At 46.5% G+C, this 125,563-nt stretch overlaps 1 protein-coding gene across 1 annotated transcript; it reads right to left on the bottom strand.

The window, feature by feature from the left end:
- Nucleotides 1–10,781: 10,781 nt before the first annotated feature.
- AIRE (autoimmune regulator) lies at nucleotides 10,782–112,632 on the bottom strand. Its single transcript, XM_088479270.1, has 15 exons — nucleotides 112,571–112,632; nucleotides 86,079–86,229; nucleotides 71,849–72,023; nucleotides 68,583–68,720; nucleotides 64,398–64,472; nucleotides 63,271–63,369; nucleotides 61,661–61,770; nucleotides 55,749–55,802; nucleotides 53,290–53,405; nucleotides 52,524–52,614; nucleotides 33,736–33,809; nucleotides 22,280–22,496; nucleotides 21,986–22,180; nucleotides 16,701–16,775; nucleotides 10,782–10,841 (listed from the first exon to the last, which is right to left on the bottom strand). The coding sequence occupies exons 2-15, from the start codon at nucleotides 86,226–86,228 to the stop codon at nucleotides 10,782–10,784; spliced, it is 1,629 nt and encodes a 542-aa protein (XP_088335396.1). The 5' UTR covers nucleotide 86,229; nucleotides 112,571–112,632.
- Between the last annotated feature and the right edge of the window lie 12,931 nt (nucleotides 112,633–125,563).

Raw genomic sequence — 125,563 nt, 5'->3', positions numbered from 1 at the left:
TTCTTGCCGCGTAAACGACTAGACATTAATATGACTCAGTGTTTTCGATGTGGTGGCTTCGGCCATATTGCCGCTAATTGTGCACTTACAGCTGAACCTATGCAATGTGATACTGCTCATGTCTACCGCAGGGGGTCTTTCTTTGCACAGATAGCCTGTACGGCTGACAGGCAGGCTGAGACTGATAAGCACATGTGTGTACTCACTGTAGATGGCAACCGAGTAGAGGCACTGTTAGACTCTGGTAGCTTGGTGACACTTATAAAAGCTGAGCTGGTGAACCCCTTGAGGCATACAGGGAAAACTGTTGGTGTGACCTGCATACATGGGGATACTCGATATTATGTTACGGCCGAGGTGAACATCGAGAAACCATGTGGCTCTGCTATAGTTTCTGTGGGTTTGGTGCATGGTCTGGTGTACGATGCAATATTGGGGAGAGACTTTGCTCACTTCTGGAAGTTGTGGGAAAGCCGTTTTGTTCCAGAGGTGAACAACCCCGATCCATTTGAGAAGGTTGTCGATGTAGTGGAGGAGGGAGTTTCTTCTGAGTCAGAGATATTCCCTTTTTCTACTATGGTTGGCGAACTAGAGAATGCGGAACGTGACCGTGGCCCGCCAACTGATGTGCCTCCCATTGAGGTGGGAAGTGTTGTTGGCCAGGTGATCGTCTGCCTGATTTAGAGGTCAGAAGAGAGGTCTTTGCCGTGGAGCAGTTGAATGACCCTACTTTGGTAAAAGCCAGGGAGAATGTAAAAGTAGTTGATGGTAAACCCGTAGACCCTGATAGTCCTTTGTCCTATCCCCACATGGCAATGTGTCAGGATTTGTTATATCAGGTGACTAAGAAGGGGGAAGATGTTGTGGAACAACTAATAGTTCCCAAAGCCTACAGAAGAACAGTGTTGGATCTGGCCCATGGTCATATAACGGCAGGCCATCTAGGGGTAGAGAAAACCACTGAGCGAATAATGCAGAGGTTTTTCTGGCCCGGGCTTCATAAAGAGGTATCTAACTTTTGCGCATCCTGCCCTGAGTGTCAGTATCATGCTCCCAGGCCACATTTTAAGGGTCCACTAGTTCCATTGCCTATCATAGAGGTGCCGTTTGAAAGAATAGCGATGGATTTGGTTGGACCCTTAATGAAGTCTGCCAGGGGACACCAGTATATTCTGGTCATAATGGATTACGCTACCAGGTACCCGGAAGCGATCCCGTTGCGCAATACGTCAACCAAGACCATTGCCAGAGAGCTAGTTCATGTCTTTAGCAGGCTGGGCATACCTAAGGAGATACTAACTGACCAGGGTACACCTTTTATGTCCAAAGTCATGAAAGAGTTATGCCGCCTGTTCAAAATCGAACAGTTAAGAACTTCGGTTTATCACCCCCCAAACCGATGGGCTGGTCGAGAGGTTTAACAAGACGTTAAAACATATGCTTAGGAAAGTGGTCGTCAAGGATGGGACTACTTATTGCCGTATTTATTGTTGGCCATAAGAGAAGTTCCCCAGTCCTCCACCGGGTTTTCACCCTTCGACTTGTTGTATGGGAGACACCCAAGGGGGTTACTAGACATTGCCAAAGAGACATGGGAGGGGCAGTCTAGTCTTTACAAAATGGTGATTGAGTATGTTTCTCAAATACAGGAGAGAATTGCTGCGGTTGTGCCGATAGTGAGAGAGCACCTGGAACAGGCACAGCAGAGGGTATACAACCGCAATGCTCGGTTACGCAGCTTTGCTCCTGGGGACAGAGTGTTAGTATTGGTTCCCACTGTGGAAAATAAACTTTTGGCTAAATGGCAAGGGCCCTTTGAAATCTTAGAAAGAGTGGGGCAGGTCAATTACAAAGTTTACCAGCCGGGGAAAAGAAAGCCGGAACAGATATACCATATAAATCTGTTAAAGCCCTGGAAAGATAGAATGGTACTGTCGGCCGTCCGAGACCCTCCAGTAAGTCCAGGGCTCTTAGTTCCCAAAGTGACAGTGGCAAAAACCCTGTCGGCAATTCAACAAGAAGAGGTCAAGGAGTTTCTGATTAGAAATAGGGTGCTGTTCTCTGACGTACCTGGGAAAACCTCGGTCATTAAATATGACATCATCACTGACCCCGGGGTTAAAGTTAATCTAAAGCCCTATAGGTTACCAGAAGCACAAAGAGAATCGGTGTCGAAAGAAATTAAAAATATGCTAAAGTTAGGGGTTATTGAAGAATCACATAGTGAATGGTCAAGTCCCATTGTGTTGATTCCAAAGCCCGATGGGAGTGTGCGTTTCTGCAATGACTTCCGAAAGTTGAACAGTGTTTCAAAATTCGATGCCTACCCGATGCCAAGAGTGGATGAACTGATTGAGAGACTAGGGACGGCAAGGTATTTAACCACTCTTGACCTAACCAAAGGGTATTGGCAAGTACCGTTAACCGAGAGCGCCAAACAAAAGACAGCTTTTTCAGCGCCAGAGGGCTTGTTTCAGTACAAGATGTTGCCCTTTGGGCTACATGGGGCACCTGCTACCTTCCAAAGAATGATGGACAGGATTTTAAGGCCCCATAGACGGTATGCGGCTGCTTATCTGGATGACGTGGTCGTTCATAGTCCTGATTGGCAGTCTCACTTACCCAGGGTACAAGCAGTGTTGGACTCCATCTATAAGGCAGGTTTGACAGCCAACCCAAAAAAGTGTTGTCTAGGCATGGAGGAAGTAAAATATCTGGGATACACCATTGGCAGAGGCCTGATAAAGCCTCAGCTCAATAAAGTTGATGCCATACAAAACTGGCCACGGCCTCTGAATAAGAAGCAGGTGAGAGCCTTCTTGGGAATTACGGGGTACTACAGGAGGTTTATACCCAACTTTGCCACCATGGCAGTCCCACTGACTGACCTGACCAAAGGCAAACAAAAAGTCATGGTAGAATGGAGTCCTGAGGCAGAGAAAGCTTTTCAGGAGTTGAAAGTAGCGTTGTGTTCCCAACCAGTCCTGATGACTCCTAATTTTGAAAGGGAATTCATAGTACAAACGGATGCATCAGAAGTAGGTATAGGAGCGGTCCTGTCCCAGAACAAGGAGGGTGAGGAACACCCTATTTTCTATCTTAGCAGAAAGTTGAATGTACATGAGAGAAACTATGCCACAGTGGAGAAGGAGACGTTGGCCATAAAGTGGGCGTTAGAGGCTCTCAGGTACTACTTGGTCGGAAGAAAGTTCAAATTGATCACTGACCATGCCCCTCTGAAGTGGATGTCTGAAATAAGGACAGTAATGCGAGAATTACAAGATGGTTCTTGGCGTTACAAACTTTTACATTTTCAGTGGAACACAGGCCAGGAAGCCAGCTGGCCAATGCTGACGCGTTGTCACGCGTTCATTGTTTGGGGGCTTCAGTTGTTCCGCCCCACAGGTCGAAACAAAGGGGGGGATATGTGATAGGATCACTGGTAAAGTGGTCTGTGGCAGGTACATTTGTCCCAGATTCCTGTCTTTTGTGTTTTAAACCCCCAGGAGAAAGTCTGCAGTGTAGCAGGCTTGAGTTTCGGCTTTTTGAAAAGCCGGTTTGGGACCTGGGGGTTGTGGGTGAGAGGAGAGGGAGGGCTCCACCCATGGCCACTCCAGGTTTTGGTTCTCGCAGCCTGGTAACAGGCTTGTTAGTTTTCCACCTGAGAGTGGCCAATATAAGCCTAGTGTGTTTAGGGCCGATTGTCTCACCTGGGAGAGCAGGCAGGGAGTTTGCTCAGAGACACTTGAAAAACCTATTTGTGAGTACTGTGCTGTGCTTTGTTGCTGGCGAGGGCATTAGGCCCTGCCAGGTTCTGGTAGTGAGGGAACTACCTGTGAAGTTAGTGCCCCGACAGGGCTAGGATTTATATTTATGTTTTCTTTATATTTCTGGCATTGTACAATAAAGACTGGCGCCGACCAGCTTGTACTTGCATCCAGACTGGTGTGCTGCTTCCCTGCTGCTGTGTGTGTGTGTAAGGAAGGAGTCCTCTACCCAGGAGAGGGACCCCCTAACCTAACTGTGTCACAATATATATATATATATATATCAGTATTGTGCAAAAGTTTTAGGCAGGTGTGGAAAAAATGCTGCAAAGTAATAATACTTTCAAAAATAGAAGTGATAATAGTTTATTTTGATCAATTAACAAAATGCAAAGTGAATGAACAGAAGAGAAATCTAAATCAAATCAACATTTGGTGTGACCACCCTCTGCCTTCAAAACTGCATCAATTCTAGGTACACTTGCACACAGTTTTTGAAGGAACTCGGCAGGGACGTTGTTCCAAACATCTTGGAGAACTAACCACAGATCTTTTATGGATGTAGGCTTGCTCAAATCCTTCTGTCTCTTCATGTAATCCCAGACAAACAGGGGCAATATCATCACTTCCAGGATTCCTTGTTCTTCTTTACGCTGAAGATAGTTCTTAATTACGTTGGTTGTCTTTGGGGTGGTTGTCCTGCTGCAGAATAAATTTGGAGCCAATCAGACGCCTCCCTGATGGTATTGCATGATGGATAAGTACCTGCCTATATTTCTCAGCATTGAGGATACCATTAATCCTGACCAAATCCCCAAATCCATTTGCTGAAATACAGCGCCAAAATTACAAGGAGCCTCCACCATACTTTACTGTTGCCTGCATTATTGTACCACTCTCTAGCCCTTCGGCTTAGAACTACCTTCTGTTACAGTAAAATATTTACATTTTTGACTCATCAGTCCAGAGCACCTGCTGCCATTTTTCTGCACCCCAGTTCCTATGTCTTCGTGCATAGTAGAGTCGCTTGGCCTTGTTTTATTGTTGAAGGTATGGCTTTTGGCCGCAATTCTTCCATGAAGACCATTTCTGGTCAGACTTCTCCGAACAATAGATGGGTGAACCTGGGTCCCACTGGTTTCTGCCAGCTCTGAGCTGATGGCACTGCTGGACATCTTCCGATTTCGAAGGGAAGTAAGCATGATGTGTTTTTCATCTGATGTACTTTGGCCGACCACTGCGTCTATGAACTTCAACATTGCCAGTTTCTTTGTGCTACTTCAAAGAGCTTAAACAGCACATCTTGATACTCCGGTCTGCTTTGAAATCTTTGCCTAGGAGAGACCTTGCTGATGCAGTATAACTACCTTGTGTCTTGTTTAAATTGACAAAACAAAGCTAAAATCACATAATTTGGGCTTTTTTTCCCTCTAGAGTATTATTAACCTCAATAACATTAATTTCCAGTCAATTTTGACCACCTCACAGCTGCGTGGAGTCAAACTGCTTTTACACATATGCTGTGGGGTAATACAGCATACTGGGGTGTCGTGCACAGTACAAATAAAACCATTTTTATTTTGGCAGCTTGGCTCATACTGCATAGTATACAGCTCTTATGCACACGCAGTACTACAGCGTACTGGGGAGCAGAAAAGGAGAAATACAATTATTTTATAGTTTTTTTGCTGACAAATATGGAGTCACACTGTGAACGCAGTGGGTGGGGCCTGTGTGGAGTCAGTGCAGCACCACTGTGATGAAATTCGACTAAGGAGACTGGACACAGCTTGCCACTTAGATGGAATAGTGACAGCACAGCCCCTTAGAGATGGACACATACCCAGCAGCACAGGGCCTGATTCTGACCCGCTCGAGAGCGCTATACGCTCGCAAGCGGGTCGATGGTGCCTAATTGTACATGCGCACGACGGAGGGAGCTCCGTCGTGCGCATGCGCGAGACCCGGCGAGCGACGGGGAATCGCACCAAAGGGGGCGTGCTGTCGATGGTGAGTGACAGCACGCCCCCTTTGGTGGGCATGCCGGGGGCATGGCTGCCAGATGGAGGCGTTCCCATGGGAACGCCTACCGTCTGAGTCCGGCCCCACTGACATCAGTAGTGATGTCAGTGGGAGTGATTTTGGCTCTGATAGAGCCAAAATCACTCCAGTACTTGCGGCAGCGAGACCCTACCGCAGGGTCTCGTCGCAAGCCCGATGGTCGCGATGGTCTTAACCATCGCAACCATAATCATGGACGCTCGCTATAGCTGTGGGTGGTAACCCACAGCTATGCGAGCGTCCATGAGGCCGCTCCAAGTTGAGGAAGGAGGGCCCTGATTCAGAGCGAGCGCTCTGGTCAGAGCGTCCGGCTCTGAATCAGGCCCACAGCCCCTTAGAGATGGACACATACCCAGCAGCACAGCCCCTTAGAGATGGACACAGCCCAGCAGCACAGCCCCATAGAGATGGACACACAGCAGCGTAGCCCCTTAGAGATGGACACACAGCACCGTAGCCCCTTAGAGATGGATACACAGCAGCGTAGCCCCTTAGAGATGGACACACAGCACCGTAGCCCCTTAGAGATGGACACACAGCACCGTAGCCCCTTGGAGATGGACACAGGGCCTGATTCAGACCCGGTCGTAAGCGCCGAACGCTCGCAACCGGGTCGATGGTGGCCCAGAGCACATGCGCACGACGGAGCCAGCTCCATCGTGCGCATGCGCGAGACCCGGATAGCGATGGGAAATCCGTCGCTCCGGGTCTCGCACCAAAGAGGGCGTGCTGTCGATGTTGAGTGACAGCACGCCCCCTTTGGTGGGCGGGACAGGGGGGGCGTTCCCATGAGAACGCCTACCATCTGGGGGCGGCCCCACTGACATCACAAGTGATGTCAATGGGAGAGCTTTCGGCTCTGTTTGAGCCGAAAGCTCTCTGGGGCTTGCGACCACAAGACCCTACCACAAGGGTCTCGTCGCAAGCCCGATGGTGCAAGAGAACAGCCGGGACTCGGAGCGGACAGCGGCGGTCGCGTCAGGAGCGGGGATCAGGTAAGTTGTATTTTTTTTTCTTCTGTGTGTGTGCAAGCCTGGCACAGCAGGTGGTGGAACTGTATAGGGGATGGATGCTACTGGGGACACTTTATGGGTAGGTGCCCAATACTGGTGGCACTGTATGGGGAGGTGCCCGATACTGGGGGCACTGTATAGGGGGCCACTACTGGGGGCACTTTGGGGGGGTGGCCACTACTGGGGGCACTGTATAGGGGGGACTACTACTGGGGGCACTGTAAAGGGGGGACTACTACTGGGGGCACTGTATAAGGGGTACTACTGGGGCAATGCAGCATAGGGGGGACTACTACTGGGGGCAATGCAGCATAGCGGGGACTACTACTGGGGGCACTGTATAGGGGGGATACTACTGGGGGCACTGTATAGGGGGAAATACTACTGGGGCATTGTATAGGGGGGACGACTACTGGGGGCACTGTATAGGGGGGACGACTACTGGGGGCACTGTATAGGGGGGAATACTACTGGGGGCACTGTATAGGGGGGGCTACTATTGGGGGCAATGCAGCATAGGGGGGATTACTACTGGGGGCACGGCATGGGGGGACTACTACTGGGGGCACTGTATAGGGGGACCAGTGGTGGATTCAGGGGGGGAACCCAGGCACATCCCCCCCCCCCCGTCATTTAGGAGAAGATTTATATTTTTTTTTACTGTAGCTGGTCTGGCAGCCATCAGGGTGAGGCTTTTGCTGTCAGCCCTCCCCCGGCGCCACAGCCAATAAAGTTTTTGTTAAAGACACGGCACGCATGACGTCACGCGTGACGCTGAAAGAGAGGAGCGCTGGAGCCGCTTCCCGAGGGCCCGGAATGTTCTGCACCTCTGCTTCTCTTGTGTTGTCACCAATCTAATTGATCCTTCTTGTGCACGAGTGCGGTGACGTCATGCTGTGCACACTCGCGCGCTATGCCAGTGAGGACCCGAGGTGCTGTCACTGTCACCTGCTGCCTATACATGGGGAGGAGGACACCGCGGCCTTACCCACACTGCAGCTTGCAGGGGAGGGGACTTACCGGGTACAGCAGCAGCAGTCGACTTCCTGTCACCTCCACACACGTGACCCAGTGCTGGGAGCCTGGAGGCACAGGTGAGGTAACCCAATGGTCTGTGCTGTGAGGGGGAAGGTCTGTGCTGTGAGGGGGGCTCTGTGCTGTGAAGGGGGCCTGGAGATAAAGAGACAGAGAGCCTGGAGAACCACAGGGGGCCTAGGGATGGAGACATTGGGGGGTCTGGAGTAACACAGGGGAGCCTGGAGAGACACAGAAGTTTGATCAGGGATATTCACATTTTTCCTGCACAAAAACTTCTGTTACTACAGTATATATTATCTGGTTATGACAATGACATGGGTTATATTTCTATGTAAACAGGCATCTTCCAGACAATGTGATCTCCTACATGAATAGTGAATAACGGCTGAAGATGCTGGCCAGTGAGGCTCAAATTCCCCAGAGGTTTCCCGTTGCAGAGAAACCACCATATACTTAAGAAAAGACTTTCAAACTGAATGGGGGCCCCAAAAACCCGCTGAGGGGTGACACCAAGGTGACAGGAGCTGGGTGCTGCACTGTAGCATTAAGTGCAGCACTCGGTTCCTGACAGTGTGAGGGAGCCGGCCCCACCACACCAGACCACTGGGGTTCAGGCGGCAAGGCCATACCCCTTCCCAAGTGACCACGCCCCCTGTCCATGAGGACACGCCCCCTTTTCGGTGATGAAGCCGCGCACACAACGGTCCTCCCCACACAGGGTAACACCATGGAGACAGTAACAATATCTGAAATGTTAAAACTGGGACCACCCATTTCCAGATCTCTAGTTTCACCTATGGCTATGAAAGAGGGAGTTATATAGATATGGGCTGGGAGAGGGCAATGATAGAGATCTATGCATTCTAATTCTTTATGTTGGCTGGCAGTTGCAGATTCATGGGGAGGGATTTAAATTATTTGACACTTTTAAATGTAGGTATTTATTACGTCTCTCTTTTCCAAAAAGGTCTGAAACTTCCCAAGATTTAGACAACTACCAATGGAGCTTAGAAGACCAGCTGGCAGGTAAGACATAAATTGTCTTGGCCTTGGTAATTGCAGGTACTCCATGCAGCAGCATAATGAAAACTAGGACGTGGCTCGTGAGTATGGCATTCCCGATGAGACCATGCCCTTTGCTATGAGGCCACACCCCATTCTATGTGGCCACACCCACTTAGCTTTCCCCTATTGTGGTGCCCCCCATGTCATTTTGTTCTGGATCCGCCCCTGGTGGGGGGACTACTACTGGGGGCAATGCAGCATACGTGGGACTACTACTAGGGGCACTGTATAGGGGAGACTACTACTGGGGGCACTGTATAGGGGGGGACTACTACTGGGGGCACTGTATAGGGGGGACTACTACTGGGGGCACTGTATAGGGGGACTACTATTGGGGGCACTGTATAGGGAGGACTACTACTGGGGGCACTGCAGCATAGGGGGGACTACTACTAGGGGCACTACTACTAGGGGCACTGTAAAGAGGGGGTGCGCCACTCCATTACATTGCCAGGAGCGCTTGGATCCCTAGATATACCCCTGCCTGAATCCCATATTTTTAGTTCCTCCAACTGCCTATAGATGTGAGAATTGCAACATAATGCCGCATGGGTCTGGGCCTAATGATACAAGGTGCCCGGCCCTGTCCCCATCAACAACCTCCTGTGTGCTATACAATATATATGTGGATCCTGTGTCTGTGCTTCAGCTTATTTCAAAGCAGTCGATGTCACCAACACGCCTGCATCTGCCTAAGCACCTCCTTGTTACCTCCCACTGAAATCCATTGCTCCTGCGTCAAAGTTCATTCTGCGTCTCCTGGCGGTAACCATCAGGATGCATCGCTGTGTGACTAGGCTGCGTTCGCACTACTTCCAATATCGGCCAACTGTGTGAGTATCGGCATTGCATGCAGTTAGTGTGCACCTCTGAGTCAGGTCACTGCTTCTGGAAGCGGCTTAGCCCTTACATTTAAACTGTTGTCAAGGCAGATGCTACAGCCAGGCAATGGCATCACTAGGGGGGTGTGGATCTCAGGGGTGTCACCCTCCAACATCACAGTGCAGCGCCCAGCTCCAGCAGCACAGGCAGAGACTGAGTCACTTTCTGGGAGCAGCACGACATCTCCGGGAGTGATGAAACGGGGGTGTGCCCTGAGGCCACGCCTCTTACCCATGTGGCCATGCCCCCTTTTCTGACAGGCAGGAGCTTACTAGGAATTTATTGGCCAAACTGGGTATTGCCGACACCAGTGCCTCCACTGCAGCCAGGTTATATATCTGAATCTCTTCCTTTAAGAACAGTGATTCCAGGCTACTGTGACATCTCTGTGCAGTGAAACCAGGCTGTAATGGAAAAACTCATACAACAAACTTATTTACTAGAATTTATTTGTCAGTTAAACAAATTACTTGCAAATGTCTGCATTATTTAAACATATTCATTGTTAGTTCATTATTTTCATTTATAAAAACAGTTTAACATGGACATATTTAAAGAAAAAATAAAAGAATCTGTGTGGGCTGGAATGATCAGGTCTGTATTATGCAGCCAGAAGTAGCAATGTGGGTGTGTGGCTCAGGATATTGGCCTGTTTGGTGAAGTAATACCACAGATGTTCCATAATGTTATTACCGCTAATAATTCATTGATGCCAGCTCTTGGTAGAAATGTTCACAAGAAACTAATGAGAAGATTGTCCGAGTCAGCCAGTTGTGAGGGCCCTGCCAGTGAGCTAACCTGCTCGGGGCAGGGGTCTACCTACTAGTTATGCTGCAGGAATTTATTTCTTTATTTGTGATTGTTTGGAAGAGTTTCATCAGATTTCTTTCAGTGAAATAGTATAATCTATAAGAAGGAATCATTGCAATTGAAGCACAAGTGGAGGGGATGAAAATCATGTCACAGGCCTGGCCATATTCTGGAACGCCCACTGTAAGAAGCAATCAAATGAGCTCTGTCAGAAGAGAAAAGTTATCACATGAGGATGTCATCAGAACAGGAAAGCATGGCCTATACCTAATAACAACACCAAAGACTACATTGCTTTATATGGCAATTGTACAGTATGTGTGTCTGCCTGTCTAGTTTCAGGTGCTTTGCACAGCTGTCACCTGGTCTTCTAATCATATTTACTAACTTCCCTAATAATGATAGAATTCATTTGGATAGGTGGTTGGGATACTATATGCTAAGTCACTAGCATTCCAGGACTTATTGGATTCCCTTTCCAGCCGGTCTTTCTGTCTGGTTTTCCAAACGGAATTAACTTTAGTGCAATTGAATTTTCTGCAGTACTTCAGATTAGTAATTATTGCCTGATATGGGTGCGTACTAATTTTGTGAGCTTTTATATTTTGACATGCATGTCTACTATTCAATTTATTAGTGCCTTTTATATCTGCTTACTTGCAAGTACTTTATTTACAGAATTAATGTAATTAAGTGTTACAAACTGTTATTGTCCTATTTTTATATTTAATTATTTTATTTATTAAATGGTTTATTGATGTAGCACTGCTTTTGTCTAATTTTCTGGTTCCAAAATGTTTACAGTTAAAAGATTGACATGGATTTAGGTCAACATGATCAACATGGTCAAAAGGTCGACACTTGGATTTTTATGATTTTTCATTATTTTTAGGGTTAGGATGAGAGTTAGGGTTACACACTTTGTGGAATGTTACGGGTTAGGCTACGGAAGGAGGCGGGTTAGCGGTAGACACTATGGGGGCGATCCAAATCAGCGTGAATTGAATATCGCCGGGAAGGCGCTCCCAGAGCTATTCAATTCAGCGCGCTATTTAGTCAGACTAATGAGGGTGCGAGGAGAAATCTGACTAAAGTGCTGGCTGCAATGCTGATTTCCGGCTTAGCGTGGCGCTAACAGCCTCGCTGCCCACACTTTAGTATTAAAATGCCAGTTCTCGCGACAAAATACCCAAGTTAAGTTACGAGAACTGGCATTCACCAATTTAACTACTTCCCGTCCAAGTAAACCTCAAGCTGAAATGAATAGCTCCAGGAGCTCCCTCCCGGCGCTATTCAGTTCACGCTGAATTGAATCGCCCCCTATGTTAGGGTTAGGCACTAGGGGAAGGGTTCGGGATAGGCACTAGGGGAGGGTTAGGCACTAGGAGGAGGGTTAGATTGAAGATTAGGGTTAAAATAAAATAAAAATGTCTTCATTTTCTGTGTCGACCATTTGACCCTGTCAACCAAAATCCATGTTGACCATTTAACAGTAAAACATTTGACCTGTCGACCATCTGGTGTTAACCTATCTATACACTGTCGATCTTTCAATCCACACCCGTTTCCAGGCATCACCTGTGATACTGCAGAGAAAGTGACCAGCAGAAGGCGCTAATGAAGAAGATGCAAGAGATTTAGGGGTCTATTTATTAAGCAATGTTAGGAGACAGAGTGAAAAGTGATAAGAAAGTGATAAGGTGCCAGCCAATCAGCTCCCAACTGCCATCTCACAGGCTGTGTTTGAAAAATGACAGTTGGGAGCTGATTGGCTGGCACCTTATCACTTTCTTGTCACTTTTCACTCTGTCACCTAACACTGCTTAGTAAATAGACCCCATACATGGGGGTCGCTTTCTAACTCAACTCTAAATTGCATTTACAATACAGTTGCCCAATACAATTGCACCATAAATTGTAACTTTATTGCAAAGTCATACTGAGCTAGTTATACTGGCCACTTGACCATCGCGACCATCATCATGGACGCTCGCATAAGCTGTGGGTGGTAACCCACAGCTATGCGAGCGTCCAGGAGGACGCACCAAATAAAAATAAAAAACGCCCTGTTTCAGAGCGGGCGCTCGTTCAGAGCGTCCGGCTCTGAATCAGGCCCTGTGTGTGCAGTAAGTAAACCAAAGGCAGAGCTATTGGATTCCAGCATGGGTGACCAGCTTAAGAGGGTTCAGGGCTAGTAAGGATACATCAATAAAGTGCTTTCCAAATAACTTTTCTTACTTCGAGATATCCCATACAGTTCTTATGTTATGATGAGGCATAGGGGCCTATTCATCATTACTAAACATACGATGAAGATAATTAGGTTTAGAACTCGCATGGAGTTCTACCTATTTACCAGGGGAATTAATCATTCCTCCTCTCCATAAGTATCTATTCCGAAAAGCTGTCATTATTGCGATGACAGCTTTTTGGGAAATAGATACTTTTCCATGCTTCTCCTACCTTACCGCAGCTGTAGTCAGTTCTGCACATGTGCCGCTTCTAATCACAGAATCGGCGCATGCGCAGCATTGATTTCAGCTACCGTAAGAATATGAAATATATTTATATTTCTAACTTTTACCCATGTTCCCCGCGGCGCTCGATCCTGCTGCAGACTGAAGCATCTCCCCTCTGCACTTGTAAGTGCTCCAACAGTAAGTAAACAGTTCATTATTAAGCTTACTTACAAATGCCACCGGGGGAGATGCTTCAGTCGGCAGCAGGATGGAGCGCCGGGGGGGCACAAGTTATGCCGGAGCGTCGCGTCAGGTCCCGCAGTAGGCAGCGGCCGGGGTAAGATCTGTGTCCTGCTGAGGAGCGGGCGGCCGCTGCCGGAAGAGTAGGGGGGATATGTGCTATACAAGCTGCCATGCCGTCTAAATGGCAGCTTGTTAGCACTTTCGGGGGGCTGTACGCCATCTGCAGACGGCGTAAATTAACAGCATCAATTACCGTTTGATGAATACAGTAATTTCCGCATCCCCATATTAATATATGGGGAGTGTGGAAATTAACGGAGACTGACTTAACAAGGAGATATTTGTCATATCTCCTGCGTTAAGTCTTTTAATGAATACAACACATACATAAGTATGTGTAAAAATACATGAAAAATGATATTTTAGGTTTATTGAATAGGCCTCTCAGAGAGTAGAAGTTCTCACTTTAGTCCTGTATTGTGAACACAGGGCCTGATTCAAAGATTTCTGCAAAGCTGATATTTACGCAGATCGAGTGATTGTTTTCATTGTGCATGTGCAAAAGCCGCACTGCGTACAGTGGAACCACTCGCAAAGTGAGAGGCAGTCAGTATTTGTGGGAGGTAATGCGGGGTAGAAAAAATGCAGACGTGACGGGCCATTTAAACGCCGTGAATAAAATAGCCATTGCAATCTCCTCCACAGCATGAGAGCTCTCTGCGTGTCAGGAGAGATGCAGTGTTTGCAGCTAGTCAGATTTGCCTTATGTTGCATGACTGCCTGCTGTGCATCGATGTTACAGATATACAGTAAGAAGGCTCGGCTATGCTTTGGAAGGCATTAGCATATTTTATCAACTGCGATCTGTGAGAGAATGCATTCGCTATTGCATTAACGTAAATCTGGAAATCAGGCCCACAGACCATACAACCTAAGGCTGATGTTTATGTGTCCTTTAAAGAGAATACACCAATGGTGTATCTATAATGGGTGCAGGGTGAACGGTGCACACGGGCGCCTGAGTCCAGGGGGGTCACACCACACACCCTACACTCATATATAGTTATACTTATCTCTCCACAGTCTCCAGATTTTTGCAAAGCAGCAAAAATAACAGGGAGAATAGCGGTAATGCAGTAGAGATGTCCCCGGGAATACGGTGTGGGCGCCATTTTCCCGGAGTCTCGTGCATGCGCAGTAGATTCTGGCACCAAGCCAGATTCTACTGTGCTGCCAGATAGGAGAGGGCCCAGTAGGGCCCACACTGAGTCTGCACACGGATCCTCTCTTAAAAACGGCCCCTGGAATACACCATAGATAAATAGCTGAAGTATACCAGTATGTTAGTGCACACATCTCTTATTCAAAGTAATAAAATGTTCACACAGGAAAAGACACATTTTGTGGTCAGCAATTCACCTAACCTCAAGTAGCTGCAAGTCTGTACCTATTTAAAAATGTGTTGACCAATATATAAACATTTAAACTGTGCACACAGAACAATTTGCTCACAATATACCCCAATGTGTCATTAGGAATAGAGCAGAAGGAGCAGTCCCTATTTTGGACTCAGTTTCCTCTGTTGCTCTTTAAAATCTGATGAATACATCTGTAGTATCCAGTTATTCCCAACCAAAACCTCAGAATACATTTGTGCTTCGCAGTGATAGGCTGGGTGTTTGGTAATGAAAACAATCGGGCTGTTCGGAGCTGCAGGCAAAGTGGCAGTAGCTGCGGGCAGCCGCGGAAGCCTGATTTACTACTATATGCTAACACCTGTATCTGTTCAACTAATGCAGGGGATAGTGCATGGGCGCCAATTGGGATGGTGCATGGGCGACTAATGCAGGGGATGGTGCATGGGCGACTAATGCAGGGGATGGTGCATGGGCGACTAATGCAGGGGATGGTGCATGGGCAACTAATGCAGGGGATGGTGCGTGTGCAAGCGGAAACCATTTCCGTCCAAGCAACCATCATTAGCGTCAGCACTTGCATCAGCCCCATGCTAGGTGCAGGAGGTACGTTTGAAACAAGCTTCCATCCTCTATACACATGGAGCTTTTGATACATGCCCAGGACACTTGCACAAGTCAGGGTGGTTACCTGAGATCACATTGTCACCACACAGGTCACTCCCGGAAATATCCTATTTCACAGAAAGACAGATCCGGCCAAGTTGTGTGTGACTCAGAATAGGACAAACATATACGCAAATGTGCGTAATTTGCTTCTGCGCAAGCACTGTATGCAAAAATTCAGTGGGTAGAATGAGACTGATACTGGAATACATGTTATTTATATATTACAGCACATGCCTACAAATTGCCTGTTTTTCTTAAACCTTATTATCCCCATTTCATCTGTAATATTTTTTTAACAGAAGAGCACAACAAAATCTAGGGTTATATAATTACGAAGCAGCCGCTTTTGTATGTTGCTACTTCCTGGCGGGTTGCAGATGTAAATATAAAACAGCGCTCGCAGTCAGTGTAACGTACATCGGGGTTTACACTGACTGCATGCGCCGTTTTACATTTTCACCTGCAACCCGCTGGGAAGGAGCCGTTGCTTCGTAAGTAAAGCCCCTAGTGTGAGAGACAACTTAAAAATGATTGTTAATGACTGGTATATTTAAATACTTTTGTTAGCTCCTAAATTCAGCATTGTATATTATATTATATTATTTATTAGTTTATTTGAGTTGTTTATTGGAGGATATTTTAGGAACCGGTATGAAATACCGCCGGCCGCATGGCCGGCAGTTCGATTCCCGGCAGCGCCTGGCCAACCACAGCAGAGTTCCCGGCAGCGGAAGCCTGACAGCGCTGGAAATCCCAATCGTCGATAGGTAAATATTGACCTAACCTAACCCCCTAATCCTCCTTAGGGGTGCCTAACCCTAACCTCCCCCCCAAGTGCCTAACCCTAATCCACCCTCTAAGTGCCTAACTCTAACCCCCCCCCCTTCCCCGCTGACTAAACCTAAGTCTCCCGGGGGGGTGCCTAACCCTAAGTCCCCCCCCGGGGGTGCCTAACCCTCCCTCCCCCTAGCCTAGCCCTAACCCCCCTAGGGGGGTGCCTAACCCTAAGTCCCCCCCGGGTGCCCTAAACCTAAAAGCGGCTGTCCGCGCCGGGGAAATGTCAGACGTCTACATCTAGACGCCCGGCATTTGACCCTCGCCGGGATATGACAGTCGGGAAGCCAGCTGCCGGTATTAAGGCAGCCAGCTTCCCGATTGTATACCATATTTTATGATAGTTTGTATTTGAAGATCAGCATGTGTGTCTATGAATGAAATAAATTGCTAATATAATTATAGCAAATCTTAGCATCCTTCTTGAAATATTCTGATATTCACCTCAGTAATGAGACTTTCCAGTTCTTGCCGGCTCAATGTCAAGTTGCTTCCAATAGTTTCAGTCAGTGCCTGACTCTGAGAATAAGTAAATAACAAAATATCAGCACTGTAATGTAACCAAAGACAATACATTTATTACTAGTTGTGGCGATATTCTACATAAGAAACATTTTCCAGGTTTTGTGTGAATTAACAGCTCCAGAATGTTTGCAGGTACAGACATTCCTCACTTAACAACCGAGTTCCGTTCCTACGACTCGGTCGTTAAACGAATCGGTCGTTAAGCGAGGACATATAGTAACCGGGAAGCAGCAGGACCCAGGCTGAGGGTGACACATACCTGTGTGCGCCCCACCTCCTCCGAGAGCGCGCCGCATCCCTGTCTGTCGTTTCCCTTATGGGAGGCAATGTCTCCTGTGTGTCCCGCGCCACAGCCACGGCCCCCTCTCAGACACAGTTGTGGGGGGGTTTTTGTGTGTTTTTTTAATCAGTGCAAGCCACAGTTAGCTGGTTGGAGCGCCGGATGTAAGTCCGAACGGTCGCTAAATAGGTAGGTCGTTAAGTGAGGAATGTCTGTATTTGATTTGTTTTGTATATGCATTACAGTACCTTCACTTCCAGATGTCAGTTCAGGTTTTATCTGTCAGCGGGTTGAATGTAATAACCTGCGAATTGCAGGCAATCTCAAGATTGCAGCTAAATTTAAAGTGGCAAAAATTTAAAAGGCAAACCCAGGTTGACTTTGCCTTTTACATTATTGCTGCTTTAAATCTACCAGCTAAAGCACAGAAATCTTGCAGGCTGTTACATTTATGCCAGCAATGCTAAAGACAATCCCCATAGCATGACATGTTGGTGTCCCAGATGTAATTGCAATCCCATATTTCTCAGCACTGGAAACAGGAACCGCCAGTTTAAAAGAGGTGTCTTCTGATATGAAATGGGTGTTTGTAGTACAGGTTGGGGTATTCATTATTCAGATCAGGCCTATTACGCTATGCCTTAGGTTTATATTTGGGGATGTTGTCAGGTATGGGGCTGGGCCTGAGTTGCTGGTAAATCCATTTTGCGGTCGGATCTTGCAATTTTTCATGCTGCATAGTTGGGCATTCACAACTCATAGCAGCTGCTGGCTATTCAGAGTAGCCCCCCAAGTGGCAACAGGGCACCCGTGTATAGGATAAGTGCTCTGAGGGTGTGTAGGCCGAGCTGCAGTAATCAGAGGTGGGTGTATGCAGTGATGTGTCTGATCTCAGACGGACCTCTTACACCAAGGACAGTGCTGGTGCAAATGCGTGCTGATAGCTATGATGGACGGATAGGGGCTGTGCAATAGAGGCATAGTTGTGGCCAAGTCTGCGTACAGAGGAAGATCCACATTTATTTCTGGCCATGCCTTGCAGCCGATCTCCCGGATGACTTGCATGCAACTGTGCATCAGGCCCTACAGTATATATTAACTGTGCCCATTTGTGCAGACCGACAGACTCAGGAGCTGGAACCTTGAGCAGAGAGCTACGGAAAGCTCTGTATGACTCATCAGCTGCTGTGGAACTAACACTCCCAGCATGCCTTGGCAACTCTACCTCTATAGGAACATTTGCTCATTTTGGAAACACATGGGTTGGCTGATAAAATAATTTTTTGTTCGGAAATGACAGTAGGGATTATACAGGAGGCTAATCATTTTGTAATCCCAATTTAGTTATATGTATGTTTTTCCCTATGCACTCTTGCATGCCATTAAAATAGAATGTAACCCATTGCAAAATGAATGTGGTATTTTGAATCTACATCAGATAGCAGCTTCTGGGATTGTAAAGGTGCCTATCCACTAGACGATTAAAATGAGCGATTGAACAATATCGTTATGTTCAATCGTTCCATAATCGTTTGCAGATTGTTTGAAAAATGTCTAAAACGACCATTTTGCGCTCCCGCTGGTCGTTTAGACATCTATAATCGGGAAAACATGCTGGTTAACCTGACGATAACTTCAGGTTCAGCTTGTTTGCAGATGATTGATGTGCCTACACTGAACGACTGCTCGTTCAGTGTAGGCACATCACAGACTGACAAACGACTGCAAGATTACAATATCGTAATCGTGCAGTCTTTTACCTGTCTTCTAGTGGATAGGCACCTTAAAGGTGCCCACAGACATAGCGATGTGCTCACAATCAGCCGATACGATTTCCCTTGAAACTCTCCCCGGCAGCTCTGCACACGATCTGCACACGATTTGGTGTCCAATCTTCATACGATCTCTCCTGCATCCAGACTTTTTACAGTTTTTATCGCGTCCTAGATTGTCAGATCGGCACGGCAGATCTGACGATGCAATGTGCGACAGCGGGGGACGCGCATCGCATCGTGATCGTGAGTGGGGACTCACGATTTCCTCACGATTTGGCCATATTTTACACGATCTGTCGTTCCAATGTGTCGGAATCGACCAGATCGGGTAAAATATCACTGTGTGTGGGCAGCTTAAGGGTGAAAATATAGTTTCAAAGACTGTACAAAACCAAATAACCTCTACATAATGTGCAGAAAAGTAGATATAGAATAATTGTATTGTCTCATTTATTACTTTGTGGCATTTCACACATTCATCAGAATAAAGGGTATGTGTCAGTGTACAAGTCACACATGTTGCACTTCAGGATGTGCTTTTGCTGTATGGAGAAACATTCTCTATCAGAAGTCATTGCATTAGTTACCAGCATTATTTTATAGCAAAAATGTGCCAATGCTAATAAAATTGTCCTAAATCAGGCACCGATCATCTGGGCTATTATTATAATTACAAACTTGTACAGTGCATTAAATAGTAACCAATCAGCAATTTGCTTTCATTGGTCTTGTGGAAAATAAATTTATGGGGTACATTATATGACGTAGCGGCTTTTGCAAGTTACTGCTTCTCAGCCGATTTGACCTCAAAATTTAAAGCAGCCGTACAAAACATGCTGGACTTTGCACTTATGTTAGATGTACTTTAAATATTTAGGTCAAACCCACACAGAAAAGGAGGCATGCAAAATCCGCTGTTTTATAAATATTCCCCATGGTTGCTATTATACTATGAAAGTTTGCATCTATGGGCCTGATTCAGACCCACTCGCGAGCGGCTGTCCGCTCGCAAGTGGGTCGATGTTATGGACTGAGCATGCGCACGACGGAGGGAGCTCCGTCGTGCGCATGCGCCAGACGCGACGAGCGAAGGAAAGTCCTTCGCTCGTTGTGTCCGATCAAAGGGGGCGTGCTGTCAATGTTGATTGACAGCACGCCCCCTTTGGTGGGCGTGCCGGGGGCGTGCCTCCCTGACGGGGGCGTTCCCACGGGAACGCCTCCCGTCAGAAGCCGGCCCACTGACATCACTAGTGATGTCAGTGGGAGTGACTTTGGCTCTGATAGAGCCAAAATCACTCCGGAGCTTGCGGTTGAAAACCTCAACCGCAGGCTCCGGCTCGCAAATTCGATGGTCGCGATGGTCTCGACCATCGCGACCATCACAATGCACGCTCGTATAGCCTGTGGGTGGTGACCCACAGCTATACGAGCGTCCAGGAGGACGCTCCATGAAAATGGAGCCCGGCCCTCATTCAGAGCGTGCGCTCTGCTCAGAGCGTACGGCTCTGAATGAGGGCCAATGTTAGTAAATACTTCCCAGTAGGTATAAGACCTGTTATATGAAGAGTGTTTGGGACTTTCTACATAAATAATCTTTTCATAATTTGCCTGCTCCTACACGCTAGAGTGACCTGCGCTAACCTTGTCCCTGTACTCTTCCCCCATGCTAACCTTGTCCCAGTACTCTTTCCCCCATGCTAACCTTGTCCCTGTACTCTTCCCCCCATGCTAACCTTGTCCCTGTACTCATCCCCCCATGCTAACCTTGTCCCTGTACTCTTCCCCCCATGCTAACCTTGTCCCTGTACTCTTTCCCCCATGCTAACCTTGTCCCTGTACTCTTCCCCCCATGCTAACCTTGTCCCTGTACTCTTCCCCCCATGCTAACCTTGTCCCTGTACTCTTCCCCCCATGCTAACCTTGTCCCTGTACTCTTCCCGCCATGCTAACCTTGTCCCTGTACTCTTCCCCCCATGTCTGCGATTTTACTATAAGGTTTTCTATTGTGTTTTGCACTTATGCTGTGTTACTTGTTTTTATGTTTACAATGTACGGCAATGCGGTGCCTAATAAATAAATTACTATAATAATTTGGAGCACTAGGCCTTACATCTACTTAACCACAATAATAGTAATAAAGTTTACAGGTTATTGTATTATACCCAGTGCCAGCGCCTACACTCCCCACATCTGAAGTCCCACATCATGTATCTAGACCTCTTCTAAGATTTACCCATGTTTCCCAGATCACTGAGCTCATGATATTAAGTCCCAGATCATTTGTAGAACCTCCTCTACTCGCTGATCCAACACACACAACACATATAGTGAAATCGAGTTGGGTATGATATGCAGACGGCCGGGAAGCTGTCTGACTAAATACTGATGCCGCAAGCACGCACGCTGAAGATCCCAACTGGGGCTGTTAAGTACCCTAACCGTCCCCTCTCCCCCCCCCCCAACCCTCCCTTAGTGGTGCCTAACCCTAACCTCCCCCCGGGGCTGCCTAAACCTAACCCCCCTTCCTGTACCCTAAACCTAACCCTCCCGTGTTGGTGCCTATCCCACCTCCCCGCACCCTAAACCTAACCCTCCTGGGGTGGTGCCTAATCCTAAGAACCCCCAGGGGTGCCTAAACCTAACCCTCCGCCGCGGCTTAGCGCTAATAGTGCCCGGCTTACCTTCGTTCAGAAAGCCGTCTGTCTAGATTCCGGCGGCGGGATCTAGACAGGCGTCGGGATTTCAATGCCTGTCTTTAGTCCAGCGTCTGGATTTAGACGCCGGGATTTAGTCAGACGGGTTCCCGCTCGTCTGCATTTTGACCGCATCCCATGAAATCTTATGGTTTCCCAATATTCACTTAAGATGCTTTTACCTTGTGTTTATTTCTGCTTGCAAATACTTCTAGATTGTAATGCCCACTACCTCCATCAGTCTCACTCTCTATTCCCCATTCAGAGCTAAACTTAGCAAGGGGAACACCTAGGAGCAGCAGATCAGCCAATATCATGTCCACGTGTACTTTAATTTTTATCACTGAACTGAAAATGATGTTCCTCATATGCTTTGTAAAATATAATAAATATGTGGAGCCAATTGTTTCCTAAGTCAAGTAGACCAGTCATACATGTTATCCTGATACCACTCACCATAACCTCTGTCTGCAATACTCCAGAGCTAGGCACAGTCTCTCCTCGAGCTGATGATCCTGTCGTACAGGGATCTGTTCTAGGTACCGACAGAGGAGGCCTTTCACACTGAGGTACAGCACTGACCTCATGCGGGTGCCCTGTGGTGGTGAATGATTTTTGAGTAAGACTGACCCCAGCCTGGGACAAATGTGACTGTGAAGCATTTGGAAGTAGAATGGGAGGAGCATGTGCACTGTATTGCGGAGGTTGGACAAGATGGGCTGCAGGCTGGATTTTTTGGGAGCTCCTAACCTGTGGCCCAAGTGAGGGTTGTGGGCAAATCTGCAGCACGGGTATTTCAGAGGAACGTGTGTGTGACAGCAGGTGAGGCCCATTCTGGGGCTTAGGCAGAAGCTGGTGGGAGTTCTCTGCATGTGATTGTGAATAAGTCTGGGGTGCAGGACAGGTCTTAGTCTGGGGTGTTGGCAGATGGTGGTGATCAGAGCAGAATTGTGCATTCTGTATGGCACTGTAAGAGAAAAAGAACAAGCATTAAATCTGCATTACATATAGGAAACATACTTTTATTATGTGTCTTAGATTAATGCTGCAAAAGTTGTCTGTTTAGTCTAAATCAGGTCCATTTAGACTGTTTATATTACATGTGCCACTTTTTATTATGTTTCCTAACATATGCCGAAAGTGCAACATGGAGGAGCAGAATGGGTTCTATTAACCACTTAACTGGCGTGGTCACATGAGATACGACCGCTGCCAAATGGCTTCTCACTGATACAGTGGCATCCCGTGCCCTCCTGCTCAGTTTTCCCTGCATTTTAAATAAAAAAAAATCAGTTCTGCTGCACATGTGCAGGACTGATTACCCCTCCTGTGGGCCGCCTCCCTCCAGCTGTGATGTAATGACCTCTGACCGCCGACATCACATGGCAATTTTTCTACTCAGAATGCTGTGCCACCGCTACTCAGAATGCTGTGCCACCGCCACTCAGAATGCTGTGCCACCGCCATGCCGAAGCACATACTGTGAAACCAAGAGTGAATTGTGTTCAGAGGGGAATTGAAATTGAGCAGTATTTCACTCAGATTGCAGAGATCAGCTGGTGGCCTTATGATCAGTAAGTGCTACTGGCCACAGGGGATTTATTGCTGCTGGGAGGGTGTAATGCGTCAGTAGGGATCACTGGACACAAGTGGTGGGGGAGGGGGGGTAATGCCACTGAGGGATCAAGAATACAACGAGGGGAAAATGCTACAGGAGGGGGGGGTCAATTGCTGCAGGAAGATATATGGCTGCCAGGGTGATGGGTAAATGCTACAGTGGTGGGGGATGATGCTACCAGTCTTCTAGACACGCTGCCAGGATGGTGCTCGATATCCCCTAGACATATTATTCAGTTGACTAAAATAAATAGAAACAAAAGGAAGAGGCGGGGAGCGCACACAAGCTAGAAAACAAATCCCAATAGTTGTGCCTCCACTTACATACACAATAAGGTTAATGAAAATTACAATCCAAATAGACCAATGAAAAATACATAAACTTATTTATTTAGCTGTATAACATACATTATAATTCATAAATAAATAATGAATAAAAAAAGGAATAAAAAATAATTACTAAAATAAGTCCAGAATCTGGCAACTCAAAGGAAGTAAAAAGTTCAAGTACTTTTGAGGAGTGGAAATGGGCACCCCATCCCCCCCAAACAGTAGAACCCCCAATATGTTTTCTTCAGCCCTTTACCTCATTTCCATAATCACGCTCTGCAAAGGGAAATGGAGTATAAGGTGGAGCTCTGCATGGAGTACAAGGTTGTCTATTCCATGTTTTCCAACATCTGCACTTCACAGAAATCTAGACGCACTTGTGTAAATCAAAGTGCACAGCAGGACTAAAGCTGATTTTGCACTGTGTACGTATCAGATGTGTTGAGTTCGTAAATGACCTCCAAGAAATCTACCATGCACACGGACACTTTTTGTGAATTTAAACTACCACTAAACCTATAGAAAAGCTGCATTAAGTATAGCATTTAGAAAAACTTAATCAGTTTATCAAATGTAATGTATCTGAGATAATGTTTGATATTTTAAAGTTTAAAGAATTGCAAAACTTAAAAGTAAAATTATATCCTTAGGCCTGAAGCACTGAGATAAGAACAATCTGACTTTGCATTGCAGTCATGTTCGACATTACAGCAGATCTGCCAAATAGTTTCTTTTTTGCTCGGATAGTCCTGATTTCCAGAGTTTTTCACCAATCCACCTAAAAAGTGGTTTGTCCAGACTATGGAATTGGTAAAGTTGGACCATTGTAGTAAAATATGGTGTAGTGGTAATCCCTAAATCAAGCCTTTAATCCCAAACCCCATTCAGGTTTTAAGAATATCCATACTAGCAAATGTGGTCTAATAATAGAGTAAGTAATAAAGGGCCTGATTCAGAGTTGGGACGCAGCTGCTGTGTGGCAATATGGTAATGTTGCAGGAGGCGTCTGAGGACAAAAGACGCCTCCTGCCAGCATCGCAGTTCTGAGTGCAGCATCGGCCATCTGAGAAAGCCAAAGGCTACTCAGGCCAGTAAATATGCATCAGGTTTATGCTAGGGGTGTGCACCAGCCACTTTTCGTGTTTTGGATCTGGATCTTTCTTCGTGTTTTGGATCTGGATTGGTTTTGCCAAAACCACCCTTCCGCGTTTTGAGTTCTCGGTTTTGTGTATTGGATCTGTATTTTTTTGGAAAAAAGCATAAAAACAGCTAAAATCACAGAATTTGTGGGTTTATCTGTTCCTATGCTATTATTAACCTCAATAACATTAATTTCCACTCATTTCCAGTCTATTCTGAACACCTCACACCTCACAATATTGTTTTTAGGCCAAAAGGTTGCACCGAGGTAGCTGGATGACTATGCTAGGCGACACAAGTGGGCGGCACAAACACGTGGCCCATCTAGGAGTGACACTGCAGTGGCAGACAGGATGGCAGTTTGAAAAACTAGGCCACAAACAGTACATAATGCAAAGAATAAAAAGAGGTGCAAGATGGAATTGTCCTTTGGCCCTCCCACCCACCCTTATGTTGTATAAACAGGACATGCACACTTTAACAAACCAATCATTTCAGCGCCAGGGTCTGCCACGCAACTGTGGCTAAAATGATTGGTTCGTTTGGGCCCCCACAAAACAAGCTGGCAATTAATTTATCCCTGCACAAACTGGCTCTACGGAGGCAAGATGTCGTCCTCATCCTCCTCATCCACCGATTCCTCACCCTCTTCAGTGTTGTGTACATGCTCATCTTCACAGAGTATTAATTCGTCCCCACTGGAATCCACCACCACAGGTCCATCTGTACTTTCTGGAGGCTGGTCTCCCTGGAAGAATTGATAATTCATTTTGATGAACATCATCTTCTCCACATTTTGTGGAAGCAACCTCCTACACCTTTCGCTGACAAGGTTCCCGGCTGCACTAAACACTCTTTCGGAGTACACACTTGAGGGGGGGGGGGGCAACTTAGGTAATATAGAGCAAGATTGTACAGGGGCCTCCAAATTGCCTCTTTTTCCTGCCAGTACAGGTACGGACTGTCTGACATGCCTACTTGGATGCTGTCACCGATGTAATCCTCCACCATTCTGTCAATGGTGATAGTATCATATGCAGTGACAGTAGACATGTCAGAAATTGTTGGCAGGTCCTTCAGTCCGGACCAGATGTCCAAACTTGGTCCTGTCTGCCCTGCATCACCGCCAGCGGGTTGCTTAGGATACCTAAGTTGTTTCTTGGCAGCAGCAGTTGCCGGAGAAAATGAAGAAGGAGCTGCTGACGTGTCACGTTCCACTTCAGCTGACAGTGTTTTCACCAGCAGGTCTTTGCACCTCTGCAGGCATGTGTCCGCCGGAAAGAGAGACACCACATAGGCTTTAAACCTAAGATCGAGCATGGTGGCCAAAATGTAGTGGTCTGATTTCAACAGATTGACCACCCTCGAATCCTGGCAAAGTGAATGAAGGGCTTCATTCACAAGTCCCACATACAGAGCGGAATCGCTCCATCTTAGCTCCTCCTTCACTTTCTCCAGCTGCTTCTGCAAAAGCCTGATGAGGGGAATGACCTGACTCAGGCTGGCAGTGTCTGAACTGACTTCACGTGTGGCAAGTTCGAAGGGCTGGAGAACCTTGCACTATACGGAAATCATTCTCCACTGCGCTTGAGTCAGGTGCATACCCCCTCCTTTGCCTATGTCATAGGTGGATGTATAGGCTTGAATGGCCTTTTGCTGCTCCTCCATCCTCTGAAGTATATAGAGGGTTGAGTTCCACTGCGTCACAACCTCTTGCTTCCGGTGATGGCAGGGCAGGTTCAAGAGTGTTTGCTGGTGCTCCAGTCTTTGGCACGCAGCCACTGAATGGCGAAAGTGGGCCAAAATTTTTCAGGCCACCCAAAGCGTCTCCTGCACGCCCCTGTCGTTTTTCAGAAAATTCTGTACCACCAAATCTATTGTGTGAGCAAAACATGGGACGTGCTGGAATTTGCGCAGATGTAATGCCCGCACAATATTGGTGGCGTTGTAAGATATCACATTTCCCTCAGTTTCTCTAAGAGGTTGTCGGCGGTGTGCCTCTTACTGAAACCGGTGATGCACAGCATAGCCTGCCTTGGAATGAGCTGGCGTTTCTGAGATGCTGCTAATGGTGACACTGCTGTTGTTGCTGCATAAGGTGATACATCTACCCAGTGGGCTGTCACAGTCATATAGTCCTTAATCTGCCCTGTTCCACTTGTCCACGTGTCCGTGGTTAAGTGGACATTGGGTACAACTGCATTTTTTAGGACACTGAGGACACTTTTTCTGATGTCTCTGCACATTCTCGCTATCGTCTGCCTAGTATCTAGATGGGATTTGGTACCAGGGACACACTACCCCCATCAATTGTCTATATCTCACTGCACTAATGACGGATACCGACGCACGTCTAACACCAACATAGCTGTCAAGGCCTTAGTTATCCACTTTGCTTCAGGATGACTGCTGTCGTACTTCATCCTCCTCACTAAGGACTGTTGGAGGGTCAATTGCTGTAAAAGAAGTAGTGGTGTTCCTACTTCTTCTCTGGGATGATGAACGCCTTCCAGCAGCAACAGTAGCAGCGGTAGCAGTAGGCGTAGCAATGCAGGATCCTCCCGAGGAATAGCGGGTAAGGAAAGTCAGTCATGCCTGCAGGACTACTTCCGATCCTGACTGAGGAGGAAATTGACGAGGAGGGAGTTGACCGTGTGGTTTGCAGGTGCTTGAATACAACAGGACAAAGGGATTTAGGTGTCCCTGGACTGCTTACGGTCTTAGCCACAGTAACTTTTTATGAAAGCGCTGCAGGTGACGTATAAGGGAGGATGTTCCTAGGTGGTTAACGTCTCTACCCCTACTTATTCTGCCTTTACATATGGTACATATGGCAAGACAGTTGTTGTCCGGATTTGGATAGAAATATATCCAGACCAAATAGGTGGAATGTTTGGTCTTCTGCCCAGGCATGACCGTGATGGGATTTTTCATCCCACGGACAACAACTTACTCCACTGGTGCCTGATTTAAACAAACCACCTCACCATCAGAATCCTCCTCGTCAACTATCTCCTCAGCGCCAGTTACACCAATATCCTCATCCTGTTGTACTTCATCAGTGACATCTTCAATTTAAATATCAGCAAGTGGGCAACTATGGGTGCGTGCAAATGGTGGAAGGAGCCACCTCTTCCCGTCCAGTGTTGGGAAGGTCAGGCATCGCAACCGTCACCACACTTGGACTCTCCATGGGGATTTGTGATATCTTCTTAGAATTAGAACACACAGTTCTTTGCTGTGCTTTTGCCAGCTTAACTCGTTTCATTTTTCTAGTGGGAGGATGGCTTCCATCGTCATGTGAAACTGAACCACTAGTCATGAACATAGGGGAGGACCTAAGCCGTTCCTTGCCACTCCGTGTCATAAATGGCATATTGGCAAGTTTACTTTTCTCCTCAGATGATTTAAATTTATTTTTTAAGGTCATTTTCCTGAACTTTGCCATTTGGGATTTTATATGCCCTCTACTATGACATTGGGCATCGGCCTTGGCAGACGACGTTGATGCCATTTCATTGTCTATGTCATGACTAGTGGCAGCAGCTTCAGCACTAGGAGGAAGTGGTTCTTGATCTTTCCCTATTTTATTTTTATTTGACAAATTTTTGTCCTCCATTTATGTGATATTGATATGCGTGTGGCTAAGGCGCACACAAACGCAGAAAAATATATATTTTTTTTGGAGCACACTTTGGGCGTTACACCACCCTTCAACAGACGAGCCAGCCGGCCCTTTACTTATGACACAGGCGCACGCTTGGCGCTACTTTGTTGATGCACGTGCGGCTACAGCGCACACAAGTCACAAACACAGCAAACTTTTTTTATTTTTTTTGGGAGTGCACTTTGGGGGTTACACCACCCTTCAACAGACGAGCCAGTCGGCCCTTTACATATGACACAGGCGCACGCTTGGCGCTACTTTGTTGATGCTTGTGCGGCTACAGCGCACACAAACAGAAAAATATTTTTTTATTGCACTTGGAGGGAACACCCCTGATGGACAGAGCACCCCCTGGACATCACTACAGCACCCCTTTAGGACTACAGCCTTTATGGGACACTGCACAACACAGCCCAGCCAGCCCCTATGGACGACAATAGCAGCACAACTCCCACCCTCCCTATTCACTGTCCACAGCCGGAGTGAAAAATGGCGTCGACGCAGGGACCTTTTATAGAATCCAAAACCCGCGAGAATCCGACAGCGGAATGATGACGTTTTGCCTCGATTTCAGATCCGAGTCAGGCGGGAAAAATCGAACCTGACTCTGATCCGGCTCGGATCGGGGGGCCTCGGGGGGGTTCGGATTTCAGAAATCTGAACCCGCTCATCCCTAGTTTACGTACACGTCTTAAGGCTGTAATGGTAGCGATCTGTCAGCGATACGATATAGCTGACAGATCGTTATGCACCCTCCTGGTGTGCTGGATAATCAATATTGATTATCCAGCACACCACCAACTTACCGCCGACTATAGCGATCCACGATCGTAGATCGCGAGTCACTATAGTAACTTGCTCAAAATCAAGCAAGTTGAGCGGCATGCATGGCCAATGGACGATATCGCTATCGTCTATACGTGGCCGCGCATCGCTGGTCAAAGGTAAGTTGGTAGGGACCATTTAAAATTACAATTTGAAAGATAACGATAACGTTATCGTTCAAATCGTCCTTTTAAATCGCTACGTGTGTACGCACATTAAGTCACCTGTAAAAAAGATATCCTTAAAAACAGGACTGTTATGGTAGCCTTGAGGGCTGCAGTTGTAATGTGTTAATCCCATTACAAAGCACAGTAAAACAGCTGTTAGGTTAGGTCAATAAATTGAAAAAGCAAAATACAAGCAAATTACTAAGATGTGATAAATTCAATGCAAAGGCTTTATCTTTGTTATTTCATACTGTGATAAAATCGGTAATAGTTCCTACCTTTCTAAGCGTGGGGGGCTGCCCGTTTGCATAGCTACAGTCAGACCCCTGTTCTCTACTGGGCATCCTGCCAGGTGTATTGCGCATGTGCCTGTGACCAACGCATGTACATACGCCAGTGTCAGGTTCTGTATAGTCTGTTGGCACAGGACTGGGACCACTGGGCTATTCTGGAAAGAACTGGAATGTGTGAAACAAAGTATAAGTATAATGCTTTTATTCATGGGTGTATGTACTGTTCTGGATGGTGATAGGACAGAGCAAATCTAGGTAAGCCATGATGTCTGTCAGGCAGTGGCAGAACACTTGCTAAACCTAGTACATAAGTATAATGGTGCTTGGAAGATGAATGGATAAGGTACACACTATTACATGCGCCCTCTGCAGGTAAGTCTTGGTAATGAAGCTGGAGTCTGTTATACAGAGTATAGCCAGGTGATAATTAGTTGAAGTACCAGAAGTGAATGCTGTAGGAACTTGCACTCTTTGGCAGGTAGATGATCTTGATTGCAGAAGCACTGCGCCCAGAGAACCAAATAGTCCACAGATAGGGGCGTATTAAGAGAGAAGGGGGCTTGTGTGCATTCCCCATCCATAGCCCCCTCCTCCCTCCCCGGCGGCTGCCAGCATCTGTAGACTCTGGGCACTACTCTGGTCGCCGGGGAAATGTCGCAGCTGCCATTTCCTTGGTGATTTCCTCACTGCGCATGCACAAAACGCTGGGAAAATGGCAGCTGCAGCCATTTTCTGTCATTTTGTGCAGGGATGAGACACCCGATGTGGGACCTCAGAGAGGTGAGTATTAGAAAATATGGGAGCAGGGTGTGCGGTGTGGGCCCCTCTGGAGCAAGGAGCCTTTGTGCACTGCACAGCCTGCATTAGGTGCAGGGAGCTCCACTGATGACATGCGCACAAAAGTAACCAGGTTTCCAGCAAGTGATGTTATACGTAGTGGTGTCACAAGGAGGTGCGGGGGTTGCGGGCCGCCGAGGGGTGACTTTAAGGGGTGACACTCCCCCACAGTGACAGGAGCCGGGTGCTGCACTGTAGTATTAAGTGTCGCACTGACACAGTAAGGGAGCCGGCACTGCAACACAAGCAGTCAGCACCCCCTGCACCCGCCCCCCCAGTAATATTAAAAACGGAACCACGGGGGATCGAGATTGGGCCGTGAGGCTACGCCCCTGTCCCACGAGAGGCCAAGCGCCTACTCACGAGGCCACACCCCCTTTTCATGCTCAAACCCTTCCTCCCCGCACCGGGTGACACCGCAGGGAGGGACGCCACTGGTTATACGCAGATGAGGCACAATGGTGTAAATAGATAATGATGAGTGAGCATCAAGCCTGTGCTGAGTGGCAACAGGGACAAACTGGAACAAACAGGGACGTAGACTGAGTGTCTGCAGCGGCGCTACAGACCAGGAACTGTGGCGAGACAAGTTGTACTGGCCATGAATGAGTGGGCCAGGGGAATTTAAATAGGTTGCCCTGAGCCTGGATAGGCTGATGGAATCTTGTTGTCAGTGCAAGATCAGGATTGGATTGGATTAGATCAGGCCCGGGGGCCGTATAAGGCCCCCGGAATCATTTGGTCCGGCCCTTTGAGCTTTTATCTGCTAGCAGGGTACCTAGAAAGGTACCCTGTAGCCAGAACCTATGTAGCAGTGCCACCTGGAGCATCCTTAGGATGCTTCAGACAGTCACACCGCTGCCCTTACAGCTCCCCGTAGCATCCTCAGGATGCTCCGGGCACTGCTGTAATCACCGGTGATTGAGGCCCCGTCCACTGTGACGTCACACGGAGGCGGCGTGGTCTGCATCAGGCCCGCAAATAATGTTATATATATCAAAATGGCCCTCGGCAGAAAAAAGGTTCCCCACCCCTGGATTAGATCATGTGAGGTGAAACAATATGGCGGCGCCCATGCCACGCTGCAACATGAGAACACTGTCAGACGGATTCCATGATAGGATGACCACCCAGGGATAGGGATGCAGTAGTATACCATGAAGAGTAGTGAACGCGATGGGCAAGATCAGATAAACTTTTGCTGAACTGCAATCTGACAGTTGGCTTCTAGGGACTGCATTGGTTGCAGTCCCTTGAGGCCGTTGCAGTCCCTAGAAGCTGGGTAGGGCTCACTGAAAGGCAGAGGAGTGGTTTCACATTGGAAACGCTCTCTCTGCTAATCGTGGTCCGGACTGGCAGTCCCAGGGAAAGAAAGCACCTCCCCTTGGGGCTGCATGTTTGGCTGTGAATAAAAGATAGCGCTTCTAATAGGAAACCACTGCCAGAAGACACTGTTTAACTCAGGGTGGCAGATTTTATTGGGGGAGCTGGTAAAATCCGTCACTGGATAACATTTAGAGCAGGGGTGGCCAACCAGTCAGAGGCAAAGAGCCAATGTCACGACCAGGGTTTCTCGGCAGTTAATACCTGTGAGGAAGCTAAGGCGAGGAGCGTCTGGTGGGGTGCATTGGCTGCGCGTAGTCCTGTGCGGGCATACTGTCACTCTGGTCTGGTTAGGCCTGGTGGTGTTTCCGTTCCGTTCTGGCATGGGCGCCGCCATCTTGCCTCTGGACATGTGACCTAGTTGCCCTATCCTGGTGTCACATGCTCTCTCTAGCCTGTCACAGTGCGGCACTGGGTATTTAAGGGAGTGCAGAGCTTCCTTTCATTGCCAGTGCAACGTGTTTCTCAGTGAGAGCTGAGAGAGAGTTCCTGTGCTTGTTCACCTGTCTGTTGGGATCATTGCCTAGCCTGCTTCACCCTGCCTGTTCCAGCTCGCTGGATTCTCCTGCATCCTCCATTACCTCTCCCTTGCCTGAGTACCTGTGTCAGCTGTTAACCTGCACCTTGGCTCCACTTGCATTCCTCTGGACATTATTTTCTTCAGCCTGCACTTTCATGTCAACCTCACAAAACCTGGAATACTTGACTGCCTTCTGTTATCACTACTTGGACTTTTTCCCATTGCCTCACTACCGTTCCAAAGCGCACTTTAGTGCTATACCCGGACTTTTTGTTTTGCCACATTCATGTCTGTTAAGTCACTCATTAAAAACCCCACGTTTATTTTTAAATCTGCTTCAGTATCTGCTCCTATTACCACCCCGGGCCCACAACAAAACCAGAATCTCACAGCCTAAAAGTATCTGTAGGTATGTCAAAGAGCCGAGATCATGTGCACACCAAAGGCGTATGTGCAAACAGGGCGTGGTCATCTAGGTCACGCGCCTGTTATAATGTTTGTTGAAGCATGTAAAAGCCATGCACATAATCATCGTGGAGGTAACTATTAAAGGGAAAGAAAAAGCCAGAACAATATAGAAAACATTGAAAAAGCCAGACCCACATAAAATACATTGAAAAAGCCACTTCCACATAAAATATACTGAAAAGACACATCCACAAAATATAAATTGAAAAAAAAACAACAGATCCACATAATACAATCCAACTCCCCCTGGTGTTACTCCAGCCCGTCCATGTGTCACTTCAACAGCCTCTCATGTGTCAGCCCCCCATTTGTCACTCCAGCAGCCCCTCATGTGTCACAACAGCAGCGCCTCCATGTGTCACTCCAGCAAGCCCCCACGTGTCACTCCAGCCCCTGATATGTCACTCCAGCAGACCCTCATGTGCCACTCCAGCCCCTCCTCTCTCACCGGGGCACTCCAGTCCAGCCACCTTCCCCCACAGTCCCTCCCACTCCACGGGCCACTCCAGCCCCCCACGTGTCACAAATAAAATGACCCCCCTCCCCACAGCTCTTACCCTGTTGCGACTGTCTGTGCCACGTAGGTAGGCTCCGGCGTCTGCGACCACGTCCTCATGGCTGCAGGGTCAGTTACAAGTTGAGCACTGACTCCTGTTTGAGGCGTGACATCACCACACCGCCCCTACATGCCTCCGGAGTGGAGCAAACTGCTGCATCAAAGGACGTGCCTTCTCTGAACAGCTGTGTGCCTATCAGAGGAGGCAGTCAGGGGAGCCGCATCAGAACAACGGAAGAGCCACAGGTTGGCCACCACTGATTTAGAGGCTCCACTCCCCTTCACACACGGCCCTGTCATCTCCTTTATGTACAATGATGGACGTTATGTCTGTGCAGCACATAGATCCAGGCTTGTTTTCAATACATAAGTCTTTTTCAGTGGAAAATATATCAGTTATTACCTCACAGACCCACAATTCTCTGGCTGGCCCTCCCGAACTTTGCTGCTATTTTCAGGAGCATTCTCTGGAGGTTCCTGGGGAAACAGATAAAGAAATAACTATTTTATTTGTGTCACAGAATTATATTTATTTTGGGATATTAAATATTCCAGATGAAATAGCACAACTGTAATTATAGGGTAAAAATAATCCAAGCTGACCTAATGAAATGAATGCTCTGTGAGCACAAGTAAGTGAATGTGACTTCTGTGTTGTCCATATACTGGATGTTTAATAAGTATGAGTGCAGATTTGTTGCATGCTATTTGCAGCATATTTATAACTCAATATAAACATTGCAACTCTAGTGATATTATTTAGGATCCCAGGTGGTAAAATGGGTAGAGGGTTATTACCAGGACTGAGTAATACAGATTTAAAATGTGATTTCTTTATTTTTTAATGTAGAAGATAGGGGTTCCTATTGGGCCTGATTCAGAGATGGACGCAGTGTTGATGTCGGACGCAGTGGAGCGATTGTTTGACACTGTCCATGCATCATAGCTTCACTACGCACGCACGGCGATGGACTAGTGATGGAGGTTGTACCAAGGATTTATTTGCAAAGTGAGTGACAGGTAATCAGCGTTTGGGGGAGGTAACGGGGGTTGGTTAGAAAAACGCAGGTTTTCTGGGCGTGCCGTAGTAAGGCTTTGCAGAGGCCCCGGCGTCTCAGGTGAAATGCTCATTCTGAGACAGCATAGGCTAGCTCAGACGTTCGACCAGTGTTTTCACTTTTGTACGTAAGCACCAGATGTGAAACACCAGAGATCTCTGTATACAAGACAGCGGCTGAGTCATTAGCAAATTTTCGCAAGCCAGCTGTGGACAGGATTGCAGCACCAATGGACATTGCCTCCATATCTTAATCAGGCCCATAGCCAAAGTCAGGACCAGATGTGAAAGGCACAAAGGAACTTCAGTACTGGACAAAGAGACCAATCAATGCCAATGATTTCTTATAGGAACCCTGGGCCTGATTCAGAGCCGGACGCTATTTGCGCTCGCTCGTTCAGAAAAAGGGGTCGGCTATTTAAATTGAGCGCTCTCGCTCTTTGCGGTCTGTTGACGCCTCTATGTCTGAACGAGCGAACAAAACATGTGCTCGCTATTTTGTAAAGACGCCCCTGGCCACTCGCATCCTACGTCATCTCCGCTATTTATTTGATTAATCGAGTACATCGAAAGGCGTCTGAACTGCTCGCAGTGCTTGTGGTTGGATTTTCCCACCGCAATCATGCGAACAGGCTAAGAAACAACCAAGTGACGTGGTCGATGACGCTGCTTTGTTAATTATGCACACCCTTAAAACGCCCGTTTTGACCTTTTGGCACGCCTGCGGTCGGATCTCCACTCCCCGTTTTCAAGCATCTTCCCCTATTACCACCCACAAACGCCTCATCCTGTCACTCAAATTAGCAGGCATTCGCTATTTTGCGAGCACACAATTTCCGACCTTCAATGAATGGTTCGCGCATGCGTATTACAACCCCTCAGAGCGAACGAGCGGCCGCTTACGAGCGGCTCTGAATCAGGCCCCCTGCTCCTTCTTTTTTCCTTGCACATAGGGCTCTATTTACTACAATCTGCATTTGTAATGCAGATTGTAGTGTGATATTACTGACTGAATTCGCATTGCGAATTCAGGCAATATCACAGGGATTTACTACAAATCCCTTGCAGGGACAGAGCTTGCGAGAAAGCTCTGTCCCTGCGAATCCCCACCGCACTCTAGTCACGATATTATCGGGAAAAAATACCGTGACTAGTGCCCCGCATGTGCGCCAACTGGCTACCGCTACTACCTCCCCCCCGGCGCTAAGCCCAGCCCCCAACACTAGGCCCCACCCACCACGATCGCGGACCCCCACGCGACCCCCCCTCCCTTAATAGCACTTACCTGCAGTCATCGGTGCTCCAGTGATGTCTTCCATGCCTCCGGTCAGCTGATATCCCATACTGCACTGGGACCCGATCACCTGATGACCGGAGGGGAGTCATCACCGGAGCACCGGAGCCACCAGTCCATGGAGTCAGGTAAGTGAATTTTTTTTTGTACTATTTTTTTATTCTTTTTGCAGTAATCAGCTTGCGGTCTGTTTAGACCACACAGCTGATCACTGGGACCGGCTCCGGGCTCTGCTCTGCCTTTTAGAGCAGAGCAGGAGTCCAGTAACCGGGGGAGACCCTGGATAACGCCACCTCCAGGTGGCGTTATTATCACAGGGCTTTCCCCTGTATTTTTTTACAAGTTATCTTAGTAACTCTGGGCCTGATTCAGAGCCGGACGCTCTGACCAGAGCGCTCGCTCTGAATCAGGGCCCTCCTACCTAAAAATGGAGTGGCCTCTTGGACGCTCGCATAGCTGTGGGTTACCACCCACAGCCTATGCGAGCGTCCATGATGATGGTCGCGATGGTCAAGACCATCGCGACCATCGGGCTTGCGACGAGACCCTGCGGTAGGGTCTCGCTGCTGCAAGCCCTGGAGTGATTTTGGCTCTATCAGAGCCAAAATCACTCCCACTGACATCACTAGTGATGTCAGTGGGGCCGGACCCAGACTGTAGGCGTTCCCATGGGAACGCCTCCGTCTGGCAGCCACGCCCCCGGCACGCCCACCAAAGGGGGCATGCTGTCAGTCACTATCGACAGCACGCCACCTTTGTAGTGAGACCCGGAGCGACAGCTTGGCTGTCGCTATGCGGGTGTCGCGCATGTGCACGACGGAGCTCCCTTCGTCGTGCACATGCGCATTAGGGCACCATCGACCCGCTTGCGAGTGTCCTGCGCTCGTGAGCGGGTCTGAATTAGGCCCTCTGGTCGGATCACAGTTCCCATTACAATAATGGGAAATGCGATCTGATTACTAAAAATTAGGGGTGAGCGGGTTTGGCTCGACTTTTCCCGCCTGACTCGGATCTGAAATCGAGGCAAAACGTCATCATCCCGCCTTCCGGATCTCGCGGGTTTTGGATCCTATATAAGGTACCCGCGTCGGCGCCATTTTCTCACTCGGCTGTGGACAGTGAACAGGGAGGGTGGGAGTTAGGGCTGGCTGGGGTGTGTAGTGTAGTGTAGTGTAGTGCAGAGTAGTGTCGTGCTGCGCTGTGCTGCTGTTGTCCATAGGGGCTGTGTCCACTACTTCAAAGTCCATAGGGGCTGGCTGGACTGTGTTGTGCAGTCAGTTGTCCATAGGGGCTGTGTCCACTCCAAAGTCCTGTGCAGTGTCCCAGTCCTAAAGGGGTGCTGTAGTGTTGTCCAGGGGGTGCTCCCCCCAAGTGCTAAAAAAAATATTTTTTTTCTGTGTTTGTGAATTGTGTGCGCAGTAGCCGCACGTGCATCAACAAAGTAGTGCCAAGCGTGCGCCTGTGTCATAAGTAAAGGTCCGGCTGGCTTGACCATTAAAGGGTGCTGTAACCCCCAAAGTACACTCCAAACCAAATAAAAAAATATTTTCTGTGTTTGTGAGTTGTGTGCGCAGTAGCCGCACGTGCATCAACAAAGTAGTGCCAAGCGTGCGCCTGTGTCATAAGTAAAGGGCCGGCTGGCTTGACCGTTAAAGGGTGCTGTAACCCCCAAAGTACACTCCAAACCAAATAAAAAAATATTTTCTGTGTTTGTGAATTGTGTGCGCAGTAGCCACACGTGCATCAACAAAGTAGTGCCAAGCGTGCGCCTGTGTCATAAGTAAAGGGCCGGCTGGCTTGACCGTTAAAGGGTGCTGTAACCCCCAAAGTACACTCCAAACCAAATAAAAAAATATTTTCTGTGTTTGTGAATTGTGTGCGCAGTAGCCGCACGTGCATCAACAAAGTAGTGCCAAGCGTGCGCCTGTGTCATAAGTAAAGGGCCAGCTGGCTTGACCGTTAAAGGGTGCTGTAACCCCCAAAGTACACTCCAAACCAAATAAAAAAATATTTTCTGTGTTTGTGAATTGTGTGCACTGTGGCTGCATGTGCATCAACAAAGGAGCAGCGCCAAGCGTGCGCCTGTGTCCCATAAGTAAAGAGCCGACTGGCTCATTTCTTAAAGGGTGGTGTAACCCACAAAGTGCACTACTCTCCAGCAAAAATAAAAAAATATTTTCTGTGTTTGTGTGCGCCTTAGCCGCACGTATATATCAATATAACATAAATGGAGGACCAAACTTTCTCCGATAAAAATAAAATAGGGAAAGATCAAGAACCACTTCCTCCTAGTGCTGTTGCTGCTGCTAGGAGTTGTTCATCATCCCAGAGAGGAAGTAGGAACACCACTACTTTTACTAAACAATTGACCCTCCAACAGTCCCTAGCGATGAGGATGAAGTACGACAACAGTCATCCTGAAGCAAAACGTATAACTGAGGCCTTGACTGCTATGTTGGTGTTAGATGTGCGTCCGGTATCCGCCATTAGTGCAGTGGGATTTAGACAATTGATGGAGGTAGTGTGTCCCCGGTTCCAAATCCCGTCTAGATTCCACCTGCATCCTCAAAGCAGCAGCAACAAGCGTGCGTCTGTCTGTTAAAGGGTGGTGTAACCCTCAAAGTGCGCTCCACAAACAATAAAAAAATTATTATTTTTTCTCTTTGTGAAATGTGTGGGCTGTAGCCGCACCTGCATCCTTAAAGCAGCAGCGACAAGCGTGCGTCTGTCTGTTAAAGGGTGGTGTAACCCTCAAAGTGCGCTCCACAAACAATAAAAAAATTCTTCTTTTTTTTTCTGTCTTTGTGAATTGTGCGGGCTGTAGCCGCACTTGCATCCTCAAAGCAGCAGCGACAAGCATGCGTCTGTCTGTTAAAGGGTGGTGTAACCCTCAAAGTGCTCCAAAAAATAAAAAAATATTTTTTTTATGTGTTTGTGACTTGTGTGCGATGTAGCCGCACGTGCATCAACACAGTAGCAGCGCCAAGCGTGCGCCTGTGTCATAAGTCAAGGGCCGGTTTGGACATCTGGTCCGGACTGAAGGACGTGCCAACAATTTCTGACAAGTCTACTGTCACTGCATATGATACTGTCCTCAAAGCAGCAGCAACAAGCGTGCATCTGTTAAAGGGTGGTGTAACCCTCAAAGTGCGCTCCACAAACAATAAAAATATTCTTCTTTTTTTTTCTCTTTGTGAAATGTGTGGGCTGTAGCCGCACCTGCATCCTTAAAGCAGCAGCGACAAGCGTGCGTCTGTCTGTTAAAGGGTGGTGACACCCTCAAAGTGTGCTCCACAAACAATAAATATATTCTTCTTTTTTTTTCTCTCTTTGTGAAATGTGTGGGCTGTAGCCGCACCTGCATCCTCAAAGCAGCAGCGACAAGCATGCGTCTGTCTGTTAAAGGGTGGTGTAACCCTCAAAGTACGCTCCACAAACAATAAAAATATTCTTCTTTTTTTTTCTGTCTTTGTGAAATGTGTGGGCTGTAGCCGCATCAGCATCCTTAAAGCAGCAGCGACAAGCGTGCGTTTGTCTGTTAAAGGGTGGTGTAACCCTCAAAGTGCGCTCCACAAACAATAAAAAAAATTATTCTTGTTTTTTCTGTCTTTGTGAATTGTGTGGGCTGTAGCCGCACTTGCATCCTCAAAGCAGCAGCGACAAGCGTGCGTCTGTCTGTTAAAGGGTGGTGTAACCCTCAAAGTACGCTCCACAAACCATAAAAATATTCTTCTTTTTTTTTCTGTCTTTGTGAAATGTGTGGGCTGTAGCCGCATCTGCATCCTTAAAGCAGCAGCGACAAGCGTGCGTCTGTCTGTTAAAGGGTGGTGTAACCCTCAAAGTGCGCTCCACAAACAATAAAAAAATTCTTATTTTTTTCTGTCTTTGTGAATTGTGTAGGCTGTAGCCGCACTTGCATCCTCAAAGCAGCAGCGACAAGCGTGCGTCTGTCTGTTAAAGGGTGGTGTAACCCTCAAAGTACGCTCCACAAACAATAAAAATATTCTTCTTTTTTTTTCTGTCTTTGTGAAATGTGTGGGCTGTAGCCGCATCTGCATCCTTAAAGCAGCAGCGACAAGCGTGCGTTTGTCTGTTAAAGGGTGGTGTAACCCTCAAAGTGCGCTCCACAAACAATAAAAAAATTATTCTTGTTTTTTCTGTCTTTGTGAATTGTGTAGGCTGTAGCCGCACTTGCATCCTCAAAGCAGCAGCGACAAGCGTGCGTCTGTCTGTTAAAGGGTGGTGTAACCCTCAAAGTACGCTCCACAAACAATAAAAATATTCTTCTTTTTTTTTCTGTCTTTGTGAAATGTGTGGGCTGTAGCCGCATCTGCATCCTTAAAGCAGCAGCGACAAGCGTGCGTTTGTCTGTTAAAGGGTGGTGTAACCCTCAAAGTGCGCTCCACAAACAATAAAAAAATTATTCTTGTTTTTTCTGTCTTTGTGAATTGTGTGGGCTGTAGCCGCACTTGCATCCTCAAAGCAGCAGCGACAAGCGTGCGTCTGTCTGTTAAAGGGTGGTGTAACCCTCAAAGTACGCTCCACAAACAATAAAAATATTCTTCTTTTTTTTTCTGTCTTTGTGAAATGTGTGGGCTGTAGCCGCATCTGCATCCTTAAAGCAGCAGCGACAAGCGTGCGTCTGTCTGTTAAAGGGTGGTGTAACCCTCAAAGTGCGCTCCACAAACAATAAAAAAATTCTTTTTTTTTCTGTCTTTGTGAAATGTGTGGGCTGTAGCCGCACCTGCATCCTTAAAGCAACAGCGACAAGCATGCATCTGTCTGTTAAAGGAATACATTGGTGACAGCATCCAAGTAGGCATGTCAGACAGTCCGTACCTGTACTTGCAGGAAAAAGAAGCAATTTGGAGGTCCCTGTACAAACTGGCTCTATTTTACCTGAGTTGCCCCCCCTCCAGTGTGTACTCCGAAAGAGTGTTTAGTGCAGCCGGGAACCTTGTCAGCGAAAGGCGTAGGAGGTTGCTTCCACAAAATGTGGAGATGATGTTCAACTCTTCCAGGGAGACCAGCCTCCAGAACGTTCAGAGGGACCTGTGGTTGTGGATTCCAGCGGGGACGAATTAATACTCTGTGAGGATGAGGATGTACACAACACTGAAGAGGGTGAGGAATCGGTGGATGAGGAGGATGAGGACGACATCTTGCCTCTGTAGAGACAGTTTGTGCAGGGACAGATTAATTGCCAGCTTGTTTTGTGGGGGCCCAAACGAACCAATAATTTCAGCCACAGTCGTGTGGCAGACCCTGGCGCTGAAATGTTTGGTTTGTTAAAGTGTGCATGTCCTGTTTATACAACATAAGGGTGGGTGGGAGGGTCCAAGGACAATTCCATCTTGCACCTCTTTTTTTCTTTGAATTATGTACAGTTTGGGGCCTAGTTTTTCAAACTGCCATCCTGTCTGCCACTGCAGTGTCACTCCTAGATGGGCCACGTGTTTGTGCCGCCCACTCGTATCTCTTAGCATAGTCATCCAGCTACCTCGGTGCAACCTTTTGGATATAAAAACACTATTGTGAGGTGTTCAGAATAGACTGGAAATGAGTGGAAATTAAGGTTATTGAGGTTAATAATAGCATAGGAGCAGAAAAACCCACAAATTCTGTGATTTTAGCTGTTTTTATGCTTTTTAAAAAAAAAATACAGATCCAAAACCCAGAACCCAAAACACGGAAGGGTGGTTTTGGCAAAACCAATCCAGATCCAAAACACGAAGAAAGATCCAGATCCAAAACCAAAACACGAAAAGTGGCCAGTGCACACCCCTACTAAAAATAAGTGATAATTAGGGCTTGGAGTAGAATTTTACGAATTCTACTCCAATTGCCCTGTAGTAACTTTAGGTGAAACTAAAATAATGTGAAAAGAGTGTGAAAACACCCTTTTTCACTTTATTTTAGTAAAAATAATGTTAATAAATAAAGCCCATAGTCACCAAAGAGCTGCCATCCAGTTATAATGCACACAATGAGTCTGATTCGCCAGTCAGAGAATGACGGTAATCAGGGCCGGATTAAGGGCAGGGCGACAGGGGCCCCCACACACTGTCCCCGACCCCTGGCCACATGCCCGGCGAAAAGGTTGATCGCGATCAACTTAGGTATGTGGGAACGTTGACCTCTGAATACTGATCGCTTCAGAGGCCATCGTTCCCAGTGATGCATTGCGCGGATGACGTCATGACGTCATGACGTCACCCGCGCACTGCAGAGGAGAGGAGCCTACGCGCCTCAGCAGACAGCGGCAGCAGCAGTGATGGCAGGACTCGGGAGCCGTGACAGCGTGGTGTGAAGACAAGTACGTTTTTTAACAGGGGTGTGGGCGGGGAGGTTGAGGTACTCGGGCACTACTTTACGGGGCTCATCTACAGGGGGCATTTAAGAAGAGGCACAACTACAGGGGGCATTGCAAGGGGCACAACTACTGGGGGCATTTAAGAAGAGGCACAACTACTAGGGGCACAACTACTAGGGGCATTGCAATGGGCACAACTACTGGAGGCATTGGAGAAGGGGCTCAACTACAGGGGGCATAAAAGAAGGTGCACAAATACTGGGGGCATTGGAGGAAAGGCACAAATACTTGGGGAATTGCAGAATGGGCACAACTACTGGGGGCATTGCAGAAGGAGCACAACTACAGGGGGCATTCCAGAAGGGGCACAACTACAGGGGGCATTCCAGAAGGGGCACAACTGCAGGGGGCATTGGACATCAGGCAGATAGACCGGTGTGTATATGTATATATATATATATATATGTTTATTGATAGGGGCCCCCACACGTTTGTTGCCCAGGGGCCCCCACAGACCTTAATCCGGCCCTGATGGTAATGCACACACAAAATCAGCCTTGTACGCAGATCCTCAAAACATTGACGCCTCAAGTAAGTCTATGGTCACTCAGAATGGACGTTGTTATTGAGACGCAGGAGTCTGTGCCTGATTCAGAGCCACTCGTAAGCGGCCGCTCGTTCGGTCATGAGCGATGTTTGCACAACTGCGCATGCGTACGGATCGTTATACGCATGCGCGAACCAGTCAGTGCGGCCGAAATTCATGTGCTCTCAAAATAGCGAATGCCTGATAATTTGAGTGACAGACTGAGGCGTATGTGGGTGGTAACAGGGGAAGGTGCTTGAAAACGGGGAGTGGAGATCCGACCGCAGGCGTGCTTAAAGGTGTGCATAATTAATACAGCAGCGTCATTGACCACGACACTGGGTTATTTAATAGCCAGAACTGCTCGCAAAATTGTGGTAGCAAAAACCGACCACAAGAATAGCGAGCAGCTCAGACCCTGGTCGATGTACTCGATTAATCTAATAAATAGCGGACATGACGTAGGATGCGAGCGGCCAGGGGGCGTAGTTTCCCAAAAAACGTCCGCAAGTTTTGTTCGCTCGTTCAGTCCTAGAGGCGTAAACAGACCACAAAGAGCGAATGGTTCATTTGAATAGCCACCCCTTTTTTCTGAACGAGCGAGCGCAAATAGCGTCCGGCTCTGAATCAGGCCCTTTGTTCTTTGCATGCGCGATAGCAGGCGCTGGCTAGTACATGCCCAGGAAATGGATTCGACGGGCCCGCGTTTTGGCCGGAACTCCTGTAGCCACCCACAAAACGGTTTCTTCCGGTCAATCAATTGTGAGTAAATCCTTGCAGCGACTGCGATCGCAATTCATTCACAGCACTAGAACAGCCTTTATCACTGACCCAATGCTAGGTGCAGGAGGTGACACTGAATTTGGCGTCCAGTTTGCATATGCATGACTCAGAATAGTGAGTAACTGGCTACACGCCCGTTATACACTCACGTAATGTACGTCCAGTTGCCGCCCAGTAATGCCCATTATGTGAATGCAGAGAAATTAATGAGCTGTGTATGACTCTGAATCGCTGGTAAATATACAATGATGTAGCCTGCGATATAAGTGTACAGTAGTTTGCTAAATACCACTGGATGTGGCTGCATTCGGCCTGTATGATACTCAGAATCAGGACCAATGACCCTGCCAGGAGGATAATAGTGGAACTGTACATTGCACATTAATTAAATCTCCAATTTATACAACAATATATACTGCTTATCTGTGACTGCCAACAGTGATCCATTTGGTAATAAACGTAAACCTTATTGCACTAATGCAAATATACATTATGTTAATGCTGTATATGTCAGACACTGAGGACACAAAGAGAGGAGGAGTGTGAGGCACATAGGCAGTCCAATGATGGGGCATAAGGCACAGAGGCAGACCAATGATGGGACATAAGGCACATACAGTCCAATGATGGGACATAAGGCACAGAGGCAGACCAATGATGGGACATAAGGCACATAAGCTGTAAGGCACAGATGGGGCACAAGACACATAGACAGTCCAATGATGGGACATAAGGCACATAGACAGTCCAATGATGGGGCATAAGGCACAGGCAGTCCAATGATGGGACATAAGGCACAGGCAGTCCAATGATGGGGCATAAGGCACAGGCAGTCCAATGATGGGACATAAGGCACATGCAGTCCAATGATGGGACATAAGGCACAGACAGTCCAATGATGGGACATAAGGCACAGGCAGTCCAATGATGTGACATAAGGCACAGGCAGTCCAATGATGGGGCATAAGGCACAGGCAGTCCAATGATGGGACATAAGGCACAGGCAGTCCAATGATGGGGCATAAGGCACAGGAAGTCCAATGATGGGACATAAGACACAGATAGTCCAAAGATGGGGCATAAGGCACAGACAGACCAATGATGGGGCATAAGGCACATAGACAGTCCAATGATGGGACATAAGGCACAGACAGTCCAATGATGGGACATAAGGCACAGGCAGTCCAATGATGTGACATAAGGCACAGAGGCAGACCAATGATGGGACATAAGGCACAGACAGTCCAATGATGGGACATAAGGCACAGGCAGTCCAATGATGTGACATAAGGCACAGGCAGTCCAATGATGGGGCATAAGGCACAGGCAGTCCAATGATGGGACATAAGGCACAGGCAGTCCAATGATGGGGCATAAGGCACAGACAGTCCAAAGATGGGGTATAAGGCACATAGGAAGCCCAGTGATGGGGTATAATGCACATAGGCAGACCAATGATAGGACATAAGGCACAGACAGTCCAATGATGGGACATAAGGCACAGGCAGTCCAATGATGTGACATAAGGCACAGAGGCAGACCAATGATGGGGCATAAGGCACATAGGCAGACCAGTGATGGGACATAAGGCACAGAGGCAGACCAATGATGGGACATAAGGCACAGAGGCAGACCAATGATGGGACATAAGGCACAGGCAGTCCAATGATGGGACATAAGGCACAGAGGCAGACCAATGATGGGACATAAGGCACATACAGTCCAATGATGGGACATAAGGCACAGGCAGTCCAATGATGGGGCATAAGGCACAGGAAGTCCAATGATGGGACATAAGGCACAGATAGTCCAAAGATGGGGCATAAGGCACAGACAGACCAATGATGGGGCATAAGGCACATAGACAGTCCAATGATGGGACATAAGGCACAGACAGTCCAATGATGGGGCATAAGGCACAGATAGACCAATGATGGGGCATAAGGCACATAGAAAGTCCAATGATGGGACATAAGGCACAGACAGTCCAATGATATGGCATAAGGCACAGATAGTCCAATGATGGGGCATAAGGCACAGACAGTCCAATGATGGGACCTAAGGCACAGAGGCAGACCAATGATAGGGCATAATGCACATAGGCAGACCAATGATGGGGCATAAGGCACATAGACAGTCCAATGATGGGGCATAAGGCACATAGAAAGCCCAGTAATGGGGCATAAGGCACATAAGAAGTTCAATGATAGAACATAAGGCACATTGGCAGCTCAATGATGGGGTATAAGGCACATAGGCAGCCCAATGATGGGGCATAAGGCACATAGGCATTCCAATGATGGGGTATAAGGCACATAGGCAGCCCAATGATGGGGCATAAGGCACATAGGCAGCCCAATGATGGGGCATAAGGCACATTGGCAGCTCAATAATGTGGTTTAAGGCACATAGGCAGCCCAATGATGGGGTATAAGGCACAGAGGCAGTCCAATGATGGGGTATAAGGCACATAGGCAGTCCTATGATGGGGATATAATTAGGTTATAGACAAATCAAATAAAAATTATAGCAATGAAAAGATTTTGATATCTAGGTAATAGACACTTCAGTAAATATTACTGTCAATTATTGTGAATATGCAGTATCAGTTAGGGTAATTTGGTTTTGTTTGTCTTGTGTCCTATGTTTATTACTGCTATGCTTTTGTATCTACTTACTGTTTGATACCTTTCAAGTCTATAGATATTATTTCTACTTCAGGGTCCATAGGGGGTCCACAGGGTTGACCTTGGGGTATAGGTTGGGAACCAAATCCGGGCACCACGCAGTTAAAGCTTTTAGCTCCCAGGATGCACTTGGGTCCACTCTCCCTATAACCCCGACCCCAGCCAGAGGCACCTCAGTTTAAGTTGTGCCCGGCCGGAGTCGGGTCACCGTTTAGTGCAGTGGGGAGCTGATTAGCAGCCCCTAAGCTTTATTTTTTCTAAGTACAGAGTTTTTTTATTTTTACTTTGGAGTTTCAGAGCGGCAGTGTTGGACTGTCCATAGGACGTCTAAGCTGCCGCTCCGTCACCCCGCCGGCGCTGAGACGCCAGTACAGATCTGGGGATCTCAGCGGGACCCCAGAGTCTGTACTAGCCGGACTCTGCGGGCGCCCAGGACTGCTGCCGGATCTACGGGGAGCAGGTAAGGTCGCGGATCACCGCTTGCGGTGATCCGCGCATTTAATATGCAGTCCTGTGCCTCCGGTCTCCGGGGACAGACCGGAAGCGTCGGCAGTGGAGGCGGGCCCCCCATACCCCGTGTGTCCACTAGAGCACCAGGGACTTACTGATCGGCGCTGGGAGCCGGCGTCCCGGGAGGTTAATAGCCGGCCAGGGGAGGAAGCTTTCCCTGTTACAGCGGCTCCTCCCCTCAGCTCAGCGCGCCTTTCAGTATGTATAGTCTGGCGTCGCTGAGCTGCTTCCTCCGCGGGCCACGCTTCTTCTGAGGTCTCCAGCGGCCATTTTCTTGTGGTGCAGCAGCAGAGCTCCGGAGATGGCAGTGAGTCCAGTCCCCCTGCGTACCTCACCATCAGGTCAGTGTACACAGCGCTGTAGCCTTCCCAGACACTGAATCTGGGTAAGTTGAATGCAGTGTAATAGTGCAGTATATTATATGACATGTTTATGTATATATGTATATATCTGCATGGTATGTGACTTATGCTAGTGCTGACTGTCTGTATTTAATTATCTCACCTGTCAGTGTATATCTATCCCTTTTCCTTATCTGCCCTAATACAGCTGTACTTAGGGTGGTTCTGAGACCTCACATTTATATACTCGTTGATATTTGTGAAGTTTGTCACATACTGTTGCGTGCTGCACGTTGCCACATTTTCGTTGGAACTGTGTGTTGCATACGCTGAAAATGGGTCCCTGCGGCTAATTTTAACATCAGTCAGGACCAGTATAGCACTGCTTGATATTTCCGCCAAGATTGGTCAGATATGTTTGACCAGGAGATAGAGCGTTATACTGCACCCATTTTTGCTATCCTGCAAGTCATGTGCTGCAGGTGTTAGTGCGGAGGATTTGTTTCATAAAGGGTTCTGTGTGTGGCGTCATCTGGTGCCGGCCCCTTTCACGACCCCCTTGGGAGGTTTGTTTTCTCGGGATCCTCTCAATTGCGGATCGCCGGGTGGGCCCCATTGTTGTACCTCACTTGGGGTTACTTCACCATAATGCCCTTTTCATCTCAGGGTATCTCGCAGTTTCTTGCACTCTTCCCCCTGTGACACAGACTACTGCTCCCTGCAGGGGGTTTTCGCAGTATATGATATCCCCCTGGTGCCACCATAGTCTGTCATTCCCCTTGCAGAGATTCCCACGGCCACCCTGGGTGGATGTCGTTTTCTACGAAACGCAAATTGGCGTGGTTGACGCCCTGTGGTTACTTCCCAGTTGGCTCTGCGTGAACTGGATACTGTTTTGGGCTCTTTCCCTCTTACACGGGGGGAAGCCTATTTCAAGTATTATTATCCCTGCTTTGGGCTGGTGGCAGGTCCATTCTGGTTAGAGTGAATGTTGACCTGCACCTGTATCATACACCCTCAGTATTGCGTGCCTTCTGGTTCCCTGTTGCTGACTAGCGGGGGGATCGCATGGCGGGACTCTGGCTGTTGTCAGTTATGAGGTATTACAACAGTGTTTGGCCTCCTGTCCCAAATTCCCTGAGGGTCATCACGAGCCCCTCATGGGGTGGATGGGCGTGTTACTCGTCAGATTACAGACGTTACTATGCATCCCATTCCTGCGTGGTCGGATTCTTCTGATCCGTAGGTGGTAACTCTGCCTGAAATCAGTATACTCGCTTTCAGGGGTTGTTACCCATCCTACCATGGCTATAGCATGGTTGGTTAATACTATTGCATACTGAGCTGATGCATTTGTAATGTTTTTTCCCCACCAACACGTCTGGGGTTCAAATGTATTTGGTCGCTCATGTAATATATGCAGTTGTCATAGGTGGACATGCCTATATTGGATACCAGTCTCCTAACTGCGACGGTATCCTCCGTAATACCCTATGGCTGCGCTCTGGGAATGCAGAGGTGCAGATACCATCTATAGGGTAGATCTTGTTGGGTCCTGACCTTGACAGTGGCAGTACAAATTTCCCGCCTTCAGCTATGCCCACTACAGGGCCTCAGACTAAGTCTATTAAGTCTTTTTGTCCTCTGGGTCAGCCTAAAGGTCTGTTTCTTCAACCGAGCAGGCCTGGACTACCAGCCGATCCTGCTTCTGAACCTACGGATATATCGTCAGCATGACGAGACAGGCCTACCACTGGGAGATGGCGATTTTCTCAGTTCGCCCGGTACTAGTGTCTATTTGCCGCGGCTACGTGGGTAGGAGGGTACGCCCTCTCTTTGCTCAGGCGGCCTATTTCCATGTGATGGTACGCAGGCCCTTATTCGGACCCGAACAGGGCCTTACGAATCCAGAAAGCTATACAGTCGTTGGGGTAAGCGGAGCTAATTGGGCCATCCCCACTTTCTCAGCAAGGGACTGGTTGTTCTGCTTTCTTTCTGGTGCGGTGGCTGAATGGTCCTCTTTGGCCTATTCTCTGTCTCAATTCCCTGAACCAGTTCCTAAAGCTACCTGGGCTCAGGAGGCAATCCCTATGCTCCATCATACTATGTTTGGAACCTGGGGACTTTATGGTATCACTGGATATACAGGACGCGTGCCTACGGGCACTTACAGAGACCTTGCCTCAGCATGGACTGAGGTTTGTTGTATCACAGCACTTACGGTTTTTGGGCTCTGCCTGTTGGGACTGTTCTCAGCCCCACAGGGGTTTACCAGCGTTTTGGATTTTCTGACAGTTCTTCTGTTCAGTATATCCCAATGCTCCTGTACCTGGATGGCCTCCTGCTCTTAGCAGGATCACCGGGGTACTTTACAGCCGGGTCAGGTTGACTGTGGCTTCTTCAGGGTGCAGAAGTTTAATCAATGGGGAAAAAGTCCTCCCTGCATCCCTCTCTGGGTATTCTTCACCTAGGAGCCCTGCTGGATTCTCAGAATCTGAGAATTCTTCTGGCGTAAGACGGCATCTCCACTCTTCCATTAGGAGTATATGGATGTCTGCGCAGTCGACATATGTCTTTGCACTCTGGGATGCATGGTCCACTATTCAGTGTCTGCCTTTGGAAGGGTGGAATGGGCTTAGTTCCATTCCAGGCCTTTCCATAATTGGCTTATCTCCAGATGGAACAAGTTTTTTTCTGTCTGATCACTGTTCAAATGATGCTGCTCTCCCTGGAGGCAAGTCTGTCCCTTTTCGGGTGACTATGACCATCTCGTCCAGGGTATTCTTTGCTAAGGACAGTGTCTGGTTCGCATCCATTTCAGTGCAATTGGATGTCTGTCGATTCCACCCTGTCAATTAACTTGTTGGAACTTTAGCCTGTCTTGGGCCTTCACTCTGGCATAACCCTTGTTTCCCGGTGAACCTGAAAAAGTTCAGTCCGACAGGGTCAGAACAGTAGCTTCCTTTTTAGCAATACTGTTCATTGGGTGGCAATGTCAGGTATGTCATACATTCGGACATTGTCTGAGGGTCTCCTCCCGACCATCTCGACAGTGTTCATTTCAGGTGCTCTCCATTGGGAAGCGGGAGTCCTCAGCCGTTACGACGTGCATCCCGGGGACTAGTCTCTTCCCCAAGAGAGGTTTCATCTCCTGGTGAGCAGGGGGGGGGCCCTCCTGAGGTGACACTCATGGCCTTCTGACTCTATCACACTATGGTGTTACAGTCCAACTCTGGGGATTCTGAAGCAACCTTCAGTGACTCTTTGTCGGTGAAGGGGTTCTTCCAATTTGCGTACCTGTGTTCTCCAGTCTCCATTCTTCCTCGAGGGAAGTGTTTCAATCGAGACAGAGATGCTTTCCTGCTGGTGGCTCCTGATTGCCCCAGATGTCAGGGGTACTTGGTTTTTCGGAGTCTCTCCATCGATACTCCATTCCTGATGCTTCACTACCCAGACCTGTTGTCTCAGGGTCCTGGGGTTTGCCTTGGACCTGGGTCGTTTGTCTTTGACTACGTCCCTACAGTGGTCTTATGGCTTCCATGGCCTTGTCATCGTTGGAATGATTGGAGCACATGGATCAGCTTTTGCTGGGACCTACCACAAACTGTGGCAGCCATAATTCTTATGGTATTATACCTATCGATACGATCCTCTGGTGTCCAGGATTTCCAGATATTCTGGCATTCCTTCCGGCTGGCTTGGGTTTCACCCTCGGCCTGGCCTTCCTGACAGTGCAGATCTCTACACTGTCAGTATGATTAGGTTATGGAATTGCTCCGCTCTGATATCCAGTTCATCCTTTGGAGTGTTTTCTGGATTATGCCTCCATTTGTCCTCCCTAGGGACTCCTTGGGAGTTAGGAGTGGTTCTTCGTTAACTCCGGGGAAAGTTAATGGAACCGCTGGTTGTGATAGCCATTACATGGTCTATTGCTTTGGCTTTCTCTCTTTCTATCAGGGAGTTTATATCAACCAGGTGAGTGTCGGAATTGGGAGCGTTCTCATGTGGCTCCCTCTTCTGGAGGGCATCTTGTCCGGGTGTGAGTTGCTCTCACCCTGTGTTTCTTCTTAGTGATTTTCAGTTTCCATATTATTCTGGAACTTATGGTGCGGCCATTCAGTCCCCAGTCCTCTCGGCTGGTGTGGCCTCATTGACTGTGGTCCGGCCTCTGTGGATTTATGTGATCCATTCAAGTTCCTGACGGAAATCGGACTCCTTATTGGTGGTCTGAGATTTCTGGTTTTAACAGGAAAGGATGGCCGGCCTATGGCCATATGTTGGCTGGACGGCCTCGTATGTCTTCTTCAGGGTGGCTTGCTGTGGCGCCTTGGCTGTTTTGCCTTGCTAGGTGGCCACGTGGTCTTCTGTCCACACCTTTTTAAGGTTCTAGGCATTGTTTTCCTTTGCCTCTCAGGATGCTTCCTTTTTGGCGGCGGATTCTCCTCTCAGCACAGGAGCGTCCCCTCCCTTAGTTGAACTGCTTTGGGACATCCCCAAGGTCAACCCTGTGGAGCCCCTATGGACCCTGAAGTAGAAAACAAGAGATATGGTAAGAACTTACCTTTGTTATCTCTGTTTCTACGAAGTCCATAAGGTCCAAGGGGCGCCCGCCCTGACGCACCTGGCTTCAAATGGGCTGTGTGACTGGTCACCGGTTTTCCGTCTCCCATTTCTGTGAGTATGGTTATCGAGTGTTCCAGTTTTCTCTTTTTTTCTCCTCCTCCGGCCTTTGGCTACTTACAAACTGAGGTGCCTCTGGCTGGGGGTGGGGTTATAGGGAGAGTGGACCCAAGTGCATCCTGGGAGCTAAAAGCTTTAACTGCGTGGTGCCCGGATTTGGTTCCCAACCTATACCCCAAGGTCAACCCTGTGGACCCTATGGACTTCGTAGAAACAGAGATAACAAAGGTAAGTTCTTACCATATCTCTTGTTTTTTTTGTGTGATTACTAACTCTGGGGCTGTTGACATGTTCTCTTATTGTAATGCTGCACTTGGCTTGTTTTAGTTAGTATTGCTTCTGTTTCAGTTCAAAGTCAAACTATTATATTTGTTTAAAACTAACTGCAATGCATGGGTACAGTGCATAACTACAGTGCATGGCTACAGTGCATGGCTACAGTACATGGCTACAGTACATGACTACAGTGCATAACTACAGTGCATGGCTATGGACCGGTACATGGCTACAGTGCATGGCTACAGTACATGATTACGGTGCATGACTACGGTACATGGCTACAGTACATGGCTACAGTGCATGGCTACAGTACACGGCTACAGTGCATGGCTACAGTACACGGCTACAGTGCATGGCTACAGTACACGGCTACAGTGCATGGCTACAGTGCACGACTACAGTGCAAGATTGTTTTTCTTTTTCATCAATTTAAATGATCTAGACAGTGTGCTTTAGATTTGCCTGTGTTCTCTCTAACACATATTTCTCAGAACTGGCCACAGATTTGAAGTGAGGGAATAGAAACCATAACTATGGAGGTTTTAGGTTTACCATCTTTATTTTCGCTAATATTTAATTGAAAATGTAGCGGGAATTCACATATTTAGATAGATCAGCTCATGAGCAGGTCTAAGCAAAGCAAAAATAATGTGACACTTACAGACAAAACTGTAGCTTCTCCTTTAGTATTGTCCCTACGTTCTGCCAGGCTTGGTCCTCCTGTATTGCAAGAGTCACATCTCCATGTACCACTACAGAGGAAGAGAAAGAGTTCTATTTGTGCCTTACATGGGTGTCCCCTAAATACAGTTGTAATCTTTGTCCTAACCAATCCTAAAAAGGTTCAGTTATACTTAAATGTGCTAAAATAGAAGAATAGTAGGACATACAGGAGTAGTTGGGCGGACCTTGCTTTTGTTTTGATTGGAAAACACGATATATAGTCAAGGGAAAACGTTCTTCCCCTGGAACCAAGAGGAAGGGTGGGGGGACGGGTACTAATTACCTGGGCCCTGTCAGTATCCCCAGCCCAGCACAAGTTGCTGTGTGCTGGGCTGCAGTTGGGCCAGGGAGCAGTCTCCTCTGCCTGTGCAGGGGTGGGAGGGAGCGATCACCCTGATCACACCCCTGGCTCACAATTATTTTTCTACCTTCTTTTTTTCTAAGAGGGGCGTGGACACATCTCCAGTGATTAGGCCAGGTACCCCCTTCACCCCGAAAATAATCAGGGCCCTGACCGGCTCTCTACGGGCCTGTTTGTCAGCATTAATAGCATTTACCTTACCCATTATGCGTTTTTTATTTGTTAGAAATTTAACAAAATGGTACAAAGAACAGAACTTTGTAAACTGTAGTATTTTTTGTGCAATAATAGAAATAAAAATAAAAAGTAGGTGACATTTTATATCTGACTGTAATGAATGTACCTTGGTATATGGGTAAGTGGGGGCACCAAACATGACAGGTGGAATGAACGTGGACATCCATCACAGCATAGTAACTCCCCACCATCCCTGCAGACTGAGCACTCATCATCGTTACTCTGCAAGAGACAGGAGATGAAACGCAGAGCTATGAAGGTCAGGAGCAGTTACGTGGAAAAGAGGGAGCTGTGGGGATTAAAAGTGATTATTACACATTATTACACAGTAACTGAAGATGTACTACAAAGTGCGATGAAATAGGCTGACGCCAATAAGTAATTATTAATAATAATATAATAATATTATTCATACATATAACTCAAGTAGATTAGGATCACTAAATTAAATTCCGCATTATTTGTAGAATTATAGCAGGAGAAAGAGGGTTACATTAGAAACTATGTGGATTTATGTCATAAAGCACCTGATGGTGTGATCATTCAGGAGTTACCTGATGGTGTGATAATTCAGGAGTTACCTGATGGTGTGATAATTCTGGAGTTACCTGATGGTGTGGTAATTCAGGAGTCACCTGATGGTTGGTGTGATAATTCAGCAGTCATCTGATGGTATGATAATTCAGGAGTCATATGATGGTGTGATAATTCAGCATCACTTCTAATGAAAGTGGGTGACCTTGCCCAGGAAAACGTGTTAAGACCCATTCAACCAACTTATCACTTGGACTTTTGCCACTACAACTGGATCCTACCATCTTATACTATTCTCCATCACCATTGGGCTTTAAAGTCTCCATCTGCTATTGAAAAACAGGCTGCACATCTTATGGATACCTAGTGGACTAAGGGCCTCATGTTTATTGTGTGCGCATGCGCCGTGTCCGGTGTGCGTATGCGCGAGCCCTGGAGAGCGACTGAAGTTCAGTCACTCCGAGGTTCGCTACAAGACGGGACAGCTGTTGATGGTGAGTGACAGCTTGCCCCGTTTTGTAGGCGGGTAGGGGGGGTGGTTGGGCAAACGCAGGCATTCCCTTAGGAACACTGGCATTTGAGGGCGGACCTACTGACATCACTAGTGATGTCAGTAGTGGACTTCCTGCTCTATTAGAGCAGGAAGTCCACTCGGGCTTGCAGGAGCCGAGACCCTACCACAGGGTCTCGTCGCAAGTCTGATGGTCGCGATAATCGCGACGGTCTCCAGCTCGCTCGCACAAGCTGTGGGTGGTCACCCACAGCTTTGCGAGCGGCCTGAAGAAAAAAAAAACACGCCCTGATTCAGAGCGAGCGGCCCTGAATCAGGCCCTAAATACACAAGCCATCCAAGCTGCTCATTGCTGCTATAAGGTCTGAGCCTCAACATTGATCCACATTATTTGGGTAACACAATGCTGTATATTTGAACTAATGCTTGCTGTTTGGAGATTAAGGGCCTGATTCAGACCCACTCGCAAGCGGTTGTCCGCTCGCAAGTGGGTCGATGTTGTGCACTGCGCATGTGCACGACGCCGGGAGCTCCGTCATGCGCATGCGCCAGACGCGACGAGCGAAGGACTTTCCTTCGCTCGTTGTGTCTGATCAAAGGGGGCGTGCTGTCTATGTTGATTGACAGCACGCCCCCTTTGGTGGGCGTGCCGGGGGCATGCCTCCCTGACGGGGGCGTTCCCATCACTAGTGATGTCAGTGGGAGTGATTTTGGCTCTGATAGAGCCAAAATCACTCCGGGCCTTGCGGTTGAAAAACTCAACCGCAGGCTCCGGCTCGCAGTGGCGATGGTCGCGATGGTCAAGACCATCGCGGCCATCAACCTGCACGCTCGTACAGGCTGTGGGTGGTGACCCACAGCTATACAAGCGTCCAGGAGGACGCTCCATAATTATGGAGGACGGCCCTCATTCAGAGCGTGCGCTCTGCTCAGAGCGTACGGCTCTGAATGAGGGCCTAAATTCTAAATAGAAAATTTTTAAGGATTAAGATCCTATATGTGGCTAGTATAGTATGTCAAAGTTATATACTGTTACTTTCTTTTATTGCTCATTATTCCTATAAGTGTTTTAATAAATGTGACAAATTTCTATAAGCTTACCCACCCAATAATTTTTAGTGATATTTTATAAAGTGCCCGTCACTCATTAACACTTGATAATTCAAAGTCACCTAATGGTGTAATAATTCAGGAGTCACCTGATGGTGTGATAATTCAGGAGTCACCTAATGGTGTAATAATTCAGGAGTCACCTAATGGTGTGATAATTCACGAGTTGCCTGATGGTGTGATATATCAGGAGTCACCTGATGGTGTGATAATTCAGCAGTCACCTGATGGTGTGATAATTCAGGAGTCACCTGATGGTGTGATAATTCAGGAGTCACCTAATGGTGTGATAATTCAGCAGTCATCTGATGGTGTGATAATTCAGGAGTTACCTGATGGTGTGATAATTCAGCAGTCACCTGATGGTGTGATAATTCAGCAGTCACCTGATGGTGTGATAATTCAGCAGCCATCTGATGGTGTGATAAATCAGGAGCAGTAAGAGCAGTAGCAATGATGCCACCCTGGAAAGTGAGAAAATAATAGTATATTACCACATATTATTCAGAAAACCGACGTCAGAAGACTGACCCCAATCTATTGCACAGTAATACAAGAAAAAGGTTTTAGGGCCTATTCATCAACACTAAAATAACGTTTTTAAGGACATTTTCCTTAATTAACGTTATTTTAGTATTCATGAAGATACTTAACACAGGAGATATCACTGATATCTCCTGGTTAAGTCCCCTGCGTTCATTTCCACACTCCCCATACATTAATATGGGGATATGGAAATTAGGCTATTCATCAAATTCCGAAAATTATGTATTTTTGGAATTTGATGGTGTTACCATAAGCCACTGTGAGGTAGCGTATAGTAGGTAACATTTACCTGCTTTCAGCTGGGCTTGTCTCCCGGCGTTTTCCTCCATCGCTCTGCACTCTCCTCTGGCTCCGTTTGCTATGCTGTCATGTGTTCTCCCCAGCAGAACACAATAAAGTTTAGAAAAAAAAATGTTTTTTTTTTTTTTTCTAAACTACTGAGTTCTGCTGGGAGAACACATGACAGCATAGCAGACGGAGCCTGAGGCTGCTGCGCAAGCAGGTAAGTCGGGGGGGGGAAGGTGAGCGGAGGGGAGGGCACACAAAATTACCGCAGCTGTAGGTAGTGCTGCGCATGCGCTGAGTTAACGAATGTAACAGCGCATGCGCAGCAAATTGACAGCTTTTCGGAATAGATAGTTATGGGGAGGAGGAATGATGAATTCCTCCGGTACTTAGGTAGAACTCCATGTGAGTTCTAAACCTAATTACCTCCAGAGAAAGTTTAGGTATGATGAATATGCTGAGTACCTACTAGTGAGCAATAAAACATGATTACCATACTTACCCCTTATTACCCTGCTGAGCAAATATATGTTAGGATCAGGGCATCTTTTGTGGTCAAACAGGATTTTTGGAGGTTTGGCCACTTACCGCATATGCACCAAGCTCCGGAATGAGATACTTTACCGAAGATTGGATGCAGTGGGTAACTCCAACTTTAGATGGCGTTACCCAATAGAAGCCTATAGGCTTTTTTCACAATTCCTCCTGCGAGGGATCCAATCAGATCCATCCCAGCACCTCCCGCGGTGTGCAGATTACTCCTGGGTCTTAAACCCAGAAATCCTTCTATCGCAAAGGATGGCTCTTACCGGGAAAGCTGTACTCTGTCACTTTCTTCAAGCATATGGCGTTAGTAAATGCCATTATGCTTGTGATGAGTGTCAGAATGCATCACATTCAAAATGCAATCTGTCATGCATCCCGTCCCAGGACTGTGATCTGTCTGTGGAGAGTTTAAATATTATTGTTCTAAAGGAGGAAGATGAATATGGCAGCATTTCCCCCAGAACAATTATATATATATAGTTAGCCCTGAGGCTCCTGGGGTAGTGCAGTATGGGAGGTTGAACTGATTTCAGTTTACAAAAGGACATTGATATATAGTTATTATTACGTATGAGATCTGGTACCTTTCATATATTTTCCAAGTTGGAATAGACGAGAACAACTGTGCAAAGGTAATTGTGAATCCTCGAGGATGTAAACGATCCCTAATAGCCAGTATATAATGTCACTGCTCACTAAAGGGATGAGGAGACCCTGAAGGATTTATAGATTTATCTGCTGACAACCAGGGGCGCTGAGAGGGGGGAGGGAGTGGGTACTAATTACCCGGGCTTACTGGAGGGTCCGGCGCCACCCCCCTCCCTCTATTACCTCATGTGCTGGGCTGTAGTGGGCGACTATTCGCGACTGCTGAGCAGCAGCCGCAGCAGTCTCCTATGCCTGTACGCCGGGCAGAGGGCACACGGCCCCCCTCCCCATAATTTATTTTTTAATGGTAAGGGGGCGTGGCCATGCCTTCTGCGATCAGGCCACGTCCCCTTCCTCGGGCCCAGCGCTGCTCTCAGCGCCCCTACTAACAACACGCATGTCTCGGCTCTCTGAGGTTGTACCAAGCATCACATTTTGAATGCTATACTTCCCGCCACTTACTGAAAGCACAGCTAGGCATGTAGTTTTTACATTACAACCGCAAAGGCCAGTTCTTCTGATAAGACTTCCAGCTTTATGACCCAGAAGTCCCTCTGTGCATGCTTGGCTGATGGCCAATGCATGCGCGAGCCGCGTGGGACCCTGGGAGGGATCTTATTGGATTTCTCTTGGGGAACGATGTGAAAAGAAGCCCATAGGCTTTTATTAGGCAATGCCATCTAAAGATGGTGTTGCCTATCAGGTACAAGAATCAGAAAGTTTTGCTTTCCAGAACTTGTTAAATATGGGGAAGGCGCATTTCAGTACATCCCGATCTGAGTGAGTACCAGATGTAACTGTCTGGAATGAGTTGATGGTAAAGAGGCACAAGGGTACAAAAGGTAGGAGTGGATGATGGTAATGAGGCATGAGGCACAGGGGTGCTAAAGACAGGAAAGGCTCAAAAAGCCGCTGCTAGCGGTGAAACGCGTTAAAGGGAACACAATTGCTTCATTGTGTACCCCCACATCTCTGGAACTATTACTTGCTGCCTCCGTGGAGCCGCACATACAAGCTTTTTTAAAAGCTGTGAATAGCCGGTCAATCCATCACTGTAAGGTGACTCACTCGCTGTGTGGTGCAGGATTTCCCCTCCACAACTCACCAGATTTCAGCTGCGAGAACACGGCTTACATCAGTGAGGTACGAGTACATCCACAACAGAGGACGGGCTATACAACTGACCGCAAGGTCACTTTTCAGCTGGTAGGAACAGCGATCCCACTGTGCTGCCGGAGGATACACCAAGTGCGGCAGTGGCAGACCTGTCCATCTGAGGAAGTGTTGCGGGTATGTGCATTATATGCGGACACTGTATCAGTTAATAATTAGCCATCAGTTTTATATTGGCATATCCTTCTAGCAGAGCTACCATACGCTTTATCTACACAGCACTCTATATAATATTATTAAGTTGAATTTTTTTCTATAGACAGACTCAATGGTCCTACTAGTGACTATACCTCTGTGTAGGAGAGACTAACGAGTTATTGTACTAACCACAGTGCTACTGTGACACCATATTTATTTCAACCAGTGGCTTATCACATTATCCTGTCCATTCATCTTATGGCATCAGTATGCTGGAGTTATATTATTGTGTTTTAATATGTATTAAAAAGTGATTTGTTTATTTATGTACCACTTGCTTGTTTTATGTATGTTTGAGCAGCGCTTTCAACCTATTTTTTCCAATTTTTACTGTTGGGAATATTGGCATTATTCCCAGGTGATAAACAGCAGCCCACATTGCATATATATTTTTGCCTGATTAGTGACTGTTTGGCACCTGATATATTGTATTTGCTATGCATAAATTAGCCACTGTGATACCTGACGCCTCCTGAGGTCTCTTAGCGTGTGCAGAAGTTAGCAATTCCTGAGTGAGGTCTGACCTGCCTTAACTGTACATATGGGTCCCATGTTACTCGATGTTACAGATTGTTTTGCTATGTCCCCTAGTATATGGATGTGAGTAAGGGGAAGTGGGCGTCCTTATGTCAGGCTGCGTATGCAATGTGAATGCACACATTTAAATAGCACAGCTGATATTAGCAGTGCAGTTGCGTGCGTATAAGCAGAATAGCGATCCATGCTGAATCAGGCCCTGAGACACCCTCCATCAGCGTCCATATACGCTGTAATGCCGACTGGTGCACCTTTAGTCTTCAGTTTCACCATCGATACTTGCACCAGCCCCATCCTATGGCAGATGCAGATTCTCTGTCTGAGTATGGACTCCTATGTGAGAAATGTTGTGTCTCGGGTCTCGATTCAGACCCGCTCGCTAGATGCATTCGCTCGCACAATGCGTATACAAATCTGGGAAGTCAGGCGATCGCACACCAAGACATTAGCACGCCCACTATGTCTTGGCGTGCGATCGCTTTGTGTATGCAGACGCTCCACCAGCCTGTCTTAAGACGCCCACATGCGCACGTCATCTCCAGGAAGTGTATGCAACCATCGGTACCATCGGGTAACATCAAACCCATGCGCAGCGCTTGTGGCTGACCATACCCTACCGCAAGCACTGCGAGCACTTCAGTGTAATATTCAACCAAGTGACGTGTACTAAGACGCTGCCTCTTAATTATGCACTCCTCTGAAACGGCGTTGGAATGCTCAGGCACACCTGCGTTTGCACCTCCACTCCCCCGTTTTTAATGGCCAGCCCGTCACCACCCACAAATGGCTTATCTGGTCACTCATTCAACCGGGCTGTCTATGTGCGGCGAGCGAGCGATTCCCGATCGCTCGGCTGTTTTTCGCACTGCGGTGCATGCGCATGCGCAGAATGCAAAAATCGTCTGACTGTGTGCGAATGCTTCCTAGCGAGCGGGTCTGAATCGGGCCCTCTGTACACAACCACTATCAGCAACACTCCCACAACCAACGGTGGCTCCTACCTGTGAGGTCTGGGGGGTCTGCACCCTCTGCTCGCTGCTCTATGCTCTGTGCTGGTCTGTGCAGCGGGATCACAATGCTATGCAGAGCAGCAGGTGAGAGGGAGACTCCCCAACCTTGCCCACCCCCCTCCCGGTGTGGGTTGGGCCGGCTGGACAGCGGGACTGCCCTGACAAAATAGGGATGGATGAAGGTCTGAAAAACATTGCGGAAAGTGACTGCTCCTTGCATAGGGACCAGACAGTAAAAAACAGCGATGGCTTTTGAGATAAAAAAACAACAACGCACAAGCAGCTGCTGCACAATGCCCTGGGTGGTGGCACATGTCGCACCACCCCAGTTAGGGCTCTGGGCCTGATTCAGAGCCGGACGCTATTTGCGGACGGTCATTCCAAAAAAGGGGCCGGCTATTTAAATTGAGCGCTCGCTCTTTGCGGTGTGTGATGCCTCTATGTCTGAGCGAGTGAACGAAAAATGCGCTCGATATTTTTTACAGACGCCCCTTTGCCGTTCGCATCACACGTCATCTACGGTATTTATTAGATTAATCGGGTACATCGAAAGGCGTCTGAACTGCTCGCAGTGCTTGTGGTAGGTTTTTCTTACCACTATCACTGCGAGCAGTTCAGGCTAAAAGACAACCAAGTGACGTGGTCGGTGACGCTGCTTTACTAATTATGCCCTCCCATTAAACGCCCTTTTGACCTTTAGGCACGCCTGCGTTCGGATCTCCACTCCCCTGTTTTCAAGCACCTTCCCCTGTTACCACCCACAAACACCTCATTCTGTCAATCAAATTAGCAGCCCCTCGCTGTTTTGCGAGCGCACGATTTCCGACCACAATGACTGGTTTGCGCATGCGCATTACGACCCATACGCATGCGCAGTTGTGCGAACATCGCTCAGAGCGAACGAGCGGCCGCTTACGAGTGGCTCTGAATCAGGCCCTCTGTTGGAAAAGATGGGTTAATGCTGAAGCAAGAACCACAAAGTATTTCTTGGTGTTGGCTATAAAAAAATAAAAATGCACACATTTGCTTTTAGTTCACTTTCTTGCACTTTCTCTGTTTCCGGTCAACACTAAAGTTACCAATTGAGAATTACAGTGTTGTTCATATTCCTTTATTTAAAAAATATCATGGAAATATGTACTACTGTGGTTTGCAACTTGTGTGCACTCAGTGACCGCAGAAACACACACAGAAATCTATACACAAGAGACATATGAATCATATCCTCCAAATGATTTTGAGAAATGTTAGAAGAGATTAAATTTTTATGTTACTGTGTGCACTGCCATATTTCTGTGACCGCATATGTCACATCATTAGTCACTGACAATGTAGGCTGTTATGTGTGTATAACTGTATATACTTTATATACTACTTACTTGACTAGAGTACAGTTTTGGGCGCAGAGTCAGCTTGAGGGGCTGGATACAGCTCTGCTGGACACTTTCCAGCTCAGGTTCTTTCTGTTTGGACCTGTCTGAGATATCACCTTTATCACAGAGCTATATCAGGACAAATAAATTATACCTACACCTGCAGCCTCTATCATTCAAACACTGTTCATAATTTGATGAAACATACTACCATACAATACAGCACATCTCATAATAATCACTGTGATAAAATATGCACACAATGGCAAGTAAATAATCTTACACATAAATAAATGTCCTGAAGGGGATACGTTTAATATCCCGACAGCAGGGATTCCGGCGGTCACAATGCCGATTCTGGAATCCCGACACTTATCGGAATACCGGCGCCGGCATCCTGACCACCGGAATCCCGAAGGTAAGTAGCGGAGTTGGGGGGAGGGTTAGGGTTAAGCACTAGGGTTAAGGTTAGGCACTAAGGGGGGAGGGTTAGGTTTAGGCACCGGGGAGGGAGTGTTAGGTTTAGGAACATGGGGGGGAGTTAGGTTTAGGAATCGGGGAGGGAGGGAGGGGGAGGGTTAGGTTAGGAATACTTACCTTGAGCTGTCGGGATGCTAACCTAGTCGGGATGCTGGCATTGGGATTCTGACAGCTGGGATCCCATACCCAATCAGCCTCTCATATCCTCCTACAGAATACACAGTGACTCTGATTCAGTTACCCTTTAGCTTGGGGTTGTCCCACCATAATTATTAGATGATTGCAGCATGGTATAATAAAAACATTGTAATTATAGTAAATACTAAGGCACAGACCCGCTGGAGGGAAGAGATGGTTCCATATTGCAAAGATTATACACCTTTGTATAAGCCTAGCTGTTCATACGGAATAGGTATGTAATGCCGGCTGTCGGGATGCCACCTGTCACAATACTAACAGTGGCATCCCGATGGTTGGTATCCCGACAGGGGTCAGGTAAGTACACTTACCCTCCCCATTCTCCCCCTAACCCTCCTTTCTTGTAGCCTAACCCTCCCCAACCCACACCCTAACCCTCCCCGTTAGTGCCTAAACCTAAGTATCAGCCCTTCATGTCTAAATCTAACCCCTTCCCTAACGGTGCCTATCCCTAACCCCCTCCCTAGGGGTGCCTAACACTAATCTTCCCCCTAAAACCTAACACTAACCCCGGTAACTTATTTAAACCTAACCCCCCCCCCCGTGTCTAACACTAAGGGCGCCCCGGCTTACCTTCGTTCGGGCTGGCATCCTCCTGTACTCCGGCATTGGGATTAAGATATGCGTCGGTATTTCGATGCCTATCTTAAATCCCTTTTTGGGATTCCAGTGTCAGGGTCGAGGCCGCCGGTCTCATAACTAGATCCCGCCGCTGGTCTCATAACTACATCCCGTTCATGCACAGCACCCCACCCCCATGTTCTCTCGGTAAAGGATCCCACCCACCACAGAATTTATTTGCATGCTTTGTGCATAAAACATTTCTGCATATTTTATGTGACCAGATTCCAACATGTGCTCTATGCACATGTCCTTGGTGCCGTCTTCCTACTGTAATCAGATCTAGGTCAGATGTAGTTGAAATATAATGGTGCTACCTGTGCTGGTCTTCTTGTCTTTCACTACTGGCTTGCTGATGGAGAGGATCACAGGCTTCTCTTCTCCATCCCCCACTGAAACTGGCACTTTTTGTGGAACTGTTTATATTATGACAGAAAACCATTTACAGTATATAAATAAATAGGGTTGATATTCACAAAGTTCATACTATGTGCCTGGGTGTGATTGTGCAATGCTAGGAATATAAGACGTATGTAGTCACTTATCAATGCCACTCTTCTATTTTCATACAAAGAATCAAACATTGCTCTACCTTCCAACTAACACCAGTAAAAGTAATAAAGTAATAAAATGACAGAGAGGCATCCACGGAGGAGTCTGCAAGTCACTCCCCAGCCTGCTACTCGGAAGATCAAGCAACGGTAAGGTAGGGACAGTTAGACAAGACCTCAGTCGGCACTCCAGGACTCCATCTTTTTCACTCAAATAGCTATAAACAAAATGCATAGTACTAACCCCCATTTTTTTCCCCAGGTACCATCAAGGTTTTTTTTATTTGATTTTATCTTATTCTATTGTCCATTTTTATAATAACTGTTTTACAGTATTTTATTTTTATAATTTTAATTATTTTTACTTATTTTTATTTCTATTTATTTTTTACATCAACTTTGTATTACCACCAACCACTACACCACATAAACAAATAGCGCTTATTCATAAACAAATTTTTCCCAATTAACCCTCAGACATAAGCTGCTTTTTATCCTCAGCGTGGATATATCATCAAACAAACAGACCAAAATTGTCCATGTGGAACACAAGAGCTGAAGTTTTCAAATTGAACATATATTTTCCCTTTTGTATATATCATGTTATGATATTGTTGGTTTGTGAACGCTCTTCCATTTTTTCCACAAAACTTCAATTGTTTAATTATTTAGTTTAATTGTAATGGAAACCAAAAGCAAGAAAACAGTGGATGGCTTTTCCCGTTTCATGGGATTTGTGTCCGTGCCACCAGGTGCCAGGCTTGGGGTGGAATACAACAGGAACCACCTTACATGACTAGTGGACCTCTAAGATAATCTAAAGAACATTGTTTTGTCATTCTCATGAGTAGGTGAAATAATAACTGGTAATCAGAACAACTTGCATTACTCACATTGCATTTGTGACAACAGTGATGACCCCATCTTCTCTGTTTTCCGAGGCTGCTTAGTTTTTTTGTCTGGGGGTCCTTCTGGAGGCAAAATGTTATACAGCAGATCAGTTACCAGTATAATGCTAATACTCCACCCCCTCCACTTCATTCTTCTCCTTTATACTTTAGGGCCTATTTATCAAATTATATTTTCAGGATATCCCCCCAAAACACCAATTTTTGGGGAATACCCACAAATATTAAGTATAAACCCAAGCCCTTACTACTTAGCTTCCCACACTAGACAGACGTCTGTCTAAAGCTAATTGATGTGGTAATACTAATTGCCCTCCTAAAGAGTGATTCCCAGAAAACTCTCCTGCAGTTAACGTCACTGCAAGCTAGTAACAAATAAGGGTTAAATTTATCTACTTATAATTAAGCAGCTAACAAAAGGGTATGCAGTTATATATTCACTAAATTAGTAATATATACATTCTTAAGCAATAGTATTAATTCCAGAATGATAATTCAATAAACAGGAGAGTAATTGCAAAACTCAATAATTTATTTAGATATACAGCAAACTGTAGAATAAGACATTTCAAAACACATGGACTATCCAGAGTAGTATATTAGTCGGGTGTACATCTGCTGGCAATAATATGTAATAGCATGTATCCAGGATACTTAGTAGATAAAGAAACCAGCAATTCTTCCTAGGCAGCTTGCAAACAGCTAGAACCAAAGACCAGACAAGACATGGAATCCTATGGGAGACACAGCCAGTACAGTACACCAACATAGGCCCAAGAGCCAGCACCTGATTAAAACTGCTAGCAAACTAATCACAGTCGATCAGGCCAACGCCCAGGCTGACATCATCATAACAGGTGAACAAGTCAGCAATTCCAATGATTCAGTCTAGACTCGACCAGCCGAGTACAGATATAACAAGAGGCAGCGCTATTACTGAACTCAGTAATGATACATTCAAGTGATTAAAGATTCCATATTGCAACAAATTGAGGTGATAAGGAAATCTCTTTTTAATAAAGGGCATTCCATAAAAAAATAATAAATATGCCACTTATTCACATGAACAATTGCCTCTCAGAATTTCAATATTAATTTTCCAATTCTACCCAGTTTAACATGTCTAAAACAGAATTTATATTCCTTCCTCCCAGAGTCACCCACTCCCTCCAAATCTCCCCCATCACCAATAACACCACAACTTCCTTAGTGTGCCAAGCCCGCTGCTTTGGTGTCAGCCTTGACTCTGCAACCAGAGTTCTTATCCATTCTCCTAGCATCTCCCACCTCATCTACTGCAACCTAATAATATTCCCCTAACCCATCAGTTCCTGCTTCTGTCCACATTAATACTGGTTTTCCTCTCTTGCCATTCCACATTTTCCGCTTTGCCAATCCCATTAGTGGCTCATTTTATATTCCAGAATCACATTTATACAACCCTCTTTCACATTCAAAACCCCTGACAACACCACCACGCCTTCATAAATCACAAACCTTATTGTATGCTAAAGGAAGAAGCATTCACACCAATAATACTATTTGTTAAACACCATACCCTCTGATAGTACTAACAAAGGAACAGTAGTCCTGTGCAGCATTTCTTCAAGAGGCTGTGTTCAGAGTTGTGTCAGCAACACTGACATCCCAAAGAGTTGCATTGTCCCTGGAACTAAATGCCATAGTTGTTGCTATACGTGAGCCACGGGACTGCCCATTGCATCTATGTATAGAGACACTCAGGAGCTCATTCAGACCCGCTCGCTAGATGCGTTCGCTCACACACAGCTAATTAAAATCTGGCACACCTAGCAAGGCAGGCGATCGCATGGCAAGGCATAAGCATGCCCACTATGTCTTGGCGTGCGATCACTTTGTGTATGCAGACGCCCACCAGCCTGTCGGAAGATGCCCACTTGCGCACGTTATCTCCAGGAAATGTATGTAGCCATCTGTACATCGAGGACCATCGGATGCGATTGCTGCTCTTGAGGTTGACTATACCCTGCTGCAAGCACTGCGATCACTTCAGTGTGTAATACAACCAGGTGAGTTGTACAATGACGCTGCCTGTTAATTATGCACACCTTTGAAACGGCGTTAAGAAACTCAGACACGTCTGCGTTCGCACCTCTACTCCCCCGTTTCTAGTGGCCAGCCCCTGTTACCACTCACAAATGGCTTCTCCTGTCACTCATTTATGCTGGGCGAGCAAATGCTTCCCGATCTTACACAGTGGTTTGCGCATGCACACTGCGATGCATGCGCACAATGTGAACCATTGGCAACAACGAGCGAACACTTCTTAGCATCCGGGTCTGAATCAGCTCCTCAGTCCATACTGAGCCACTTTAATCCTCAACTTCCTGCCCCCATTTCATGTGCACCAACTCAAGAGCTGGCCAGTAAAAATCACAGATTAACCCAGTCATTGCCAAGATTCATTCTACTAGAATTAAGTATCTTTATGGGACTCTTTGCACTTATAGTGTAATTAAGTATTTCTTTGCCTTCCATTACCCGTTTAAAGTGAATGGTTTTTATACTGTTATTGAATGCATTTGAATTATTACACTAATAGCTCTTTATTGTGTTTGCTGATAACTATACTATAAGGTATCAAGAGTATTTATTTCTAGATACTATTTTTTATGTCGCATCCTTGACAGTGCACAGCTTATCTAGATAAGGCCCAATAGTGTGCCCACAGCAATGGCCTGGATCTCAAGTATTACATACAATATTACAGTGAGTGACCTACACAGGTTTGCTAAATTGAGGTATTGTCTTTTCATCTGTTGTATATCCTGTAATCAGTTACAGTAATACAAGGTTGCAGTTTATTAAAAGTAAACGTCACTTTATTTGCTGGTGTTCGCCTTGTATTTGGTATTTGGTGTTCTCTGTTCCTCTGCTGTGCTGTGACAGGAAAATGAAGAGCTTTCTAAGACCAGGTACGATCCACACTACACACAAATACCAACCACTAGCATAATTATTTAATTAAATTATGTTAAAAGTTATAAGGTCCAAAAAATAATAACTTGATTTAGTGATATATTAAAACCTGTGGAATGGTTTTACTATATCACTCAATAAAGCTATTATTTTATATAATTATAAGCTATACATTTTTTTTCTTTGGGGAGAGGGGGCCCACAGACAACTGCACATAGGCCCCCTCCAGTCTTAAAACACCCCTGCTCGCAACTGCCCTAATCTCCACCCCAGCTGTGACCTTTCCCACTATATTGATGCTGCCTACTGGATGAACTGTGGGGCAAACTCTGTGCTATGATAAAACTGCTGTATCATTCTCAGCACAGTTCTATCTACTGGTTGGTTCTAGCTGCCTTTTGTTTTTCATCAGCAGTAACTCCCAGGCTACATAGTACATACGAGGTATAATAATAATGAAGGCTTGTTAGTACAGTGGTTCTTGGACTCAGGGCCTGATTCAGTAAGGATCGTTATTGCGATTACGCAGATGACCGATTGTTGCGTACTGCGCATGCATCGCAATGCGCATGCGCGAAGGCTCCACTGCGATCGTGCTGTGATCACAGACCCATTGCAGAGTGATTGACAGTAAGTGAGCGGGTGCTTGGCGAAATGTAGTTGTGCCAGTGCGTTTGAACACCGCTACAGGGGTGTGCATAAATTAGCCACTGCGATGGCATACGCAGCTTGAGTACTCACTGCGTGCAATGAAGTTATCAATTTCTGAGTAAGTTCAGCGCTGCTGTAATTCTACATGAGGGACTGATGGTACTCGATGTTACCAATGAATGTGAAGGATTTCAAAGTATTACGGATGTGAGATAGCGGTAGTAGGATGCAGTGGACGTCTCTATGCTGGCAGTGCAACGGCATTGCGATTACAATCATTAGCATGTTTTCGCAGCAGACCTGTGTGTGATTACGGAGCAGGGATCACAATAACGATTCTTACTGGATCAGGCCCTCAGGACCCCTCACACTTCATGTTTTCCAGACCACTAAGCTGGGCACAAGTGTATAACCAACTGCCACATTTTAAAAATCCACAGCTAACCTGGAAAACATGAACTGTTTGGGGTCCTGAGGACAGAGTTTGAGAAAAAACATTGTATTAGCAGAACAGCCTGTCCATAAATCCTTGCAATCATTGTAATGTACAGGTCCCCCTACCAGGGCCAGATGGGTGTACAGCGCTTCCAGTGTCCTTTTCTCCACCAGCTTTTCGTTTTGCCTGTGGTTTATGATAGTCTGAGTGTTTGGTGGCAGGTGTACAGCGCCGAGCCTTGCGCTGGGATAAGCTAGCGGCAGCTGAGGAAAGAGAGACAGACTGAGAAAACCTGGCAGGCAATGTATAACTGGTAGAATGAATAAAGCTAAAACTGTGAGATAAGTAAACTACTTACGACAGGAAGCTGGCTTATACCTCTCTTCAAAAACACCTTTATTAACCATAATAACAACTTAACTAATAAAGACACGACAACTGTATATGGCCTTAAAATTGGTCATCAATTTATTGATAACATTAAGACCCGAAAATGGTGGAAAGGAAAAGGTGGCAGACAGATCAATATACAGTATAATCAGGTAATATAACAGGTTCTGCAAATACAGTAGCCTTAATATGTTAAATGCGGTGTAATCATCCAACCCCATATAATCAGGTTTAAGGCTCTGCAACCACAGTAGCCTTAAAATGTCAAAAAGGATGTAATTATCCAGCCCCAAGGTACATATCTGCAAGGCAACATCTTCTCCATATCCACGCAAATAAGGTGAGCCCCATTTGGTAAGATGGAGTCACAGCCAACACATTACTGTGAAGGAGAGTGTGCCTGCTGTGCACCACAAATGATTTGATCTGCCAGACCCCTCCGCCATGACACTGTAAAGAGAAATTAAAAAAAGGGGGAAGGGAGGGAGGGTCCCTGCACATCAGACACATAAAGGGGAAGATGTACTAAGTCTTGGAGAGTGGAAGTGGAGAGTGATAAAGTACAAGCCAATCAGCTCATAACTGTTATGATATAGGCTGTATTTGAAAAATGACAGTTAGGAGCTGATTGGTTGGTAGTTTATCTCCACTTTATCATTCTCCAAAGCTTAGTACCAGTGGCATAACTAGGGCAGGGCCGCCGGGGCTCGTGCCCTGGGTTTTGTGGGATCGGCAATGAGGGGGGGGCACCGCCGGCCACAATATAGGTCCACCCTCGTCAGTCAGTGTAGTGCAGACCGCAGTGAGTGTGGTCCGCACTACACAGTAACACAAACCGCCAGCACAGTAACACATAACCGCCAGCGCTGGGTAGTACATTCGTACTACCTGGCAGCAATGTGTGTGTTTCAGCAGCCAATGAGAGTCAGACAGACTCTCATTGGCTGCTGCGCCCACTGCTAGGGCCGGGCTGGAGCTCAGCCTTCCAGCTCCTGCAGTGGGCGACGGGAGAAACATAATGACATCTCTCCCATAGTACCGAGCGGGAGGACGGAGGAGCAGACAGCGGCGGGTGCGGCAGGAGCAGGGATTCAGGTAAGTCAGTGTTTTGTGTATGTCTGTGTGTGTGTGTGTGTGTGTTATGCATTACTGGCCAGGGGCACTGTATCACTACTGGAGGCACTGAATAGGGAGGACCACTACAGGGGGGGGCACTGCATAGGGGTTCACTACTATGGGCACTGTATAAGAGAGACGACTACTGGGGCACTGTATAAAGGGCACTACTGGGGGCCTGCATAAGAGGGACCACTACTAAGGGCACTGCATACTGAGGGTACTATATAAGAGGCACTACTGGGGGCCTGCATAAGGGGGACCACTACTGGGGGCACTGCATAGGGGGGCACAGTATAAGGGTGCACTACTGGGAGCACTTCGTAAGGGGCACAGTACTGGAAGCACTGTATAAAGGGCACTATTGGGGGCACTGTATAAAGGTGCACTACTGGGGACACTATACAAAGGGCACTACTACATGGGGCACTGCTACTGGGGACATTGCATAAGAGGCACTACTACAGTGGGCATTGTAAGAGGGGCAATACTACTCAGGCATTAAGGTGCATATGGAATGGAAAGGAATGTTCCCAGAGTGGAGAGAATGGGGTATGTGTCATGTTGACATGCCCCATTTTTCAGTGGCCACGGCGCCCCTTGTGGCATGTGACCATGCTCATTTTTCAGCGCGCGCACATGGGGGGGGCTTTATTTTTCATCTTGCCCTGGGTTCCAAATACCCTCATTATGCCACTGCTAAGTCTCAGCTCCACCTACCAATAGCTGACTGATTAGCTAGTCACAATAGTCATTGCAGTGTTATCACAAAGAGTTTTATTCCAGGATACAAGCCTAGGTTCCGGTTCAGTGTTTAACCCTTGTTCAGTCTGATGGTTGTTCTATCTGCCTTCACTGATGATAACTGAAGAAAATATTCTCTCCACATCATGTAAAACTGTGGCAGGGCTTGCTGAGATGTGTAGTTCCACAGCAGCAGGAGGGCCACATGTTGAATATCCTGTTGTATAGCATCTGAAGAGATTTAGGGGCCTGTTTGTCATACGATAAATGTCCCATAACCTATGCGAAAACGCTAGTTTCCGCATATTTACTGTAGGTAACCAGGCCATTCATCATCAGGGGTCCGAATAGGACCACCTGGTATTCAGCAACTTCGAAGAGTCATCTTCATATGGCGCTTGTTCTTGTAGCTCCGCTCCTTCCTATGGGAAGGAGTTCCGGGGATCCAAAGAGAGATCTGAGTGGATCCCTCCACTGCCTCCTCACTGATATCTCAGACGGCTTTGGACATATGGTACGTGACCTCAGGTCACACATGGACAGTAGCCAGCTGTGGGGACAAGTAATGTAGCTATTTCTGTAGCTGTGCTACTAATCATGGGGACAGCTGCTTTTTGGAGCAACTGTCCCCGCATCGGAGCAATGAGGAATTGCTCCGGTGTTAAGTAACCCCAGTGGCCAGATGAATACTTCATCATCGGGGGGGGCCATACGGCCCCTGATGAGGAATAGGCCCCTTACAGTTTAAAGAAAATATAGAAACTGTAGAGGAGTTGGGTACGGGATCCCAGTGGTCAGAATACCAACAGCAGCATCCTGACACCTGCAGGTAAGTACCCTAACCCTCCTCCAAACCCACCTTTCCTGCAGCCTACCCTCCCCTTCCACAGCCTAACTGCACCCCCACAGCCTAACCCTCCCTACTGCAGCCTAAACCAACCCCCCCCTGCAGCCTGACACTCCCCCTAATACCTAACCCCAAGCCTAATATGGGGTGTCAGGGGTCAGAATTCACCGGGATTCTGTCTGCCGGCATCCCGACCACTGGGGTGCTGACTACATCCCCTGTATAGTTGTATAATTCTGGGGAAAGTTTTTATCTATCTCTCTCTTTACAGTACTGAATTCTGGGTATATTTACCAATCTGAAGAGCTTTGTGAATTCCTGATAGCCGAGGGTAGCTCTTTAAAATATACTCTGTGGATAAGAGAGACCAAAAGCCACGGACACAGTGCATGTCACAGCTGAGAAGCCAGGTTAGAAGAGCGTGGGAGGCTTTCTGAGCTCCAATTCCTTCCCCGTCACGCTGTGTCTCCTATGGGGCAATTTATAGGTATTATTTCTGGTCAGAAGCATAAGAGGATAGTAAAGGGTACATAATTAGCACATATGAGCAAAGTTGTGACAGAGTTGAAGTTTGCGGCAGAACAGGTAATGTTACACAGGTGCAAAGTTCCAGTTATATCGTCTTTTGCTTTGAAATTATGCGCTATATTTATACATTTGAATATATAAAAAAAACAATGAATTTTTCTCTGTGGCGTGGTTAAAAAGTGATAGGTGTAAGTATGTGTTTAACACTTAGGGTCTGAATCAGAGATGTTACTGCATTCTCTCTTGGATCACAGTTGCTAAAATATAGTAATACTTTGCCTTTCAAAGTACAGTCGAGCAAAGAGACACCCACTGCTGCCCTCTCATATGCGTCCATGTTACGGTTCATGCATAGTTGTGTAAGAGGATCTTCCACCAATAACAGCCACCTGTTGTTCCTTTAGTGAATTATTTACACACCGGTACTTAGGTGGCCGCCTGGATTTACGCCTCCAGCAGTGGAGGCTTACACAACCGGCGAGAGACAGCAGGACTGCTGACTAGGACAAGACAGGACAGTGATGTGGCAGTCCTTCCACAACTGGCTAACTGGAGTGAGGCTGCAGGTAATGGTATTGAAACAGGCGTAATGGACAGGATATACCAGCAGCGACAGATAATGGGTCTCAGGAATGTCCAGGGACAGTGGTGCAGCTGGGTAGCCGTATGAAGAATGGTGGTAGCACGGGAGCTACTTGGTGCGGCTGGGAAGCTGTATGGAGAATGGTGGTAGCACAGAAGCTACTTGGTGCAGCTGGGAAGCCATATGGAGAATGGTGGTAGCACGGGAGCTACTTGGTGTGGCTGGGAAGCTGTATGGATAATAGTGATAGCACGGGAGCTACTTGGTGCAGCTAGGAAGCCGTATGGAGAATGGTGGTAGCACGGAAGCTACTTGATGCGGCTGGGCAGCCGTATGGAGAATGGTGGTAGCATGGGAGCTACTTGGTGTGGCTGGGTGCGGCTATGACATCCGAGATGAGATGCAGGCTATGATGTGTCTGGAGCAATATGGCAGACAGGTGAACTCTGGCACAACAGGAACAAAGGCAGGAAGCAGACTGAAACAGCTTGGCTGGTCTCTGGAATGAAAGTGTCCCAGGCAGCAGCAGGGTAAATTTCACAGGCTAATACTAAACAGACATATTGGTGCAGGACACTGGAACAGTGGAACTTGGGGAGACCGGCAAAAGTTTAGACTTCAGAGAGACATGCATACACTGATTGTCAGACAGTATAACCAGCATGGAGTGCAAGGCTGGCTGAAACTTAAAGGAAGCAGGGTCCAATCAGAACCAATTCCTGGATAGAGCACTTCCTAATCAAAGGCATGTGTGCACCTGAGCTCTGCACCCAGACAGCTAGTAATTAGTGGAGCACATGATACAAAACACACAGACAGACATGAATGACAGGCTATAATCTAAACACAGACAAGACAGGATTTCCAGCTACCTGCAAAAAGCCAGAACAAGGACAGGACATGATGTGGCAGTCCTTCCACAACTGGCTAACTGAAGTGAGGCAGCAGGTAATGGTATTGAAACAGGTGTAATGGACAGCAACAGACAATGGGTCTCAGGAATGTCCAGGGACAGTGGTGCAGCTGGGTAGCCGTATGAAGAATGGTGGTAGCATGGGAGCTACTTGCTGCGGCTGGAAAGCCAGATGGAGAATAGTATTAGCACAGAAGCTACTTGGTGTGGCTGGGAAGCCGTATGGAGAATGGTCGTAGCACGGGAGCTACTTGGTGCAACTGGGAAGCTGAATGGTAGCATGGGAGCTACTTGGTGCAGCTGGGAAGCCGTATGGTGAATGGTGGTAGCACGGGAGCTACTTGGTGTGGCTGGGAAGCCGTATTGAGAATGGTGGTAGCACAGGAGCTACTTGGTGCGGCGGCTGGGAAGCCATATGGAGAATGGTGGTAGCACAGGAGTTACTTAGTGCAGCTATGACAGCCGAGATGAGATGCAGGCTATGATGTGTCTGGAGCAATATGGCAGACAGGTGAACTCTGGCACAACAGGAACACAGGCAGGAAGCAGACTGAAACGGCTTGGCTGGACTCTGGACTGAAAGTGCCCCAGGCAGCAGCAGGGTAAATTTCACAGGCTAATACTAAACAGACATATAGGTGCAGGACACTGGAACAGTGGAACTTGGGGAGACCGGCAAAAGTTCAGACTTCAGAGAGACATGCATACACTGGTTGTCAGACAGTATAACCGGCATGGAGTGCAAGGCTGGCTGAAACTTAAAGGAAGCAGGGTCCAATCAGAACCAATTCCTGGATAGAGCACTTCCTAATCAAAAGCATGTGTGCACCTGAGCTCTGCACCCAGACAGCTAGTAATTAGTGGAGCACATGATACAAAACACACAGACATGAATGACAGGCTATAATCTAGTGTTCCCTCTAGCTCCGGCGGGAGGCAGGGCGCTGGAGCTAGAGAGGGCATGCCCGTGCGCGCACCTTCGGCACGCGCGCGACCGAGAAGGGGACGTGGTCATCGGAAAAGGGGGCGTGTCTATAAGACGCGTCCCCTTTTCATCACTCTTGGGGGCGTGCCTGGCACTTACAGACACGCCGGGCAGCCCCCAAGCCCTGCAGACAGGGAGAATAGATGCCGGGCGCATGCGCCCGGCATCTATTCTCCGGCGGTGACAGGGTCACCGCATGTTTCTCCACCCGTGGGACACTGCAAATCCTAACAGTCCGATGACGTAGAACAGCATAAACATGGGTAACATCAATGCAGAGTGGGCAGCCAAGCAGCATGTAAGTTAGTCTGACCAGCTGCAAAGACTACAGCTCTCCTGACACGCAGGGAGCTCTCATCCTGCGAAGGAGATCGCAATGTCTAATTTATGCACGCCCATGAATCTGCGTTTAAACAGTCAGACACGCCTGAGTTTGTCTAGCCACCTTCCCCTTGGACATTTTCCTTCTACAAACTGGTTATAAACCATCTATATACTGGAATATCCTGATTGATTTAAAGCACTTTATTTGCACCTTCAAGACTGGTCTTCCAGTACTGGGGACATTAGCAATTTCTCATATTGGGGACTTGTTTGAATGTTATTATGGTTGCTCAGTTGCAAATACCCATACACATATGAATGAATACATATTTTTATGTTGTCACATGTACTGTATTTTCATATTTTAACATATAGGGCTCTATTCATCATCATTTAATTTTTACAAAAGCAGGTGAAAATGAACATTTTCACCTGCTTTTGTAGAAATTAAGTTTTCGGCCATTCATCAAAAAAGTAATGCAGGAGTTATCACAGATAATGATGAATTGCTCTTTCCCTTGCGGCGAGTCCAAATGTTAATTATCGGGGTCCATTTGGACCTCGATAATTAATATGATGAATAGAGCCCATGCTATTAAACATATATTTTTTTTTTTCTACCAGATGCACCAAGTGGGTGGTGGGAAGGGGCATGATGGCTCTCTTTTGTCATTGTGGCCCTGTTCCCATTATATAATGTTGTGATTACTGGGGCCACAATAATGCAATGCAGAGCACTGTATTCTCTGTATATTTCTGGATAAGAGGCACTGTACTGAGCTGTTTATTAATACTAAATAAATTGTACATTTCCGGGGACAAATCTTTAAATATTGGCAAAGACTCTGAACTATAGGGACACCCAGTGCCGGAGCAGGGGCACAAGCATCAGGAAGTGCAGCACTGCATGAAGGATACTCTGGGCAGATGTACAGGCTGCAGGGTGCATACCCGGAGCATCCAAAGGACGCTCTGGGCATATCTGCAACAAGCACCATATAAACCAAATGCAGGGGCCATGGGGCAGTGATAGTACCTCCCTCATGGCCCTCCGCCCTGGGCTACAGCACCCCTCACACACAGGGCTGTTGAGAGCAAAGACGGGCCTGGGTATTGGGGGGCATGGCTCATGATTGCCCCCCACCTATAATGTGGGGTACAAGCATTCACACTTACCAGTTATTCCCAATTACACCATGCAGCAACTCAGTGCTCTCCCGACACCGCTGTTACTATTCTTGCCATTGGACCCGACTCTTTGGGACCAAGTGGTCACCCTGGTCCTGCTGCCGCAGGCTCCCTCACCAAGATGGTGCCATTGTCTTCATCTCCGAACCTATGTCTGTGTGCTCCCATTGCAGTCTCTTGCCCCCTGAGTGGGATGCTGGATAGGGTGCCCAGCCTTTGGTTATGGGCATGTGGCTTTATGGTGCCGCGTTCATGCATGCACTGCAGAGGGTCCAGGGAGGCTGCTGCCATGACCCCACCTTTCGGCCCTCTAAAGTGTCACCATAGTACACTAAAAAGTACCCCAGGTGCAGCTTATCCTTACTCTTGTTAACTATGTAACACTTATGATTTCAGGACACCAAATATAGTGCACTGTCCATTGAATACCCGGGTACAATTGACCAGTTCCTTTGTATAAGTAGAACTTGTAGCTAAAATGTGGGTTATTACATAAGCAAGGTTCAATATGTGACCATGGCTGGTCACACAGTTCTGATTTCCCCGACCTCTTCATTTAAGCACACCATGACAGAGAAGCAAGACAAATTACTTCTCTCCACAGACACAACGCATGACCAGATATTTGCAAAACAAATTACACTTTTATAATAGGAGAAGGATTTTTTCCATAAGTTAGACAGAACTATCTACCATATAAAAATGAAAATTTGTCCTTCTGTCCTCCTGTCTTTCTATACAAATCCACAGTTTACAAGCCACGATCGTGAAATTTTACATACAATTGTATTAAAACACGGCGGAGGCAACTAAAAAAAATTGAAATCGAAATGAATTACTGTTAATTTTTAATTAATGAAAAAACACAATTTTTGTATATCATTTGCCCTCTACAGGTCAGGTACGGAATTACAAAAGGATTTAGCTTATCTACTATTTTTTCTTTTCTATCTTCTCTACTACATCGAAATCAATTACTGTTACTTTTTAATTAATTAAAAACCACAATTTTTGCATAGCATTTGCCCTCTACAGGTCAGGTATTGAATTAGAAAAGGATTTAGCTTATCTACTATTTTTTCTTTTCTATCTTCTCTACTATATAAAAGCGAAAATTTGTCCTTCTGTACTTCTGTCTTTTTATACAAATCCACAGTTTACAAGCGAAGATCGTGACATTTTACATACGAGCGTATTGAAACACGGTGGAGGCAACTAAACAAATTTAAAATGGAAATTAATTACTGTTAATTTTTAATTAATTAAAAAACACAACGCTCATTGTGGGCCCTCACGGCATATGGGTAGGGCCTCGGGGCAAGCATTTTGTGTTGTCATGTTTTGTCATGATCTTAATGTTTATTATCGAAGAGAGCTTTAGCAGGCTTTGCCAGCATTCTCAGCTCTCTGACTACACCAAATTACGCAACAACATTCACTTTTTTCTTCCAACTGTGTCAAAATTATAACTTTGCAAGGACCCTGCTGTACTGTGAGCTGCCAAAATATTACACATAGAATGCTTCTCCAAAAGTTTTTCTGCACAGAAAACAGGGAGTCGCTGTAGATGGTCATCCTGGTATCAGAGCAACAGAAGCTATTGGCCGTGTTTACAATGTACATCCTACATATTTTGAATGCTTCTATCTCTGAAGTTTGCTTTACACCATTACAGGTCCTACTTCCTTTGAAGACCTTAGGACTGTTGATAGGGAAGTTTGTCACACTTTTCGTGAGGCCTGCCTAAGGAGATGTTGGTTGGAGGATAATGTGTAAACAAACATTCTTAAATTCCCGGGCAATGCCGGGTACTCTAGATCTAAGAGATATATCCCTTTCACACATACATGAAAATCTTGAGTATTTGTATGTGAAAGCGCATTTACCCAGGAAATTGCTATGTGTGATAATAGACAACCCTGGACGAAGTCCTGGGTCCACGACCCTGCTATTTACCAGGGTCGGGCTGAGACCTGGGAATTTGCCGGGTTGATAGACCCGGCAATTTCCCGGAACTTAAGTCTGAAAGGGGTATAAGGTTCTCTAAACAGCAATTTTTGTAGTAAGCAATTTTTGTAGTAAGCATTTGCAAGAGAAAACTTTCAAATAGTACTATCTCAGTGGGTGCTTGTAAGGCCTAAAGTTAACCCCTCTGGTGCTCTATGGGCCTAATTCAGACCCGCTCGCTAGATGCGACCGCTCGCTCCAAGCATATGGAAATTCAGCTAAGTGATGTCAAGGCAGCCGCTCGCACGGCAAGACATACGCACGCTCACTATGTCTTGGCGAGCAATCACTTTGTGTTTATAGACGCCCACCAGCCTGTATTTAGCTGCCCACTAGCGAACGTCATCTCCAGGAACTATATACAACCATCGGTACATCGTGTTCCAACAGATCTGACTGCAGCGCTTGCGGTTGACTGTACCCTACCGCAAGCACTGCGAGTACTTCAGTGTATTATTCAACCAGGTAACGTGTACTATGATGCTGCCTGTTAATTATGCACGCCCCAGAAATGGTGTAAAAACACTCTGGCACGCCTGCGTCCGCAACTCTACTCCCCCGTTACTACTGCCCTGCCCCTGTTACCTCCCACAAACGGCCTCTCCTGTAACTCATTCCACTGGGCTGTCTTTGCAGGGCGAGCGAGCAAGGGGGGGGGGATTGGTTGCATACACAGCTGCTCAACCGCTCACATAGGAGGCCATACTCGCACGGAAAACTGCACCTGCCATAGGGCTGGTGTAAGTTTCAGTGGTGGAGTCTAAGAAAGCACAAATCAGTATTACAGCGTGTACAGATGTAGAAAGTGGGCCTCTCAGTTCTTGCACATGCAGACACACAGATGTACATAAGGGAAGGGTTTTCTAGCCGCATTTGCATCATGCCGCAGATGGCGTGCCTACCACCAATAGACTCAGCTGCAGGCGCCTCTAGGTTCACCTCTGCATCAGGCCTATGTCTCTGAAAGATTTGATGCCTTAAATCATTTAGGCCATACTTGCCTATTTTTTTTTCTCCTCCCCGGGAGAAGCGAAGCAGGTGGGTTGCAACGTGGGCAGGGCCTGTCGGTTTGCATAATTAAACCCCACCCTCTTCATAGTAAATTGTCGCAATTGGTGCAAAATTAAATAGGGGCGGGGCTAAATGACACGATTCATGAAGAATTGCATAATTAAGCCACGCCCCCTACACAGGGACCCGTGATCGCCACAGAAATTCATCCATTCTGCCCACTTCACTAGGAAGTGGGTAGAATGCGGGAGAAATGCCTACTCTACCGGGGGTGCGGGGGGTTACACAAAAAATCATTTGTCTCCCGGGAGAGTAGGCATGTATGAGCACATGAGCAATGTTTCCACTTTCAGACTTTCCTGTCACAACCTGTTTATTTTCTGTTTTTTTCTCAATCAAAATACCCTGTTTATTACCCTGTACATTGTAACTCATATAAAAAAACTGATACTGTACATGCTCCCACAAGTAAATTTAATCGATGACTGCTGATTTTGCTTGTGATTGTGGGATGCCTGCTCCTCTCTCTGGCCTGGTCTCTTCCAATGGGCATCAGCAGCAAGAGTAGGCTGAACTATTTAAAGATTAGTAGTGTGTGGCCCCCCTCTCCCCGCACAACTACATATCCACAGAATGAGAACTCTGGAACCATAAACACATCCTCCCAGGCAGTGCCAGCTTCAGGCTCATTCCAGCTAAGGGGCACCACAGGGCCGCTACCCCATAGTTGGCGCTGTGCATCACACCGCATCCTTGTAGCCCGGACTGCTTTGGGCTCTTTCAGGTGGCTCAGACACAGTCTGGGCATGTCCCTACAGATGACAGAGTAACATTATAGGTCATGTTGCCACACGTCATCCCCATCCAAGCACAGTGAATAAGTCACAGATACTGAGGCAGGCTGTGCAGCTGAGGGGCTGAGGACGGTGATGAGGGGCCGAGGTGATAGAGGGCTAAGTTGAGAGGGTGCTGAAGTAATGAGTGCTGGGGGCAGTGATGAGGGGCCCGCAGTGATATGGGGCTGAGGACAGTGATGAGGGGCTGAGGCCATAGAGGGCCAAGTCGATAGGGTGCTGAGGTGATAGGGGGCTGAGGTAATGAGGGCTGGGGACAGTGATGAGGGACTGGGGTGATGAGGGGCTGAGGACAGTGATGTGGGGCTGAGGTGATGTGGGCTGAGGACAGTGATGAGGGGCTGAGGTGATGTGGGCTGAGGACAGTGATGAGCAATGAGGTGATGAGGAGCTGAGGACGGAGCTGAAGTGATGATGGACTAAGATGATAAGGGGCTGTTGATGGTGATGAGGGGTGGAGGACAGTGATGAGGGGTTGAGGTGATGTGGGCTGAGGACAGTGATGAGGGGCTGAGGTGATGTGGCCTGAGGACAGTGATGAGGGGCTGAGGTGATGTGGGCTGAGGACAGTGATGAGCAATGAGGTGATGAGGAGCTGAGGACGGAGCTGAAGTGATGATGGACTAAGATGATAAGGGGCTGTTGATGACGATGAGGACGGTGATGAGGGGTGGAGGACAGTGATGAGGTGAAGAGGGGCTGAGGATGGTGAGGAGAGAATAAGGTTATGAGGAGCTTGAGTTTGGTGATGAGGGGCTGAGTACGGTGCTGAGTGAATGTGGATGGTAATGAGGGGCTGAGGACAGTGATGAGGTGCTGAGGGCTGATGAGGAGTTTAGGACAGTGATGAGGTGCTGGGGGTTGAGGATGCTAATGGCCATGGTGATGGAGGGAATGGGACCAAGTTCCATCCCACTGGTCTGGTCTGGACTCTCTGGAGGGAGACACTCACTGGTTTGGCCTTTCTGAAGTGACTGGAGGCACTCACTGGCAGGGGCGTAATTAGGTAATTGAAGACCCCATAGCAAAAGTTTGTTAGAAGGTGAGGTCACTCAATCTTCTGTAGGGGCTGGGGTCAAAGAAAACTAATCAATGCTTTTTTTTTTTTGGGTGTGGGTGCAATGAACCAATGTGTGTATGTTTTTTTTGTTTTACGGTGTGTGTTTCTTCCTATCGGGTACAATGTGTGTGTGTAAACAGAAAAAAGATTGCGCTGCTGTTGCTGTATAATGGAGTATACTTGATTGATCCATGTGACAACTTCTCTGAATCGCAAATTATTTATTTATGGTGCATACAATAAAATAGACATATTAAAAGATATAATATCTCCGTATAAAAACAACAAATTGGTTAGAAATACTGTGACAGCTAGAACTGGAATAAATGTATCTGTACTTGGATATAATTGATTTCAACCGCTCAATGTATCAGCTGTATCTGATGTTAATGGATTAATCTAAAAACGGCATCCAGGCTGATAATGCAGTATATCAAGATTCTTTATATTAAAGTACACTTGAATGAAAACATGCCACTTAATCCACCAAGGCAACCTGGCACACAATAGATTGCACAATAATGATATCTCTTCAGTGATTCCGTGTCTGGCTGGGATCTGTAGTCCACCAGTACTGTTGATATAAATATGCAACACGAACCAATGTTTATTGTGTGTCAATAGTTACTTCTGAAAATTGGAACAGAGTGACAGCTAATGGATAATGCAATAACCTGACCAATTCTCTGGTCTAATGGCGGTCTTGTGTCCTTAATAGTTCTACAAAGGATACCGCTTGCTCTCACAGCCAATTTGGCTGAGTGAACTCAATGTAAGGCAGAGTAATATCCGTACTGACCGGTACCAAGGGCTGGACGCGTATCCTCACTGGTAGTATTGGAAATGCCGCTTGCTTTTGTAGTCAGAAAGTTTGCCTGACTGAGCCTGTGTGGAGGCAAGGTGGAGCAGCGGCTGCCGGTGAGGCACACACCTGACCAAGGTCCCGATCCGGTGCCAATCACGTGGCTCCACTAGTGATGTATTTGCCATCACTCTCTCTTGTATCCTAGGTGTCCGCTGGTTAAGGCTTCTATAAGAGCTGACACCTCTCTGCTGAGAACAATGTAACTTGGCGGTTGGTGGCAATAAAATTTCTTCCAGATAATAGCGTTGAGTCACTGTGGTTAACCCCTTCGACGCGTTTCGCTCCTCTTTGTGGGAGCTTTTTCAAGATAGGGGTACTCCATCTCTGTCCATTCCTTAAATAGGGACTTAATCAACCATAAGCCAAGTCAGCTGAATTTACTTAATTGTTTAATTGGTTCAGTTTCTTTCCTAACTGATTCAGAGAAGTTTTCTTTCAATGACAATATACTTCCTAGCTATTAGAATTGATATATATATCCTATTTTGCAATATACCTTATATCAAAAAAATTTATTACATAAAAAAATACATAGACATTTGTAAACAATTGATAAATAATATATATATATATATATAACAGATAATATCAAACAATAATTAATTAAAAATAATATAATATTAGTATAATTATACCTATGTTGCACATGTAGATCAGTATTATTATGGTAATAACCACCCTAAGTCCACTCTCACTAGTTATGATTTTGTTTTTGTTTTGTTTTTTTGTTTTTTTATTATTATTATTATTATTATTATTATTATTTTTCTTTATATATTTTCATTTCATGAATAATTCAACCATTAATCCATCCCAGTCCAAATTAATTTTTTCTTTTTTTAGTTGATAATAATACATGAGACATTGAATACCATATGCATAAAGAATTAATTCAATACTTTTTATATATCTATAAGAGAACCCAAATAACCAATAATTCCCAGTTGGTTGCTAATGCAAAAAACTATATCAATAAAAGAACAAATTCAGAAGGCATAAATATTCACCACTAGTGGCAACTCAGATATAGTCTATATAGAATAAACAGTTTAGAGAACCATCAAAAACCAGATTATTCTCCAATAGCCCAATTCTCCACAACTGCACGTGGATAATCATTAGGATAATTTTGAGAGTGATAGGACATCACAGCGACGGAAATCCACTTGCAATGGCCTACTCCCTCCCTACCCTATAACCCCTTGTAACAGTGTATCCATATCCATGGAATTGTAGTTTAATCATCACACCCAAAAAGCTTTGTCCTCTCAATAAGATCCCTTCACTTAATCCAAACAATGTGTGTGTGTGTGTGTGTGTTTTTTTCCCTGTGGGGGCCAATATGTGTGTTTTTTTTCCTGTGGGGGCTTGACTCCTTGGTATTTTTTGGTTTCTCTGTTGAATAATTTAATAAAAGGTACAATAGCATAGTCACTAGCAGCAGCAATTTACTCGCAGTGCATCACGTTTCTGTTTGTCTTTGGAACTGTACTGGAGTCTTTGGCTCCAATGGGATCTGGGGGAGCGGCTGAAAGCTGGGAGGCCTAATATATTTCCTGCTCACGGACTAGGACAAAGACAAGATGTATAGAGTGCACTTGTGTGTTTAACTGGTAGGCAAGATGTGGCTGCTGTCGACTGGAGGCATTGGTGGGACAGCCGGAGTCTCGATGAGACTAGATGATTAATGCTTAAGGCGCACAGGTACAGGTGGATAGGATAGAGAGCTTTGGTACTTCAACCAGACTAAAACCACCAGGACACTGGATCATATGGAACCTGGAGCAGCTCTAGACAGGAACACTGAAAAACCGTTATGGTGCTGTGTGCAGGGAGAATGCTTATATACTCCTGGTTTGTCAGGGATTGGCTGCAGGTGTCATGCGACTGCATACTGGTCTCCTGTTGGTGGATGGACAGTCACCTGAATTAGACTGTCATGGCTGCGCCAACCAGCAGGCACCGGCGGGGAAGCCGCACATGGAAGCCAGAGAGTATAATGGAAGTCACCAGTGGCGGGCTGGGCCGGGGGGCAGGGTGCCATGTGCCCCCCGGGCCGCAGCATCATGCGGGCCGCGGGCCAGTGCAGTCTGTGTCACTGTGACACAGACTGCACCGCGTGTGTAGCGCTGACCGGACGGAGTTCGGTCAGCGCTACACTGACAAACACACAGCCGCCGGCTCCGGCAGCTGTGTGTTTGTTGTAAGCAGCAGCCAATGAGAGTCTGTCAGACTGTCATTAGCTGCTGCTGCTGTGCCCACTGCGGGAGCCGCTCCATCTTCCGGCTCCTGCAGTGGGCAATGGGAGAGACGTCATGATGTCATATGACGTCTCTCCCATAATGCAGAGCGGCCTGGCCCGGGAGGACAGACGGAGGAGCAGATGGCGGCGGCGGGAGCAGGGATTCAGGTAAGTGTTTTTTTTCATTTTGTTTTTTATATTATGTGTGTCTACTGGGGGGGTCTGGCACTACTGGGGGCACTACAAAGGGGGGGACTACTACTACTGGGGGCATTACAAGGGGGGTGGGGACTACTACTGGGGCACTACAAGGAGGAGGGGACTACTACTACTGGGGACTACTACTACTGGAGGCACTATAAGGGGACTACTACTACTACTACTACTGGGGGCACTACAAGGGGGTGGGGGACTACTACTACTGGGGACTACTACTACTGGGGGCACTATAAGGGGACTACTACTACTGGGGGCACTACAAGGGGGTGGAGGACTACTACTACTGGGGACACTACAAGGGGGGGACTACTACTACTGGGGACACTACAAGGGGGGGACTACTACTGGTGGCACTACAGGGGGGGGACTACTACTACTGGGGGAACTACAGGGGGGGGACTACTACTACTGGGGGCACTACAAGGGGGGGACTAGTACTAATGGGGGCACTACAAAGGGGGGGACTACTACTACTGGGGGCACTACAAAGGGGGGGGACTACTACTACTGGGGGCACTACAAGGGGGGGGGACTACTACTGGGGGCACTACTGGAGGCCTGCATAAGGGTGTTCTCTCCTGTGGCACATGGGGGCACTGCATATGGACCCGCCTCCTCCCTGGAACACTTGAGGGGGGGGGGCGCCGTAGCACGCATATTCTTCGGACACCCTGGCTACACGCTACTCCTCTGCCAGGGCCGCCTGCATGCATTTGCCCCCCAGGCTAAAAGTTGCCAGCCAGCCCCTGGAAGTCACAGAGTATAATGGAAGTCACAGAGATGGAAAGATCCATTTAAAAACTGCCTAGACACTCTTCCTCACTAACCTCTAATGAGAGCTTAACCCATGTCCTTATTCTATTAACCTATTTATTTTTTGCATGCACTAATCCAAACTCCTGGCCAGGTTAAAAGTCCACTAACACTACTAATGGACATGCTTTTTTTTGTGTGGAGCTAAAACTAATTACGGGCTGGACTGCGGTATGGTCACAAGTTATTGCTATGTTGTTTTAAGTGCGGACATTTGCGAAACAGTGCCTAATATAAATAGGTATCTGAACATTGGTTTATTCTGTGTTTGATTTCCTCTCCTGGGGCGGGATGCAGTAACACTTATCGCCAGACATCGCATTTGTAGTGATCGCACATGCACTAACATATGCGATCAGCAGCACAAAGGACAGCTATTCCGATAAGAGCTGTCCTTTGCGATCTGTGCCGCCTCGTGTACTTCCGGGTTTATGACCCGGGAGTCCATCTGCGCATGCGCAGAATGACGCGGCAGCCGCAGGGCATGCTGGGAGGGATCCCTCATAGCAGCGCGATATGGTAGAAGCCCATAGGCTTCTATAGGGTAACGGCAGCTGGCGTTACCCTCCGCATCAGAGCCCGGCAGCCAGGAGCATGATGCATATGGAAAATGCGGTAAACGGGGATATTACCGCATTATTCATTTAGTGCATCACGCCCCAGGTGGTATTAAGTTTTATTTTATGTGATTTTATTTATGTTTTATATGAAACTTGTGTATAATATTTTGAATTTTAAGATTAAATATATAAACGCTAGCGCTTTCACAATTGTCGCGTTACCATCCTGTTCACTGTGGCTATCTGGGGTTGCGTTTGCATTATGTGCACAGTGCACTAGAGGTAGCATCAGATAAAGATTATACAGTGTGAGAAATAGATGCAGCATATTGTAGGATGTGCTAGGGGACTCCTGCAGAAAATTGCACCTACCTGGAACCTGTCTTCAGATACAAGGTCTCTGTCTATCATGCTGTGCAGAAGCGGGAACAGGTCGGTGACAGCTACAGCAATTTCGGTGCGGTGCCATTTGAGGAGAGCTCTCAGATCACTCCCATCAGGAGAGGATTTCTGCTCAGACATCCTGCAGAAACAGCCATAGAATATAATGTTTTGCTGAACGATTACACTGCCAAGGATTTAAGTTGGGTTTGAGAGTACCCGCAGGTCCTATTATCGCATTAGATCTTCGCTATAGCTGAATTGGCTCCAATTTTCAAATTAATGAAAAATTTAAAAATTCTATTATTTTCTCCATTTGAAGTACCTTACTAATCTATGCCTGCTTTACTTAACAGAATCGACTTAGTTTTGCTTTTTTAACAACTACCATCTTTCAACAATAACAAGAATTTGTTTTATTTGTGATAACGTAGCTGGTAGTCACGTATGAGACACATAACACATTCATATCTCCTCACTAATGCTGGGAGGAGGCGTGGCAGTGCACTGCTAAGCCTGCTGGGACATCCTCAGACCACAGCCACGCCTCCTCCCAGCATACAGAGAGGGGCAGTGCACTGCTGAGCCTGCAGGGACATCCTCAGACCACAGCCACGCCTCCTCCCATCATACAGGGAGGAGCAACACATAACACATTCATATCTCCTCACTAACGCTGGGAGAAGGTGTGGCAGAGCACCGCTGAGCCTGCAGGGACATCCTCAGACCACAGCCACGCCTCCTCCCAGCATACAGAGAGGAGCAACACATAACACATTCATATCTCCTCACTAACACTGGGAGGAGGCGTGGCAGTGCACTGCTGAGCCTGCTGGGACATCCTCAGACCATAGTCACGCCTCCTCCCAGCATACAGAGAGGAGCAATGGAGAGGACCAAGTGATGCAGTTAGCCTCCTGTTCCTTTGTTCGGCCCTCTCTCTGTCCTACCACAAATAATTTCCCGCCGTCTGGGCTTGTTTTCTTCAGTATGTCCTCGGCTTTTGTTGGGAGTTAGCACTGAATGTTTTTGCCATAAAAATTAGTTCTTCTCGTAGACGGTGTACTAACAACCCTGATGTTTTTTGTTATATTTGTGGCAAATATAGTGTTGCAAAAGAGAGAAAAATTAGAACTGTATTCGTAAAACAAGCGTATCAGTGTTTGGAGCCGGAGTGAAAAGTGATAAGAAAGTGATAAGGGGCCAGCCAATCAGCTCCCAACTGTCATTTTTCAAACACACCCTGTGAGATGACAGTTGAGAGATGATTGGCTGGCACCTTATCACTTTCTTTCACTTTTCACTCTGTCTTCTAACATTGCTTAGTAAATAGACCCCTTATGTTGGATGTCACATAAGCCAGCAAGATAAGATTTGGGTGCCTCACAAAGTTTGTAAAACCTGAGTGGAATCACTCCGCAATTGGACGAAAGATGATCGAAAAGGACTTAATTTTGGCACACCTATGATGAGGTGGTAGCCATTGGACAAGTATGTAATTCTGTGTCTTTTTATAACATTTTACGAATCAAATTTAATCAGAATAAAAAAAATATCCTTTTAACTATTTTTAACATTGTTTAATTTAATTTTTCATAAATATTAAAGACATGCATAACTAGAGCCAATTGAGAAATAAGCATGGTATATTCATGATCAGGAGCACAAAATTAATCGAAATCGACTCTTAAATCACTGGCAACAGACTGACTGTTCCCCAGTGTTATCTGACGGTCATCATTGTCCCCTCTCTTACTGGGTATGCACCAAACGGTTCTGAAATAACAACAGTGAACAGGGGTTTCTGTATGGGATCATGTGAATTGGGTGTGTTAAACACATTTGTGGTGCTTGGAGTATTTACAGATTAAACTTTTTAAGAGCATCACCAGCATATAGTGACAATTGTATTGGTAGGGGCCCCCACAAGTTAGCTGCCCAGGGGCCCCCACAAACCTTAATCCACCCCTATACCTAAAACATATTGGAATATGTGCAACCAGCTATTACTCCTATTTGTAACAAGAGATCTCACATCTATGGAATATAGGTAAAATCAGTGGATCTATATTTGAGGACAATGGGTCTGTTTCAGAGTTTTACGCAAGACCCGATGGTTAGTTTACAGCTCTGATTGTTGGAGATCTGTGCATGCGCAGGTGTCTTTCTGCGACTATGGTCAGGGCCCCATTACTATAAGGGCCGTGGCCGAATTGCGCCCCCTTAGAAAAAAATAGAAAACTCTTATGTAGCGCTGCAGATCCAGGGGGGGGGGGTGCGATCATTGTGGTAATTTCCCCCCACAGGCAGAGGAGAGGAGACTGCTGCTGCTCAGCTACAGCACTCACTGGTCCCACTGCAGATCAGCACACAGCAGCGTGTGCTGGGCTGCTGACAGCTAAGAAGGAGGGGGGGGGGCACCGTCAGACAAAGTCAGACCCGGGCCCCCCGCCGGTCCCTCCAAAAAGCTTGGGCCTGGGTGATCAGTACCCGCTCCCCCCCTCTCGGAGCCTCTGACTATGGTCTATTTATCCTAAGCCACACTATGATTGACATGCTGCAGTGCAGAGCCGTAGCTAGGGTAGTGCTGCCGGTGCCATCACAAAGGGCACCACAGGTCAGGGGGCGCTGTTTGGGCCTGTAAAATTTCTGTTTATTATCATTCTTGCTTGTAGCCTCCTATTTCAACCCCAGCATCTCCTGGCCTCACCTATCTCTTCCCTGGCCCTTCCCCATGAAGCCATGGCCCTTTTTTGGGTGCATTATGTCCCTTTGAAAAATGAGGGGGGCGCCAATGCTCTTTCTGGCACAGGGCACCAAAAAGTCTAGTTACGGCTCTGCTGCAGTGGTTTGGGTGTAGCGAATTGGTGGCAACGGACAGCATTCCTGAAAATGGGGGCTTGTTGCCCCTATGTTCTGGGAGTGGCAAGGCCAGTGTCTGCGTCTTCTGATTTATTAACCTTGCAGTGGCAGACTGGGTCGGGGGCAGGGTGCCATGTGCCCCCTGGGCCGCTCTATCACCGAGCGTTGCGGGCCACCTCCTCAGATAGCAAAGCGCCCCAGTGTCCAGCTCACCTGCTGCATTCCGAGTGACTGTCGGCGGCAGCTGCGGTCACTTCACATGATCTTTGTCCTACAGGGCTATGGAAGCCCTGTAGGTACATAACTAATAACAAGGCATTGGCAACTTGTGATACGGCCGCCCTGCCGCGCATAGGCGGCCATATCACACTGGAGATGGCACGGGGAGGGATGCCTGGACTCACTAGTAAAGTGCTGGCTTTCCCGCAGTGACAGGAGCCGGGTGCTGCATTACGTGCAGTACTTGGCTCCTAGCACAGTGAGGGAGTCGGCACTTCACACAGGCTGGCCTGGTGCCCGAGGCCAGCCTGCATCTCCCATGCCCCCGGTGTGAAAAAAAAAACGGGTGTTAGGGCCGCTATACCACGCCCACCCACGAGGCCACACCCCCACCCGTGAGGCCATGCCCCCTAATTACCCAGCGCACGCAGTACAAGGCTACAAGCCCACCGAATCGGGTGCACTGCAAAGACAGGTTGCACTGCCCGGGTGCACTGCCCTGACTCCAGGTTGCTTGTATGTGGATGTGTGCACATCAAGCAGGGAGGGGAGGGAATTAGGGGGCAGAATTGTCAGTGAGTTAACTATATATATATGAGGGTGCCTGTGTCACCCAGGAAGCCCCCCCCCCTCCTATCAGATTTCTTAGGTGCCCCTACTGCCCATTAATACCCCCTTGTTCAATAAAGAAAATCAAATCAAAGTGGTGGTATAAATGGGGGCCTCATCCTTCATATGAGGCTCCCATAATTAGTCATTTTAAAATAAATAAGTGGCCCTCCAGGCTAACTGCTAGCAGGGGGGGGGGTGCCAGTCCCTTACTCTGCCAGGGGCTCTCGGACCCCTAGATGCATCCCTGCTTTACAGCATGGCTTTGCACTGTTATCTCTGTATCATTTTCCACTGATGACCTCCAAAGTTATAATGGCACATTTTACTTTCCCATTTGCAACACACTCACAAGGACAGGCAATTACTGTACGTACAAAGACTTACTGTGTTTGCATACACAAAAGGTGAATATGTGAGTACTAACTTACGGATAGTGAGACATTGTTGTGCTTGTCCAGATAAGAGTATAACTAAATGCTAACTAATTCCAGAGTGCATCATACATTGAAAACAAGAGAAAGCTTTAATTCACTCACCTACTTCTCAGATATAGGTTACATGTGCTCTCACCTGGTTTCTGCTTGTCAGCACTCTCACAGTACAATGACTTCCTATATGTTTCCTTTTAAATTAATTTGAAGTTATTTGCTCAACCAATAACACTCAGCGATGCTATTAAGAAAATAACAGGACTCCCCCTGTGAAATAGAAAGTCACCTGGCAGGATAAGGTTCATTGCTCTGACGCTGAAACTGATACCATGGTGTACAGGGTTTATAATCACATGTGTATGGGGTGGGATATTACAGTATTAGTCATTACTGCTCTTGTTTTATGAAGAAATATGTACATTTGTTTGGATCCTAACACACCCATCATTTTGCGGTGACAAGTTTTATTATAATAGAACTTGTAATATTTGCTTTCCTTTGTGTGTCAAATGCAATTAGCAGTTAGAGGCGTAATATTGGCAATAATCCTGTTAATCTGGTTTGATGAAGTGGCTCATCTCTAAGAAAATAATGGTGCGTACACACTAGACGATATGCTCCCTGAGCGATATCGTCTAGTGTGTCCCCGGCAGGGTGTGTTCAATGTCGTTCATGACATTGAGCACACCAGCTGAACGATATTATTAACGATATCATTCAGCGCCGGGCTCTCTTCCCCCATTCCCCAACATGCAGCAACCTAACGACATCGTCAGGATGGCCTGCATGTTCACCCGATGAACGATGATGACGAACGACCTGCGTGAACGCGCGTCGTCATTATCGTTCGTTTTTGTGATAAAAATAGACGATAAAGTGGACGACTGAACGATAACGATATCGTTATCGTTCAGTCGTCCACTTTAATTGCCCAGTGTGTACCCACCATTAGCGTTCTGAGTAAAGGGTCTGTTTACCTAACGTAACATAGAGCATTAAAATAACTATACAATGGCAATACTGATATAAAGGTGATGTAGATTTAGGACACAGAGGGGCCTATTCATCAATACTAAAATGGCCCGTTACACACGTGGAAGCACTAGTTTCCACATATTTCAGATAACTGTCCAGTCATCATCAGGGGTCTGATAGGACCAACTGATATTCAGCAATCTCCGAAATCTTACAGTATTCAGAGTTTGCCTGCGAGAACAAATGCCATCTTCAGAATGCGCTTGTTCTCGGGGTGCGGGCAGAGGTAGGTTAGGTTTAGGCACTGGGGGGGAGGTTAGGATCAGACACTGGGGAGGGGGGTTAGGATTAGGGTAGGGAGAGGGGGAGGGTTAGGATACCAACTGACAGGTGTCGGTATCCTAACCATTTTGGAATGCTGGCATCGGGATTCTGACCACCAGGATCCCGAGTGCCGGCATCCCGTACCCAGCCCCTTCTGTCTACGGTAATGTACCTCCACACATACGCGGTAGCAAAAATAGCTCCATTTGTGAAAACATCAGAATAGCGTACAACTCTGAATCAGACCTTTAGGGGCCCATTGATCAAAGTGTATTTGAGGTATAATCCCCCAAATCATCCGTTGTATTAAGGAGGGACCGCAGCAGGTATCTCCGATACCTGCTGTGATCCCTCCATTACTGCTGGCAGCCGCATACTCCATAGGTTTCTATGGGGGATGCAATGCTGCCATATTTACCAATATCCGGATTGCGATGCATTCCAGATATTGGCCTCTGCAGCTGACGCCATCTGAAGGTGTTGTTAGGCGTTGAAGGCCTACTGGCTACACTGCGCATAATTAGCCAGCGGAGGGATCCACCGGAACCCTGCCCGGCTATGGCGGCTGTGCATACGCAGTCCACGGGATTGTGCATGCGTAGCAACCCCTACACTGGCCGGCAGCTCTCCTGGGACATCGCAGGGATGGGCTCCTTTCAGAGCCTGTGTCCCTGCATGTCCCGGATGATACATCCGGCAGCTATAATCGCATTTTGCAATGTGATCATGGGCGTTACTGGCATGCCCTGATCACATTGCAAAAGCGACCATTGATAAATGGGCCCCTAAATCACTTAAAAATGCTCGTATACCTTCAATAAAGCTTGTTTTAATGTATAAATGTGTTTTTTTTCACTGCAGTGTACAGTAAATGAAAGTCCAAATTTGGCAAGTCAGCTGAAACACTGGCCTGGCAATGTGGTAAAATAACCCTTACTGCTTCCAGCCAGTAACACATCAGCAGCCCCAGTGATATTTTATTTTTTAGATTGGGAAGCTGCCCTGTCTGGCCGAATGTGGTATTCCTATGTTATTGTTGAGCAGGGAGCATTATGATTTTAAGAAGCATTATGATCAAGCCAAAGGGTCAATTCATAGAGATTAAATTATTTTATATTATATATTTTACAGAAATATGTGGACATTTATATTCATAACAGCTTGGAGCCTGTGACCTGGAACCTTGAAATGCCTCTGCCCGCTGCCTCTGACTGACTGTCATTGGTGGTATTAATTAAGGCCCATGTAAAGTAAAATGTAAAACTGAGTCCTGGGGGTATATTTACTAAATGTCAATTTTAATTGATTTTAATCGATTTAAAAATCAATTAAAATCAATCAACATCGATGTTGTGTTCCTTGGGCAAAATCACACATTTACTAACAGTAGTTACTACACTACACAGTACACTACCTGCAGTAACCCCACGTATTGCTGGCTGGATCTGTTGCACCTGTCGTAATCCTACATTGTGTACCTACTGCATATCAGCATTAACCCTGTGTTTTCCTGCAACCTGTTCTACCTGGTTAATAAACCAAAACCTGGTTAAGTTATTCATCATGTTGAATGACCTCCATCACACACTGCTGACACCTATACCAACATCTTTAGGTTCTGCCAATATTGTGGACATATTTTTCCATATGTAGCAATAAGCTGAACACAACTCTTTGAGAATTTGGGAACGCACAGCACTATAGGCTGCTATGCTTTGTATGCCAGCACTGCTTTTTACACCCAGCACATTGCTGGTTCTAACTGACCTGCATGTTTAAGACGGGTATCCACTTGCCGATTAAAATGAGCGATTGAATGATAACGACATCGTTATTGTTCAATCACTCATTAATCGTGCACAAATCGGGCATGAAAATGTCGGAAGCGACCAGCGATACGCCCTACCGCTGGTCGCTTCCAACATCAATCATCGTCTGAACATGCTGGTCAATCTGCAGATAACGACAGATTGACCATGTTCAGGGACGAGGGAGGGTGCCTACACTGAACGACATATCATTCAGTGTAGGCACTGCAGGGGAAGAGGAACGACTGTACGATTACAATGTTGTAATCGCACTTTCATTCCACTATCTGCTAGTGGATATGCACCTTTAGAGTGCTTGACATGCCATCCATATGCCTACACAGAAGGGTCCTCATCCCACCTCCCTCCACCTGATGTAACCAGATCTTTGTTATCTGCTACTCATCTCACAGTGGAATATTACGGACTTTCCAGGAGACGCTGTCCAAGCTACATGCTCTGTAAACAGAGACACTGGTAAATATAAGCAATGCAGGGTGACACAGTCCTAAATATATACTCAAAAGGCACTTCAGGTACACATGACCAGGGGGCCTATTCATCATCACTTAATTTATACAAAAGCAGGTGAAAAATAAAATTTTCACCTAATTTTGTATAATTTAAGTGTCAAGGCTATTCATCAATCATGTAACGCAGGAGATATCACACATATCTCCTGGTTACAATTCTCCCCGATAATTTCCACAGTCCACAGTGGAAATTGTGGAATTCATCAAGTTCCGAAAAAGCATTTTTTTCGTAACTTGTGAGTGATGCTATTCGCCACCCTGAGGTGGCGTACAGCATCCGATACCATGCACAAGCTGCTGATTACATGGCAGCTTGTGCAGCAGAGGGATCTATTCAGATCCCTTTAGCTGTCTCTACTTACCTCCGGCATCTCTGGCTATGACCGGCTCCCTGCTGTTCTCTTCTACAGATACAGGTGGCCGCTGGCAGAGAGGGGGCTGGTGCTGTCACTGGTGGCCGGAGGGGGGACGCATGGACATCTACAGCCGCGGGGAGCTGGGGCTGACACAGGCGGCCACAGGAGAAGAGAGGGCCGGGGCGGCCAGAGGGGATGCTGCACGGACAGGGGGAGACGGAAATGACCGACACAGGCGGCCACGGGTTCGGGGTTAATTACAGATATGGGGTGTGCGAGGGCACCAGGGACACATACAGATGAGCCTGGAGCGGGTGCGAGGGCTCTGTGTGGAGAGGATGCAGACAGAGAGGGGTCACAGACAGGAGAAAAGTATCACTTCCAAAAAGATGTCTTCGCAAAAATAGCATCTTTTTGGAAGTGATACTCTTGTAACAGGGGAATGATGAGTAGCATGATTTTTAACAATGAGCTTGTCGCAAGTTCAAAACTAAAATATCACTCATGATATTTTTAGCATGATGAATAGACCCCCAAGTGACATACTGCATGCAATGAAGTAGACTAAGCTGGGAATTACAGTCTTACGCTAGAAGACCACTTGCCTTACTCCTGTGAGTCTTTAGAGACAATGGCCACCGTCTGTAATGTTCTATTTTAATCTATCTGTATAAATGATGGCGAGAAGAGTTCCATAGTTTTCCAAAAAAACAGAATAATAATTTGATGCTGATACAACACTTTTTGATATGAATAGGACACAAAAATAATGCTTTATAATTATATACTTAGCAAATGGCCATTGTAAAAGTGTCCTGGGGTGACAGGTAGCCACCATGTTACTAAACCCAGTGTTATTTAAAACAACAAAAGATTAGTGCTCTCCTCTGGGCATAGAATTTAGGGAAGGGGGTTCTGGGTATATTTATATTGCTGGAAGTGCCCCTTTTTCAGGAAGTCTGTACCACAGCTACCAAACAATTGTGCTATTAAACATAAATGTACAGAGGCAGATTGGGATGGGAAACCAGCCTGGGTAACCTATGGAAAAACGCCTAATGTGGGCTGGGTCTGTTGAGGGGGTGGCGTCTGTTGAAGGGGTGGGGTCTATCGAGGGGACGGGATCCCTCATAGGGCCTGATTCTGAGTGTCTTTTGCGGCAGGTGCATCTGCGTCGTTAGGCTGATTACACTACAGTGCCTTCCCTGGTGTACACCTGTGCATCCGAATGTGTAAGGACTGAGGCACCCACTTTCAGTGTCTAAAGACGCTGTAATCATGCTTTGGGTGTCTTTAGATGCCACCGTCGGTCGCACTATTGAAACTTTTACCAGCCCTATGCTAGGTGCAGATCATTCCTCTGAGTATGGGATCCAATGTGAGCAATTCACCGTCTCTAAAGCCAGCCTAGGAACACCCAACACATTTCTAATACACTTCTTGGTGCATTTGTCTGAATCCGTACTGCAACTCTGTACGAACACCATCGGGACGCATGCGCAGTGTAACTTAGACACATAAGCAGACGAAAAATAATTCACAAGTAAAACTAAAAACCCATTGGCCCCCACGGGAAATAATTCACACATTGCCCCCCACAGAAAACAATAAAACACAAAGGCCCCTACAGGAAAAAAACATACATATTGGCCCCTACAGGAAACAAAAAAACACACTGACCCCCCACAGAAAACAAACAAACACTTTGGCCCCTGAAGAAAACAATAAAACACATTTGGCCTCCAAAAGAAAAAAAGAAGGTGAGCAGTGTACGTCCCTGGGTGGAGGGGTTGGGGGGTAGTGTATGTTCCTGGCTTGGGAGTTACTGCATGTCTAGGAGGCCAGGGAGTAGGGTATGATCTGGAGGCCGAGGGGTAGGCCGGGTTACGGATATGTTCCAGAGGCGGGGATGATTGATAGGGTGGGTACTGTACTGTGAGCACAGGGGGTAAGGCTGGTTAACCAATTGCCCCCACCCGAGGCAGAGCCTGGAGCACAAGCTCCATTCACTCTGCTGCCACTGGGGTCAGGATGGGAATAGTATTAGTGGTAGGCAAGGGCAGGATGGGAGCAGTAGTAGTGTGGAGCAGGGGGCAGGGTGGGAGTAGTAATGGGAAGCAGTGGGTAGAATGGGAGTAGTAGTAGTGCAGATAAGGGGGCTGATGGGAGTAGTCCAGATCAGTGGGAAGGATGGGAGTAGTAGTGGGAATAAGCGGACAAGTTGGGAGTGGAACAGAGTCGCTGGGAAGAACTAAGCTGAACAATAATCACATGCACTCCAAGGTCACCTTTTCTCCGTAGCTCATGGCTCCCAGTTGCCGTACACAGTTTGTACAACCAGAGTGAGTGTGACGGGAAAGCTCCTGCCACCCGGGTCCTGCTTCTCCATTTCCTACTCCATCCCAGTGCACACCCCTCTCGACCTTGCTTGGTACACCTCGTCTCTGTCAGTCTCAGGGGATGGACCAACCATCCCACAGAGATAGGGGGGCGGGTGTCGGAGGTTATCGGAGGGGACAACGCACAGTGATGGTGAGCTGGGAGCTTCTAGTTTGTGTTCCACAATGGAACGCATATGCCAGAAGCGCAGCAGCTGACAGGCAGTGTAGGCCAGCCCAGCAGAGAGGTTCATTGGGCCAGCCCAGCGGGAACTTTCCCACTTTCACGGTGGCCCAATCTGCCCCTGTAAATGTGTGATACAACTTGCTCTGACAGGAACCACTGGAAATTGCAATTTAGGAGGCCGCCACCATTTTGAGGCAGTTATGCACCCAAACTAAGAAAACTCAGCAACAGAACAGTGTTTTTGCTATTGCATATGTGCACTTGAGCCTGGGTGACGCACAGGAGTGTAGCGTGAGCAGGTGGAGCTGTCGCAGGTCTGTTGTAAGATACAAGAGAATCGGCAAAGAGTTATCGCTGAAGTGGTGAGTTGACAGAAACCACAGAGTGACTGCTGCAGAAGAGCCAGAGACAGTGTGCCAGCCCTGGGATCTGCAATTGCAATCTGTGGAGGCTGTGAGAGAGTGTAACTCAGACTGGGCATTTTAATAATGATATTGAGAACAGTATGTGTTATGATATGTATACTTATGATCCACTGTATATATGTTGAAAATGTTCAGCTAGCCAAATGATCTGTATGTTCATCTATAGCAAGCTCCTAGCAATTCAGAATGTTTATATTTATGCAAAAACCTAAATAAGTTTCAGAGGATGTGACTGAGTGCTAACCAAACGTCCTGTGTGCAGTGTATTGTGTAAATTGTGGCATTAGCACCACTAGGGGCTGAATGGGAAATAGGAATTCATACTTGTAGGTTGTCTGAAACCTATGCCTGTCTCCTCAGTATGCCAGAGCATGTCCTATTTCACGCTGTCCACTGTGTCATCTCCATTTGCTGGACAGGAACTCTGTTATGAGAACAAGGCCATCACATTATGTAATTTTACTGTGTGTATGGGGCTAGCCTCTCTGTTACAGTTTGAGGTTGGTAAAGCTTGCCAAATAATAAGGAAAAGCCAATGGAGCTGCCATGTCAGCTGTAAGTTACCATCTGCACCTAAGTTATCTGTGCCTACACCAACACCAGGGCTACCACAAATACCACAATTTACCAAATGCAGGAGATATCAGAGATTGCATTAGGCAAACTAACAAAGGATTCTGCAGTTCCCATAACTTACAATGGGGACTGCAGTAGAGTCATTGAATAGTAGAGTCATTGGGATGACTTCATGAGCAGATATACTGTAAGGCAAGGGTGTAATCAGTAGCAAAACTAGAACTACTGTTTCCACATGATTTTCTATGGAATTAATTTATTAAATACACATTAAAAAGAAAAAACTGTGCTGTAGAGCAGAATCACAATGGATTTTCAAGCTCCAGACTCTGCATCCAGATGGATTAAATGAAGCTCTGGAATTTGTAGAATAATGACCTTTTAAACAATCATGAGATTTATTACTGCGTGGATGGATGTTGCTGTCTGCTGTCCGTAGATACTGTCCGGTCAATGGACGGCACACGGCGCCCACCGTCCACACCTTCACTTCTGGGTTCTCCCGTGCCTCAAATTTCCACCAGTGTACTAGTTAGACTATTAATTCACCTGGATTTAGGCCAGGATGTCTTTACAACTAGCTCTTCTTCCTATTGCCTCTTTAATTTTCCCCTTATTACCTTGTTGGTTTCTCCCTCATATTTTTTTGTTTTCTTATTCTGTGTATAAAGCATATAGTCGATTATTTACTAACAACATGGTTGAATAAATAAATACTTATATCGGTAATAATATTCAGTATATACCTCTGTCATCCCTATAAAAGAAACATCGATGTCTGAGTAGCCCCTAAACCTAGTAATGGCTGATGTGTGCCCAGTGTGTGTGATCATTATACCATAACAATATAAACACTTCAAACTTATGTAAAAATAAATACACGGAGACAGTAATGGATTTTAAAACATGTCAGCTATTTATTTAAGAACTAATTTAACTATTTTAAATATTTTAAATATATTGTATGGTGGCTGGAAGGACGGCACTTACACAGAGCAGCCCAACAATGCAAACTCAACAACAAAAACACAGCATTGCGGGCGGAGTCCACCCTGTGGATGTCAAACCCTGCACTTGGGAATTAAGCATAGACCTACCAAACATAATACCATTCTTAGATGGCTGTACTGCCCCCTAGAGGTGGTACAGTACTTCTCTACACATAATAGAAGGTGAGCACACCCAATGCAGACACACTACATCCGGGCTGATGATAAGCCGTACTTCCCGCCAATGCAAGGATCTACCTCAGAGAACCGCAGCCTGCCACCATACACACTAAACCACCTGACCTATGCTTGTGAACAAACTCCCCACAAACAAGACCAAACCAGCCTCCGTCAAATGCACCCCATCAGGCCTATAGAGATGCTTATCACGGTACCGTATTAAAGGATGTTGAATGACAAAACCTCCATGAGAAAGCATAAATTTGTCCACAGCAGCATTGATCTTTATATGAGCCTCGTCCAAATCCTTAGGAGAATGAGCGCCATGCCACTGCAGCCTAGGGGTAATGCAGGACCACATAACTGTACAGAAAGGCCAAGCACCCGTAATGAGGAGGAGGTCTGACACAATGTCCAGCCGTAGATCAAGGGGAACCAATATTGTTCCCACCGAGATGTATTACCAGCACTTTTGGGACAAAAATTGCCGTACTGCAGCTATCAATCTGGGCTTGAGAGACTCCCAATGCAGACCCCTAAAACCTAGCCAGCGAATCCTCGCAGACACAGGCCATAACAGTGGGTCCTTGGCATGGGTGGACCTTTCTGCCCAAAATACAAACGAGTGGCCCACAATCCAAACATCCCTAACATCAAATATCAGACCTATAGCGGCCGGGGAAGGAATGTAAAGAAAAATTAGTAATTGAAGGTAGAGTAATTAACAGAAAAGAAAGAGACAGGAGCGTAACACAAACTGAATATAGCAGCCATGAGAAACTGAGTATAACTAAGCAGCAATTAATGTTTAGTTTGAATAGACTTAGTCAAAATAACAAACTTTAAACTATAACATTAAATTTGCGTTAAGTTATATTTTATAACCAATTTAATTTTAGCTGCATACTGAAACATAGAACAAACAAATTTTAATTTAAATTTTTGAATCTAAATTAACTTGGACAACAGCAGAGAACGATAAGGAAAAAGCAGGGAGGGTGGGGGGGGGTTTGGGTGGAGAGAGGAAAAAAAAAACAACTCGGCGAGAGGTAAACCAAAAACCTGCTGAGGGACTGTAAGTTTGGCCGAATTAGTCCGTCTAGACAGGTAAAATAAAATCCCTCAAGACCCCCACTTGTTACAAGCGACAAGTGGCAAGTATTACCCGAGTAGGATGGACAGGGGAGACATAACAAGACAAACTACAAACATATATAACAAGAACAACAAGATGAACAAACAAATGACACATAAGCAGACAGAACATGCAGCAAAACGCAACAGTAGTTTCAGCCAGTGGCCGCCGGCCAAACATAATGCTTATAGCTAGCCGATTTCCAATGCCTCAGAGCCATAATCTGCGGAACCGACAGGCCGGCCGCGGCGGCAGAAGTAGCTGCCCCGATTCTAAAAGAATGGGTACCGAAATACCCTGGGGAGAGACCAATGTGAAGCAAACAGCGTCTAAAAATGAATTGAAACTGATATTTGGTAAGAGGCGAACCGTCAGCATGAAGCAACCATGCACCGCCAACTACGGGCCGCAATGCCAGGTAAAGTTTTGCCAGATGGACTCGGCAAACACGGTCATCCTTGCAAGCCGTTAGAGAGACCCGACGGCCGCGACCAATTTGATCAGTTTTAGAATGCCGTATTTTGCACAACACTGCCCCCACCCCAATACTAACATCCGAACACGACATGGGCGAGACCACTAATTTATAAGGGGCAACTAGCTCCAAAATTCGGAAAGCGCCGTGAAACGCCATCGAAAACGCCAAACAAAAAAGCTTAGCCTCAAAAAGAGAAACCACAACCGCAGGCACCGCCGCTAGAAGCTTAAGCAAAAGGGGGATATCAATCGGCCGTCTCCTATCAACTGGCCGAGGTGTGGCGCGAGCCCACCCCTTAAGGGCCTTAATGACCGCAAAGCTCTTTGTAAGGTCGGGACGCCCTTTCAGTTGTGAAAAGAAAGAAATGCCCGTCAGCATGCGCGAAGCTACCGCACGGGACCGACCAGAGACATAAAGACTCCAAACAAAAGACAGCATTGAGCCATGCATGCTCTCACCTCTGCGTCCGCGGTGATGGAGATAGCTTTCCCATTCGGACCAAGCCTTCTGATAGGCTCGCAACGTAGCCGGAGCAAGGGATTGCTCGGCTAGGCCCTCCATGCCGGCTGGATGACCTGACAAACATAAGGGGGGCAAGGCTCACCGACTAAGCAAGCCTCAGGAGCAAGCGACCTAAACCTGTCTCACTGAAAACGGGAGAGCGCGTCAGCAATATTATTGTCCGAGCCCGGAATGTGAATGGCCGCGAACAAGATGTTACTTTGTAAGCAACGCAGCACTAACTGCGCGAGCAAGCGTAAGGCCAGCAAGGAAGAGGCGCGCTGTCCATTAACAGCGTGCAACATGCCTAGGTTGTCGCATCTAAAAACAATACTTCTATCGTGCAACTCAGGTGCCCACAGTTCCAGTGCAACCATAATGGGAAACAATTGCAGGAGTAGCAGGTCCTTAGTTAAACCCCTGGAAAACCATCCGCAGGCCAGGGGGCAGTGCATCAAGACCCTTGGAGGTAACACCCAAAGCCCGACGAGCCGGCGGCGTCAGTGAACAACTGTAACTGATTGCTGGGAACCGAAGGGGACAGCCACAAGAAAACACCATTAAAGTCGGCTAAAAAAGAGAGCCAAATAGATAGATCCCTTTTTATTTCAGCAGAGAGCCGAATAAAATGGTGTACCCTGCGAACCCCCGCACAGGGGCGGAACTAGCGACGGTGCAGCCGGTGCCTTGCACCGGGGCCCGCTGTGGTGCAGGGGCCCATGGCCGCTTGCATCCGACAGCGCCGCTGCCCGCCGACCTGGTCCCCATTACCTAAATGTTTGGAGCTGGAGTGGGCCCGCTTCGGCCGCTCCGGCTCCAACATGAGAGATACCCACCGCGGCCCCGCCCCTTGACCCAGCAGCCCGGACCATTGTTATGACACGTGCGCCGTGTCATAATAAGTGGTCGGGCTGCTGGAGTAAGAAGATCAAGAGGAGCCGCGGATCAAGAGGAGCAGAAGAGGAAGAAATAAGGTAAGTGGCGGTGCTATGGAGGGGAAGAGGGTGAAAGAGGCTGGCACACGCTGGTGCTGGGGGGGGATAGGCTGACACACACGCTGGCGCTAGGGGGGGATGAAGAGGCTGACACATGCTGGCACTGGGGGGGGCAGGCTGACACACACACTGGGGCTGGGGGGTTAAAAGGCTGACACACACTGGGGCTGGGGGGGAAGGCCGACACACGCTGGGGCTGGGGAAGAGGCTGACACACACACTGGGGCTGGGGGGGGAAAGGCTGACACGCTGGGGCTGGGGGGGAGAGGCTGACACACACTGGGGCTGGGGAGGAAAAAGGCTGACACACTAGGGCTGGGGGGAGGAAGAGGCTGACACACACTGGGGCTGGGGGAAAGATGCTGACACGCTGGGGGGAAAGAGACTGACACATGCTGGGGGGGAAATATCTTGACACATGCTGGGGCTGGGGGGGAAGAGGCTGACACCTGCTGGGGCTGGGGGGAAATAGGCTGACACATGCTGGGGCTAGGGAGGAAAGAGGCTGACACATGCTGGGGCTGGGGGGGAAAGAGGCTGACACATGCTGGGGCTGGGGGGGAAAGAGGCTGACACATGCTGGGGCTGGGGGGGAAAGAGGCTGACACATGCTGGGGCTGGGGGAGAAAGAGGCTGACACACACGCTGGGGGGGAAAGAGGCTGACACATGCTGGGGAGGAAAGAGGCTGACACATGCTGTGGCTGGGGGGGAAAGAGGCTGACACATGCTGGGGCTGGGGGGGAAAGAGGCTGACACATGCTGGGGGGAAAGAGGCTGACACACGCTGGGGCTGGGGGAGAAAGAGGCTGACACACACGCTGGGGGGGAAAGAGGCTGACACTCACATGCTGGGGCTGGGGGAAAGAGGCAGACACGCACTGTGGCTGGGGGAAAGATGCTGACACGCTGGGGGGAAAGAGACTGACACATGCTGGGGGGGAAATATCTTGACACATGCTGGGGCTGGTGGGAAGAGGCTGACACCTGCTGGGGCTGGGGGGGAAGAGGCTGACACCTGCTGGGGCTGGGGGGAAATAGGCTGATATGCTGGGGCTGGGGGGAAAGAGGCTGACACATGCTGGGGCTGGGGGGGAAAGAGCCTGACACATGCTGGGGCTGGGGGGGAAAGAGGCTGACACATGCTGGGGCTGGGGGGGAAAGAGGCTGACACACACGCTGGGGGGGAAAGAGGCTGACACATGCTGTGGCTGAGGGGGAAAGAGGCTGACACATGCTGGGGCTGGGGGGGAAAGAGGCTGACACATGCTGGGGCTGGGGGGAAAGAGGCTGACACATGCTGGGGCTGGGGGGGAAATAGGCTGACACATGCTGGGGCTGTGGGGAAAGAGGCTGACACACATGCTGGGGGGGAAAGAGGCTGAAACTCACACTGGGGCTGGGGGGGAAAGAGGCTGGCACATGCTGGGGCTGGGGGGGAAGAGGATGACACATGCTGGTGCTGGGGGGGAAGAGGCTGACATGCTGGGGCTGGGGGGGAAAGAGGCTGACACGCTGGGGCTGGGGGGGAAAGAGGCTGACACACACACTGGGGCTGGGGGGAAAGAGGCTGACACGCTGGGGTTGGAAGGAACACACGCTGGTGGGAAGAACGAGTCAGAGACATGCTGGGGATGGAGGGAGAATGAGGCTGACACACTCGGGCTGGACAGACTGAATTTACTGACTGGGGGGGCAGTGAGGGGTAGTGAGAAAACAAGGCTGGGCAGCAGGACAGACACTGTATTTAATTACTGGGGAGGGGTGAGGGGTGGTGAAAAAATGTTGGGGTGCCTGGGATGGGGGGGGCCCAAAGCATATTCTTGCACCTGGGCCCACCACTCTCTAGTTCTGCCACTGCCCCCGCAGTGGCACACTGAAGTTTCATGGAAAATACTCTACCCATGGGGATCACCCTGCAAGAGAAATTGAGCAAACCCAAGAGGGATTGCGCCTGTCGCAGTGTAACCTTACCCGCAGCCAGGCAATCCCGAATGGCATGTTTCAACTTGAGAATCTTCTCAGCTGGAAGTCTGCAGCAGCCATCCGAGGTATTGATTTCTAAACCCAAGTAGGGCCCAAGGTTTTCTCGCGGGCAATCGGAACCCCAAAAAAGGAAAAAAGGGCCTGAACGGAATCTAACAAAACCCTGCAACGTGGGGAATCAGCAGGGCCGACGCACAGAAAGTCGTCCAGATAATGTACGTGTCCCCCGGTACCAGCCTCGAAGCACCATTGTAGAAAGGTGCTGAACCTTTCGAAATAATCACAGGACACGGAACACCCCATAGGCAAGCACTTGTCTATGTAGTATCCGTCATCCAAGCGAAAACCCATGTACCTGAACGAGTTAGGGTGCAAGGGCAACAAACGAAAGGCCGACTCAACATCAACCCTACCCATCCGTGAGCCCTGACTAGCTCCTGTGCCTCATCAAAGGACTCCTGTGGAATGGCATCATTAACTGAACGACCAGATGGGCAAGACAGATGCTAAATGAGCCTAAAAGAACCGGGCCTCTTCTTAGGGACCACACCAACGGGGGGACAATATCAAGTCCGCCATTGGTGGTTCGGGAAAGTGGCCGGCGATGCGACCGAGCCGCACCTCTTTAAGGACTTTGTCCCTAACTATATGTGGCAACTCTATAGCAGATCGAAGGTTCCGTGGAGAACCCACAGGCACGGATGATGCTATCGGCAAACTAAAACCAAACTTAAAACCGTCACTCAAAAACTGCGCCGCAGCTGTGTCAGGGTACCATGCTAGCCATTTAGCCATGGCCTTCAATTTAACAGGGGAGAAAGCTGTAACTAGCAGGCCCGGGGCCAGCAGGCTTTCTGTAGGTCGGGGAAGCAACAGGTTTTGCTCAGCCGGAAGCTGGGTGGGCATCGCCGCATTTGCTACAGAGGTGGCGAAAATGACACCGCTGGCCAAATGAACACTGAGACGAGTTGAAAGCGAAGCACTTGCCCTTACTACCATTGGACGGCCCAGGCCAGCTAGCTCCTAATTTTCGCCACTGATTAAACGCAGCAGGGGAAGATTTGGGGCCCTGAATGACATCGAGCCAAACCTCGACATCCTTGCACCCAAAGTCAATAATGGGGAGCCTGTCCTGCTTACGACAAAATTCTTCGTCGTAAACACACCATGCAACTCCGCGGCCGGACCTTTGCATACTATGGATAAGGTGGAAGTACCGAATGATATTGAGGTGTTCAGCGGGGCGAGTTTCCAAGTAGCAGGCTGAGAAGACAAATATCCCAGCCTGCCAATTAGAATAAGTCTGGAAAGCTTCCAAACCAATATCGCCTTTGCGCTTAGTGGCGCGCAATTCCTTGCGCATGTTATCTGTAAAGGAGAATATGTCCACATAATGTCCCTTCCGTATTTTGCCTTTAATGCTAGGGCGCAGACCCCTCAGTACCGCGGTGTTCGCGCAACGCACCACCCCTGTGTCAGCACTGTCAGCAGGTGCCTTGTCATCACGGGGGGCGTGGCAAATACGCCGAGGCCTCTGCGAGCGCCTGTCGGCCTCAATCCTAGCAAACTTAGGGCCTGATTCAGAGCCGCTCGTTCGCACTGAGCGATGTTCGCACAACTGCGCATGCGTACGGTTTGTAATACGCATGCACGAACCAGTCAGTGCGGCAGAAAATCGTTTGTTCGCTATATAGCGAATGCCTGCTACTTTGAATGACAGGATGAGGCGTATGTGGGTGGTAACAGGGGATGGTGCTTGAAAACGGGGAGTGGAATTCAGAACGCAGGCGTGCTTAAAGGTCAAAACAGGCGTTTTAAGGGTGTGCATAATTAAAACAGCAGCGTCATTGACCACGTCACCTGGTTGTTCTATAGTCAGAACTGCTCGCAATATAGTGGTAGGAAAAACCAACCACAAGAATAGCGAGCAGTTCATACGCTGTTCGATGTACTCGATTAATCTAATAAATAGTGGACATGACGTATGGTGCGAGCGGCAAGGGGGCGTATTTTTCAAAATTTCGACCGCAAGTTTTGTTCGCTCGTTCGGACTTAGAGGCGTGAACAGACCGCAATGAGCGAACGGTTCATTTGAATAGCCACCCCTTGTTTTTGAACGAACGACCGCAAATAGCGAGCGGCTCTGAATGAGGTCCTTAGCTGCCCGCTTGCGCATCTTGTGAGCCTTCTGGGAGGGGCTAATGTCACTGGAGTTATCAGAGGAGGAATAACTGGCATCGCTAAATGAAGAATAAGAAGTAGAAGAACACTCACCAACCGCCCCGCTGGGGGATCAGCGTGGCTACCGGATTGATGAGCACCAGAGGACGCCTCATCGCCAGCATTCCAGGAGGGATCATCGGAACCTGCAAAAGATGGAGAAAAGCCCTCCAGGGCCAGGGCAGGTTGTAGGACCCCAACAGCAATAGGCACACCAGGCGGACGTCCCCAGAAACGTCGTCAGATGCGCGGACATCTGAAGCGTAATTCGTCTGCAATGGCGCAGCCTGCGATGTGGAGGCAGCAGCCGGGGAAACGACCGGGGTGCCTGACGCTGCTAGCCCAGTAGGGAGCAGAATGGCAGCAAATGTGGGGGCCAAGGTAGTGGCCATATTAACAAAAAGCCCCATTATTGCAGTGGGATCAAAGGCTGGGGGCACATTTTGGCCAGCAAGTGGTGAGGGAGTTGCTAAGCCTGCTGCAGGAGGCAGAGGCACAGGGACATTGGCAGGCAAGGGGGTTCTAGCAAAACTGGATGCAGAGCCAGGCAGCACAGGAAGGGTTAACATTACAGGAGCCCCTGGCCCTGCCCCCCGCCGCGACCTAAAATGGCGGCCGCGCCCAGAGACAGAGTTGTCAGCGGAGGTGGGGTGTAAATGACAGAGGCGCTATACGCCCCTGTCATTATCGGCACTGCTATCTACTAGATAGCAGCGCCGATAGCCTGGGCCATGTACGAACGGTCATATCGTATGACCGTTCGGCCCACTGTAGCTGTCGGTATCAACAGCTACAGCGTGGCGCTAGCCTATACCCACAGCAGAGACAGCGCTGTCCCTGCTGCGGCGGCTGCCGGCTCCAGGCTGCAAGCGGGGATCTCGCGATACTTGCGAGATCCTGCGCATGCTCAGTGGAGCCGGTCGGGACAGAGACACAGGGCATCAGCACTAGGCTGATGCGCTGTGGTCTCTAGCGGGTAGAGCCGGAGGGGGGAGTTAGTGCTCCCCTCTCCGGCCGATGAGATGTACTTACATCTCAACGGTAGTGCTTCCTGCTTAGCCTCGGTAAAGAGGCAAAGCAGGAAGCGTTATAGTGGCACATTAAGTGCCGCTATCATACATCTACCCCAATGTGTGAACAGACTCTAACTGAGTACATATGGATTCCAATGATTACTTAATTACTATGGACAACCCCTATAAAATGCCACTGGGATCACAGGCAAAGCATTATGCTTTAAAGAGTCCAAAGTGTTGGACAAAACTAGTTGCTGCCTTGCTGACCGTCACGTTGTCCAGGCTGAGGGCCTGATTCAGAGCCGGACGCTAATCTGTGTTCGCTCGCAGTGCGTGCGAGCGTAAATATGGTAAACAATGCCCCATATTCTCCCTACTCCTCCTCTAAATACTGTAGCGAGCGACAGAATTAGCGAACGGGCCACTCGTTTTTTTTCTTTCTTTTATGGTTGCGCATGCACAGTATTCTCCTGCAGTAACCCTGACATGTTTCGATTGGCTTCTGATTCATTCATAAGCATCCGTTAATCGATTGATGTCAATCATTTAATTAATTTGCATAAGTGGTGTCCAAATGTTGGTTCTCAGCTTTTTTTTAACTGTCAATAAACTTTATTGGGTTTTTTGTTTTGTTTTTTCAAAGTTGCAAAGGTTGAACCGTACTTTTTTTTTATTTTCCTGGATGTTGTTTTGTTTATGTGCAAAGATTGTTTTATTGTTACTGAGTGAACTTTGCAAATAGCTGTGTATTTGAATCTATGGGTATTTGTTTGCCCTTAACTTTACTTTCACACCTAAACGCATGAAACCAATTATAACTCGCAATATTAAGAATTATTGACACATGACTCATACATTAACCAACTAAAGTTAGCATATGTGTTTTATGAAAGTTAATTAGCCAATCATATTTGTTTTTAACCTGTAATAATAGTGGTTTATGTAAAAATCTTCATTGCCATCATGAGAGCAGCTGCATTCACACGCCGTGAGCTGGCCATTTTGACGGAAACTATGGACCTCCGCTTGGGCACTCTAGCCACCCCTTCCAAACCGCATTAAACGGCTTACGTACACGGAGGTGCATCGACGCCTACGGGTGTTGGGGTTCCGCAGGACCATTGGGCAATTAGAAAGGCGTTGGTCCGACTTACGCTGCTGTTCACCTGCCCTGCTGGCATCTCTGCGGCTGCGTATTAGGATGCGTACTTTTTTTGTATTAATGGTTCAATGTGTCTTCAAAATGTACATTCATATTGGACTTTCATATTCTAAATATGCCTTATTGTGTTTTGCATGCAGTTTACAGTATGGGCCTAATGTAAATTGCTTTATTTTGTTTTTTAATTTTCATGTTTATTTTTTGGTTATTGTTGTTTATAATTGCACATTTAAAATCAAATCCGTATATTCTATTATTATTTTTTTATTCTAATATGATATGGATAAGTTCTTGCTGCTAAATGTACAAAACAATTTTAAATGCAAAATATAATTAGAAATATGCTTCAGGTCAACAGCGGATTCGGAGAGCAAGGAGAAGGGCTGGCCGACCACAGCCACAGGCACCCATTCCTCAAAGCCCCTCCCCTGCCCATTCCTCCCAAATTTCCCCTCCTGCCCCTGCCCACTCCTTCCAAATCTCCCCTCCCTTCCCTGCCTACTCCTCCCAAATTACACCTCCCACCCCTGACCAACCCTCCCAAATTACCCCTCCCACCCCTGACCATCCCTCCCAAATTATCCCTCCCTCCCCTGCCCACTCCTACCAAATGTCCCCTCCCTCCCCTCCCACCCCTGACCAACCCTCCCAAATTACCCCTCCCCCCCCCCCTGACCAACCCTCCCAAATTACCCCTCCCCCCCTCCCTCCCTCCAACATTCACCAATGTACTGGCCTACACCTCCATCTGTGGAGGATTTTGGGCAGTTTGCTCCTTTGGCTGATTTTGAAGGTATGTTTTTTTTATAATATTAAAATCTTTTTTTTTTGGGGGGGGGTTAGTTCAATTGGACCCTATGCCTACACTGTTTTAAACTGTAAGCAAATGTAATCCAAACATAGAAGTCCCCCTTATTTTTTGGGTTGTTTGCCCATACTTGATTTGTTACCATGTTTTTGTTTAAAATAAATATGTGTCAAATTGTTAACATGGAGCCACTCTCCCTAATGTTTGTTTTATTTTGTGTTGCCTAACCCAAGTCATTTGTCTAGCCTTCAAAATGCTTCCAATATCAGCATCCTCATTATTTGGTTTCCAGTTATTTTACATTTCCAATTTTTTGGGGGTTGTGGATGTATTTTGCTTTTTGTTTTTTTTCTGGCCTTCACAAAATTGGCCCTTAAACATTTTTTTAGGGACAAACTATATTACTTTTGTGTCCAAAGTAGACAACTTTGAGTTGGCCCATGCCACAGGCCAACACACGGCTTGTGTGGCTGGGCCTGTTTGTGTCATTTTCCCATATTGACACTTGAATGACTCTTCGTTCATAAACAACCTAGAGTGGCCTACCCAATCTTACATGATCCTTTATCATGAGGACATGCCTTTTTAGTTAGGCTAATGGCTTAATATCATGTAATGTAATGTTTGAAAGGGACGCACCAAATGCAGAATGTAATGTTTGAAAGGGACGCACCAAATGCAAAATTATTACACAATTGCCTAAGTATGTTAATATCTATGTACTGTTTTTTTCATTGATGTTTTTAGCCACAAACCTATTTGCATTCCTACATGTTTATGATTTTTCATTTTGTTTTTGATTCTCTTTTTAATCTAAGTATATTATAATGATTGTCAACAAGTTTTTTTGCTTTTCACTCTATCAACAGATCCCCGGATGTTGTCTGCACAGATTGTGCAGGAGCTTCAATCTGCCCGGGCCCATTTAAGCCACATGGATGCCTGTTTGGCGAATATTGTAGCATTATTGCAGCCAAAATATTTATTTTGAATATTTAAGCATTTGTTACATTTTGCTATTAAACATTTTTGGTTACAATTGAGTTTTTCACAGATACCACATTACAAACTAAGGTGGAACAATCTGTTGGTATGTGTTGCATGGGTTTTGGATACTTTAGAAATTGTTATGTGTTCAAATAGCCAAAAGTGTCATTTCAATGGGTATCATGGCCAATACATTTCTACTGGCGTAAGAATAAAGCAAGAACTTTTAGTTTTAGCAAGTTTTTTCTAGTGGCAAATAACAACATCTTTACACTACACATCAGTTTAGTTTAAAAAAAGATAATCAACAGGTTAGCCCTACTACCCCTATGTAGTATATGTACATAAGGCATTTGTCAAGCATTGTGTGTTTTTCCAAAAAACGAACTCAAAACCAGTGTTTTGTTTTTAGAACATGCTTAAAATGGGGCAACCAGATTACCTACAAAACACTTTCACACACACACACACACACACACACACACACTAAGGAAATGGATATGTCTGTTTGGTTTTTTCCAAAGTTTTTTGTTGAAAATAACCAGGAATCGTCCTTGGCTTTAGCTTGCAAACAAAAACTAACACAATGTAGAATATAACAATTTATTGCGCACAATGCCAAAAAACACATTTTCGTATATAAAACAAAAAAAATCAGGAACTGGTAGAAGATGGAGCATATCCTAAACAACAACAAAAGCTACTGCACCGGTTTATCTCGATAAACCCCTTCCTATATATGATTCTAAATTTATATAAGGGGTGTGCTACCTTCTGCCAATAAACAGAACTATATTAGAAAACGGAAAAAGAGAGGCAGTATAGTGGTGCACTAATCGAGAAGAAATAATTTAAAAATTAACCTTTATTAGGTATTCATTAAAATAATATCCCTTTCATAGAATATTTATAATAAACTTGGCAAAATATTAAACAAATAATAAATAAAGTAAATTTAAATTTATTGATATAAATAAAATGCACTTGGTGTCTCACCCGTATTAAATGAGCTCAATATTAAAGTCAATTGATGTCAAAATTATTAAACAGATTTATATTCAATATTCATCTCATATTATTACTTATTGATCATGATAAACAAGGATATTTAATATTCATCTCATATTATTACTAGTTGATCATAATAAACAAGTGTTGTTCTCCCCAGACAGCACCCTTATTAAATTAATGTTACATTACTGTTACAACCTAATGTTGCTTATTAATGGATACATATGTCTTCTGTTCAAAATAACAAGAGTTTTTTTCCATGTTGCTTGTATAGTGAGTATCCAAGATCAAAATATGTAAAAATAAAAATATGAGATCCTTTGAAAATTATTTTTGGACTGTGCTAGTATATCAGGTGTCTCAAGGTGGTCGCTATATTATGCAGTTGCCTTAAATCATATAAATCTTCATTGGTTTGTTAAATATTACAGCTGCTACAGTGAGGTTTGCACATGATACACATACATCAGCGTCTGTCCTCCGGCGCTTATTTAATTACTGCCCTGTTGTAATCATTGGCAGGTTTTAGCGTCGGAGGAGAACAGTTAAACTGTTTGGATAGATCAAAAAATGTTAAATGTCTTTAGGTAGTTATTTTAATTCAGCAGTAGTGTACAGTAGTGAGATTTCACATAACATACTCCGTCATTTGCTTATCACTGTTCGGCTGATAGGGTACTACAGCCGTTATAATCACTAGCAGAATTAGGTGTCGGAGGAAGGTGGATGAGCTCCTAATATATAGTAACTGATTTTACTTTCACATAACACACAAGTTTAAACTTCTGCTCTCCGGTGCTTGTTTGTCACTGCCCATACTAATCATATATCATAGCCGTTACACTGGCAGAGTTTAACATCGGAGAAAAATGGGTGAGCTCATGATACACACTAACTGATTATGCTACTGTCTTCAATCACTTAATTAACACTGACAGATTAACTGATTAATTAAACCTTATGGCTGCTACTGTGAGACTTCACATAGTACATAGACATTAACGTCTTCCCTCTGGCGCTTGCTTTATCACTGCCCGGCTGACAAAATGCTGCAGCCGTTTTATTATCACTGGCAAAGTTTAGCGTCGGAGGACAGTGGGTGAACTCTTAATGCAGAGTTCCGTACATAGACATTGACGTCTGTCCTCCGGCGCTTGCATTGTCACTGCCCGGCTGACAAAATACTGCAGCCGTTACAATCACTGGCAGAGTTTTAGCGTCAGAGGAAAGCGGGTGAGCTTTTAGTTGAGCGTTCTGATGCGCATTTCTCCTATCGCTTAGTCATGGAATCAACCCGATGGGCGGGTCTATTAGGTTTAAATACACTTACCTATCTTGTTCACAATGTCAGCATCCAATCGGTTTCAAATTAACAAAAGTAGTATTTCCAGGGATGATAAGTGATTGCCGATTGAGTTCCCCAACCACTATAATAGATCATAGCTGAATTGATTACCTACTTCTAATAATACGTTGGGATTGATAATAATAGTGACTAGTGATATCTCCAAGCATAAAAATGAACAATATATAAAATCTAATTAGATAATAATAAAATTAATGTGAAATCCTATATTTATTAAAATAAATTTGTTAGTGTTGGTGAATAATAAAAAAACCTCTTATCCTTAAACGTGTATATGCACCTATTGTAATATCTAAAAGGAAAGTGTCAGAAAAATATGTAAGAGAGAGATAAAAAATAATAAAGAAGACTCTCATAAGTGTAACAAATTAATTAATATGAGTATGTTCACATATTTATCACATATTAATTAATTTGTTACACTTATGAGTCTTTTTTATTATTTTTTAATCAAGTGATTGAAGACAGTAGTATAATCAGTTAGTGTGTATCAAGAGCTCACCCATTTTTCCACGATGTTAAACTCTGCCAGTGTAACGGCTATGATATTTGATTAGCCTGGGCAGTGACAAACAAGCACCGGAGAGCAGAAGTTTAAACTTGTGTGTTATGTGAAAGTAAAATCAGTTACTATATATTAGGAGCTCATCCACCTTCCTCCGACACCTAATTGTGCTAGTTATTATAACGGCTGTAGTACCCTATCAGCCGAACAGTGATAAGCAAATGACGGAGAATGATATGTGAAATCTCACGGCAGTAGCTGTAAATCTTATCAGCCTGCCAGTGAAGATAATTACATAATCTGTCAATGTTAAGGGATAATAACCTCTAATATCAGATCACACTTACTTATTCTGGGAATAAGAAGAATTAATTCATGAATAAAGTATAAGTGAAACTACTGTACACTACTGCTGAATTAAAATAACTACCTAAAGACATTTAACATTTTTTGATCTATCCAAACAGTTTAACTGTTCTCCTCCGACGCTAAAACCTGCCAATGATTACAACAGGGCAGTAATTAAATAAGCGCCGGAGGACAGACGCTGATGTATGTGTATCATGTGCAAACCTCACTGTAGCAGCTGTAATATTTAACAAACCAATGAGGATTTATATGATTTAAGGCAACTGCATAATATAGCGACCACCTTGAGACACCTGATATACTAGCACAGTCAAAAAATAATTTTCAAAGGATCTCATATTTTTATTTTTACATATTTTGATCTTGGATACTCACTATACAAGCAACATGAAAAAAAACTTGTTATTTTGAACAGAAGACATATGTATCCATTAATAAGCAATATTAGGTTGTAACAGTTTAATGTAACATTAATTTAATAAGGTTGCTGTCTGGGGAGAACAACCCTTGTTTATTATGATCAACTAGTAATAATATGAGATGAATATTGAATATCCTTATTTATCATGATCAATAAGTAATAATATGAGATGAATATTGAATATAAATCTGTTTAATAATTTTGACATCAATTGACTTTAATATTGAGCTCATTTAATATGGGTGAGACACCAAGTGCATTTTATTTATATCAATAAATTTAAATTTACTTTATTTATTATTTGTTTAATATTTTGCCAAGTTTATTATAAATATTCTATTAAAGGGATAATATTTTAATGAATACCTAATAAAGGTTAATTTTTAAATTATTTCTTCTCGATTAGTGCACCACTATACTGCCTCTCTTTTTCCGTTTTCTAATATAGAAGATGGAGCATGACAACACGTTGGGGCAATCCATTCCAAGAGGAGTTTTTTCCATGCCCAAAACACAAGGTTTGATATAATGTGTGTTTTTTTTTATTTTTTGAGTTGAAGCCAGGTTTTTGATATGTATTAAAAAAAAAAAAAATGATGATGATAAACATCACCGTAAAAAAACCTTCAAACAAGGGCAATCTACTCAACATAAATGGACTAAAACTGACACAGAAATTTAAACATATACTGCAGACCAATAAGAAATTACCTGAAAAAACGCACAAGCACACCATCACGGATGGCCCCCCCTCGACACTCCCACACCACCTACCTCAGGGAGGCCATCCTCTGGCTGCATTGGGACTCGAGTCCTTATGGTGATGTTATGAAAGATCCCACACAGGACCACTATTTTAGAAACCATGGGCGGCGAATACATTAGTTCGCCACCAGTGCGGTGGAGGCATCTAAATCGGCCTTTTAAACTGCCAATACAGCCCTCCACCACCTGCCTGGTGGCAGTAAACATGGCATTATATTGATTTTGTGGCCCTGGTGTGGGGGCAAAATAAGGAGTCAGCAGCCAGGGGGGTGCAAGGATAACCACTGTCTCCTGCAAAAAAAAAGGTTATTAAAAATTAATAAACCAAACATTGTAACAAACATGCACATCAAGCTCATTTGACCTACACCAAAAGAAACTAAACTTACCCAGAAGCCACACATCACCAGCTTGAAGTTTGTCTAATTTTGGCCAAAGCCCTGATCGGACTTTTCGCAACACATCGAAGTTTTGCGTTCGCAAATGTATCATGCGCACACGATTATCCCCGTATACAAATTAAAATGGTGGAGAACAAGACCCGTCGAAAATGATTGCAAAAAAAAACGCAAAATTGAATAAGGACTCATGGTGTCAAAAACAACCATATGTGTAAAGCCTGTACAGTACAATACCATGACAAATTGTCCATAAGGAATTTTCAACACAATAACATGCATGAGACATATGTACTTACTGCAGCAAAACAAAAATCAAAAGACCAAAGGGAAAGACCTGACAAAGGTTTTAGAAATGCAAAAAGTACAACTAGAATGTAAAAAACATACAAAAAAACATTAGAAAACATGGCCTGCTAATAAAGAAAAATATAAATTTTTTACAAACCGAACAAGGCAGCTTAAGGCCACTTCTATACAAGAACAGCAGGCACTACACAGATAAACTTACCTTCCAAAAATACTAACAATATATTGTGCTAGCACGAACTCCAAAACTCTGCAACCAATCAACAACAATAACACACATCTAATGGGTGAAACACCAGAACCTTAAATAGGGTGTTTGGTCCCTCCAAAATCAGGAGTAAAAAAACACCCCCGCGCGGTGAAAAGTGCAAGATGCGGCCGCAGGATGTGGACATAACTATAAATATGGGACGACCAGCACTATTTCTCATGCTTCGAGGAGTACTGACAACATAGACTCTGAGGAGCAGCCAAACGTAAACCTATCACCAACAAGTAAGTTAAGATGACAATGTTTGTACTTTGCTGTACTAAAATGAAATAACACCTTTCTAAATTCTATGTGTAGCCCCTCAACCTGAACCTGAAAATGTCAAGGAGGCTGGGCCAAGCCAGCAAAGGCGACGCAGGCGGCAGCCACAATTCATAAGGAAGGAGATGGAGGTTATTGTCCAAATGTGCATGGACCAAATTGTACACGCACCCAGAAATATGGGGGCAGCACAGAGGGATAAGATTTGGGATGCAATAGCCAGTGCTGTAAACGTTGATGGGGCCACCTACCGAACTAGAAATGATGTTAAAAGACGGTACGTTACTGAACTAAACAATATATTTGCTTTCTGAAAAAAAAACATTAATGATTTAAAAAAATTAAACAGATGGAGCGACTGAAGAGGAAGCTGGCAGATAGGGATAGGCATGCCAGGGGGATAGGTGCTGGGCCCACCCCATTGTCACTGGAGTTGACTGATTTAGAAGAGCTGGCTCAGGAATGTGTGCAGGAAGAGGAGGTGTTTGGCGTGTCCAATATGGACACAGACACGCCAGACTTTGTGGCTCCACATGCTGAAGAAGGTAATTTTTTTTCTTTTTTAAAACTGTAAATAAAAACATGACCCACACAATATAATTGTCATTTTGTTCTTTACAGACACAGAGGAGGAAAAACCTGCTCCTGAGGTGAGGTCTGGCCGCAACACATCTAGAGGCTCTTCAGGGGAGGAACCAATGGATCCATCTGGGGACCCTGTGGACCCCACTCCTGGGGCACCTCCCTCACAGGCCGTGGCCCTCCTCCCAGAGTTGACCTCCAAAACTCAGCAGAACAATAATGTCCTGCTGAGGAAGGAGGCCACTCTGCTGCGGGTGGCGGAGGCCCTGGAGTCATCAGCTGCGGCCCATACCAGGATCGCTGCTGCCCAGGAGCAGGCCAACCGCCTTACAATGTTGGAGCCACCCTCCCTTCCTGTTATTCCATCTAGGCCCACCACCTCCGGCAGCCCATCAGCCAGCCCCCAAATTATGCCTATCCATATGCCTAGGCCTGAGCCAATTCCATCTGGCTCTGGCCAGGCCAGTCATCGTGTAACATGACAGTCGACTGGTGCCAAGCTTGCTCAGAAGCCGAAGCTTCTGCTGTGCTGTGCAGGCCCCATATTTCTGGCTACCCAAGCCTACATCTCCTTCCTCCTGATTTTATTATTTGTAATGTTTGTACTTTGTATTTTTCTTTGGTTTTTGGAACAAAAAAACTACATGATGTGAAATGGATTTACTTTTATTTTGTAAATAAAGAAAAAATATTTAATAATACAAACGTGTTGGTATACATTTCATTTACAACTGTATAAATGTTCATCCAAAAAAAAAAACAGCGTTATTAATCCCAGGGAAATGGAAAATGTATTTTAAAAACATAAGCCAGAATAATTAATTAAAACAACATTGAAAAAAGCAAAAAATTTTACACAAAACCAGCACATTCACACATGCAAACGCACCAGAGCAATTGAACAGCCAATTAACCATGTTATTTGCAACAAGCTTGCCGATTATTAGGTGATTGTATTGTGCCTTAGAAATTGCAACATCACTAGTAACATCGATTCCCTTAGGTAGCTACGAAACAACTATCACCCTTGCAAAAGCACATAGCCTATCACAAGCTGAACGAGCAGGCCGACTTGAAACCTGCTCCTAGAGTGACGTATCACTACTTCCGCTCTACAATGTTGCTCGCAGCAGATAATTGATGTACACCCCAAAAACGCTATGGCACGCCTGTGCTTTTACATCTCCACCCCCATCACTACCCACAAACGGACCATCCTGTCAATCAAGTTTCAGAGGTCACTTCCTGCTCGCTGTTCGTACGAGCGAACGTAAAGTGAACGCAAATATATGGCCGCACATGCGCATAACAGACCACATGCATGCGCGGTAGGAAAACATCGACAGCGTACGAGCGAACAGACGATTGCATCCGGCTCTGAATCAGGCCCTGAGCTCAAGAGGCTTTCCTTTCCACCGAGCACCCTGAATTGAGGTTTGGGATTCACTAAGACTGGCACACTGCATGCCCTAGTGCTGACCACTACAGCACTTGGTCCCAATATTATAGCCCAATATTATAGCTGGCAGGACCTAGTGGTGAGAGTGAGCCACAGGACATTTGAGGTCCGGGATGGATCCAAAACAGAGAGCCTCCGCAGAGCACTACAACAACACAGGATCACTCATACCCATTTTACACCAGAGCTAAAACCCGGGTTAACACAGGGTTAACCCGGGTAGCTCCTTGGTGTAAAAGGGGACAGGGTTGGATTCCCGGGTCGAGTGACCCAGCAATCCGACCAAGGTAACTTGTAGGGTTTAACATGGGAATGACCCGTGAAACCCTGCAGTGTAAAAGGTGCGATATCTGTCATGAAGACCTGGAGCGTGCTGCATGCCGGTGGCGCTTGGAGATGACGTCATCTGCAAGTGTCCACTTCCACGCCAGAAGAGCCGAGTCACTGCAGACCCAGCTCCGATGTGAACGGCGCAGACTCGGGAATTTTCATGGGTCGGCGCTGGATAAATTCTGGGTCTGATCCGGTTTGGAACCCTGGGCCTGATTCAGACCCGGTCGCAAGCGCTGTGCACTCATAACCTGGTCGATGGTGGGCCAGTGCACATGCACACTACGGAGCCGGCTCCGTCGTATGCATGCGCGAGACCCGGATAGTGACGGGCACTCCGTCGCTCCGGGTCTCGCAACAAAGGGGGCGAGCTGTCGATGTTGAGTGACAGCTCGCCCCCTTTGGTGGGCAGGCCGGGGGAGTGGCTGCCCAAACGGAGGCATTCCCATGTGAACGCCTCCATTTGGGGGCGGCCCCACTGACATCATGAGTGATGTCAGTGGGAGAGATTTCGGCTCTGTTAGAGCCGAAATCTCTCTGGGGCTTGCGACAACGAGACCCTACCACAAGGGTCTCGTCGCAAGCCCGAAGGTCGCGATGGTCTTGACCATCGCGACCATCTTCCTGGCTGCTCGCTATAGCTGTGGGTGGTCACCCACAGCTATGCGAGCGGCCAGGAGGCCATTCTTCAAAAAAAAATAGCCCGGCCTTGATTCAGAGCTCTGTCAGAGCATCCGGCTCTGAATCAGGGCCCTGTTCCAACCTCTGGGTCAGACCCGAAATTTAGGTATAAAAGCAGTATCACAAAGTCTTTTTTTGTTGTAATGATTTATTAAAGCAGCCGGTGCTTACACACGGACATTAAGCAGTCCATTGACATTTTACATGATCCTTTGTTTCTCCTTATCTGGTCTATACTTTGGTATATCCTAATTAAACCTTGGTACAATCCTGCCTATAAACCTCCAGACAATCCTGCCTATAAACCTCTAAACATAGATGGTGCTAAGTTGCGCTATGACCAGTCGCACACCCCAATAAATGCTCTCAGACTTTGGCACTTGTAGTCCAACGCACTAAAGTTATTATTCAAGAAAAATACAGATAGTTACACGCTGTGATCTAAAGACAATTAGCGCAAATAAATCATACAGACCCAAGGTACAGTTGTTATATACGCACGCGCTCTGGCCCAGATACCGGCATCAGCAAGAAACCTCCGTCAACAGCAAGAAGACTCCCGACTGGGGTCAGAGAGTGCACATATATACCCTTGCATGGATTTGGAAATACAATAGATTGTTTGCCATGATTCCATTGGTTCTTCTTAACGGTGTCTTGGTTACAGGATATCTTGGTTATCCTTTTTCCCACTGCATGCAAATCTAAGCTGCTAACATTACAGAGTACATTTTTAATGTTTTAACTCTCTATAGTCCATAGTTGCAGACGCAGGTTCCGATCTTCTCACCAATGGTACCGTAAATCTGTGGAGACACAGTGGATCAGTACAACACCAGACACGGTCTGATTACCATGTATTAAACCTTAGATATCAAATAACCTTTATTACACAACATTAATAATCACTGAATAAACCTTGAATATTACACTTTAATACTAGGGAAACTTTCATGTAATTTGTGTATGTGTAAGTGTAAGAGAATATTGCATAAAGTTGCTAATATGCGCGGTGCGTTTATTTGTAGAGTGAAACAGTGCAACTGTGCGTAATATGCGGTGTTTATGCATGTGAGTCTATGTGTGTGTGTGTTTTATGCATGTAAACCTATTTATGATGGATTTTATATATATATATATATATATATTATCCCTTACTAACATATTTTTAACACTATAATGCAAGGTGCTACAAGCAGCTAGGTTCACTTTCAAGCAGGGTGGGGGCCCCCAGCTGATTGTCGTTGCCACTGCATCTGGTAAGCAAAACCTCTGACCATTGTTAATTCAGACAAATTCAATTGTGCATATCAAAGTCTGGGTTATATTTCAATTGCCACAGGCTTACTTGTCTATATGTGGGGCTTCCCAATTTATATGTAAAACACTCACAGTATCCTGGTGTATTGTTTTTTAATTACTTTTCTCAGACATGTATACAGAAGCTTTTTCTTGTTACTAACTAAACCCTACATGAATATTGTGTTTGTCAGTGTGAGAGAGTTGTATATTATTCACTAGTGTTGTGCGAATGTGTGGATACGTGCACACACTGGGTGCGTGCGCACACAATGTTATATCGTGGATTGTACCAACATAAATCGGGCTGCAGACGACCAAATCGTCTGATAACAGTTGAATTGTGGTTGCATGCAATCATTCGACTTCGACAGTCCACCCTTTGATAGCCAATCAACATGCTATCATACAATGACTTTTAAAAAGTAATTTTAGGCTTACATTATGAAATATCATTTAATGTTATATTATGGGATGGCACAAGGTGGTTCTTAATCCATCAATAATGTGTCTCCAAGAGGGGACATAAAACTACCATTATACGCACACCGCAGATCTTGGGAGATCATGGGAAAGATGTGGGTATGCACCAGTCCTATAAAGGAAGTCTTGAGGAGGGATAGGGACTTACATTATTTGAGATGTTTTAAAATAACATTTTAATAATAAATTTGAAGTATGTCTAAATATAATACATTATACGATGGTATTTCCTGGTTCAGCGTTGTAATGCAGTTCTACATTTATCTCAGTATTCATATTGTCACTACTGACCACCATCATAATTTCATTCTTCTGGTTTACCTTATTTTTACATTTTCCACACTTCAACACAGTAGGAACACTCCTGACACATATGCCAATTATTATGATGACAACCAGTATGAGGATCAGGAGTTTACCTATGCTTGCAATCATTTCCTGGACCCATTCTCCTAGACTTGAGAACCATTTCACTGGGTTCAACCATGAAACCCATTCCTCTACCTTCTCCTCTACTTCAGCCACTGAAGCATTATGGTTCTTCCAAAATTCCCATTTTAGCTGCAGAATTTCATCCATCTTGCAGTCTATCACCTCCTTGGGGTCGCTGGTATCATTTGTGACATAAGTGCAACACTTTACTCCAAATTTTGTGGCCAAAATTACGCAATACCCTCCAGTGACAGCTGTTAAATAATTTAACACTAGTCTGTGTTGCAGCAGTTCTTTCTTGTACGCTTGCAACTCCCTACCTGTATACCTGAATGTGTCATCATACATCTCAGTGATATTATCTATTAATTTAGCAAGATCTTGGATATATCTAAAATTTAGTGTACCCTGAGCGATCCTGGAGGGTTCTAGTGCTACCAAAACCTGAAAGCCAGTTGTCTCACTAATTAACTGTGTGGCTTTATGCACATCACCAGATATCATATTTCTTTTGTCTCTGTGTTCATACTGTGTGTGAAGATATGGTGATGGTGTGTTTTTATGAATACCAAGCATTTCACCATGTGTGAGGGACATAACCTCTGGGACTACTCTTCCCAGATAACACAAACCTTCGGAATTCAGAGAGAGCCACTTATAAACTTTCCTTTCACATATAAAATACACATCATCGGAGAGAACATAAGGAATAGTATGCAATATGATCATCAAACACATTTCCCTCACAAATAATCTTATCTCAGTTTCTCCCATCTGGCAAATACATGTTTCTGGTTGTATAACCTTAGCACAGTACCCTTCTGGTATTCTACCAACCATTTCTTTGGTGGAACTCAGTAAATATTTATACCGGAAGTGTCTTCCACCTGACCTAATTTTGCGTAACAGTGCATAATTCATAGGCTCATGGTCAGCTCTTAGTTAGAAGGTCATATTCTGATTATTCCCAGTAACCTCCCAACTTCCTTGTTCATTGGAGTTGGTGATGTTTAAACATAAAAGTGATTTATCTACTTGATACTGGAGTTTAAAATGGGTGGTTTGGTATTAAGAAATTTTTCATCCAGTGTCTTCCATTTTTGCAATTCTAGAATTTCAGAGTTATTTAAGGGGAAGGGCACTAATCCTACATTATGCTGTCCTTGTGGCATGTGAGAGCACACCCAACAGTCGGTTTGGTTCAAAATTTTGCCCACCATGGTGTGATAATCCTCTAAAGGATACCCTCCCCAATGCTGATTATACTTGGGTTGACACCATTGGATGCATCTCTCATCAGTTACGGACCCACAGAACTCACACATACAATAATCCTCAGATGATAGACCTTCACACTGTTTCTGAGTATCCAAAATAGCAGATCTCTTAACAATTACAGTACTAAGATTGGTCAAACACTCCCCTGATTGGCATAGCACTCCTCCTTTCGACTTTACTCCATCAATTCTGCCATCAGCTCCCATCTCCTCTATCGGTCCCCCATCACAGAAACCAGAAATCCTCGAACAAACCAGGATGATGGAAACTCTGGAAGAGAATATAAAAATGAACACAGCAGACCAGTCCATCACCACAGCAAGGACCTGCAAATTTCTTTAGCTCCGGTATCTCACTGCCACCTTTTAATCCTCCCGGAACAAGCTCACGATCGACAGGTCCACTTTATCAGCCTCATCTCCGCCTTGTTTCTCCACCGGTTGGTTGACCTTTTTGCAGTGAGTGGAATGGACCCAGGTATCTCTCTTGGCCACCTTCAAAGATGTGGTACTCGTCAGCAACACCTGATACGGACCCTCCCAACGATCAGTCAAACAACCTGAATGCAAGAAATTTCTGATCATAACATATTCTCCAGGTTCAACATCATGACAGTTTGTTTCAGGCATATCAAGGGACATCAATTTCAGTTTCTGCTGTTGCTGTTTTAACTGTTTACTCATTGATATAAGATACCCTACAGTTACCTCGTTGTTGCCTTTCAAATCTTCCTGCGGACTTATAATCAAATGAGGTTGTCTACCAAACAGTATTTCAAAGGGGGACAGATTTAGAGGGGGTCTAGGAGTGGTCCTTATGCTATGCTAGGATTCCTGCAGAGTGGTAATTGGATGAAATCCATTTGTATTATCTGGAAAGGTCCGTCAGTCGGAGGAATGTGAGATGGTTCGGTAGGGATCGTTTTCCCAATGTTTTTCCTCAAGCAGGTCAGACAGGACATTGCTCTCTTTTCCACTTGAGAAGAGAAACCCACTGTGCACCAGTATGCTCTCACCAATTTGCACATACCTTGCTTTTCCAAATGAGTCAGACCATGCGGTGCCTCAGCCAGGCTGGGGTAGTATGCCTTGGGAGCCACTGGCAGACCTTGTCTGTCCCTCCAGAGTCCAGAGGACTCTTGCTCACATCCCTTGGACCTCCAGACTGACTTTTCCTGGGTAGAACACAAATTTTGCATCTCAATTAATTTCAGCATATCAATTGTTTGGAAAGTCATGATTTTTAACCCTGCTGCCCATTTTGCAGCTTCCTCTGCCCCGTTGTTGCCCAGTGACACCGGATCATCTTCACATGTATGGGCTTTACACTTAATTACTGCCACTGCCTTTGGCAATTGGATTGCTGTTAATAGTCCTTTTATATGTTTGGAATGTGCTATTGGTGTGCCTGCTGCTGTCATAAATTTTCTCATATGCCATAAGGCAACGAAATCGTGTGCTAATCCGAAGGCGTACCTAGAGTCAGTATAGATATTAGCAGATTTACCTTCCGCTAATTCACACGCCCTCTTTAGTGCCACCAGTTCCGCCACTTGGGCCGAGTGTGGTGGTCCTAAAGGTTCGGCTTCTATGATGTCTTCATCATTTACAACAGCATAACCTGTACATAACTCTCCAGTGTCAGTCTGTCTATGACAACAACCATCCATGTAAAATGTCACATTTACATTTTCTAAAGGTGTATGTCAGGTCTTGTGGTAAAGGTTTGATTCAGATATTCCATACAATCATGTGCATCAATATACCTGCAGAACTCACCTGCTGCCAGCGGCTCAACTCTCTCCACCCTTTGTGCATCATGTTGCACATATGGTAAATACGTAGCTGGATTTAACGTACTGCACCTTTTGATGGTGATGTTTGCAGGTGCTATTAAGGCTAGTTCCCATTTTGTGAACCTAGCTGAGGAGACATGTCTGGTTTGGGCAGAGTTTAGCAAAGCAGATACAGCATGGGGAGTATAGACAATCATATCATGGCCTAGTACTACATCCTCACTCTTACTGACCAATAGAGCAGTTGCTGCTACACTTCTTAAACACGTTGGGAGTGATCTTGACACAGTGTGCAACTGTGCACTGTAGTATGCTACGGGCCTACTGGCATCACCATGTTTTTGTGTGAGGACACCTGCTGCGCAACTATCGGCTTCCGTACAATACAACTCAAAAGGTTTTTCATAATCAGGTATTCCCAATGCAGGTGCTCTTGTCAGACTAACCTTAAGATTAAGGAAAGCCTGCTCTGATTCCTCTGTGTGTATGACACGGTCAGGCTTTAAGGAAGAGACTAAGGCCCTGATTCAGAGCCGGACGCTCTGACCAGAGCGCTCGCTCTGAATCAGGGCCCACCTCCATTAATATGGAGCGTCCTCCTGGATGCTCGTATAGCTGTGGGTCACCACCCACAAAATATACGAGCGTGCAGGATGATGGTCGCGATGGTCTTGACCATCGCGACCATCGAAACTGCGAGCAAAAGCCTGCGGTTGAGTTTTTCAACCGCAAGGCCAGGAGTGATTTTGGCTCTATCAGAGCCAAAATCACTCCCACTGACATCACTATTGATGTCATTGGGGCCGGCTTCAGACGGTAGGCATGCCCCCGGCACGCCCGCCAAAGGGGGCGTGCTGTCAGTCAACATCGACAACACGCCCCCTTTGATGAGATACTCCGAGCAAAGGAAAGTCCTTTGCTCGTCGCGTCTCGCGCATGCACACGACGGAGCTCCCTCCATCGTGCGCATGTGCAGTGCAGACCATCGACCCACTTGCGAGCGGACAGCCGCTTGCGAGTGGGTCTGAATGAGGGCCTAAGTCCTGTAATGGCAAGGCCAAAATAGAAAAACATGGTAACCACATTCTGCAGTATCCACACATTCCCAAGAAGGTACGAATTTGCTGTTGGTTCTGTGGCAGTGTCATGTTCTGTATGGCCTGGATTCTGTCATTTGTGAGAGGTCATAACCCCTGAGTTAGGCAGTGTCCCAAATATTTAACCCTGGACTGGTATGGCTGTGGTTTGTCCTTGGCAGCCTTGTGTCCTGTTTGTGAGAGATGAAGCAACAAAAGTTTAGTATCATTTAAACATTACAT

Source organism: Taudactylus pleione, unplaced genomic scaffold, assembly GCF_031769625.1.
Source record: "Taudactylus pleione unplaced genomic scaffold, aTauple2 ptg000229l, whole genome shotgun sequence".
Lineage (NCBI taxonomy): Eukaryota > Metazoa > Chordata > Amphibia > Anura > Myobatrachidae > Taudactylus > Taudactylus pleione.
The sequence above is the reverse complement of the archived record's forward strand: the minus strand, read 5'-3'. Positions and strand labels throughout refer to the sequence as shown.

Coding starts and splice junctions, on each gene's coding strand:
- AIRE (XM_088479270.1), bottom strand. CDS start 86,228: ATGTCTGAGCAGAAATCCTCTCCTGATGGGAGTGATCTGAGAGCTCTC. Junction 64,473..68,582: donor TGTACACCCATCTGGCCCTG/GTAGGGGGACCT, acceptor TGCCTCCAGAAG/GACCCCCAGACAAAAAAACT. Junction 55,803..61,660: donor CAAAACTGTACTCTAGTCAA/GTAAGTAGTATA, acceptor CTCACTTTCCAG/GGTGGCATCATTGCTACTGC.